Here is a 144,179-nt window from a genome sequence, read left to right as displayed (position 1 = left end):
CACTTTAATATTAGCAGAGCTGTTTAGCAAGTTCAATGCAGTAGTTTGTTTTATGTGAAGCAATGAAGCTGCTTTACAGCTCTGCAAATATTAAGACTTCAGGATTGCACAGGAAGTTTCACAAACTCTCTCCTGTAACCAAATATCAAGAATAACTAAAGTATATTTCACTTTCCTCCAATTAATACTCTCCAGATATAAATAGGGAACTGCAGTTGTGATCCAATCTTTTTAGAAACACTTCAAGTCTTACGGGCGCTCACATGCAGGTGCGGCCTTTTTTCTTTGATCCTGTTAGGATGTGTTTTATTTCTTTGTTTTGAAGCTTGTGGCTGTTGTGGAATTTCCTTGTTAGGATTTCTCTGGGATTTTGATGCTAGTGATTTTATGGTCGCAATAGATGTTAGTTCCGGCGGAAGTACAAAAAAAAAAAAAAAAGATTATTTTAAGACAATGTTTAAGCCTCAGAGCTTATTTGTCGTTTGTCTGTTTTGTTTAGTCTAGCCCTGATAGGGTTTAGAACTTTCAGTTAGCCCTTGAACAGTTCGGTTGTACCCTGGTCAGCAGACTGGTCCTGGTTGGGTACTAGTTCTCTCTGTTCTTTTGAGGTTATATCAGACATTTTGTATCCTTGACAACAGGCTGGTCCTGTTTGGTTACTAAGTTTGCTTACCTCTTGTTACAAGGTTGTTTTTCTTGTTTCTACAAGTTATAGGAGGCCCTTCTATCCTAGATATCAGGCTGGTCATACTTTATTTTGTCTTGGTGAGGCGTCTGATGTTAGTCGTATTTGATACTAAGTGTTTATCCCTGCATAGCTTACGTGGTTGCTGGGATTACGAATTCTGCTATGGCAGTATATTTGTAGTTCCTGAGGTCTTGGACAGGAGCTGAAGTCCTTCCTTTCTAGGGGGGAGGATCAGATGACTGCTTGGAGATCTCCAGTACCTGGTGTGATTATTCCCCCCTATTGGTAATCCTTGTGGATTGGATTGTCCGAGTTTCAGATCTCTTTTGCCAGTGTTTCTCTCCTCTTTTTATGAGTGAAACAAAAAAAGAAAGGGCGCCTCCTAGTGTAGCCAATTTTTGTAAGTAGATAATATATATTCGCAGATTTTGTACTCACATGTAGTGAAGGCAACGATAATGCCTAGGTAGATGGTCTGGAAACTTATCAGTGTCCCAGTTGACTGTGCACCATGAGAAGGGCTGCTCCTCTTGAATGGAAAAGATCTGGAAAACTGGAAAAATATACAGAGGGCGACTCCTAGTGCAAATCAGTTGATACAGTTGTAAGCCCCAAATGATCCCTTTAGAGAGATACTCACATATTATGGAGCACACTATAGTGCTAATGAGGCAAGCTGGGTATATTATGGTGGCCCAGCGCACATAACACTCTGGCAAGCAGTGGATCAATGTAGCAAATAAAAGATAGGAGACTCCAGAAGTATATCAAAAATGAGTTTTATAAATATAAATAAATGAACATAAAAACAATCGGTAAAACACGCTACGCGTTTCTCAGAGCTCACCACTCTGTTTCCTCAGGCAAGTTCTACTGAAATATGACTGAAGTCTCCTATTTAAACCCAAAAAAACTAATTGAGATCCCAATTAGTTTTTTTGGGTTTAAATAGGAGACTTCAGTCATATTTCAGTAGAACTTGCCTGAGGAAACAGAGTGGTGAGCTCTGAGAAACGCGTAGCGTGTTTTACTGATTGTTTTTATGTTCATTTATTTATATTTATAAAACTCATTTTTGATATACTTCTGGAGTCTCCTATCTTTTATTTGCTACATTGATCCACTGCTTGCCAGAGTGTTATGTGCGCTGGGCCACCATAATATACCCAGCTTGCCTCATTAGCACTATAGTGTGCTCCATAATATGTGAGTATCTCTCTAAAGGGATCATTTGGGGCTTACAACTGTATCAACTGATTTGCACTAGGAGTCGCCCTCTGTATATTTTTCCAGTTTTCCAGCTCTTTTTATGAGGACTGCTATGCTTTTTCGCTGCCCCTTACCTTTTTGGGTAGGACTTTCGATCATCGGGTTGTGGAGACTCAGTTCTTAGGGACTGTTTTTTGTCCTTGCAGTATCCCCCTTTTGGGGGATTGTTATGCAGTCTCTTTTGCCGTCAACCGATAGGAGTTTTTTGGATGCTCGTTTATTCATTAATTCCTTGAGCTGGAGGTTTCCTGGGGGTTGATCCAGTCTGGATCTTTAGATGAAGTTCTGATCTCTTTTGGGTCCTTCCTTCATCTTCGATCTTTGTGGGTGTTATCTTAGAGGCCTTTTAGGGGCTGAGTAGACAGCCACTGAGATACATCATGAGAGATCAGAGTTCAAGACTCCTTGGGGGTATGAAAATTTTCAATTCCAGGTATCTTTGTGGTTGTTCCTTAAGGTTTTTGGTCTTGATCCGGCACCTGGTTTTGGGGGTCCGGCTTTTTAACCTAGTCCTTGTCTTTGACTTGGCATTTTGTTTTGTTTTTTGGTCCGGCGTTCAATAGTAAGCTTGTTTTCCTGGTCCTGGGGAAATCTCCTTGTTCCTACTGGGGCAGTTCTTTTCTCTCTTCTGGAGAGATGGAGGAAGTTTTTCCAAGAAATCTCTTTACTGGGATATTCCTGGGTTTCTTATTGTCCTTCTATTTGGGAGGATATGGTTTACTGCGCCTATCCAGTTGGCCCCTCCTGAGGTAGTTTTCTTCATCTGACTCTAGGAATTCAGTGGGTCGAGGGTTTCTCTTGTCTGCAGTGTACCCTACCTTTGGGTTTCTGAGGGGTAATGAGGATAGGTATCCTGGATCTCGAGTTGGTCTCTCTGAGTGTCGATGCCTCCTTCCTGCTTCTTCCCTTTGGAACTCGTGGTTGGAGATTCATTATCTGATCTCTGAGCCTTATCGATGCTAGGAATTTTTAATCTCTCGTCGTTTGGGACATTAACAGTTGCTTCTGTGATAGGAATGTTCGATAGGAGTAGGGGTCAGGAATTCTGACTGCTCTGTTTGGGCATCGACCACGTATCTTGTCTCCCGAAGGATCATAACTTAGGTTGGGAGGCCTTGCAGTTGGTTTGGGAACCTTCCCTTAGCGGGTAGTTGGTTCTTTCTTATTGGTCAGGGTGTTGTCCTCCCTTACCCCGTTTCTAGTTGGGGGGGAGTTGGTCCGTCCTGCTTTCTGAGTTTTTTTCTCTTGTTCCTTTCCAGGAATGTCCTGGTGCAAGTTTGCTAGCTACTCAGTTGGCTAGTTACTAGGGTTTGACATTTAGTCTGACTACCTATCCAATGGAAGCCTGCGACTTTCATTTTTGGTGTAAACGGATGTTACTATTCCGTTCCTGTTCTGCTCCCGGGGTTTGTTTCTGACCTACGGGTGTTCAGTTTCTCTGTGCTAGTTCGCTGTCTATGGTAAGGTAGTCTTGTTCTACCTTTTGGATCCATGTAGGAGGTGATCTGGAATTTTTCCTTTTTTTTTTTTTCCCTTTACTTTGCTCTCCTCCGTCGGTAGAGTATTTTCTATGGGACTTTGTCCTCTTGCAGCCTGGAAGCCTCTCTTTTTCGAGTAATGCTAGGGGCTTCTCACTCTATTTGGTCCTTGTCTCTTCCGGTATTGTTTCTGAAGGTTCTTTCGGTCCTTCTTATCTGATTCTTCCCTTCTTTTAGTTAGGGAGAATGTGGTGTGGGGGTTTGTTTGTTGTTATCCCTTGCCATTGTTCAGGGAGAGGTGTTTATGTGTGTGCTTCTAGTGAGTGGGGCTTTTGTCTCCTCAGAGGCTTTTGTGCTTAGTGGAGTCCAGAATTTAGAGTGATCTCTAATTGGGATCCTTATGGTTCTAATTGTTGGGCAGTTACGTTGTCCTCTTTCCATATTTTTGTTCTTTCTGCTTCGGTTGAAGTAGTTTTTTATTGGGAATCTGGGTTGTGTCAGGCTGTGGTGCCATCAGAATGGGCCGCATTTTTTATCCCTGCCTGTTTGTATTCAGTGTCCTCTATAAGCTTGGGTATTAATTTCCCAAAAGTAATGAATGCAGCTGAAAACTCTCCCCGTTTTAAGAAGAAAAACTTAAATTATGCTTACCTGATAATTTTCTTTTCTTCTGTACGGGGAGAGTCCACAGCTCCCCGCCCGTTTTTTTCTGTGGGCGGTCTTACTTTGTTTTTTATCTGTTCTACTGGCACCTTTTTTCACCCTGATATTTCTTCTACTGTTCCTTGTTCCCTTGGCAGAATGACTGGGGGATGGGGAAAGTGTGTGTGTGGGGTGTTTGAGCCTTTGGCTGGGGTGTCTTTGCCTGGTGGCCGGGTTTTGTATTTCCCAAAAGTAATGAATGCAGCAGTGGACTCTCCCCGTACAGAAGAATAGAAAATTATCAGGTAAGCAAATTTAAGTTTTTTTGAAATTTTAAAACTTTTTTTTTCTTGTCAGTCATTGATTAGGAGCAAACTTGTTTTCAAAATTTAGCAAGATTTTTACCTAAAATTAAGGAACACTGCATGATATTGTTTTCTATAAGACGAAAGTGTCTTACAACATATATGTACTTCTATGGGTCAGACTAAGAGTGGCGTGGTAAGGTCGTGCAAGCAGGTTTTTGACGGGTGTTTGTGCGGGTCGGTAATAGCACGCGTATTACAAGTTGAAAGTAAATGCGTTTGCTCAATACTGAACCCAAATTTTTTCTTTCACGATTCATACAGAGCACACAATTTTAAGCAACTTTCTAATTTACTCCTATTATCAATTTTTCTTCGCTGACGAGATGGCCCATCATTGGTTCAGCACATGGGTAGAACTTGCTGATTGGTGGTTAAATGAAGCCACCATTCAGCAAGTGTTATCCAGGGTGTTGAACCAAAAATGGGCCATCTTCTTAGCTTATATTCCTGCTTTTTTTTTAAAAAAGATACCAAGAGAACGAAAAAAAAATGATAAAAGGAGTAATTTAGAAAGTCCAGACATCACCTGGCCACCAGGAGAAGGCAAAGACACCCCACACCACAGCTTTATGTATCCCTCCTACTTCCCTTTCTCTCCCAGTAGTGCGTATAGCTGAGGATAGGAAGAAAAAGAAATAAGAAAGATAGTGAGAAAAGAAGCGCAAACTAAAACTGCTGCCACCAGTCACTAATGGACTCTCACAACCAAGAAAGAAATACATTTATCAGTTAAGAATAAATTATGTTTCCTTTCTAATGGATGTGAGAGTCCATGCAACATTACTCTTGGGAACCAATACCCAAGCTGAGAAGTTCACGAAAATGGGCGGGATAAAAGAAAAAACAAGGCAGGCACCTATTTACCAGGAACCACCGCCTGAAGGACCTTCCTTCCAAAAGCCGACTGCTCACAGGGGCTCGAAGGCTGGAAGGGGCCCACAAAGAGTCCCAATGAAAAACATTAAAAAGTATGCTGCCTTTTTTTTTTTTTTAAACTCTAACCTCCGCGCCGGACAGTGCCAACTCTGTCAATGTCAAATGACAACTTTGAGGGGGCACACATAGTATAACAAACTCTGTTGTAAACTGATTTTTCTTTCTTTAGACACAAGTCCACAGATCATCAATTACTGTTGGGAATATCACTCCTGGCCAGCAGGAGGAGGCAAAGAGCACCACAGCAAAGCTGTTAAGTATCACTTCCCTTCCCACAACTCCCATTCATTCTCTTTGCCTTAGGTGCAAGGAGGAGGTGATGTTTAGGTGTCTGTAAAAGATTCTTCTATCAAGATTTTATTATTTTGGAAGCCTAAGCAGGTTTGCTCTGACCTTCCCTGTCAAGCTGGGTTTAGCTGTATTCCACGTTAGTCTCTTCAGTAGGGCTGTGGTAGCTTTTAAAGCAGTTAGGAACTTGTGGGGAGGTCCTTACTGTGTTTTCCTGACAATATTTTCTGCCCTTCTACCGTATGCCAGAGTAGGCTTACTCTGTTCATCCTTTCATTCACAGGACTCTGTGAGGAGTGGCTTCATCTCATTCCTGATGCTGTCTCCCTGTCGGACAGATAAGGGTGCAGGTAAGTGCCTTTTTATTTCTTATATAGAGAACCCTGGCACTTAAAATGTATTTCTGCACCTCATGATGGGACAAGAATCTTCCTGAGAGCAGGATGAGTTAGACAGGCTAGCAGGGCACTGTGTGTAGGACTTAGTCCTAGTGAGAGAGTGTTTGGTGTAAAACTGTATTGTGGCTCAGCAGAAACCTGCAGTGTTGGGGGTCTTCTGCTTATATTAGACTGCTTGGAGATTTAGCGTATATAACAGAATCTATTCCTTTTTTTTTCGAGTCTTAAGATCGGCCTGTATTCACTGTGATGATGTCATTAGCGGTGGGCTCCTTCCCCCCCAGACGCTTTTTCTTGGCACTTTTTTCTCCCCAGTGTTACTAAGATTGTGTCCTCTTCCTCATTTGGCCCTTGCTTGTTCCGGACTGGAATCCGCACCGTAAAGGAGGTCAGGTAGGCACCGCAGCATAGCGCTGTGGTGTAGGGGTGCCTAAGAGTTCTATTAATATTATTGGGGACCTGGAGGAATAATTTATATTACTTATTAAAGGGTTGGTTTTTCCATTGTAAAGGGTGTTTTCTTCATATTTGCGGGCACTGTTTTTTCTAAATTAAACAGGGCTGTTAAAGAGACAATTCCATTTTTTTTTAAATAAAAAAACTAAAACATTTTTTTTAATGCGTATTTAATTCAGTGCAAAATGGACTTATATCTGTTGAGGAATGCAAACTTTGTCTAAATGCCCAAGTGGAACCACCTTTTTGTAGTTCTTGTGTAGAAAGAACTTTATTATACAAAGATAGATTGTTTGTTTGATTCTGAGCCACCATTCTCTCAAGTGGATGCTGTTCAGGCTATGCCATAGCCTTCTCCACAAGTGTCCCAAACTGTGCCATCGTCTCACCCAGTGCCCTGCACTTCCTCTCTATCTCCTGATGGAGTATTTTTGAAGGCTGAAATTGCAGCCCAGGTTTCCTCCGTAGTATTCGAGGCGCAATCGGCCATCCTTATCCTGCAAGGGAGGCGTAAGAGGAAGATTGTTGAGTCAGACAGTAAGGTATCTGATCCGTCTCAGGCTAACCAGGTTGCTCTTTCCCATAAGTCGGAAGAGGAGGATACTCTCAGATTCGGATAGTGTAATTCCTTCTTCTGATGCTGAAGTGGTTTCCTTCAGATTCAAGCTTGAGCACCTCTGTGTTTTACTAAAGGAGGTTTAGGTTTTAGCTACCTTGGACGAGTCGGATACGCCCATCGTTGTCAACCCTAAAAAATCGAGTAAATTAAATAGATACTTTGATGTTCCCTCTCCTGGGGAGGTGTTCCCAGTGCCAGACCGTGCCACAGAGATTATTACCCAGTAATGGGAGAGGCCAGGAATACCTTTTCCCCCCTCTCCTGTCTTTAGAAAAATGTTCCAGGGCACAGACTCCATCAAGGAATCGTTGCAGACGGTTCCCAAGGTGGAAGGGGCGATTTCTACCTTGGCTAAGAGAACTACTATCCCTATTGAAGGTAGTTGCTCTTTCAAGGATCCTATGGATAAAAAGCTGGAGGCCTTTTTAAAGAAGATGTATACTCATCAGGGGTTACAATGGCAACCGGCGGTGTGCATCGCTACAGTAACCAGTGCGGCATCCTATTGGTTTGACGCTTTGTCTGAGTCCCTTTGGAGGAGATTCAGGATAGGATAAAGGCTCTAAAGGTAGCTACCGGTAATTATTTTATCACTAATGCTTCTTTGCAAGTCATTAAGTTGGAGGCCAAAACATCTGGCTTTGCAATCTTAGCGCGTAGAGTGCTATGGCTTAAATCTTGGTCTGCTGATGTTTTTTCTAAATCTAAGCTTTTGGCAATCCCTTACAAAGGAAAGACCTTGCTCAGGCCGGCATTGGCAGAAATTATTTCCGATATCACGGGTGGTAAAGGATCCTTTCTGCCTCAAGACAAGAAGAACAAGATGAAGGGACATCAGACTAATTTTCATTCCTTTCATAACTTCAGAGGTAAGTCTTCCCCTGCCTCTACCAAACAGGAACAATCCAAGTCCTCTTGGAAGCCTGGTCAGTCTTGGAACAAGGGGAAGCAATCCAAGAAAGCTGATTCCAAACTTGGAATGAGATGTCCCAGACCCCAGACTTTTCCTCCCAGGGGCAGGTTGGTTCCACCTTTCAAGATTATCTGTAGACCAAATAAAAAGAGGCATTCTTGAAATGTGTACAGGACCTTTCCCTTTTGGGAGTGATAGTGCCTGTTCCAAGTTAGGAACAGGGTCTCGGGTTTTACTCCAACCTGTTTGTGGTTCCCAAAAAAGAAGGAACTTTCAGGCCCATTCTAGATCTAAAGTTACTAAACAAATTCCTCAGAGTGCCGTCCTTCAAGATGGAGACTATCCGCTCCATTCTGCCTCTGATTCAAGAGGGTCAATTCAAAGGTCCTTGGAGCTCTATTGACAAGATTTCGGTCTCAGGGAATTGCAGTGGTGCCTTATCTGGACGACATTCTGGTGCAGACACCATCCTTGCAACTAGCAGAATCTCATAAAAAAATCTTATTGGCGTTTCTTCGTTCCCACGGTTGGAAGATCAATCTGGAGAAAAGTTCTCTTGTTCCGACTAGAACCATTATAGATTCTCTATGTATGACAATATTTCTGACGGAGGTCAGAAGTGCCAAGGTTCTGTCCGCTTGCCTGTCCCTACAGTCGGCGACACAACTATCAGTCAGTTCCATTTGAGACCTCTGCAGCTATGCATGCTCACTCAGTGGAACGGGGACTATACAGATCTATCTCAGAGAATAGTTCTGGGTCAATCAACAAGGGACTCCCTACCGTGGTGGCTGTCGCAAGAACATCTGTCCCAGGGGACGGGTAATTGTGACCATGTATGCCAGTCTGTTGGGATGGGGAGCAGTCTAGGACTCGTTAAAGGATCAGGGACTTTGGTCTCAGGAGGAATCTGCTCTCCCCATAAATATTCTGGAGTTGAGAGCGATCTTCAATGCCTTGATGGCCTGGCCTCAGCTGGCCCTAGCACGGTCTATCAGATTTTAGACGGACAACATAACCTCAGTGGCCTACATCAACCACCAAGGGGGAACTCAGAGTTCCTTAGCCATGAAGGAGGTGACACGGATCATCCAGTGGGCGGAGGATTACAATTGCTGTGTATCTGCCATCAACATTCAAGGAGTGAACAATTGGGAAGCGTATTTTCTAAACAGACAGACTTTCCATCCCGGGGAGTGGGAACTCCATCCGGAAGTGTTCTCCAGGTTAACAACCAAATTGGGGTTACCAGAATTGGATCTGATGGCGTCTCGTCAGAACACCAAGCTCCCAAAGTACGGTTCGAGGTCGAGAGATCCTCAAGCCTTTCTGATAGATGCTCTGGCAGTTCCTTGGAACTTCAGGTTGGCATATCTCTTTCCTCCGTTTGCTCTCCTTCCGCGAGTCATCGCTCGGATCAAGCAGGAGAGAGCATCAGTGATTCTAATACCTCCTGTGTGGCCTTGCAGGATCTGGTATGCAGATCTAGTAGAGATGTTGTCTCTACCTCCATGGGAATACCGCTCAGGAAGGACCTTCTGCTTCAGGGGCCCTTCCTTCATCCAAATCTCGTTTCTCTGAAGCTGACTGCTTGGAGATTGAGCGCTTGATTTTAGCTAAACGTGGTTTATCCGAATCAGTCATTGAGACCATGGTTGAGGCTTGTAAGCCTGTCACTAGAAAGATATACCATAAGATATGGCGTAAATATCTTTATTGATGTGAGTCAAAAGGATATTCTTGGAGTACGGTCAGGATCCCAGGGATCTTATCTTTTCTTCAGGAAGGTCTTGAAAAGGGGTTATCTGTCAGTACCCAAAAGGGTCAGATTTCTGCTCCATCCATTCTGCTGCACAAGCGTCTGGTGGACGTGCCGGATGTACAATCCTTTTGTCAGGTCCTGGTCAGAATCAGGCCTGTGTTTAAATCAGTTGCTCCACCTTGGGGTCTTAACCTTGTTCTTAAAGTTTTACAACAGGCTGCGTTTGAGCCTATGCATTCCATAGATATTAAGTTATTATCTTGGAAGGTTTTATTTCTTACTGCTATTTTTTCTGCTCGAAGGGTTTCTGAACTCTCAGCTTTGCAGTGTGATTCTCCTTATCTCATATTTCATGCAGATAAGGCAGTTCTCCGTACCAAGTTTGGTTTTCTTCCTAAGGTTGTTTCGGACAGAAATGTTAATCAGGAAATTGTTGTTCCTTCTCTTTGTCCTAATCCTTTTTCTCATAAAGAACGTTTATTACACAACTTAGATGTTGTGCGGGCTCTTAAATTCTATCTGCAGGCTACGAAGGACTTTTGTCAGTCTTCTGCATCGTTTGTTTGCTTTTCTGGAAAACGTAAGGGTCCGAAAGCTACTGCCACTTCTCTTTCTCTCTGGTTGAGAAGTATTATTCGTTTGGCATATGAGACTGCTGGACAGCAGCCTCCTAAGAGAATTACAGCTCATTCCACTAGGGCAGTGTCTTCTTCTTGGGCCTTTAATAATGAGGCCTCTGTAGAACAGATCTGTAAGGCTGCGACTTGGTCTTCTTTGCACACTTTTTCTAAATTCTATAAATTTGATACTTTTGCCTCGGCTGAGGCTTCTTTTGGGAGAAAGGTTCTGCAAGCAATGGTGCCTTCTGTTTAGGTTATCTGTCTTGCCCTCCCTTATCATCTGTGTCCTCTAGCTTGGGCAGAGGTGTAACTAGAAACCACAGGGCCCAGGTGCAAGAATCTAAGACAGGCCCCCCCACCCCCCAAAAAAGTGAATTTGATACATATCTTTTTCTTTTTTCTTTTTTTTACATTTAACACAGAAAAAAATTGTGAATCAGATTACATGTCTGCAAAAGGAGGTACCCTGTGCCGCCAGTCTGTGAGATGGTCTGACCCCCTATTACTGTATATAGTGACATTGTTTAACCCACCAGTACTGTATATAGTGAGTCAGTGACACAGTCTGTAATCTGCTGGTGAGATGGCTGGCCTGACCCTACCCGCCCCAGTACTTTATAAAGTGACCACAGTAGTCTGTGACATGGTCCAGGCCCCCGTACTGTATATAGTGGTACTGTATAGACTGACACTGTTTACCCCCCTCATTCTGTAGTAACAAGGTCTGTAATTTGCTGGTTCCACAAACATACACACACACACATGCATAAATACACACACAGTCACATACATACACACACATAAACACCAATGGGTAAAACAGAAACACTAACCCCTGTAGTCAGAGACACTAGTGAAGCATCATGTCACACTCACATGATATCAGTGCAGGCAGTGGCAGGTCAACGTTTTTTTTTTCCGCGACCTCTGCACCCCCTGTAGTTTCGTCCCTGAGCTTGGGTATTGATTCCCAACAGTAATTGATGATCTGTGGACTCACCATGTCTTAAGAAAGTAAACAAACTTTATGCTTACCTGATTTATTTATTTTTTGACACGGTGAGTCCACGGCCCTCCCTGTTTTCAGATAGTTTTTTTATATAAACCTCAGACACCTCTGCACCTTGTGTTATTACCTTTCTCTCCTTTTCTTTCGGTCGAATGATTGGGTGTTGTGGGAAGGGAAGTGATACTTAACAGCTTTGCTGTGGTGCTCTTTGTCTCTTCCTGCTGGCCAGGAGTGATGTTCCCAACAGTAATTGATGATCTGTGGACTCACCGTGTCAAGAAATAAATAAATTTATCAGGTAAGCATAAATTTTGTTTTTTTTATTTGATAACAGCCCCTGGGACCATACCAAGTCACATGACATGTAGTGTTATGTGATGATTTGCGAGCTGTGCTACTCTTGTAATCCTGCCCTGCCAAGCCAGCCAATCCATTCCTGCATTTCATAGAGGTCTTGAGGTCACCACTTGGTTGCTTCTCTTTCTCAGGACTGGTAAGGCAGGCAGGGGTTGACTGTCTGTTCTTGCTAGCTATCTCTGATTATGTAATTTTAGGTCAATCACCTTAGTTCCTTAAAAGTACTATACTGCATTCATTATTGTGTGATGTGTTCCTTCCTTCTGTGACGGCAGAGGTAAATGTTCATAGTAGGAAGGAACAAATCACACATCAATGTCTTTTATTTATTAATGCGGTCGATACAAAGGTCTGTAACTTTAGGGAGCTGCTTCACCTAAACAAAACTCTGATTTTAAAATGTATGTTTATGTGAGTGGGAGTATTTATGTGTGTTTATATGTATATATGTATAATGGTGTATATGTTTGTGTGTATATGATTGTGTATATAAATAAATATGTGTGTGCATTTTTTTATATTAATTATTTTATTAACAGTTACTTATAATTTTATAAATGTTATTGTTTAATATGTATAATTAACTAAATCATAGTAATAATATGTGTTTTTGTGTATATGCATGTGAGTGTAAATGCTTGCATCCGTGAGTATACTGATGCGCCAATACGTTACTTTTTTATAGGGGAGCCCAAAAAAATCTTGTACCAGTTCCCTCTGTTCATTAGGTCCTGATTAAATTTTTTAAGAGACTATCTTAGGTAAAAACCCAGACACCGTACATAATACAGCCTTATCCTGATGAAACACCAAATAAGGTGGATCACAAGATAGCGCCCACAACTCAGAAACTCATTGAGCTGAAGAAATTGGCAACAAGAACAGTACTTTCCAATATAGTAACTTGATATCCAAAGAATGCATGGGTTCAAATGGAGGATATTGAAGGACTCTTAGAACCAAATTAAGACTCCATGGAGGAGAAACTGATTACAGGTCTGATTCTAACCAGAGCCGGAACAAAATACTGAATATCCGGTATATGGACTAACTTTCAGAGCAGAAATCTGACCCTTGAAAGAGTTGGCCAATAAACCCTTTTCAAGACGTTCCTGAAGGAACTGAAGAATACAAGGGATTCTCACCAAATGTCAAGAATAACCCCTTTCAGAATAGCAAGAAAGATAAACCTTCCACACCTTATGCTAATATTTTTCTCGTAACTGGCTGACGAGCCTGAATAAATGTATTAATCACGGAGTCAGAGAAGCCTCTTTAAGACTCAACTGTTCAATCTCCAAATTGTTAAACTGAGAGATTGCAGATTTTGATAAAAGAATGGACCTTGTGTCAGAAGATCCGGATTCTCTGAGTAAGATGCCACGGAGGAGCACTGGACATCTGCACTAGGGTGGTGTGCCGAGATGGTGCATCTTCAAAATTCAACATACTTCCTGCATTGCTAGGGAACATCAAGTACCTCCCTGATGATTTATGTACACCACCGTAGTTATGTTGTCTGACTAAAAAAAAAGAAATGGGGCTGAGTGAAGCAGGGGCCATGCCTGTAAAGCATTGAAGATTGCTCTGAGCTCCAAAACAATGATAGTTAATGATGCTTTCTGCAGCCCAAACACCCTGAACCCTCACACAACCCCAAACTGCTCCCCATCCTCATTGGCTGGAATCTGCGGTGATTATCTCCCATGTTGGATGAAGAAACCCCAGTCCCTGAGACACCGGGCCGGGAGACATCCAATAAGAGAGAGAATGTCTGGTGACAGAATCTAAACAGATTACTTGAGATAGGTTATAGTGATCTCCATTCCACTGACTCAGCATATAAAGCTGGAGAGGCCGTAAATGAAACCAAATGGTATGGCATTTGACCCCTCTACCATGAGATCCATGACCTCCATGCATTGAGCTACAGATGGGTAGACAAGTGACTGAAGTTTCTGGCAGGCTGACTGAAGCTTGAGTTTGTGTTGGTCTGTCAGAAAAAGTTTTATTGCCACAGAGTTGATGATAACTAGAAGAAAACACACTCTCATCTGAGGTGTTAGAGAACTTTTTTCTACATTGACCCTCCAGCCATGATTGTGTAGAAACCAGTGTAGTTTCTCTGTATGAGCAACTGCCAAAGGTAAAGATGGTGCCTAAATCAATATATATAGTCCAGGTAAGGATCCACCACCGATGCCTGAGCCCAAATCCCAGAAACTAGAACCTTTGTAAATTTTGTTGGAGCAGTAGATAGGCCAAAATGAAGAGCTGTACACTGATAGTGCTTCTTTTGAAAAGCAAACTGTAGCAACTGATGATGATCCTGATAGACTGGGATTTGTAAATATGTATCCTTCAGGTCCATTGTGGACATAAATTGACCATGAAGTACCAGAGGCGGAATTGATCTAATGGTTTCCATCTTGAAGAAAGGAACCTTTGTTGAACTTGTTGAGAGTCCATTTCTTCTTTGGAACAATGAATAGGTTTGAATAAAACCCTTTCTTTCATGTAATTAGCAAGAGTCCATGAGCTAGTGACGTATGGGATATACATTCCTACCAGGAGGGGCAAAGTTTCCCAAACCTCAAAATGCCTATAAATACACCCCTCACCACACCCACAAATCAGTTTTACAAACTTTGCCTCCTGTGGAGGTGGTGAAGTAAGTTTGTGCTAGATTCTACGTTGATATGCGCTCTGCAACAGGTTGGAGCCCGGTTTTCCTCTCAGTGTGCAGTGAATGTCAGAGGGATGTGAGGAGAGTATTGCCTATTTGAATTCAATGATCTCCTTCTACGGGGTCTATTTCATAGGTTCTCTGTTATCGGTCGTAGAGATTCATCTCTTACCTCCCTTTTCAGATCGACGATATACTCTTATATATACCATTACCTCTACTGATTCTCGTTTCAGTACTGGTTTGGCTTTCTACTACATGTAGATGAGTGTCCTGGGGTAAGTAAGTCTTATTTTGTGACACTCTAAGCTATGGTTGGGCACTTTTATATAAAGTTCTAAATATATGTGTTTAAACATTTATTTGCCTTGATTCAGGATGTTCAACGTTCCTTATTTCAGACAGTCAGTTTCATATTTGGGATAATGCATATGAATAAATCATTTTTTCTTACCTTAAAATTTGACTTTTTTCCTGTGGGCTGTTAGGCTCGCGGGGGCTGAAAATGCTTCATTTTCTCCAACATTGGTGTGTCCGGTCCACGGCGTCATCCTTACTTGTGGGATATTCTCTTCCCCAACAGGAAATGGCAAAGAGTCCCAGCAAAGCTGGCCACATGATCCCTCCTAGGCTCCGCCCACCCCAGTCATTCTCTTTGCCGTTGCACAGGCAACATCTCCACAGAGATGGTTAAGAGTTTTTTTGGTGTTTAAATGTAGTTTTTATTCTTCTATCAAGTGTTTGTTATTTTAAAATAGTGCTGGTATGTACTATTTACTCTGAAACAGAAAAGGATGAAGATTTCTGTTTGTAAGAGGAAGATGATTTTAGCAGACAGTAACTAAAATCGATTGCTGTTTCCACATAGGACTGTTGAGATGAAGTAACTTCAGTTGGGGGAAACAGTTAGCAGACTTTTCTGCTTAAGGTATGACTAGCCATATTTCTAACAAGACTGTGTAATGCTGGAAGGCTGTCATTTCCCCTCATGGGGACCGGTAAGCCATTTTCTTAGTCAAACAAACAGAATAAAGGGCTTAATATGGGCTAAAAAACTGGTAGACATTTTTATGGGCTAAATCGATTGCTTTATTTGGGCATATTATTCAGATTTAGGCTAACAATTGGCATTTATAATCTTGGGGAACGCTTATAAAACGGCAGGCACTGTGTTGGTCACCTTTTTCAGTCAGGGGGCCTTTCTAGTTATAGACTGAGCCTCATTTTCGCGCCATTAATGCGCAGTTGTTTTTTGAGAGCAGGGCATGCAGATGCATGTGTGAGGATCTAAAAATCTCTGAAAAAGGTTATTAGAAGGCGTCATTTGGTATCGTATTCCCCTCAGGGCTTGGTTGGGTCTTAGCAAAGACTATAGCTGGGACTGTATAGGGGTTAAATTTAAAAACTGCTCCGGTTCCGTTATTTTAAGGGTTAAAGCTCTGAAATTTGGTGTGCAATACTTTTAAGGCTTTAAGACACTGTGGTGAAATTTTGGTATTTGAACGATTCCTTCATACTTTTTCACATATTCAGTAATAAAGTGTTTTCTGTTTGAAATTTAAAGTGACAGTAACGGTTTTATTTTAAAACGTTTTTTGTGCTTTGTTGACAAGTTTAAGCCTGTTTAACATGTCTGTACCTTCAGATAAGCTATGTTCTATATGTATGAAAGCCAATGTGTCTCCCCATTTAAATGTATGTGATAATTGTGCCATAGCGTCCAAACAAAGTAAGGACAGTACTGCCACAGATAATGATATTGCCCAAGATGATTCCTCAAATGAGGGGAGTAAACATGATACTACATCATCTCCTACTGTGTCTACACCAGTTTTGCCCATGCAGGAGGCCCCTAGTACATCTAGTGCGCCAATACTTATTACCATGCAACAATTAACGGCTGTAATGGATAATTCCATAGCAAATCTTTTATCCAAAATGCCTACTTATCAGAGAAAGCGCGATTGCTCTGTTTTAAACACTGAAGAGCAAGAGGGCGCTGATGATAATTTTTCTGTCATACCCTCACACCAATCTGAAGGGGCCATGAGGGAGGTTTTGTCTGATGGAGAAATTTCAGATTCAGGAAAAATTTCTCATCAAGCTGAACCTGATGTTGTGACATTTAAATTTAAATTAGAACATCTCCGCACTCTGCTTAAGGAGGTGTTATCTACTCTGGATGATTGTGACAATTTGGTCATTCCAGAGAAATTATGCAAGATGGACAGGTTCCTAGAGGTTCCGGTGCCCCCCGACGCTTTTCCTATACCCAAGCGGGTGGCGGACATAGTAAATAAGGAGTGGGAAAAGCCCGGCATACCTTTTGTTCCCCCCCCCCTATATTTAAGAAATTATTTCCTATGGTCGACCCCAGAAAGGACTTATGGCAGACAGTCCCTAAGGTCGAGGGGGCAGTTTCTACTCTAAACAAACGCACTACTATTCCTATCGAAGATAGTTGTGCTTTCAAAGATCCTATGGATAAAAAATTGGAAGGTTTGCTTAAAAAGATTTTTGTACAGCAAGGCTACCTTCTACAACCAATTTCATGCATTGTTCCTGTCACTACGGCAGCGTGGTTCTGTTTCGAGGAACTAGAAAAGTCGCTCAGTAGAGAAACTCTATATGAGGAGGTTATGGACAGAGTTCACGCACTTAAATTGGCTAACTCTTTTATTTTAGATGCCGCTTTGCAATTAGCCAGATTAGCGGCGAAAAATTCAGGGTTTGCTATCGTGGCGCGCAGAGCGCTTTGGCTAAAGTCTTGGTCAGCGGATGTGTCATCCAAGACAAAATTGCTTAACATCCCTTTCAAAGGTAAAACTTTTATTTGGACCAGAATTGAAAGAGATTATTTCAGACATCACTGGGGGAAAGGGCCACGCCCTTCCACAGGATAGGTCTTTTAAGGCTAAAAATAAGCCTAATTTTCGTCCCTTTCGCAGAAACGGACCAGCCTCTAATTCTGCATCCTCTAAGCAAGAGGGTAATGCTTCACAACCCAAACCAGCCTGGAAACCAATGCAAGGCTGGAACAAGGGTAAACAGGCCAAGAAGCCTGCCACTGCTAACAAAACAGCATGAAGGAGTAGCCCCCGATCCGGGACCGGATCTGGTGGGGGGCAGACTCTCTCCCTTTGCTCAGGCTTGGGCAAGAGATGTTCAGGATCCTTGGGTGCTAGAAATAGTTTCTCAAGGTTATCTCCTGGAATTCAAGGAACTACCCCCAAGGGGAAGGTTCCACAAGTCTCACTTATCCTCAAACCAAATAAAGAGACAGGCATTCTTACATTGTGTAGAAGACCTATTAAAGATGGGAGTGATACACCCAGTTCCAATAAAGGAACAAGGAATGGGTTTTTATTCCAATCTGTTCGTAGTTCCCAAAAAAGAGGGAATGTTCAGACCAATTTTGGATTTGAAGATCCTAAACAAATTTCTCAGGGTACCATCGTTCAAAATGGAAACTATTCGAACGATTCTACCCACCATCCAGGAAAGTCAATTTATGACTACCGTGGATCTAAAGGATGCGTACCTACATATTCCTATCCACAAAGAACATCATCAGTTCCTAAGGTTCGCTTTTCTGGACAAACATTACCAGTTTGTGGCCCTCCCATTCGGATTAGCCACTGCTCCAAGGATTTTCACAAAGGTGCTAGGGTCCCTTCTAGCGGTTCTAAGACCAAGGGGCATTGCAGTAGTACCTTACTTGGACGACATTCTAATACAAGCGTCGTCCCTGTCAAAAGCAAAGGCTCATACGGACATCGTTCTAGCCTTTCTCAGATCTCACGGATGGAAGGTGAACAAAGAAAAAAGTTCTCTGTCTCCGTCAACAAGAGTTCCCTTCTTGGGAACAATAATAGATTCCTTAGAAATTAGGATTTTTCTGACAGAGGTCAGAAAATCAAAACTTCTAAGCTCTTGTCAAGTGCTTCATTCTGTTCCTCGTCCTTCCATAGCGCAGTGCATGGAAGTAGTAGGATTGATGGTTGCAACAATGGACATAGTTCCTTTTGCACGAATTCATCTAAGACCATTACAACTGTGCATGCTCAAACAGTGGAATGGGGATTATACAGACTTGTCTCCAATGATTCAAGTAGATCAAGAGACCAGAGATTCACTCCGTTGGTGGCTGACCCTGGACCATCTGTCCCAGGGAATGAGCTTCCGCAGGCCAGAGTGGGTCATTGTCACGACCGACGCCAGTCTAGTGGGCTGGGGCGCGGTCTGGGAATCCCTGAAAACTCAGGGTCTATGGTCTCGGGAAGAGTCTCTTCTTCCGATAAACATTCTGGAACTGAGAGCGATATTCAATGCTCTCAGAGCTTGGCCTCAACTAGCAAAGGCCAAATTCATAAGGTTCCAATCAGACAACATGACGACCGTTACATATATCAATCATCAGGGGGGAACAAAGAGTTCCCTGGCGATGAAAGAAGTGACCAAAATAATTAAATGGGCGGAGGATCACTCCTGCCACTTGTCTGCGATCCACATCCCAGGAGTGGAAAATTGGGAAGCGGATTTTCTGAGTCGTCAGACATTCCATCCGGGGGAGTGGGAACTCCATCCGGAAATCTTTGCCCAAATAACTCAATTATGGGGCATTCCAGACATGGATCTGATGGCGTCTCGTCAGAACTTCAAGGTTCCTTGCTACGGGTCCAGATCCAGGGATCCCAAGGCGACTCTAGTAGATGCACTAGTAGCACCTTGGACCTTCAACCTAGCTTATGTATTCCCACCGTTTCCTCTCATTCCCAGGCTGGTAGCCAGGATCAATCAGGAGAGGGCCTCGGTGATCTTGATAGCTCCTGCGTAGCCACGCAGGACTTGGTATGCAGACCTGGTGAATATGTCATCGGCTCCACCATGGAAGCTACCTTTGAGACAGGACCTTCTTGTTCAGGGTCCATTCGAACATCCAAATCTGGTCTCCCTCCAACTGACGGCCTGGAGATTGAACGCTTGATTCTATCAAAGCGTGGGTTTTCAGATTCTGTTATAGATACTCTGGTTCAGGCCAGAAAACCTGTAACTAGAAAAATTTACCATAAAATATGGAAAAAATATATCTGTTGGTGTGAATCCAAAGGATTCCCATGGAATAAGATAAAAATTCCTAAGATTCTCTCCTTTCTACAAGAAGGTTTGGAGAAAGGATTATCTGCAAGTTCTCTAAAGGGACAGATCTCTGCTTTATCTGTCTTATTACACAAAAGACTGGCAGCTGTGCCAGATGTTCAAGCTTTTGTTCAGGCTCTGGTTAGGATCAAGCCTGTTTACAGACCTTTGACTCCTCCCTGGAGTCTAAATTTTGTTCTTTCAGTTCTTCAAGGGGTTCCGTTTGAACCTTTACATTCCATAGATATTAAGTTACTATCTTGGAAAGTTTTGGTTTTAGTTGCAATTTCTTCTGCTAGAAGAGTTTCAGAGTTATCTGCTCTGCAGTGTTCTCCGCCCTATCTGGTGTTCCATGCAGATAAGGTGGTTTTGCGTACTAAGCCTGGTTTTCTTCCTAAGGTTGTTTCTAACAAAAATATTAACCAGGAGATAGTTGTACCTTCTTTGTGTCCGAATCCAGTTTCAAAGAAGGAACGTTTGTTACACAATTTGGACGTTGTCCGTGCTCTAAAGTTCTATTTAGAGGCTACTAAAGATTTCAGACAAACATCTTCCTTGTTTGTTGTTTATTCTGGTAAAAGGAGAGGTCAAAAAGCGACTTCTACCTCTCTTTCCTTTCGGCTTAAAAGTATTATCCGATTGGCTTATGAGACTGCCGGACGGCAACCTCCTGAAAAAATTACAGCTCACTCCACTAGGGCTGTGGCTTCCACATGGGCCTTCAAGAACGAGGCTTCTGTTGACCAGATATGTAAGGCAGCGACTTGGTCTTCACTGCACACTTTTGCCAAATTTTACAAATTTGATACTTTTGCTTCTTCGGAGGCTATTTTTGGGAGAAAGGTTTTGCAAGCTGTGGTGCCTTCCGTTTAGGTAACCTGATTTGCTCCCTCCCTTCATCCGTGTCCTAAAGCTTTGGTATTGGTTCCCACAAGTAAGGATGACGCCGTGGACCGGACACACCAATGTTGGAGAAAACAGAATTTATGCTTACCTGATAAATTACTTTCTCCAACGGTGTGTCCGGTCCACGGCCCGCCCTGGTTTTTTTTTTAATCAGGTCTGATTAATTATTTTCTCTAACTACAGTCACCACGGTACCATATGGTTTCTCCTATATATATTTCCTCCTGTCCGTCGGTCGAATGACTGGGGTGGGCGGAGCCTAGGAGGGATCATGTGGCCAGCTTTGCTGGGACTCTTTGCCATTTCCTGTTGGGGAAGAGAATATCCCACAAGTAAGGATGACGCCGTGGACCGGACACACCGTTGGAGAAAGTAATTTATCAGGTAAGCATAAATTCTGTTTTATTGCGTAATTCTTGGCGCGGACTTTCTTGGCGCAAACATTTTCTTGTCATTTCCGGCGTCATACGTGTCGCCGGAAGTTGCGTCATTTTTTTTGACGTTTTTGCACCAAAAAATGTCGGCGTTACCGGATTTGGCGCCAAAAGCATTTAGGCGCCAAATAATGTGGGCGGCTTTTTTTGGCGCTAAAAAATTTGAGCGTCATTGTTGTCTCCACAATATTTAAGTCTCATTATTTATTGCTTCTGGTTGCTAGAAGCTTGTTCATTGGCATTTGTTTCCCATTCCTGAAACTGTCATTTAAGGAATTTGATCTTTTTTGCTTTATATGTTGTTTTTTCTATTACATATTGCAAGATGTCTCAGATTGACTCTGAATCAGAAGCCACTTCTGGAAAAACGCTTAACTGAGTTTCAGTTCTACCAAAGCTAAGTTCATTTATTTTAAATGTTATAAATGTTTATCTTTAGCTATGGTTTGTATTAAGGTATTATGATATACTTTTACATGCAGAATCCATTAGTGTTTATGCTTTATATATTTCCATTCTTACATCTTATGTACAAGAAATATGTAGAAGATTTATAAGAAATATTTTTCTGATTCTATTTTAAAGGCTTTGTCTGACTTCGTGCCTTCTAATAAAATTCTTAGGTCTTTTTCACTTCTTTTTTAATTATTGAAGTTTCAAATGACCAACAATATACTGATTTATCCTTCTCTGATGATGTTTTTTCTCTTTCAGAAATTTTCTTCATTAGATATTGACACTAACAAATCTACTTTTTTATTATTTTTCTATTATTAAAGTACATTTGTTCTTTGTTGAAAAGGTGTTGATTATTTTGGATATTAAGGTAACTAGTTCTTTAAGACTAGCTGACACTATTTCTGCCTATTTATTTCTTCTGTGTTTTCAGAGGTTTTCTTTCCAACTCCCCATTCTAGGGAATGGAATAGGCTGAGAATTTTCTTTTATTCCTTCTTCAAAGGTTTTTAAACTATATTCTTTGCCAGCAGTTAAATTCAATTTGGACGGTTCTCCAATTTATTGGGGCTATCTCTACTTCTACTAATTATGCTATTGTTTCTATAGCAAAATAGTATTTATTTTCCTTTAGATTGTTGTATCTTATTTATGGAAAATTATTTAGTTTCAGGTACTTTTCTTGGTCCTGTGATTTATTTGGATATTGCAATTGCTTCATTTTTTCTGTTTACTTTAAGATCAAGTATCAGATTATGATTTATTTTATCATTGTTAAGGGACAACATTTACTAGACTAGGTGCTGTTGCATTTGTCTTGTTGTTTTGCATTTATTGATTATGCAAGTCCACTGTATTAACTGGTCCTTTAAACTGGACTATCATGATAATAATTTCATTTGTGTCTTCATTTTATTGAATATTTTCGCAAATGAGGGTTAATCTATGTCTTTAGCTATTTTAGCTAGAATTTTGTGATTTTTTTTTTTTTTTTTTAAAAATCCATATTTCTTTTGTTCTAAGATAATCAATCAATTTTCTTAAGGAACGAATTCCTGAGTTCTTTCCCAAGTAACATGTTTATAATTGGGGTTCGAAATCAGCTCCCTAATATTGCAATGTACGTGCCGTATTCCAGCTTGGCTGGTAAGGGGCAGGTTAAGACTTCTTTGAAATTTATTTGGTTCTATTTTGTCCAAATTTCTTTGATTTTATTCCAGTAAGGCTAACACTTTCTTTAAGTGTGTTTCTGTCCTATATATTTTGGGTACTGTTGAAGCATGGCTGGGCACCCATGGGGTTCAAGCGCTGCTCAGACCTGGAATCTTCTGGGGTATCTCTTCCAGTTCCTTTTTTAGGAACCGGGTTTGGAGTTTTATTCAAACTATTTTGCCTTTTTATGGTCATTGATAGCATTATTTGTTTTCATTAGATACAATAAATGCATATTTTCATTTTTCTGTTTTCATTCAGATTATTTCTGAGGATGCGGAATCTCATATGATTCACTTGCTCTTCAGGACATAGTTAGAGGATCTTTTTTTCGAAAGCTCTTGATTCCTCACACAAGGGTCACCTTTTTTAGGTTTCCAGATAGTTTGTGTCACTGTCTTTGTCTCTATCAGACAAGGGATAATTCTATTGGGTTCCGTCTGTCGGTACCTTTAGTCTCTATTATTTCCTTCAGTTGCTATTTATGCATAGAAGTTTTAGGTCTTATGGCCACAGTATTGGATTCAATTACCTTTGCTCATTTTCACTAGAAAGAACCTTTCCAGTCTTTTATGAGTGTTGTTTCTTCTAGAACATGGTTGGATGATCAATTTACCAAAAAGTTTGTTGATTCCTCAGACAAGGGTAACCTTTTTAGGTTTCCTGATAGATTCAGTGTCCTTGACTCTGTCTCTGACGGACAAGAGACGTCTGAAATTGGTTTCAGCTTGTCGAAACCTTCAGTCTCAATCTTTCCCTTCGGTAGCCTTATGCATGGAAATTCTAGGTCTTATGACTGCTGCATTGGACGCGGTCCCCTTTGCTCGTTTTCACATGCGACCTCTTCAGCTCTGTATGCTGAACCAGTGGTGCAGGGATTATACAAAGATATCTCAATTAATATCTTTAAAACCGATTGTACGACACTCTCTGACGTGGTGGACAGACCACCATCGTTTAGTTCAGGGGGCTTCTTTTGTTCTTCCAACCTGGACTGTGATTTCAACAGATGCAAGTCTGACAGGTTGGGGAGCTGTTTGGGGGTTTCTGACAGCACAAGGGGTTTGGGAATCTCAGGAGGTGAGATTACCAATCAATATTTTGGAACTCCGTGCGATTTTCAGAGCTCTTCAGTCATGGCCTTTTCTAAAGAGAGAGTTGTTCATTTGTTTTCAGACGGACAATGTCACAACTGTGGCATATGTCAATAATCAAGGAGGGACTCACAGTCCTCTGGTTATGAAAGAAGTATCTCGAATTCTGGTATGGGCGGAATCCAGCTCCTGTCTAATTTCTGCGGTTCATATCCCAGGTATAGACAATTGGGAAGCGGATTATCTCAGTCGCCAATCGTTACATCCGGGCAAATGGTCTCTTCACCCAGAGGTATTTCTTCAGATTGTTCAAATGTGGGGACTTCCAGAAATAGATCTGATGGCTTCTCATCTAAACAAGAAGCTTCCCAGGTATCTGTCCAGATCCAGGGATCCTCAGGCGGAGGCAGTGGATGCATTGTCACTTCCTTGGAAGTATCATCCTGCCTATATCTTTCCGCCTCTAGTTCTTCTTCCAAGATTCTAAGGAGTGCTCGTTTGTTCTGCTGGTGGCTCCAGCATGGTCTCACAGGTTTTGGTATGCGGATCTTGTCCGGATGGCCTCTTGCCAATCGTGGACTCTTCCGTTAAGACCAGACCTTCTATCACAAGGTCCTTTTTTCCATCAGGATCTCAAATTTGAAGGTATGGAGATTGAACGCTTCATTCTCAGTCATAGAGGTTTCTCTGACTCTTTGATTAATACTATGTTACAGGCTCGTAAATCTGTATCTAGGAAGATATATTATCGAGTCTGGAAGATTTACAATTCTTGGTGTTTTTCTCATCATTTTTCTTGGCATTCTTTTAGAATTCCTAGAATTTTACAGTTTCTTCAGGATGGTTTGGATAAAGGTTTGTCTGCAAGTTCCTTGAAAGGACAAATCTCTGCTCTTTCTGTTCTTTTTCACAGAAAGATTGCTAATCTTCCTGATATTCATTGTTTTGTACAAGCTTTGGTTCGTATAAAACCTGTCATTAAGTCAATTTCTCCTCCTTGGAGTTTGAATTTGGTTCTGGGGGCTCTTCAAGCTCCTCCGTTTGAACCTATGCATTCATTGGACATTAAATTACTTTCTTGGAAAGTTTTGTTTCTTTGGCCATCTCTTCTGCTAGAAGAGTTTCTGTTTTATCTGCTCTTTCTTGTAAGTCTCCTTTTCTGATTTTTCATCAGGATAAGGCGGTGTTGCGAACTTCTTTTAAATTTTTTCCTAAGGTTGTGAATTCTAACAACATTAGTAGAGAAATTGTGGTTCCTTCATTGTGTCCTAATCCTAAGAATTCTAAGGAAAGATCGTTGCATTCTTTGGATGTAGTTAGAGCTTTGAAATATTATGTTGAAGCTACTAAAATTTCCGAAAGACTTCTAGTCTATTTGTTATCTTTTCCGGTTCTAGGAAAGGTCAGAAGGCCTCTGCCATTTCTTTGGCGTTTTGGTTAAAGTCTTTGATTCATCATGCTTATGTCGAGTCGGGTAAAACTCCGCCTCAAAGGATTACAGCTCATTCTACTAGGTCAGTTTCTACTTCCTGGGCGTTTAGGAATGAAGCTTTGGTTGATCAAGATTTGCAAAGCAGCAACTTGGTCTTCTTTGCATACTTTTACTAAATTCTACCATTTTGATGTGTTTTCTTCTTCTGAAGCAGTTTTTGGTAGAAAAGTACTTCAGGCAGCTGTTTCAGTTTGATTATTCTGCTTATAATTTCATTTTTTTTCATTATAAGATTTAAACTTTATTTTGGGTGTGGATTATTTTCAGCGGAATTGGCTGTCTTTATTTTATCCCTCCCTCTCTAGTGACTCTTGCGTGGAAGATCCACATCTTGGGTATTCATTATCCCATACGTCACTAGCTCATGGACTCTTGCTAATTACATGAAAGAAAACATAATTTATGTAAGAACTTACCTGATAAATTCATTTCTTTCATATTAGCAAGAGTCCATGAGGCCCACCCTTTTTTTGTGGTGGTTATGGTTTTTTTGTATAAAGCACAATTATTCCAATTCCTTATTTTTTATGCTTTCGCACTTTTGTCTTATCACCCCACTTCTTGGCTATGCGTTAAACTGATTTGTGGGTGTGGTGAGGGGTGTATTTATAGGCATTTTGAGGTTTGGGAAACTTTGCCCCTCCTGGTAGGAATGTATATCCCATACGTCACTAGCTCATGGACTCTTGCTAATATGAAAGAAATGAATTTATCAGGTAAGTTCTTACATAAATTATGTTTCTCTTGTTAAGTGTATCCAGTCCACGGATCATCCATTACTTATGGAATATATTCTCCTTCCCAACAGGAAGCTGCAAGAGTCCACCCACAGCAAAGCTGCTATATAGCTCCTCCCCTAACTGCCATATTCAGTCATTCTCTTGCAAGCCTCAACATAGATAGGAGGTCGTGAGAGTCTGTGGTGCTTTCTACTTAGTTTATTCTTCAATCAAAAGTTTGTTATTTTTAAATGGCACCGGAGTGTGCTGTTTATCTCAGGCAGTATTTGGAAGAAGAATCTGCCTGCGTTTTTCTATGATCTTAGCAGACGTAACTAAGATCCATTTGCTGTTCTCACACATTCTGAGGAGTGAGGTACTTCAGAGGGGGAATGGCGTGCAGGTTTTCCTGCAGATAAGGTATGTGCAGTAAAATATTTTTCTAGGAATGGAATTGACTAAGAAAATACTGCTGATACCGAAGTAATGTAAGTAAAGCCTTAAATGCAGCGATAGTGACTGGTATCAGGCTTATTAATAGAGATACATACTCTTGTAAAAATGTGTTTTAAAACGTTTGCTGGCATGTTTAATCGTTTTTTAACATATGTTTGGTGATAAAACTTATTGGGGCCTAAGTTTTTTCCACATGGCTGGCTTAAATTTTGCATAGAAACAGTTAACTGAAGCTTCCCACTGTTGGCTGTGGCAGTTTGTTGTGTCTGTTTTTAAAAACGTCTATGTCGTTTTTTGTTTTTTTTATCTGTTTTTTGCATTAAGGGGTTAATCATCCATTTGCAAGTGGGTGCAATGCTCTGTTACCTTATTACATGTACTGTAAAAATTTCGTTTGTTTTACTGCCTTTTTTTCACTGTTTTTCAAATTTTGACAAAATTTGTTTCTCTTAAAGGCACAGTAACGTTTTATATATTTGCTTGTTAACTTGATTTAAAGTGTTTTCCAAGCTTACTAGTCTCATTATTAGTCTGTTCTAACATGTCTGACATAGAGGAAGCTCTGTTTTCATTATGTTTTAAAGCCATGGTGGAACCCCATCTTAGAATGTGTACCAGATGTACTGATTTCATGTTAAACAATAAAGATCATTTTTTGTCTTTAAAAACATTATCACCAGAGGATTCTGTCGTGGGGGTAGTTATGCCGACTAACTCTCCCCACGTGTCAGACCTTTTGACTCCCGCTTTAGGGACTCACGCTCAAATGGCGCCAAGTACATCAAGGGCACCCATAGCGTTTCTTTTACCAGGGGATTCTGTCGAGGGGAAAGTTATGCCGACTAACTCTCCCCACGTGTCAGACCCTTCGACTCCCGCTTCAGGGACTCACGCTCAAATGGCGCCAAGTACATCAAGGGCGCCCATAGCGTTTATTTTACAAGACATGGCAAAGGTGGTGAATAATATTCTGGCAGCAGTATTAGTCAGACTACCTGAAATTAAAGGAAAGCAGTTAGCTCTGGGGGTAGATACAGAGCATACAGACGCTTTAAGAACCATGTATGATACTACCTCACAATATGCTTAGTCTGTGGGTGATTTTTTTTGACTCAGGGAAGATGATTTAACCTGATTCTGATATTTCTACATTTAAAATTTATGCTTGAGAACCTCCACTTGTTGCTCAGGGAGGCTTTGGCTGCTCTGAATGAATGTGTACAATCGCAGGGCCAGAGAAATTGTGTAGACTGGATAAATAATATGCAGTGCCGGTGTGTACTGATGTTTTTCCAATACCTAAAGAGGTTTACTAAAAATTTTTTAATAAGGAATGGGATAGACCAGGTGTGCCGTTCTCTTCCCCTCCTATTTTTTAGAAGAATGTTTTCTAATAGTTACCACCACACGGGACTTCTGGCAGACAGTTCCTAAGGTGGAGAGAAGAGTTTCTACTCTAGCTAAGCGTACCACTACCTCTGACAAGGACAGTTGTGCTTTTTAGATCCAATGGATAAAAAATGTTTATTCAACAGGGTTTTATCCTGCAGCCCCTTGCATACATTGCTTCTGTCACTGCTGCTGCGGCGTTCTGGGTTGAGTCTCTTGATGAGGCTTTACAGTTAAGGGACTCCATTGGATGAATATATTTGACAAGCTTATGCTAGCCAATTCCTTTGTTTTCTGATGCCTTGTTCATTTGACTAGACTAACGGCTAAGAATTCTGTTTTTTACTATACTGGCGCGCAGAGCGCTATGGCTTATATCATGGTCAGCTGTCGTGACTTTAATAAATAAGCTACTTAACTTCCCTTCAAGGGGCAGACCCTATTCGGGCCTGGTTTGAAGGAGATTATTGCTTATAACACTGGAGGAAAAGGTCATGCCCTTCCTCAGGATAGGTCTAAATCAAGGGCAAAAAAAAAAAAAAAAGTCTAATTTTCGTACCTTTAAAAAACTTCAGGGCAGGTGTGGCATCCTCTTCCTCTAAGGCAAAACAAGAGGGAATTTTTGCTCAGTCCAAGGCGGTCTGGAGACAATCGGACCTGGAACAAAGATAAGCAGGCCAAGGAGCCTGCTGCTGCCTCTAAGGCAGCATGAAGGAACGGACCCCTATCCGGTAACGGATCCTATAGGGGCAGACTTTCATTCTTTGCCCAGACGTGGGCAAGAGATGCCCAGGATCCCTAGGCATTGGAATTTATATCCCAGAGATATCTTCTGGATTTCAAAGATTCCCCTCCAAAAAAAGGGGAGATTTCGCCTTTCACAATTATCTGCAAACCAGATAAAGAAGGAGGCATTCTTACATTGTGTACGAGATCCATCCAGTTCCAAGAGAGGAACAGGGACAGAGTTTTTACTCAAATCTGTTTGTGGTTCCCAAGGAGAGGGAACCTTCAGACCTATTTTGGATCTAAAGATCTTAAACAAATTCCTCAGAATTCCGTCATTTAAGATGGAAACTATTCGTACCATCTTAACTATGATCCAGGAGAGTCAATAGAGGACTACAATGGATTTGAAGGATGCTTATCCTCACATTGTGATGCATAAAGATCACCATCGTTTTTCAGGTTTGCCTTTCTAGACAGGCATTACCAGTTTGTAGCTCTTTCCTTTGGGATATCTACAGCCCCAAGAATCTTTATGGAGGTTCTGGGGTCGCTTTGGCGGTCCTTAGACCGCGGGGCATAGAAGTGGCCCCTTATTTAGACGACATCCTGATACAGGCGTCAAACATCCAAATTGCCCAGTCTCATACGGACGTAGTACTGGCATTTCTGAGATCACATGGGTGGAAAGTGAACAAGGAAAGAGTTCTCTATCCCCAATCTCAAGGGTTTCCCTCCTAGGGACTCTGATAGATTCTGTAGAAATGAAAATTTACCTGACGGAGTCCAGGTTGTCAAAGTTTCTAAATTTCTGCCGTGTTTTTTCATCCCATCCGCGCCCTTCGGTGGCTCAGTACATGAATGAAATCGGCTTAATGGTAGCGGCAAGGGACATAGTACCGTTTGCACGTCTACATTTCAGACCGCTGCAACTATGCATGCTCAGTCAGAAGAACGGGGATTACACAGATTTGTCCCCCTGTTAAACCTGGACCAAGAGACCAGAGATTCTCTTCTCTGGTGACTATGTCGGGTCCATCTGTCCAAGGGTATGACCTTCCGCAGGTCAGATGGGACAATTGTTACAATAGATGCCAGCCTTTTAGGTTGGGATGCAGTCTGGAACTCCCTGAAGGCTCAGGGATAGTGGACTTAGGAGGAGACCCTCCTTCTAATAAATATTCTGGAACTGGGAGTGATATTCCATGCTCTTCAGACTTGGCCTCAGTTAGCAACTCTGAGGTACATCATACTCAGTCGGACAATATACACGACTGTGGCTTACATCAGCCATCAAGGGGGAACAGAAGTTCCCTAGCGATGTTAGAAGTCTTACAATAATTCACTGGACAGAGACTCACTCTTGTCTATCAGCTATCCATATCCCAGGTGTTGAGAACTGGGAGGTAGATTTTCTAAGTCGTCAGACTTTTCTTCCGGGGGAGTGGATTTCCTCCGGAGGTCAAGACCAAGCAGGAGAGGGCTTTGGTGTTTTTGACAGCGCCTGCGTAGCCACGCAGGACCTGGTATGCAGATCTGGTGGATATGTCATCCTTTCCATCACGGTCTCTGCTTCTGAGACAGGTCCCTCTACCTCAGGGTCCTTTCAACCATCTAAATAGAATCAATCTGAGATGGACTGCCTGGAGACTGAACGCTTGATGTTATCAAAGCATGGCTTCTCCGAGTCAGTCATTGATACCTTAATACAGACATGAAAGCCTGTCTCTAGGAAAATTGAACATAGATATGGTGTAAATATCTGATTGTTATGAATCCAAGGGTTACTCATGGAGTAAAGTCTGGATTCCCAGGATATTATCTTTTCTCCAAGATGTTTTTGAGAAAAGGGTTGTCAGCTAATTCCTTAAAAGGGGACAGATTTTTACTCTGTCTATTTTTTTGCACAAGCGTCTGGCAGGTATTCTAGACGTTCAGGCATTTGGTCAGGCTTTGGTTAGATCCAAGCCTGTGTTTAAAACTGTTGCTCCGCCATGGAGCTTAAACCTGATTCTTAAGGTTCTTCAAGAAGTTCCGTTTGAACCTTTTTTGTTCCATAGATATCAATCTTTATCTTGGAAAGTTCCTTTTGGGTAGCTAATTCCTCGACTCGTAGAGTCTCCAAGTTATCTGTGTTACAATGTGATTCTCCTTATCTGGTCCTTCGTACGGATAAGGTAGTCCTGCGTACCAACCTGGGTTTTTTCCTAAGGTGGTATCTAACAAGTACATCACTCAAGATATAGTTGTTCCATGCTTGTATCCTAATCCTTCCTCAAAGAAGGAACGTCTATTACACAATATTGGACGTGGTTTGTGCTTTAAAGTTTTACTTACAAGCTACTACAGTTTTCATCAAACGTTCACCTTGTTTGTTGTCTATTCTGGACAGAGGAGAGGTCAAAAGACTTCAGCAGCCTCTCTGTCTTTTTGGTTAAAAAGCATAATTCATTTAGCTTATGAGACTGCTGGACAGCAGCCTCCTGAAGGGATTACAGCTCATTCTACTAGAGCTGTGGTTTTCACTTGGGCCTTTTTTAAATGTGGCTTCTGTTGAACAGATTTACAAGACGGAGTCTTGGTCTGCGCTTCATACTTTTCAAATTTAACAAATTTGATACCTTGCTTCTTCGGAGGCTATTTTTGGGAGAAAGGGTTTTTTACAGGCAGTGGTAACTTCCGTTTAAGTACCTGCCTTGTCCCTCCCATCATCCGTGTACTTTAGCTTTGGTATTGGTATTCCATAAGTAATGGATGATCCGTGGACTGGATACACTTAACAAGAGAAAACATAATTTATGCTTACCTGATAAATTTATTTCTCTTGTAGTGTATCCAGTCCACGGCCCGCCCTGTCACTTTAAGGCAGGTAATTTTTTCATTTGAACTACAGTCACCACTGCACCCTATGGTTTTTCCTTTCTCTGCATGTTTTCGGTCGAATGACTGAATATGGCAGTTAGGGGAGGAGCTATATAGCAGCTTTGCTGTGGGTGGACTCTTGCAGCTTCCTGTTGGGAAGGAGAATATATTCCATAAGTAATGGATGATCCGTGGACTGGATACACTACAAGAGAAATAAATTTATCAGGTAAGCATAAATTATGTTTTTTCCTTGGTCTGCCAACGGAACTGGGATGATCACTCCCATGTTGTCTAGGTCCTGTACACACCAAAGAAAAGCCACTCTCTTTTACGATCTTAAGGAAATGTGAGACAAGATGAACCTCCCCCTCGTAGGCTGAGATTTTAAACCGCTTCTGTAACCCTGTGAGACGATCTCTAAAACATGGTTTAATCCCAGATTGAACATACTTCTAGCCTTAAAAGCCAAAGCCAATAGCCTGGACTTAAGAGACCATGTCAGCTGACCAAGACTTTAGCAAAAGAGCTCTTCTTCAAGTGCCATATTTTTTTTATCATTAATGCAAATAATCTGGCTGATAGCATCACAGATGATGGAATTTGCTGTCTTTAAGAAGTGGATACGATCCTGGATATCCTCTATAGGAGATTCCACTAGGTCTGATTAGGAATTGCATCAAAAAGCTGCAGCCACCACAGCAATGCCTAAAGTGGGTTAAAACAATAGCGCCCTGTAAAAAGGCATTCCTAGGTAACCCTATAATTTTCTATCCTTTGGATCCTTGAAGGAGGTACTGTTCTCTAGAGGAATAGTAGTCCTTTTGGCTAATAGAATAATCCCCCACAATTCCAAGTTTTCCTCCGGAACAGGGAAGAGCTCCAGGCTTAAACATTCCTTTAAAATAATTTCTGACACTAATGATGGAACAGGAAAATACTTAGTGTACAGATTCTGATGGCACTACTATTTCAATTGATTCTAAAAGAAAGGGATACTGCCTCTTTAAAAAAATGCTTAGACCCTCATTGCTATTCTATTATGGCTAATTGGTGCTATGTATCAATTTCAAGCTATTACTAATTCAGATTAAAGAACTGAAAAATGGATAGTGTACAAGCACTCAGTTCATCCCCGGTTTATGCTGTGCATGGTTGTCAAAAGATAAAAAATTCAACTTTATTTGAAAAAACATTCATGCTTACAATAGTAGGTCTTGATAGTAATTATTTATCAGTATTTAACTTGGCCCAATAGTTGGGTCAATAGTTCCTTTATATATTTTTTGGAACTAATTAATTCAGAGCGTTGTTTAAATGTATGTATACATAAATAATATGGACGGTGCACTTATTATTTATAAACTTATACTCGGCAGGGTGTCACTCCCTGTTGTAATATCACGGATTATGTTTACATACCAGGAATCCTTTTTTATCTTATTTAAGAAGGACAATGTTCTCTCATGGAGCCAGAAGTACTGCTGCACAGGTAACGTGGACAGTACACCTTTCATTTTATGTGCTTCTACTGTCTCAAGTATCTCTCCCAATACTAAAGTAATATTGTACAGAATTGTCCACTACTGCTATAGAGTTATTGTGCACTGGTAGTGTGGGCAGTACACCGTTAATTATATATACTTCTACTGTATCAGGTAATACTCCCAATACTATGGCAATATTATACAGAATTATTCATGAGTGCGAGGATTTACTTTTCCATGTTATTTTTGAAAGGATATTATATCTTGGAACAATATCAATATATACTGTCTTTTTAGTAAAATTAGTATTGCCTGCATAAAGCAGGTTTAATCCTTTCAGTGACTGTTGGCTTTCTAATAAATAAAATTGCAAAGAATGAAGTATTTACTGGAAGGAATTCTAAGGATAACTGTTCTTATTGAATGTGATTTTTAATTGTATTCATTATTACAAATGTAAGTTATCTTTTTGTTATGCAGATTAGTACCTGGTATACTAAATTATGGGGTTACTTAGCATAATATTATATCTACTGTATATTGGATGACCAAAATATATATTTATAGATATATATATATACACTGATCAAAAAAATAAAGGGAACACTAAAATAACACATCCTAGATCTGAATGAATAAAATATTCTAATTAAATACTTTGTTCTTTACATAGTTGAATGTGCTGACAACAAAATCACACAAAAATTAAAAAATGGAAATCAAAATTTTCAACCCATGGAGGTCTGGATTTGGAGTCACACTCAAAATTAAAGTGGAAAAACACACTACAGGCAGATCCAACTTTGATGTAATGTCCTTAAAACAAGTCAAAATGAGGCTCAGTAGTGTGTGTGGCCTCCACGTGCCTGTATGACCTCCCTACAACGCCTGTGCATGCTCCTGATGAGGTGCCGGATGGTCACCTGAGGGATCTCCTCCCAGACCTGGACTAAAGCATCCACCAACTCCTGGACAGTCTGTGGTGCAAAGTGAAGTTGGTGGATGGAGCGAGACATGATGTCCCAGATGTGCTCAATTGGATTCAGGTCTGGGGAACGGGAGGGCCAGTCCATAGCATCAATGCCTTCATCTTGCAGGAACTGCTGACACACTCCAGCCACATGAGGTCTAGCATTGTCTTGCATTAGGAGGAACCCAGGGCCAACCGCACCAGCATATGGTCTCACAAGGGGTCTGAGGATCTCATCTTGATACCTAATGGCAGTCAGGCTACCTCTGGCGAGCACATGGAGGGCTGTTCGGCCCCTCAAAGAAATGCCACCCCACACCATTACTGACCCACTGCCAAACTGGCCATGCTGGAGGATGTTGCAGGCAGCAGAACGTTCTCCACGGCGTCTCCAGACTGTCACGTCTGTCAAATGTGCTCAGTGTGCCCCTGCTTTCATCTGTGAAGAGCACAGGGCGCCAGTGGCGAATTTGCCAATCTTGGTGTTCTCTGGCAAATGTCAAACGTCCTGCACGGTGTTGGACTGTAAGCACAACCCCCACCTGTTGACGTTAGGTCCTCATACCACCCTCATGGAGTCTGTTTCTGACCGTTTGAGCAGACACATGCACATTTGTGGCCTGCTGGAGGTCATTTTGCAGGGCTCTGGCAGTGCTCCTCCTGTTCCTCCTTGCACAAAGGCGGAGGTAGCGGTCCTGCTGCTGGGTTGTTGCCCTCCTACGGCCTCCTCCACGTCTCCTGATGTACTGGCCTGTCTCCTGGTAGCGCCTCCATGCTCTGGACACTACGCTGACAGACACAGCAATCCTTCTTGCCACAGCTCGCACTGATGTGCCATCCTGGATGAGCTGCACTACCTGAGCCACTTGTGTGGGTTGTAGACTCCGTCTCATGCTACCACTAGAGTGCAAGCACCACCAGCATTCAAAAGTGACCATAACATCAGCCAGAAAGCATAGGAACTGAGAAGTGGTCTGTGGTCACCACCTGCAGAACCACTCCTTTATTGGGGGTGTCTTGCTAATTGCCTATAATTTCCACCTGTTGTCTATCCCATTTGCACAACAGCATGTGAAATTGATTGTCACTCAGTGTTGCTTCCTAAGTGGACAGTTTGATTTCACAGAAGTGTGATTGACTTGGAGATACATTGTGTTGTTTAAGTGTTCCCTTTATTTTTTTGAGCAGTGTATATATGTGTGTGTTTGTATTTGCCTTTTGCTTAGCGATATTGCCAGCAGTTAAGTAAAAGTATCCACTCTAATCAATGATAGTTATTGCTCTTAAAGTGATGGTAAATACAAGCATTTAACAAAGGCTAGGATCTACCATCACTAAAAATTATATTGATATTATATAGCTGTCTGTGCCACGGCAGCTCGCTACAGTCAGACCCTCCGGCCGCCCACAGCACAGCGCTCTTCTTCAATGAGGTGATGTTTCCACCTCTAAACCAGTAGCCGTGTCTGTCATCTGACAGTGTTCTGTATGCTAGCACTGTTATTGGTTTAGAACAGGAAAAAAAAACACTGGGAATTAGAGGTGACAATTTTGAACAAACTTCACTCAGAGAAGGAAGTCGCTGCATTTATCTAATGAATACAGTATAACCATGTGGTCTCAATGAGAACAATTTCTTTACATATCTTTAAGAATCCAAAAGGGAAAACATAAGTCTAAATTCATAGAAACATAATCATACTAATCCAAAATGGCCATCTCTATATTCATATATATGAGGGCAATTAAAATTGCTCTTACGAGGAATTCGATCCACAATGACATCACGTTGTATTAACACAAGATCACAATGGAAAATATAACATATAAATTAGTAAAAATTTTCTACTCACTTATTTTTATTTATTCAACCACAACACAATTACATTCACTGTAAATAAGTTTTATTTATATAAATGTCACATACCGCATAGTACGCGGATACTATTATGAAATATAATTTAAAAAAAATCACAAATCTAATAGAATGTTATGTAACTTAGGTTTTGGCAATTGGGGCACAATTTTTATAGACATGAAAATTATAGAAGTCAAATAATTTACAATACATGGAATATCAAAATCTTTTTATAATCTCCCCACCACTTAGGAATTTCACTTTATTTGTTTCACCATTATCACCATCAATTTATTTTATAGTCTCACATAGCACATGATTAATATAAGTCATTTTTAACTTTAATAAATATAACTCAAATATATGAATATAATACTTAACATTTCTAAACACAACAGACTAATTTAATTATAACATCCTTTCTCCAAAGTAATTTATTTAAGTAGTATGGATTCCATTATTGGAAGAATATGGGATATGTTCCTCCACAATACCTGTATGAATGCCAGCAATATGAGGATATTAATATTACTAAGTACTGACTAACGTTAATATATGTAAACCATCGTTCCTACAACAAAGATGGAGAAGATATCTGAGAGATGTGATTTGCCAAATACATAAAAAGCCACCAGAGATGCTGCGCCTTGCCTTTTGAGAAAGCCAGGAGTCTGGAAAAACATGTAAAGGAAAGGGGGAGAGGGCTGGTGGGAGCCTGATATTTTAAAACATATCAAAATAATGGCCTTGATAAGGATATGGGAATTTGTTAAAATCAGAGCAACATGTCTGCATTAGGTTAAAAATCCTTTGGTCATTTTATGCACGAATAGGGAGTTACTGAACCAACAGAGCAAGACAGGCTTTAGTTAAACCAGGACAGCGCGGCAAAACATGCAATTATATTATTAACTTAAAAAAACGGGGTGGGGGGGTTTGATTCAAATAAGGCAAGGAATTTACACACTAAAAAATATCGGAATGGGGCATGTCCGGGCAGCACCCATGATAGGTTGGATTATCAATTGCTGCGTGCAGACAATGGAAAATCTACAAATAATCCTAATATATCCTTTAACATCGGACACTGCAAATGAAAATTTCAAACAGATAATTATTTGTTCTATCGAATGATACCGATATCTCCCTAAACTACAGATATATATTTGAATTTCAACCCATGGACATCTTGCGGCGGCTTCTCGTATATCTAACATTCTCCCTGATACATTGGGTAAGGCAGCCTTTCTTAAATTGATTGCAAAGCTACATGGGACATGGAACTACTAAAAAATTTGAATACCCTAATGGAAGTTCATTTTATAAAATTGTCACAACACCTTACTGAATGTCTGGGAGCAAACGAAAATTCCAACTATCTTAAAGATGGCGTCCTGCTCCCTACCGCTACAAACAACATGAGGCTACTAATCAGTGAAACCTGTAACTTTCCTGAAGCCTTGTTCCAGACAGAGCAGGATGATACAGTCTTGAAGGATCTACCCCGACATGCTTTTGGGATTCTCACAGCTACTATGGAGGACGAGGACCGGAGACAGACTGAACCTGAAAAGTCAACACCGGAGCTGGCCCACTCACCACTTCTGAGAGCACAGGAATTCTGCAAACATCTTGGCGCAGTTGTGGCTCTTCCGGCTTGCGAGAAGGACCTGAAGCGGCTGGTCGGGGTGTTGCTAACAAGGACCACTAACATGAGAAACGAGCACAGACCAAATAACCCCTATTTCTGGTCAGCATTATTTGTACGCCATGGAGAAGTCCTTCATGCGCAGCAAGGTTTACTATTGCGAGGCCCAGTAGATTTTACCAAACAACAGACGCTGTTCTGGAAACAGGATCGGTTGAGGGACTTCTACACGTAAATAAGTATTACCCCTTAGGAAACTCTGATGTTGAAGTGGACATGATGCCTTGGGGTAATACCCTGGATGTTTCTTATTGTCTTATTGAAGATATCCACTGATAAGTAATTCAATAATTTATTTCCCTCTAGAATTGTAATACACTTCCCCTGTCGGCCAAAGTGTAAAAGTTTTACTAGCTCCTATAACTGCTCATCTCCTTTTTTATTTATCACCCTCTAATATACTGTAGATGACTCTAAATGAGATAGACTACGTTCCCTTTCCTTACTTGTTAAAAGGATCATTTAATACCATCCATTTTAATGTACAATGTTGACTGTTTAAAAAGTGTTTTGACGTATTGTTTATTTTACACTTCATGTCCAGTATTAATTAATTAAAGGCCTCACACCTATCTCAACAAGTTACTGAACTACTTATGTTAACTCTTAATAGTTGAGCATGAAATGCTGGTATATTCCTTCCTATTATTCTAGTTTGCTTTACCAGGTCTACAGTTAGATAAGCATTTCTACAATTAAATATAAACCTTACTATATTGTTAAAAGATTAAAATTGTAGTAAATATAGACTGCGGACACCTAGTTCAACAAGCTACTGAACTACCTATGTTAACCCTTACTAGATAAAAATAAGATGTTGCTATAATCCCCCCTACTATCCTAGTTAGCTTTACCAGGTCTACAGCTAAATAGGCATTTATTTAATGAAAGACAAACCTTACTATGTTATCAAAAGTTTAAAACTGTAGTATATACAGACTGCGGACAAATAGTAAACTACCACTTGGTATAGGGCCCATACCCAGGTGATAAGTTCTGAATAGCTAAGTCAACGGAACGCAGATCTTTATTTATGATAGTACTGATGTACCTGCATTTTGGTCCTTAGCTAACGTAGGTTTTGCTGGAGTCTATTGCCCCAGAAACTGCAGACCCATTATTTTACTAACTGTTACTTTACTGCATTATAGCTACTAGTATAGATGGTAATGTTAAGTGATTTAAGATAACTATAATCGCTAGATGCAATTCCCTTTAAGCAAGTATAATTATATTAAGGCTATTTAAAAACTATGCAGCTATATTTTTTGCAAGGTTAAAGTACAATATATATGGGGTAATGGAATATGGCTAATAGCTTTCTCTCATTTAAATAATAATTATGGAAAATGGTATAATCATATGTCCATAACTATGCATCTATAGTCCATTCTATGTAAGGGCTTACAAAGTAAGGAACTCCTACTAAACTCATGTCTGGACTCACGCCAATGTATATTTAATTTATCTAATTATTTTTTCATTGACCATATATATCATATATTATTAATAGTCAATGTCCATGGCCTTTAATTATATCCCTCATAGCTCTACACCTATTAAAGTCCAGTTAACTTTTTTGACAGTTCCCTCTCTAAACTTGAGCCATAATGCTCCCAAGAACACTTATTTTATCATTGGGTTTTATCAAAGTATTCTTAGCGGGCCGATATCCCGGACACCAACCCCCCCTTCTATATATGTTTCTGAGTATCTACAATTTCTACTCGGATTCACAGAGAGTGGTTTCCCTCGAAATGACCGCAACTAATCTAAAAACTACATTAATCCATATACAGAGGTTTCACTCCCCATACTAAATAAATATTACAAGGCTACGAGTAATTGAGAATTTTATTCTGTATTATTATGCATATAAGACATATACTATAGTTAACATTTTATTTGTTCTTTACATGCTTCTGATAATACATTCTAATTACATAATCAAGCTTGAGAGGCTCCTATATGCGTTTTAACTTTTATTTTTCTGGCTGTTCTTATTTATAGGGAACCTCAGTTTAATGTCTATTTTTCATACCTTTTAATTGGAATATTAATGAAGCACCCTTTGACTTTTGGTTTGTTATAAATTGTATATATATATTCAGATTGTTTCAAAGCAAGAAATGTGAAAATGAGAGGTTAAGTTTCTTTTACACATATTAAAATTTTTCTGTGATGCTACAGATATGACTGTATATTTTCAACAATATGCATGCTATGATTTTTGCTTTCTGTATTCATACATCTTCTGATATATTGCATGTATGTTGTATTATGACTTTGACCTCAATAAAAATTATATTAAAAAAAAAAATATCGGAATATATTCCGCAATACTAACTTTTTTATATATAAATAAACAAAGAGCATACAGGGCAGCAAGACTGAGATGGTGTTGTTTTAAACCACAATAGTTATAAGAGATAAAAGACAGTCAGACCAATGAACAAACAGTAACATTATTGTAACATAACTTCGCAATAGCACATATGAGTAGAAATTTGAGCTGTAGTTAATTATCTTACTTTTTGGGCATTGTGCCAAAATTATTTAACGCTACAATATAGCTACTTAACCGCATGGAATCATTAAAGAGAAATGTAAAATGTATCCAGAACAATAATATAATCATTGGGCAGCGTAGGCTGAGTGAAGCTGGCCCCCCTACAATCGGCACAAATAAAAAATCCATTGTGTTTCGTTAGTGCTGTGTTTGTGCTGTTTTGTGCCGCAAAAATTAAGATTTGTGCTGCTTTTATTTTTAAGATAATAGCAATTGTTTTTTTTGAGTTATTACAGATTAAATAAAGGTCACCCAGCCCCACTACAACAGCCAAAAGACATGAAAACAGGCCAGTTGGTTAGTGCTACGTTTGTGCTGGTTTGTGCCATTTAAATCTCCGTTCTATATTGTTTTGTTTTTGACTTATTAGTGATTTAATAAAGGTCCCCAATGGTCACCCAGCCCCCCTACAACAGCCAACACATATGAAACTGGCTGGTTGGTTAGTGCTGCGTTTCTGCCGTTAACATTTTCATTTGTGCTGCTTTAGTTTTTTAGTTATAACAGGAGGTTTTTTGTCAGTGAAAATGATGTAACCCGCCATCCAACTCGCCTCAGCTGTGTAAAGATGGCACTCTATGTTTTTAAAATGTGAATAAAAATATAACATTCATTTGTGCTGTGTTTCTGCAGATTAGTGCTAAAAAATTACCATTAGTGCCAGTTTTGTTTTGCACATATTAAGCATTATATATGATCAAACTCCGCCCACTTTGCACTCCGCATTATTAAATTTTAAAACCAAACATAACATTAGTTTGAGCTGAGGTTCTGTTGATTTGTGCTAAAAAAAATAAAGTTTGTGCTGGTATAGTTTTGGAAATATTGATTATTATATTTGATCAAACTCCGCCCACTTTTCACCCAACGTTATAAAATTTTAAAAACAAATATACCATTTGTGCTGATTTGTGCAGCAAAATCGAACATTTGTGCCAGTTTCGTTTTTGAAATATTAAGCATTATATATGATCTAACTGCACCCACTTTGCACCACACATTATAACATTTTAAAAACAAATATCCTTTGTTTGTGCCAGTTTGGTTTTGGAAATATTGAGCATTATATGTGATCAAACTCCTCCCACTTTGCACCCCACATTGTTTTATATATAAAAAAAAATACTAGGGCTGCAACTAACGATTATTTTCATAATCGATTAATCGGCCGATTATTTTTTCGATTAATCGACTAATCGGATAAAAAGAGAATCAATAATAGTTTTCTATGTTTTAAATAACATCCACATAATGAGTGTTACAAATATAAACTTCAGACTAAAACTTTACATTAACACAACTGTTTCTTCAATTTTTAAGCAGCAGAGCACAGTTTTATAATTAAACAAAACAAAACCACAAACTGTTTGAAAAGAGGTAGAACTAGAAAGAGTTAGACTATCAGTGTTAATAACATTCTGTTATTCACTCTTTCAGAAACTTTGCATTGAAATGCAAAAATCTCAACATGTCCACATGCTTCTGGCTAAGGCTGGTTCTCTGTTTGAAGCTATATTTCCTGCAGCAGAGAAAAGGCTGTTGAGGTGTATAAGTAGGGTTTTGCCAATTTCACCAAAGTGGGATATTTATCTTTGTTAGCTCTTCACCAATGCTAAGTGTTTTCTACCTTGGCAAGGGGCCTCTCAATAATGTAACCATTGACTTCATTCTAACATAAAAATACAGGGAGTGCAGAATTATTAGGCAAATTAGTATTTTGACCACATCATCCTCTTTATGCATGTTGTCTTACTCCAAGCTGTATAGGCTCGAAAGGCTCTGTAATGAGAAGGGGTGTGGTCTAATGACATCAACACCCTATATCAGGTGTGCATAATTATTAGGCAACTTCCTTTCCTTTGGCAAAATGGGTCAAAAGAAGGACTTGACAGGCTCAGAAAAGTCAAAAATAGTGAGATATCTTGCAGAGGGATGCAGCACTCTTAAAATTGCAAAGCTTCTGAAGCGTGATCATCGAACAATCAAGCGTTTCATTCAAAATAATCAACAGGGTCGCAAGAAGCGTGTGGAAAAACCAAGGCGCAAAATAACTGCCCATGAACTGAGAAAAGTCAAGCGTGCAGCTGCCAAGATGCCACTTGCCACCAGTTTGGCCATATTTCAGAGCTGCAACATCACTGGAGTGCCCAAAAGCACAAGGTGTGCAATACTCAGAGACATGGCCAAGGTAAGAAAGGCTGAAAGACGACCACCACTGAACAAGACACACAAGCTGAAACGTCAAGACTGGGCCAAGAAATATCTCAAGACTGATTTTTCTAAGGTTTTATGGACTGATGAAATGAGAGTGAGTCTTGATGGGCCAGATGGATGGGCCCGTGGCTGGATTGGTAAAGGGCAGAGAGCTCCAGTCCGACTCAGACGCCAGCAAGGTGGAGGTGGAGTACTGGTTTGGGCTGGTATCATCAAAGATGAGCTTGTGGGGCCTTTTCGGGTTGAGGATGGAGTCAAGCTCAACTCCCAGTCCTACTGCCAGTTTCTGGAAGACACCTTCTTCAAGCAGTGGTACAGGAAGAAGCCTGCATCCTTCAAGAAAAACATGATTTTCATGCAGGACAATGCTCCATCACACGCGTCCAAGTACTCCACAGCGTGGCTGGCAAGAAAGGGTATAAAAGAAGAAAATCTAATGACATGGCCTCCTTGTTCACCTGATCTGAACCCCATTGAGAACCTGTGGTCCATCATCAAATGTGAGATTTACAAGGAGGGAAAACAGTACACCTCTCTGAACAGTGTCTGGGAGGTTGCTGCTGCACGCAATGTTGATGGTGAACAGATCAAAACACTGACAGAATCCATGGATGGCAGGCTTTTGAGTGTCCTTGCAAAGAAAGGTGGCTATATTGGTCACTGATTTGTTTTTGTTTTGTTTTTGAATGTCAGAAATGTATATTTGTGAATGTTGAGATGTTATATTGGTTTCACTGGTAAAAATAAATTATTGAAATGGGTATATATTTGTTTTTTGTTAAGTTGCCTAATAATTATGCACAGTAATAGTCACCTGCACACACAGATATCCCCCTAAAATAGCTATAACTAAAAACAAACTAAAAACTACTTCCAAAACTATTCAGCTTTGATATTAATGAGTTTTTTGGGTTCATTGAGAACATGGTTGTTGTTCAATAATAAAATTAATCCTCAAAAATTCAACTTGCCTAATAATTCTGCACTCCCTGTATCTTGAATATCTATATGCAATGGTAAATAACCAGCTATAAGGTTAGGGGAAATATCTAGTCCGCTCTAAAAATAACGAATATATACTTATAAAGGTTGAATCTGGTACATATTATCAAAATTTATTAAAATATAAAAAAAACAATAAAAAACAAAATCAAAAGTGCTAAGGACTGTATATCAATAACAGGACAAAGCCTTACACATTTATTTATACAGTACATATAATCAGCAATAGCAAGCAATACGCTAATAATTGTGGAAACAGATAATAGTGCACATCAATTTAAATAACTCACATCAATCTAGGGGCTAGGTGTAAGCAACAAGCTTGGCACTATATCATGCAAAGCATAGTTCCAAATCACCAGATTTAATATAAACAATCCAAATGATGACTATTATATCTGGGTTGCACATAAGCCAGGGGTAGTTGTAAACGTATACTGTCCTGAAAAAGTGAAAAGTAGACGTCTGTAGACACCCTTTAGGCTAAGGACATAACCATTAAACACAATACCATATGCAGGAGTTCATTGGAGTGAAGCAGCTGGTGTTGTGCACAGACCAACTAATTGCAAACCAACTAATCGATTATGAGATTCGTTGACAACTATTTTCATAATCGATTATTATCGATTATGACGATTAGTTGTTGCAGCTCTACAAAATACCATTTGTATGTGCTGCATTTGTGCTGATTTGTGCAGCAAAAATGAACATTTGTGCCAGTTTCCTTTTTAAAATACTGAGCATTATATTTGATCAAATTCCGCCCACTTTGCACCACACATTATTACATTTTAAAAAAAACATACCATTTGTTTGTGCAAAGTTTCTGCTGATTTGTGCTAAAAAAATAACGTTTATGCTGGTTTGGTTTTGAAAATATTGAGCATTATATTTGATCAAACCCCACCCAGATTTGCTGCTTTTATTTTTAAGATAATAGCAATTGTTTTATTACAGTTAATTGAGTTATTACAGATTAAATAAAGGTCACCAAAGCTCACCCAGCCCCCCTATAACAGCCAAAAGACATGAAACCGGCTGGTTGGTTAGTGCTGTGGTTGTGCTGTTTAAATCTCTGTTCTATCTCATTTAGCTTTTGATTTATTAAAGATTTTATAAAGATCACTAAAGGTCACCCAGCCCCCCTACAACAGCCAAAACACATGAAACTGGGCTGGTTGGTTTGTGCCGGTTTGTGCCGTTAAACTTTTTATTCGTGCTGCTTTGGTTTTTTAGTTATAACAGTTTTGTTTTTTTTGTCAGTGAAAATTATGTAACCCGCCATCCAATTTGCCTCAGCTGTGTAAAGTTGGCACTCCGGGGTCAGGATTACATATGCAGCGTCGGCCGCAAAATCTGACGTCGACAATTTTTAGTCAGATCTAGTGATCGCATATACGGCGCCGCATACAAGTTACGTCGCCCGCAGTTTTTACTCCCATGAACTAACATAGAACCGGTGTCACGAATCGGTATCACATTTCAGCGCAAGGACTTATGCATTTACTCCATTTTCACCTCGCTACACATAGGCAGGCGCCTACCATAACTCCCTGGAAGCCTTAACAAACGCCTAACGCATGCACAATATCCACCCCTAAAACACCATCCCCCACCGCAATAACTAATAACTGTATTAACCCCTAATCTGCCAACCCCCACATCACAAAGTACCTAATAAAGTTATTAACCCCTAATCCCCCACCCCCCTACAAGGCAAAGTACCTAATTAACGCCTAGATTATGAGTTTTGCGTTATGAGTGGCTCGGTAATAATTTGCAAGTTATTTCCACCGCTCATCTACCTATAGCGCTGCTATTACAGGTTTGCAAAAACCCAGCGTTAGCAGGCAATGTGGCAGCGTTGAGCTCCATACTGCACACAAATACCAGCGTTGCTTTGAGCTGGTTTTACGTGCTTGTGCACGATTTTCCCATAGACATCAATGGGGAGTGCCGGCTAAAAAAAGCCTAACACCTGCAATAACGGAGAGTAAAGCTCCGTAACGCAGCCCGATTGATTCCTATGGGGAGAGAAAAGTTATGTTTACACCTAACACCCTAACATAAACCCCGAGTCTAAACACCCCTAATCTGCTGCCCCTGACATCGCCGACGCCTGCCTACAGTTATTAACCCAATGTTGCCGCCCCCTACCTACACTTATTAACCCCTAATCTGCTGCCCCTGACATCGCCGATGCCTGCCTACAGTTATTAACCCAATGTTGCCGCCACCTACCTACACTTATTAACCCCTAATCCCCTAAATAAAACCCACCCAATAAACCCTTAAAAAAAACTAACACTAACCCCCGAAGATCCACTTACAGTTTTTGAAGACCGGACATCCATCCTCATCAAGCCGGGAGAAGTCTTCATCCAAGCGGGCAGAAGTCCTCAACGAAGCCGGGAGAAGTCTTCATCCAAGTGGCAAGAAGTGGTCCTCCAGGCGGGCAGAAGTCTTCATCCAGACGGCATCTTCTATCTTCATCCTTCCAATGTGGAGCGGTTCCATCTTCAAGACATCCGGCGCGGAGCATCCTCTTCATACGGTCCCAGCCGTACACTAAAGGTTCCTTTAAATGACGTCATCCAAGATGGCGTCCCTTGAATTCCGATTGGCTGATAGAATTCTATCAGCCAATCAGAATTAAAGGTGAAAAAATCCTATTGGCTGTTCCAATCAGCCAATAGAATGCGAGCTCAATCCTATTGGCTGATTGGATTGGATAGGATTTTTTCACCTTCAATTCCGATTGGCTGATAGAATTCAGGGGACGCCATCTTGGATTACGTCCCTTAAAGGAACCTTCATTCTTCAGTAGCTATCAACAGAAGAGGATGCTCCGTGTCGGAAGGATGAAGATAGAAGATGCCGTCTGGATGAAGACTTCTGCCCGCCTGGAGGACCACTTCTTGCTGCTTGGATGAAGACTTCTCCCGGCTTCGTTGAGGACTTCAGCCCGCTTGGATGAAGACTTCTCCCAGCTTGATGAGGATGGATGGCCAGTCTTCAAAAACTGTAAGTGGATCTTCGGGGGTTAGTGTTAGTTTTTTTTTTAAGGGTTTATTGGGTGGGTTTTAATTTTAGCTTAGGGTTTGGGCAAAGAAAAAGAGCTAAATGCCCTTTTAAGGGCAATGCCTATCCAAATGCCCTTTTCAGGGCAATGGGGAGATTAGTTTTTTTAGATAGGATTTTATTTGGAGGGTTTGGTTGTGTGGGTGGTGGGTTTTACTGTTGGGGGTTGTTTGTATTTTTTTTTTTACAGGTAAAATAGCTGATTTCTTTGGGGCAATGCCGCACAAAAGGCCCTTTTAAGGGCTATTAGCAGTTTAGTTTAGGCTAGGGTTTTTTTATTTTGTTTTTTTTTTTATTTTTATTTTGATAGGGCTATTAGATTAGGTGTAATTAGTTTAAATATTTGATCATTTCTTTTTTATTTTGTGTAATTTAGTGTGTTTTTTTTGTAATTTAGTTAATTGTATTTAATTAATGTAATTGATTTAATTGTAGTGTAATGTTAGGTGTTAGTGTAAGACAGATTAGGTTTTATTTTACAGGTAATTTTGTATTTATTTTAACTAGGTAGCTAGTAACTAGTTAATAACTATTTACTAACTAGTCTACCTAGCTAAAATAAATACAAACTTGCCTGTGAAATAAAAATAAAATCTAAGCTAGCAACAATGTAACTATTAGTTATATTGTAGCTAGCTTAGGGTTTATTTTACAGGTAAGTATTTAGTTTTAAATAGGAATTATTTAGTTAATGATAGTAATTTTTATTTAGATTTATTTTAATTATATTAAAGTTAGAGGTGTTGGGGTTAGACTTAGGGTTAGGTTTAGGGGTTAATAACTTTAGTATAGTGGTGGTTGTGACGTTGGGGTGGCAGATTAGGGGTTAATAATATTTAACTAGTGTTTGCAATGCGGGAGTGCGGCGGTTTAGGGGTTAATATGTTTATTATAGTGGCGGCGATGTCCGGAGCGGCAGATTAGGGGTTAATAATTTTATTTTAGTGTTTGCGATGCGGGAGGGCCTCGATTTAGGGGTTAATAGGTAGTTTATTGGTGTTAGTGTACTTTGTAACACTTTAGTTATGAGTTTTATGCTACAACTTTGTAGCGCAAAACCCATAACTACTGACTTTTAGATGGCGGTACGAATCTTGACGGTATAGGGTGTACCGCTCACTTTTTGGCCTCCCAAGCAAAACTCATAATACCGGCGCTATGGAAGTCCCATTGAAAAAGGACTTTTTGAAAGGTGCGGTAGTTAATTTTTGTTACAGCCAAAAAAGTGTGCAGTACAGCTATACCTACAAAACGGTAGTGAAAAAGCAGCATTATGAGACTTTTTCACTCATAACGCAAAACTCGTAATCTAGCCGTAAATTATTAACCCCTAATCCACCAACCCCCCACTTCGCAAAGTAATTAATTAACACCTAAACTGCCAACCCCCCACAACGCAAAGTATTAAACTAATAACTAAGCCCCCTAACCTAACACCCCCTAAGTTATAAACCAATTACAATACACTAACATAAAATAAAAAAATAATTACTACATTATAAAATAATAAAGATTTACAAAAAAAACCCAAACTAAATTACTTTAAAAACCCTAACATTACTGAAAATAAAAAAACCTACCCTTACTCAAAATTGAAAAAACTAACAGTACATCTGAAAAAAAACTAAAATTACAAAAAATAAAAAAACTAAGGCCTATATTTAGAGTTTTGTCGGTAACGACCCGCGTAGCTAACGCTGGCTTTTTTCTGGCCGCACCTTTTAAATACCTCTGGTATTGAGAGTTCACAGAATGGCTGCGTTAGGCTCCAAAAAGGGAGCGTACAGGCATATTTACCGCCACTGCAACTCTCGATACCAGAGTTGCTTACGGACACGGCCAGCTTCAAAAACGTGCTCGTGCACGATTCCCCCATAGAAAACAATGGGGCTGTTTGAGCTGAAAAAAAACCTAACACCTGCAAAAAAGCCGCGTTCAGCTCCTAACGCAGCCCCATTGTTTCCTATGGGGAAACACTTCCTACGTCTGCACCTAACACTCTAACATGTACCCCGAGTCTAAACACTCCTAACCTTACACTTATTAACCCCTAATCTGCCGCCCCCGCTATCGCTGACCCCTGCATATTATTATTAACCCCTAATCTGCCGCTCCGTAAACCGCCGCTACTTACATTATCCCTATGTACCCCTAATCTGCTGCCCCTAACACCGCCGACCCCTATATTATATTTATTAACCCCTAATCTGCCCCCCACAATGTCGCCTCCACCTGCCTACACTTATTAACCCCTAATCTGCCGAGCGGACCGCACCGCTATTATAATAAAGTTATTAACCCCTAATCCGCCTCACTAACCCTATAATAAATAGTATTAACCCCTAATCTGCCCTCCCTAACATCGCCGACACCTAACTTCAAACATTAACCCCTAATCTGCCGACTGGAGCTCACCGCTATTTTAATAAATGTATTAACCCCTAAAGCTAAGTCTAACCCTAACACCCCCCAAGTTAAATATAATTTAAATCTAACGAAATTAATTAACTCTTATTAAATAAATTATTCCTATTTAAAGCTAAATACTTACCTGTAAAATAAATCCTAATATAGCTACAATATAAATTATAATTATATTATAGCTATTTTAGGATTTATATTTATTTTACAGGTAACTTTGTATTTATTTTAACCAGGTACAATAGCTATTAAATAGTTAAGAACTATTTAATAGCTAAAATAGTTAAAATAATTACAAATTTACCTGTAAAATAAATCCTAACCTAAGTTACAATTAAACCTAACACTACACTATCAATAAATAAATTAAATAAAATACCTACAATTACCTACAATTAAACCTAACACTACACTATCAATAAATGAATTAAATACAATATCTACAAATAAATACAATTAAATAAACTAACTAAAGTACAAAAAATAAAAAAGAACTAAGTTACAAAAAATAAAAAAATATTTACAAACATTAGAAAAATATTACAACAATTTTAAACTAATTACACCTACTCTAAGCCCCCTAATAAAATAACAAAGCCCCCCAAAATAAAAAAATGCCCTACCCTATTCTAAATTACAAAAGTTCAAAGCTCTTTTACCTTACCAGCCCTGAACAGGGCCCTTTGCGGGGCATGCCCCAAGAAATTCAGCTCTTTTGCCTGTAAAAAAAACACATACAATACCCCCCCCCCCCAACATTACAACCCACCACCCACATACCCCTAATCTATCCCAAACCCCCCTTAAATAAACCTAACACTAAGCCCCTGAAGATCTTCCTACCTTATCTTCACCTCACCGGGTATCACCGATCCGTCCTGGCTCCAAAATCTTCATCCAAGCCCAAGCGGGGGCTAGACATCCATCATCCGACGGCTGAAGAAGATCTTCTATCTTAATCCGATGAGGATTCTATCAGCCAGTCGGAATTAAGGTAGGAAAATTCTGATTGGCTGATGGAATCAGCCAATCAGAATCAAGTTCAATCCGATTGGCTGATCCGATCAGCCAATCAGATTGATCTCGCATTCTATTGGCTGTTCCGATCAGTTTCCTACCTTAATTCCGATTGGCTGATAGAATCCTATCAGCCAATCGGAATTCGAGGGACGCCATCTTGAATGACGTCCCTTAAAGGAACCGTCATTCTTCAGTTGGACGTCGTCTGAAGAAGATGGGTCCGCGCTGGAGGTCTTCACGATGGAGCCGGTCCTCATCGTATGAAGATAGAAGATGCCGCTTGGAAGAAGATGGTTGCCGGTCCGGATCTACTCTTCTTCCCGGATAGGATGAAGACTTTGGACCCTCTTCTGGACTTCTTCAGCCGTCGGATGATGGATGTCTAGCCCCCGCTTGGCTTGGATGAAGATTTTGGAGCCAGGACGGATCGGTGATACCCGGTGAGGTGAAGATAAGGTAGGAAGATCTTCAGGGGCTTAGTGTTAGGTTTATTTAAGGGGGGTTTGGGTTAGATTAGGGGTATGTGGGTGGTGGGTTGTAATGTTGGGGGGGTATTGTATGTGTTTTTTTACAGGCAAAAGAGCTGAATTTCTTGGGGCATGCCCCGCAAAGGGCCCTGTTCAGGGCTGGTAAGGTAAAAGAGCTTTGAACTTTTGTAATTTAGAATAGGGTAGGGCATTTTTTTATTTTGGGGGGCTTTGTTATTTTATTAGGGGGCTTAGAGTAGGTGTAATTAGTTTAAAATTGTTGTAATATTTTTCTAATGTTTGTAAATATTTTTTTATTTTTTGTAACTTTGTTCTTTTTTATTTTTTGTACTTTAGTTAGTTTATTTAATTGTATTTATTTGTAGATATTGTATTTAATTTATTTATTGATAGTGTAGTGTTAGGTTTAATTGTAACTTAGGTTAGGATTTATTTTACAGGTAAATTTGTAATTATTTTAACTATTTTAGCTATTAAATAGTTCTTAACTATTTAATAGCTATTGTACCTGGTTAAAATAAATACAAAGTTGCCTGTAAAATAAATATAAATCCTAAAATAGCTATAATATAATTATAATTTATGTTGTAGCTATATTAGGGTTTATTTTACAGGTAAGTATTTAGCTTTAAATAGGAATAATTTATTTAATAAGAGTTAATTTATTTTGTTAGATTTAAATTATATTTAACTTAGGGGGGTGTTAGGGTTAGGGTTAGACTTATCTTTAGGGGTTAATCTATTTATTACAGTAGCGGCGAGATTCGGTCGGCAGATTAGGGGTTAATAATTGAAGTTAGGTGTCGGCGATGTTAGGGAGGGCAGATTAGGGGTTAATACTATTTATTATAGGGTTATTGAGGTGGGAGTGAGGCGGATTAGGGGTTAATAACTTTATTATAGTAGCGGTGCGGTCCGCTCGGCAGATTAGGGGTTGATAAGTGTAGGCAGGTGGAGGCAACGTTGAGGGGGGCAGATTAGGGGTTAATAAATATAATATAGGGGTCGGCGGTGTTAGGGGCAGCAGATTAGGGGTATATAAGTATAACGTAGGTGGCGGTCGGCAGATTAGGGGTTAATTATTGTAGGTAGCTGGCGGCGACGTTGTGGGGGGCAGGTTAGGGGTTAATAAATATAATATAGGGGTCGGCGGTGTTAGGGGCAGCAGATTAGGGGTACATAAGTATAACGTAGGTGGCGGTCGGCAGATTAGGGGTTAAAAAAATTTAATTGAGTGGCGGCGATGTGGGGGGACCTCGGTTTAGGGGTACATAGGTAGTTTATGGCTGTTAGTGTACTTTAGAGCACAGTAGTTAAGAGCTTTATGAACCGGCGTTAGCCCAGAAAGCTCTTAACTACTGACTTTTTTCTGCGGCTGGAGTTTTGTTGTTAGATTTCTAACGCTCACTTCAGACACGACTCTAAATACCGGAGTTAGAAAGATCCCATTGAAAAGATAGGATACGCAATTGACGTAAGGGGATCTGCGGTATGGAAAAGTCGCGGCTGAAAAGTGAGCGTTAGACCCTTTCCTGACTGACTCCAAATACCGGCGGTAGCCTAAAACCAGCGTTAGGAGCCTCTAACGCTGGTTTTCACGGCTACCGCCAAACTCTAAATCTAGGCCTAAGATTATAAAAAAATAGCAAACTAAATTATCCAAAAAAAAAGTTATTTCTATTCTAATACCCCCTTAAAAAAAAAAGCCACCCTAAAATAAAAACACCCCCTAATCTAAGAATAAACTACCAATAGCCCTTAAAAGGGCCTTTTGTAGTGCATTGCCCTAAAGCGATTGGCTCTTTTTCTAAAAACAAAGTTCCCCCCTAACAATATACAACCCCACCCAACCCCCCAAAATAAAAAATAAATTTAAAAAATCTAATCTACCCATTGCCCCTAAAGGGGAATTTGTATGGGCAATGCCCTTAAAAGGGCAGAAAGCTCATTTAGTGCCCATGAAAATAAAAAAGTCCTAATCTAAAAAAAACAAAAACCCAAAAATACAAAAAAACTAACACTAACCCCGAAATAAGTACTCACCATCACTAAAGTCCGGACATTCATCTTCTTCCTTGGCGGAGAAAAGTCTTCATCCAGACGGCGAAGGTCTTCTTCCAGTGTGGGACCATCTTCAATCTTTATCCCAGTAGTGCGTAGCGTAGGCGGCTCGGTGGCGGCACAGACATCCGACGTGGAGGATCCTCTTCATGCGATCGCCCACCGCACACTGAAGATTGAATGTGAGGTACCCCTTTTATATTGGGGTACCTTGCATTCCTATTGGCTGAAAATTTCAAATCAGCCCATAGGATGAGAGCTGCTTAAATCCTATTGCCTGTTCATATCAGCCAATAGGATTTAATCAGCTCTCATCATCCTATTGTCTCATTTGACATTTTCAGCCAATAGGAATGCAAGGTACCCCAATATAAAAAAATATACGTTTGTGCCAGTTTGGTTTTGGAAATATTTATTATTATATTTGATCAAACCCCGCCTACTTTGCAATCCATGCTTTTACATTTTAAAAGCAAATATACCACTTGTTTGTGCTGATTGTGCCACAAAAAACTATGTTTGCGCCCGGTTGGTTCTGGAAATATTGGGCACTATAAATAATCAAACTCTGCCCACTTTGTACCCCACATTATTACATTTTAAAAAGAAATATACCATTTGTTTGTGCTGCTATTGTGCTGATTTGAGCTTCAAAAATGAACGTTTGTGCCAGTTTGGTTTTGGAAATATTGTGCATTAAGTATGATCAAACTCTGCCCACTTTGCACCCCACATTATTAAATTTTAAAAACAAATATAACATTTGCTTGTGCTGTGTTTGTGCTGTTAAAACTTTTATTTGTGCTGATTTGGTTTTTTAGTTATAACAGTTTTTTATTTTTTTTTAGGGGAAATCATATAACCTGGCACCCATTTTGACTCTGATTTCGCCCAAACCTGACTGTTTTGCTTGGGTTGTGTAGCATCAGCTAGAATACAAGTTTTGCGTTATGAGTGAAAAAGCATTGTTATGCTTCATAACGCTGTTTTTTCCCTAACGTCGCTATTACAAGTCTTGCAGGTATAGGTGTACCGCACACCTTTTTGGACGTCACGCAACGTCAGTACCGCACTTTAAAAAAAAGTCCTTTTTTAATAGGACTTCCTTAGCGCCGATATTACAAGTTTGCCTGGTAGGCCAAAAAGTGAGCGGTACCCTCTATACTGACAAGATTCGTACCGCCATCTAAAGTCAGTAGTATTAACCCCTATTCCGCCGCTCCCCGACATCATCGCCACTATAATAACCTTATTAACCCCTAAACCGCCACCCTCCCGCATCGCAAACACTATTTAAATATTATTAACCCCTAATCTGCCGTCCGCCCATACCGCCGCTATAATTAACCTATTAACCCCTAAACCGCCGCCCTCCCGCATCACAACATAAATATATTAACTCTTGAACCTAACGTAAGTCTAACCCTAATGTAATCCTAACCCTAACACCCCCTAACTTAAATATAATTAAAATACATCTAAATAAAACTTACAATTATTACCTAAATAACCTATTTATAATTAAATACATACTTACCTGTAAAATAAAACCTAAGCTAGCTATAAAATAAATAATAGTTACATTGTAACTAGCTTAGGTTTTATTTTTATTTCACAGGTAAGTTTGTATTTATTTTAACTAGGTAGACTAGTTAGTAAATAGTTATTAACTATTTACTAACTACCTAGTTAAAATAAATACAACGTTACCTGTAAAATAAAACCTAACCTGCCTTACACTAAAAACTAACATTACAATAAAATAAAAAAATTAATCAAATACAATTATCTAAATTACAAAAAAAAATAACCACTAAATTACACAAAATAAAAAATGAAATTATCCAAAATAAAAACGAATTACTCCTAATCTAATAGCCCTATCAAAATAAAAAAGCCCCCCAAAATAAAAAAAAAAAACCTAGCCTACACTAAACTGCCAATAGCCCTTAAAAGGGCCTTTTGCGGGGCATTGCCCCCAAAAAATCAGCTCTTTAACCTGTAAAAAAAAAAATACAAACAACCCCCCAACAGTAAAACCCACCACTCACACAACCAAAACCCCCAAATAAAGACCTATCTAAATAAACCTAAGCTAACCATTGCCCTGAAAAGGGCATTTGGATGGGCATTGCCCTTAAAAGGGCATTTAGCTCTTTTACATTGCCCAAACCCTAAGCTAAAAATAAAACCCACCCAATAAACCCTTAAAAAAACCTAACACTAACCCCCGACGATCCACTTACAGTTTTCGAAGACCGGACATCCATCCTCATCGAAGCCGGCAGAAGTCTTCATCCAAGCGGGCAGAAGTCCTCATCGAAGCCGGGAGAAGTCTTCATCCAGATGGCATCTTCTATCTTCATCCATCCGGCGCGGAGCGGGTCCATATTCAAAACATCCGGCGCGGAGCATCCTCTTCTTCCGATGGTCGCTGTAGAATGAAGTTTCCCTTTAAGTGACGTCTTCCAAGATGGCGTCCCTTACATTCTGATTGGCTGATAGAATTCAATAAGCCAATAGGAATTAAAGGTGAAAAAATCCTATTGACTGTTGCAATCAAACTATATGTATATATATATATAAATATATATATATTATTATTATTATTATTATTATTATTTTATTTATTATTATTTCTTTTTTTTTGCCATCCAATATAGATATACTGTTATGCTAAGTAACCCCATAAGATAGTTTACCAGGTACTAATCTGCATAACAAAAAGAGAACTTACATTTGTAAGAATGAATACGATTAAAAATCACATTCAATAAGAACAATTATCCTTAGAATTCCTTCCAGTAAATACTTCATTCTTTGCAATTGTATTTATTAGAAAGCCAACAGTCACTGAAAGGATTAAACCTGCTCTATGCAGGCAATAATATTTTTACTAAAAAGACAGTATATATTTATATTGTTCCAAGATATAATATCCTTTCAAAAATAACATGGAAAAGTAAATCCTCGCACTCATGAATAATTCTGTATAATATTGCCATAGTATTGGGAGTATTACCTGATACAGTAGAAGTATATATAATTAACGGTGTACTGCCCACACTACCAGTGCACAATAACTCTATAGCAGTAGTGGATAATTCTGTACAATATTACTTTAGTATTGGGAGAGATACTTGAGACAGTAGAAGCACATAAAATGAAAGGTGTACTGTCCACGTTACCTGTGCACAATAACTTTTTAGCAGTACTTCTGGCTCCATGAGAGAACATTGTCCTTCTTAAATAAGATAAAAAAGGGTTCCTGGTATGTAAACATAATCTGTGATATTACAACAGGGAGTGACACCCTGCTGAGTACAGGCTCATAAATAATAAGTGCACCGTTCATATTATTTATGTATACATACATTTAAACAATGCGCTGAATTAATTAGTTCAAAAATATATATAAAGGAACTATTGGCCCTACTATTGGGCCAAGTTATATACCGATAAATAATTATTATCAAGTCCTACTATTGTAAGCATAAATTTTTATTTTTTTATTGAGGCATAATAGACATATACAATCAGTTAAACACAAGGTAATCCAAATATGTGTTCTGGTTTCCAACTATGAACAGTTTACAGTCCTGTAATAACAAGGAGTGTGTCGAACGAGATGGTCAAATAAATAGTATGAGTTAGGAAAACCAAATGAGCCTCTATACAAATATAAGAATGCTAAACAGAAGATAGCAATATTCTTTGAACATTAAGAACACACTTAAACATAGAAACCAAGTATACATTATGTTCATATAATGAGGTGCTAATTCCAAGTGCATATGCAATCATGGCCAAAAATATTGGCACCCTGCCTATCTGCACCACTTCGCCCAGAAAATTGTTGCAATTACAAATGTTTAGGCATTCTCATGTTTATTACTTTTGTTTGTATTGGTATGACACAAAAAAGTGTAGAAAAAAAGCCAAATCTGACACATTCCACGCAAAACTCCAAAAATGGACTGGACATAATTATTGGCACCCTCAATTTAATATTAGGTAGCACACCCCTTGGAAAGAATAACTGAAATCAATCGCTTCCTGTAACCATCAATGAGTTTCTTACACCTCTCTACTGGAATTGTGGACCACTCTTCTTTTACCAACTGCTCCAGGTCCTCTCAGATTGGAAGAGTTCCTTTTCCCAACTGCTGTTTTGAGATCTCTTCACAGGTGCTCTATGGAATTAAGATCTGGGCTCATTGCTGGCCAGTTCAGAACTCTCCAGCGCTTTGTCTTAAACCATTTCTGGGTGCTTTTTGACATGAGCTTTGGCTCATTGTCCTGCTGTAAGACCCATGACCTCTGACCGAGACCCAACTTTCTGACACTGGGCCCTACATTGCACCACAGAATTCTTTGGCAGTCTTCAGATTTCATAATGCCATGCACACAAGACATCCAGTGCCTGAAGCAGCAAAGCTACCCCAAAACATCAGTAAACCTCCACCAGTTTGACAGTAGGGACTGTATTTTTTTCTTTAAAAGTCTCATTTCTTTTTCTGAAAACAGTAGAATCAACAGTAGAATGGTGGGCTTTATCAAAAGCTGTAATTTTGTTTAGTCTGTCCACAGCACATTCTCCCAAAAGGATTTTGACTTCCTCAGGTAAGTTTTGGCAAAATCCAATATGGCTTTTTTATGTTTCTGTGTCGGCAGTGGGATCATCCTGGGTCTCCTACCATAGCATCCCTTTTCATTCAGATGGCAACATATAGTGCAAGCTGAAACATTTGTACCCAGAACTAGAAAACGTTCAGAGAAGGGCCACAAAGCTTATAAGAGGATTGGATAATTTAAGCTATGAGGAGAGGCTAGTCAAACTGGGTCTGTTTTCTTTAGAAAAAAGGCACTTGAGAGGTGACATGATTACTTTATATAAATATATTCAAGGCCCATATACAGAGATGGTAGAAGCTCTGTTTATTCCAAGAAAATTGTTTGTGACAAGAGGTCACAATTTAAGTTTGGAGGAAAGGAGATTTAATCTCCTGCAACGGAAACGTTTTTTCCACTGTAAGAGCAATAAAATTGTGGAACTCATTACCAAAGGAGGTAGTGAATGCCAATACCCTAGATACATTTAAAAAAAATTTGGATACATTTCTGTCTATAAACAAAATTCATCGGTATGATTGCTAGTATTAAATGGGTCACCTTTTAGTGGGATTATTTAAGCTTAACTAGATCTTTTTGTAAGTATTTTAGATTTGTATAGGTTGAACTCGATGGACTTCGGTCTTTTTTCAACCTCATCTACTATGTTACCCTTTGCCTGAAGGTCAGCTTGAATTTGTCTGGAAGTTGATCAAGGTTCTTTATCCACCATTCAAACAATCCGTTGTTGCAATCTTTGATACATTTTTCTCTTTCGTCCATGGAGATTAGATACAGTGCCATGGGCTGTAAACTTCTTGACAACGTTGCACACAGTGGACACAGGAAATTAAGATCTCTAGAAATGGACTTAACCTTGAGATTGTCCATGCTTTTCCACAATTTGTGTTCTCAAATCCTCAGACAATTATTTGCTGCTTTTTCTCTTCTCCATGCTCAGTGTAGCACAGAGAGACACACAACAGAAAGGTTGAGTAAATTTTTCACCATTTTAACTGGTTCCCGGTGTGATTTCTATATTGTCAGCACCTGTTAATTGATACAGTTAAGTTTAATTACAAATTACAGGAGCATCAAAAATTTGGAATGCAATTATTTCTTACAATTTTGAGAAGATGCCAATAATTTTGTCCAGTCCATTTTTGGAGTTTTGCGTGGAATGTGTCAGATTTGGCTTTTCTCCAACATAGGTGTGTCCGGTCCACGGCGTCATCCTTACTTGTGGGATATTCTCTTCCCCAACAGGAAATGGCAAAGAGCCCAGCAAAGCTGGTCACATGATCCCTCCTAGGCTCCGCCTACCCCAGTCATTCTCTTTGCCGTTGTACAGGCAACATCTCCACGGAGATGGCTTAGAGTTTTTTAGTGTTTAACTGTAGTTTTTATTATTCAATCAAGAGTTTGTTATTTTAAAATAGTGCTGGTATGTACTATTTACTCAGAAACAGAAAAGAGATGAAGATTTCTGTTTGTATGAGGAAAATGATTTTAGCACCGTAACTAAAATCCATGGCTGTTCCACACAGGACTGTTGAGAGCAATTAACTTCAGTTGGGGGAACAGTGTGCAGTCTCTTACTGCTTGAGGTATGACACATTCTAACAAGACGATGTAATGCTGGAAGCTGTCATTTTCCCTATGGGATCCGGTAAGCCATGTTTATTAAGATAGTAAATAAGGGCTTCACAAGGGCTTATTAAGACTGTAGACTTTTTCTGGGCTAAATCGATTCATTATTAACACATATTTAGCCTTGAGGAATCATTTATTCTGGGTATTTTGATATGATTATATCGGCAGGCACTGTTTTTGACACCTTATTCTTTAGGGGCTTTCCCTAATCATAGTCAGAGCCTCATTTTCGCGCCGGTATGGCGCACTTGTTTTTGAGGACAGCATGGCATGCAGCTGCATGTGTGTGGAGCTCTGATACATAGAAAAGTCTTTCTGAAGGCATCATTTGGTATCGTATTCCCCTTTGGGCTTGGTTGGGTCTCAGCAAAGCAGATTCCAGGGACTGTAAAGGGGTTAAATATAAAAACGGCTCCGGTTCCGTTATTTTAAGGGTTAAAGCTTCCAAATTTGGTGTGCAATACTTTTAAGGCTTTAAGACACTGTGGTGAAATTTTGGTGAATTTTGAACAATTCCTTCATACTTTTTCGCAATTGCAGTAATAAAGTGTGTTTAGTTTAAAATTTAAAGTGACAGTAACGGTTTTATTTTAAAACGTTTTTTGTGCTTTGTTATCAAGTTTATGCCTGTTTAACATGTCTGAACTACCAGATAGATTGTGTTCTGACTGTGGGGAAACCAAGGTTCCTTCTCATTTAACTATATGTATTTTATGTCATAAAAAAAAAAAATTTAGTAAAAATGATGCCCAAGATGATTCCTCAAGTGAGGGGAGTAAGCATGGTACTGCATCATCCCCTCCTTCGTCTACACCAGTCTTGCCCATACAGGAGGCCCCTAGTACATCTAGTGCGCCAATACTCCTTACTATGCAACATTTAACGGCTGTAATGGATAATTCTATCAAAAACATTTTAGCCAATATGCCCACTTATCAGCGAAAGCGCGACTGCTCTGTTTTAGAAAATTCTGTAGAGCATGAGAACGCTGATGATATGGTTTCTGAAGGGCCCCTACACCAGTCTGAGGGGGCCAGGGAGGTTTTGTCTGAGGGAGAAATTTCAGATTCAGGAAACATTTCTCAACAAGCTGAACCTGATGTGATTACTTTTAAATTTAAGTTGGAACATCTCCGCGCTCTGCTTAAGGAGGTGTTATCCAATTTGGATGATTGTGATTATCTGGTCATTCCAGAACCACTATGTAAAATGGAAAAGTTCTTAGAGGCCCCGGGGCCCCCCGAAGCTTTTCCTATATCCAAGCGGGTGGCGTACATTGTTAGTAAAGAATGGGACAGGCCCGGTATACCTTTAGTACCTCCCCCCATATTTATAAAATTGTTTTCCTATAGTCGACCCCAGAAAGGACTGATGGCAGACAGTCCCCAAGGTCGAGGGGGCGGTTTCTACTCTACACAAGCGCGCCACTATACCCATAGAAGATAGTTGTGTTTTCCAAGATCCTATGGATAAAAAATTAGAAGGTCTGCTAAAGATGTTTGTTCAGCAAGGTTCCCTTCTACAACCAATTGCATGCATTGTCCCTGTCACTGCAGCCGCGTGTTTCTAGTTTGATGAGCTAGGAAAGGCGATTATTAGTAATTCTTCTTCTTATGAGGAGATTATGGACAGAATTCGTGCTCTTAAATTGGCTAATTCTTTCACCCTAGACGCCACCTTGCAATTGGCTAGGTTAGCGGCGAAAAAATTCTGGGTTTGCTATTGTGGCGCAGAGCGCTTTGGTTAAAATCTTGGGCAGCGGATGCGTCTTCCAAGAACAAATTGCTTGACATTCCTTTCAAGGGGAAAACACTCTTTGGCCCTGACTTGAAAGAGATTATCTCTGATATCACTGGGGGCAAGGGCCACGCCCTTCCTCAGGATAGGTCTTTTCAAGACCAAAAATAAACCTAAGTTTCGTCCCTTTCGCAGAAACGGATCAGCCCCAAGGGCTACGTCCTCTAAGCAGGAAGGTAATACTTCTCAAGCCAATCCAGCCTGGAGACCTATGCAAGGCTGGAACAAAGGAAAGCAGGCCAGGAAACCTGCCACTGCTACCAAGACAGCATGAAATGCGGGCCCCCGATCCGGGACCGGATCTGGTGGGGGGCAGACTCTCTCTCTTCGCTCAGGCTGGGGCAAGAGATGTTCTGGATCCTTGGGCGCTAGAAATAGTCTCCCAAGGTTATTCTCTGGAGTTCAAGGGGCTTCCTCCAAGGGGGAGGTTCCACAGGTCTCAGTTGTCTTCAGACCACATAAGAAGCCAGGCATTCTTACATTGGGTAGAAGACCTGCTAAAAATGGGAGTGATTCATCCTGTTCCATTAGGAGAACAAGGGATGGGGTTCTACTCCAATCTGTTCATAGTTCCCAAAAAAGAGGGAACGTTCAGACCAATCTTAGATCTCAAGATCTTGAACAAGTTTCTCAAGGTTCCATCGTTCAAGATGGAAACCATTCGAACACTTCTTCCTTCCATCCAGGAAGGTCAATTCATGACCAAGGTGGATTTCAAGGATGCGTATCTACATATTCCTATCCACAAGGAACATCATCGGTTCCTAAGGTTTGAATTCCTGGACAAGCATTTCCAGTTCGTGGCGTTTTCTTTCGGATTAGCCACTGCTCCTAGGATTTTCTCATAGGTACTAGGGTCCCTTCTGGCGGTGCTAAGACCAAGGGGCATTGCTGTAGTACCTTACTTGGACGACATTCTGATTCGAGCGTCGTCCCTTCCTCAAGTAAAGGCTCACACGGACATTGTCCTGGCCTTTCTCAGATCTCACGGATGGAAAGTGAACGTGGAAAAGAGTTCTCTATCTCCGTCAACGAGGGTTCCCTTCTTGGGAACTATAATAGACTCCTTAGAAATGAGGATTTTTCTGACAGAAGCCAGAAAAACAAAACTTCTAGACTCTTGTCGGATACTTCATTCCGTTCCTCTTCCTTCCATAGCGCAGTGCATGGAAGTGATAGGTTTGATGGTAGCGGCAATGGACATAGTTCCTTTTGTGCGCATTCATCTAAGACCATTACAACTGTTCATGCTCAGTCAGTGGAATGGGGACTATTCAGACTTGTCTCCGAAGATACAAGTAAATCAGAGGACCAGAGGCTCATTCCGTTGGTGGCTGTCCCTGGACAACCTGTCACAAGGGATGACCTTCCGCAGACCAGAGTGGGTCATTGTCACGACCGACGCCAGTCTGATGGGCTGGGGCGCGGTCTGGGGATCCCTGAAAGCTCAGGGTCTTTGGTCTCGGGTAGAATCTCTTCTACCGATAAATTTTCTGGAACTGAGAGCGATATTCAATGCTCTCAAAGCTTGGCCTCAGCTAGCGAGGGCCAAGTTCATACATCAACCATCAGGGGGGAACAAGGAGTTCCCTAGCGATGGAAGAAGTGACCAAAATCATTCTATGGGCGGAGTCTCACTCCTGCCACCTGTCTGCTATCCACATCCCAGGAGTGGAAAATTGGGAAGCGGATTTTCTGAGTCGTCAGACATTGCATCCGGGGGAGTGGGAACTCCATCCGGAAATCTTTGCCCAAGTCACTCAACCGTGGGGCATTCCAGACATGGATCTGATGGCCTCTCGTCAGAACTTCAGAGTTCCTTACTACGGGTACAGATCCAGGGATCCCAAGGCGGCTCTAGTGGATGCACTAGTAGCACCTTGGACCTTCAAACTAGCTTATGTGTTCCCGCCGTTTCCTCTCATCCCCAGGCTGGTAGCCAGGATCAATCAGGAGAGGGCGTCGGTGATTTTGATAGCTCCTGCGTGGCCACGCAGGACTTGGTATGCAGATCTGGTGAATATGTCATCGGCTCCACCATGGAAGCTACCTTTGAGACGAGACCTTCTTGTTCTAGGTCCGTTCGACCCACTCCAGCTGACTGCTTGGAGATTGAACGCTTGATCTTATCAAAGCGAGGGTTCTCAGATTCTGTTATTAATACTCTTGTTCAGGCCTGAAAGCCTGTAACCAGAAAAATTACCACATAATTTGGTATATCTGTTGGTGTGAATCTGCAGGATTCCCTTGGGACAAGGTTAAGATTCCTAAGAGTCTATCCTTCCTTCGAGAAGGATTGGAAAAAGGATTATCTGCAAGTTCCTTGATGGGACAGATTTCTGCCTTGTCTGTGTTACTTCACAAAAAGCTGGCAGCTGTGCCAGATGTTCTAGCCTTTGTTCAGGCTCTGGTTAGAATCAAGCCTGTTTACAAAATTTTGACTCCTCCTTGGAGTCTCAACCTAGTTCTTTCAGTTCTTCAGGGGGTTCCGTTTGAACCCTTACATTCCGTTGATATTAAGTTATTATCTTGGAAAGTTTTGTTTTTGGTTGCAATTTCTTCTGCTAGAAGAGTTTCAGAATTATCTGCTCTGCAGTGTTCTTCTCCTTATCTGGTGTTCCATGCAGATAAGGTGGTTTTGCGTACTAAACCTGGTTTTCTTCCAAAAGTTGTTTCTAACAAAAACATTAACCAGGAGATAGTTGTGCCTTCTTTGTGTCCTAATCCAGTTTCAAAGAAGGAACGTTTGTTGCACAACTTGGATGTAGTTCGTGCTCTCAAATTTTACTTAGCAGCTACTAAGGATTTCAGACAAACTTTGTCTTTGTTTGTTGTTTATTCTGGTAAACGGAGAGGTCAAAAAGCAACTTCTACCTCTCTCTCCTTCTGGATTAAAAGCATTATCCGATTGGCTTATGAGACTGCCGGACGGCAGCCTCCTGAAAGAATCACAGCTCACTCCACTAGGGCTGTGGCTTCCACATGGGCCTTCAAGAACGAGGCTTCTGTTGATCAGATATGTAAGGCAGCGACTTGGTCTTCACTGCACACTTTTTCTAAATTTTACAAATTTGATACTTTTGCTTCTTCTGAGGCTATTTTTGGGAGAAAGGTTTTGCAAGCCGTGGTGCCTTCCATTTAGGTGACCTGATTTGCTCCCTCCCTTCATCCGTGTCCTAAAGCTTTGGTATTGGTTCCCACAAGTAAGGATGACGCCGTGGACCGGACACACCTATGTTGGAGAAAACAGAATTTATGTTTACCTGATAAATTACTTTCTCCAACGGTGTGTCCGGTCCACGGCCCGCCCTGGTTTTTTTAATCAGGTCTGATAATTTATTTTCTTTAACTACAGTCACCACGGTAACATATGGTTTCTCCTATGCAAATATTCCTCCTTAACGTCGGTCGAATGACTGGGGTAGGCGGAGCCTAGGAGGGATCATGTGACCAGCTTTGCTGGGCTCTTTGCCATTTCCTGTTGGGGAAGAGAATATCCCACAAGTAAGGATGACGCCGTGGACCGGACACACCGTTGGAGAAAGTAATTTATCAGGTAAACATAAATTCTGTTTTTTTCTGCACTTGTGTCATACAATACAAACAAAAGAAATACACATGAGAATGCCTAAACATTTGTAATTGCAAATTTTTTCTGGGCAAAGTGGTGCATTATCTGACAGAAATGCAAAGGTGCCAATATTTTTGGCCATGATTGTATTTAAAAAAAGGAAAAGAAACATTGTAAGAACAAAGGAATATAATCAGCATTAATATTATATCTATATTATAATCGGATATTGGTAATATAATACTCCTGGGTAAGAATTAGAAGTTATATAAAAAAGGGGGGGTGGGAATATCTGTGGTGGTAGGTACGAGGTCTCAATTTAGGACCATATTCAGATCAGTAATTGAAGTTCTTCAGTATTGTTTATTCGAGAGACATATGATTCCATTGGTTTAATATATTTTAATATGTCTATGATTTGTTCCCAAGTTGGTTGAGTTTGTTTTAACCACAACCGAGCAAAGGCCAACTTCACTGCCAGGAAGAGATAAATACAGAATAGCTTTTGTGGTAATGGTAGGGATTGAGGGAATATGTGAAAGACCTCTATACTAGGGGAGAATGGGATAGGTATGTTTGCCACAGTACGATAATAAAATGCCAGATGCCACAACAGGGTAATTTTAGGGCATGTCCACCAGATATTAAGTGGAGTTCCTAAAGCATGGCAACCTCTCCAACATTTAGGCGAGTTGGATTGAATCTTCAATAGCCTGACTGGAGTTCCACTGTAAGAGCACTTTGAGTTATAGTTCATATTACACAATTAACTGCTTTGTTAGTCAACTCAATAGTTTCCCTCCCAGTGGATTGGTTATGGTTAATATTTAAATATAGTTCCCAGTGTTGAATGGGTGGGTACTTTAAGAAAAGCGGAGGATTTAAAATGTCTTGGTAGGAAAGTCAAAGTAGTTTCTGTGTAAACATACCAGAATCCCATCTTAAATGGAGTAAATGGGGAGCAGTTGAGTTCCTTGTGCAAATTTGGAATTTCCTATTTAAACGGACAGTCTGCTACAAAATTTTTATTGTTTAAAAAGATAGATATTACCCATTCCTCATTTTTGCATAACCAACACTGTTATATTAATATACTTTTTACCTCTGTTATAACCTCTAAGCCTCTGCAGACTGCCCTTTTATGTCAGTTCTTTTGACAGACTTGCATTTTAGCCAATCAGTGCTGACTCATAAATAACTCCATGGGAGTGAGCATAATGTTATCAATATGGCCCACGTGAACTAGCACCGTCTAGCTGTGAAAAACTGTCAAAATGCACTGAGATAAGAACCAGCCTAAAGCTTAGAAATTAGCATATGAGCCTACCTAGGTCATGATACACTCATGAAGAGTAGTTAATTCCTGGATTAGCTACCCAGCAGAGGTGGTATGTCACAGCATTGCCAGGTTAATCTGAACGGCTCTTTCTTTGTGTAACATCTTTGTATAAGGAATGCAGTGGTCTTAAGACCCCCCCCTCCTCCTGGTGTCTGCTATATCTTTTGTACCATGGTTAGAATGTTTAGAGAATCGTCAATTAAAACAAGGGTGGTGGTCTTGACAAGACAAAGAAAATCTGAGCTATAGTTGTATGTAACAGAAAAAGTATTCAGAACTTGCCTGGGACCAGAAGAAGTAACACCTAAAGGAGGTTCTCACACAAACCTACTGAAGGCTTGATGATAAGCAAAGGTTTTATGTTTTATTGTGTCCCAATTTATTTTAAAGAACTGTATCTCTGCATGTATTGTTTATTTTTTTTATGTCTTCTGTTTTTATAATTTGGCACTGTGTAACCTGTATTTGTCTTTTGTTATTAAACATACAGAAAATCTAATTCTGTCTTTGGGCTCTAATATCTGAATTCACACTCTGAAGAGACAAGGTTTAAGGCACATTACCTAATTGTTAGTTGAGTGAGTTATTAGGTTTCCACGACACCCTTATTCAAAATTCTTGATGGTGGCATCAGTTGTTTAAACTGGGGTGGTGTAGCCAGAATTTGGGGGTTAATTTGGTGTCTTTTTAGGTCCTTTGTAGAGATAAAGGTAAGGGAACCAGAGGCTGAATGCTATTAAACCCTTCATGCCCACACTCACCCCATAGTGACGGCTGTGTGGAAAGGCTTAATCATCACAAACTGGTGGCAGCGGTTGGATATCTAGAGTTATTAGTGCTATTTGTATAGTACTAAAATAAATTACAAGTTTTTGTGTAATTTCCCAAAGACAGAACTCAGTACCTAATTACAGACATACAGTGAAAAAAGCAGGTATTTTCCCCTTCCTCTTGTTGTCTGTCTCTAATAACAGTATGGAGGCATACAGAAAGATGCCCAAGGAGTCACTTGAGTTGCTTTGACAAGAAAGAGCAATAGCGATTTTTGGCAAAACAAAGGAGCAGTTGATCCAGGAGCTGCAACAGACAGACTGCATCACAGTAGAGCAGGAAACAGACACAGAAAGGGTTACTGTTGAACCTGTAACCTACGAGCTGATACCTAACACTGTTAACCCTGCGGGTGCCATGGAGTCTGAGCTACAAACAGCACTCAGGTACTTGGGGGAGACTGAACTGTGACTAAAGCTGGAATTGATCCTCAAGTATCAAGAGAGAGAGAGAAAAAGGAGGCTCAACAGAGACATGAGCTACAGGTTTTGCGGATTAACAGAACCAGCCTGTCTCCCCAAGCTAGTGGGGAACCAGCAACAGAGAAGCCCCGCCTGTAGTATTTTCCAATATTAGAAAAGGACACTGACTTGGATATTTTTTTGAGGGGCTTTGAGAAAGTATGCAAGCAGTATCAGCTGCCCTCAGAGCAATGGGTTCGCTATTTAGCTCCTTGCTTGAAGTGTAAAGCCCTGGATGTATTTACTTCACGGCCAGTGAAGGATGAAAAAGACTGAGGCCATAAAAACATCTTTATTGAAACGCTTTAACCTCACTCCAGAATTCTACAGGGAAAAAAATTTGGAGTCTCCGTCAAAGTGCAGGTGACAGCTGCACTGAGTATGTGGCACATCTGAGGGCTGCTTTTAAGCAATGGACTGGAGGCCAGAGAATGGATTCTGGACAGAAAGCCCAAAACAGTGGCAGAGGCTGCAGACCTGGCTAATGATTATGCCACAACAGAGCACCTGCAGCAAGGCAGGCAACTATACAAGCTGGGTCCCCTAAGGGAAAAAGGGCAAACAAGCCAGCAAAGAGACCATCTCCTCTACACCCTACAGTCAGAGGGGCAGGGACCACATTGAGCCAGGGGGATGCTCGCCGGTGTTTTAATTGTAACCAGATGGGGCATCTGAGTTTTACCTGCCCAGAGAAGAAGTAGCCTGAGGTGGGAATGTTGCTGTGGGATCAGCAGCTGTTTTGTTTGTGGGTGGGTTCACAAGGTGGAAACGGAGAGATAACCTACAGAGGGGGTGTCACGGATACCAGACAGCCAAGGCTACCCCCTACAACCTCACCCCTGTTGTTATCTAGTCTAGGTGTGAAGTGTCTTTCTGTTATTGTGTGAGTCATCCATTGTCCTTTTGTAAGTCAGGATGTGATTAGAATCTTGTTTAACTAACCATTGTCTGATGTTTGTCTCATTGTATAATATTTGTTTCTATTTGTGTAGTAACTACCCCCATTTGTTGGAAATATATAAAAGTTGTGTTTTCTGTGCAATAAAGCAGTACTTATTTCACCTGAATGCTAGTCTGTCTAGTTATTTGGGTGAGCTCCAGCTAAAATCACTTTCCTGGGCTACATAGCAGCCTGTTCCAGGCAAAGGAAGGACCCTCTGGCTGAGCTACCCAGTTGGGGTAGCTGGAGTCTGCCACAGGGTGGGACACTGAGTACTGGTGCTGTCGGGCATCAGGGGTAGCTACAGGCTGTGGTCACTAGCCAGGTAAATAGCTGCAGTCGGCAGGGAGGAAGCAGGGCCCATTTGGCAGAGCTACCCAGTCGGGGTATCGGGGGTATCCGTCACAGGGGGAGCTGAGGGTAAATGCAGCTGTGTTTAAACCAGAAATTTCTTTTTCTATTGAGGAGGGATGTAATTGTAAATTATTGTGGCAATATTGATTCTTTTGAACATGGTTGCTGGGAGGGAGAGCCTAGGGTTAATGAAGATTTACCTGAACTTGTACCAGTAATGTCTTGTTTCAGTGAAAACAAATATACTGCCATTGATAACAATGTGTGCCAAGCTCCAGGCCCTAGAGAAGAGGGACTGGTGAGAGAGCTTGGATTACCCCTGCTTATGATTGAGAGTGGGGGGCAGAGAGAGGATGATGCCCTAGAGTTTGCTGGATGCTGTGAGCATGTGATGCCTGTTGTAGTGTGTGGGAATGAGAGAGGGCAGCAGAGCTGGGCAGAAGGGCAGACTGAGTGTGTGTATCCTTCTGTGTTTGAACCAGTATTGCATGCCCAAGAAGGGAAGAAAGTTATTAAATGTTCAGTGCCAGGACCTAGTGCAGGGACACTAGGAGCTGGGATTGCTATCCCCCAGGAAAAGGTAGGATGTGTGGAGAGGGGTAAAGTGTCCAATGTGACATGTCTGGTGCCTGAGTGTGGTGTGCCAGCTGAGTGTTGTGAACAGGGGGCAGGAGAAGAGGCTTCTTCTTGGGTTCACCCTGAGGTAAAATGCACTCTTAGTGAGGGATGTCAGGCTCAGTTATGCAGTTGGCAAGGAGAACAGCAGACAGGCATGTGTCAGTCTGTTTCTTAAACAGCATTGCATATGCAAGTAGGAGTGAAGGGCACAGCTGGTGTAGAGGCCAGAGTACCCTCTGCCCTGTTACACAGGGTAGGACAGGATGGGACCCTAGTTCTGTCTCTAACTCCACCCTACAGTGATAGCATATTGGAAGAAGAGGGAGATGGGACTTCCCTCTACAACTCTCCCATAGTTGTGAGCACAGCAGCTAAAGTGATAAGTGAACCTGCTACACCTACAGAGCATACAGGGGTAGGTGTGAACAGTGGAATATCTGGCCTACATTTTGCAAGAACTACCCTTTGTCCCCTAGTGAGTTACCCTGAGGGGGCTCTAGATCACTTCATGAGTGAGTGTGAGAGCAAGGAGAGTGTGATATTCAGCAAGGGAGTGCCTTCCTCAATGGAAATATGTTAGCTGATTCTTACTGCTGCAGTGGGTGAATTAATGCAATTCTGATGGTCGACTTATGCTGGCATATGCAGTCCTTGATCTTTTGGGTCATCTCGCCCACATATAACAGCCCACATGGGCATTTAAGCGCACAGACCACATAAGTCGAGTTGCATGTAAAATATCCCTTACTGAATTTTGTATTTTGTACACCAAATTGTACCCACATTTCAACACATACATATAATAAATCTATCACTTACCTATTTTCACATCGAAACGAAGCTGAATAATGGCAGAAAAATAACTTTTATTATTTGATCCTGATGTCACCTATTCCAGCCCTCCAATATGGGCAGTTCATGTCCAAAAGTGCTAACCTATCGTAGCTGTTTTTAATGCATATAATTAAAAGCCGATTAAGGCGCTCTGCGCATGCGCACTGTAATCTAACAAACAGTTCATGCGTGTTTTCTCTGGCTGATGCCGAAATCACCCTTATGTTCATCTGAATAATGCTTGCGCATTGCTTAGCTGAATCCATGTAATCAGTTATCAAGCCATTATATGTTTAAACAAAGTAGTAGTATTTTTCAATGTCTTTTCTTTAGATCTCTAAATTTATATTTATTTACAGTACCTATATGAAGATCAACATCATCAATAATAAAGTTATTTATAATGCTCATTCTCATCAGCTTTTAATTTTTCTCCCTGACATTTGCTGCATTTTTTTTTTCTAAATATAATCTGTATATCATTTAATTTTTCTCATATAGCACCAATGTTAGTTTATATATAGTTTCTTTTTATTGCTCGTTAATTCTAGGGTGATTAGCTTTTATAAGAATAAATGCATAAAATAATAATTAATTATTATATCCTTCGGACTTTAAATATAATTCTCTGTGACCAAGTATTATTAAAATATTTTGTTTAAGTTGCTCGTTAAAGGGACAGTCTGGTCCAAAATAAACTTTCATGATTCAGATAGAGAATGTAATTTTAAACAATTTTCAAATTTACCTTTATCACCAATTTTGCTTTGTTCTCTTGATATTCTTAGTTGAAAGCTAAACCTAGGAGGTTCATATGCTAATTTCTAAGCCCTTGAAGGCCGCCTCTTCTCTCAGGGCATTTTGAAAAAATTTCACCACTAGAGGGCATTAGTTCATGTGTGTCATATAGATAACACTGTGCTCATGCACGTGGAGTTCAGGTGAGCCAGCTCTCATTGGCTAAAATGGATGTCTGTCAAAAGAACTGAAATAAGGGGGCAGTTTGCAAGGGAATCACAGAGGTAAAACTTGTATTTATATAACTGTGTTGGTTATGTAAAACTGGGGAATGGGTAATAAAGGGATTATCTATTTTTTTAAACAATAAAAATTCTTGTGTAGACTGTCCCTTTAATTCTAGGGAGATTCTCTACATCGCAGCAAAGTCTTCTGATCCGCGATCTATAGAGCGGGTCTACTTCATCCAGAACTGACATGAAGATGGTGACGTATTCGATGACGTTGAGCTATCTTGCGCATGCGCATCACGTACAACTGTCGCCATCTTCCAACTAGAGATTTCTGCCGCATTGGAAAACGATTACAGCTAGCAAATGAGTGGGTTTGGAAAACTTGAAAATTCATCAATCTTTTACTTAAAACCGGTAAGTTTTTGTAACATGATGGTCATTGAAAATGTATTTATTTTGATGCATTTTTTAATCTCTGATGAATTATTTTTTGACTACAGTGTCCCTTTAACAAGGAACTTTCTACCAGTATATGGATATGAAATTCTTCAATCTCAGGACATGCTTCCCTAAGGAGAAACCAATTTTTCTTAATCAGGCTAAAAACTTTTTGACTCATCACATTATATTAAATAGGGAGGCCAGGTAGATTTGAAGTCTAGACACTATGTACCCAAAGGGGCTAAATAGGGAATTTGACTTGCTACCTTTTATATAAACAGCATGAAATCTCACTTATATATATATATAGGAATTAGCGCATATTTATTAAGGTTACATAGGTATATGGAGGTTTTCCCCCTTGTGTATATATAGCAACTTGCTTATGATTTGATGCTTTCCATATTAAGATGGAGAGGGTTAAAAATTTATAGGAATTAAGTCCGAATGATGTCAGCTGTGACTTCATCATTGGTTAAGCCCTCCCTATAGCATTTGATTGGTCACCTCTGTTTCATGTATTGTCTATAAATGTTGTTTGATATGCACATGTATTTAGCTTGAGAAAGGGGCAGGAGCCTTGCAACGTTGCTCACCTTAATAAAAGGTACAGTTACCTATCTGAGTGCCACCTTTGTGTTCTTTTTGGATTATACCCTGGGACCCAGTGAAGGTGGTCTGTCGGGTGTTACACCAGGACACTATATTTTTGAAGCTATTGGAACTGTGTTATGCTGATTCTTTGTTTTCATAAACTTGTAGTACCAAAACAGGGTGCCAGCGGTAGTCTCTCTTTGTCAGAACTACAGTAGCATGCCCGCACCAGGGCAAAGGGAAAGCAACAACACACATACCAATCAGCACAAGACTGACAGTGCACCTGAATTACATAACACACCTGACTCTCCACAGTGCAAACGGGCCACAGGACACATGTTAAAGTATACTGATATTAAAATGTTGTTATTTTAATTCTTATTTAAATGGATGTGAGCTGCAAAATCTAAATTAAAATATAGAAAACCAGTAACTGAAAGATGTGTTTAACAACATATTTATGTTTTCTTTATGTGATAGAACTTTCTAATATTAGGGTTGCCATCTTTTACCTTTAGCTATTTCCTGAACACTTTTGAGGGGCCTGAAGCCCAGAGAAGTGCACTTTGTGTATAAAAAGAAGATGGGGAGGTAGCAGTCTTGAGCATTTAGGGGATAACCCAAAACAAGGGGCAAACCTCCTGATTCTGGGGCTGCACCAGTCATACTGGGTACATGTGACGTCCCTATCTATTATGCCTTTGTTTATGTAAATTAGTGTACACTATAAAATACTTGACACAGCTCACAGATTTGCACATGTTCCCTGACTTTAAGAGCTGCACACCATAATTGTGACCCTTTGAGCCTCCATTAACATAGTGCAGTTACTTGCTCACCAGGCTGGCTTCTCCCCCTTGAGACAGATGAATCAGTTACAGGGCTATCCATGTAATCATGGTGATTTTGTTATCTCACCATTAAAGGAAAACAACAGTGGAATTTGTCATGCAGAGCAGCGCACAACATACCATTAGAAATCATTTTTTTTCCATGTACTAATTTCTTGCAAGCATGCATTTTTAAAAAAGATATCCCAGCTTTGGTGATACCTTTATTACTACAGGTGAACTTCCATTGATTTGGTGGTAAGCTGCATGCACTGTCAATATCACAGTAGGTTTGTTACACCCTAACGGTGCCAGTTCCTTTTTGCAAAACAAAGTATCTCCAAAACAGTGATATCTTTTTATCACTTATTATTGGCAACATAAGCATACTGTGAAAATTCTTCTAAAGGAATTTGAAATGCTGTACTGTGCATTTTACATTTTATTTTTTTATGTCTATTGAAAGCAACGCGAGTCCTGGAAGCAAACAATCAGTAATCTTTAAATCTGGTAATATACATGCTTGAAAAATAAATAAGAACATTCATAATGCCTAAACCTTTTACTATAGTGCTACTCTAATCCAATGGTTCATGACCCTTTAAGGCAGTTTGGTTGCGTGATTTAGACAATGTGCTCAGTGCCAGTGCCTGCCTAGGAGGTCCTTAGTAAGCACTGATATGCATTACTTAACATTTAAAGCCATTTAAATTCAATGAACAATAATATGTTAATCTCCTGGGGTTTTGTTGTTTCTTGGCGATTATGACGTTGGTAAAATAGGAATCAATTTATACTAATTGCAAGTGACTTTAGCCTACACCAATATTGTCATACTGCTTTAAAATCTTACACTAGAAAGATAATACTTATAAATGCTTTATGCTATCCACACCGCAAGAAGACTGTTGATACTCAAGATTTAATAAATTGCATGCACATAAAATATGTTACCATTTACGTATTATTAATGAGAACAAAATATTCTTTTTTGTGTTCAGAAATATTAAATAGAAATTTAACAAAATGAGAGCAGAACAAATTAATTCAGTTCTCGTGCAAGTGTATCAATACTGGATAATCATGGTAATGTGATTACTATTAGTAGAGGTTGACCTTTGTTAATGCTTCCAAATTAGCTCTCTCACTACCAATACAAATTAATAGAGCTTTTAATTCTTTGAGAAAAACAATCCAATGTACAAAGCATTAATCTAGAAAAAAAATGATCTATTCAAGGAGAGAAAAGGAGGAGGTTAAACTGACAACCCACAGTAATACAACATTATACCAACAATAAATATGAATTACTAGATTAGATTATTAAAAACAATACATATTTTTATAAAATATGTTTTGGATTTAATATCTTGAGATTTGCTTCTAAGGCCGTTACTACCCATCATATGACTAATTTTGAGTAGTAAGTGTAGCAATACATGTATTCCCTATTATACTACTCACTGTTCTATCTTCATGATGAGCAGGGGTTCAGGAAATGGTTTTTATCACCGAAATGGAAGACATTCAGGGCTCGCTGATCTAAAGCTATCTGCTCCAGCGAGAAGATCTAAGAATTCTTGTCAGTACGGCAAAGTCCCATAAAGAATTGTACATTTTAGCTTGAGTGCTTTTTAACTTTCTATGTAGACAAAGCATGTGCTATACCCAAAGGAAAGATGGCTGCAAGACCTGTGAACAGTCGGATCAGTAAAATAAAACCTACCTGATTGAAATTGAGTTTTGTAATTACTTTGTTTAAAACCTTTTACATACACTTGTATATCTTTAAATATTGTTTTTTTTATTATAAGCATATTTTTATATTAAAAATGAGGGCAAAGAACAACTAAACTGCTTAATGGAAGACCGAACAGTACAATTAACTTTTCCTCTATAGCAGTTAAAGGGACAGTCTATAATAGAATTGTTATTGTTTTAAAAGAAAGATAATCCCTTTATTACCCACTCCCCAGTTTTGCATAACCAACACAGTTATATTAATGTACTTTTTTACCTCTGTGATTTCCTTGTATCTAAGGACCTTCTGACAGCCCCCTGATCACATGACTTTTTATTTATTATCTATTGACTTGCATTTAGTACTGTGTTGTGCTAACTCTTAAATGACTCCTCGGGTTAAATACAATGTTATCTATATAACCCACATGAACTAGCAGTCTCCTAGCAAATAAAAAGCATGTGCTAAGAGGCTGTCTATAGTGGCTTAGAAACAGGCAGACATTTAGAGGTTTAAATGTTATAAAGTATACTAATATATCAATGTTGGTTGTGCACAGCTGGGGGATGGGTATTAAAGGCGTTATCTATCTTTTTAAACAATAACACTTTTAGTGTAGACTGTCCCTTTAAACAAAGGGGCAGTAAAGTTAACAAACAATTCAGCTTATATTAAGATAATGTCCATAGCTAACTTTGCTGTTTGCATACTCAAGCCCTGATTGTCTCCTCCAAATAAGGTAATGGTGGGTCCAGTTTGGCTATTATAAAACAATTGCAGCAAACAAGAATTGTTTTAAATATATTTAGACTTGACTTATAATATAGCAAGTCAACTGAAATGTTTTCTAATTAGAAGGTGCTCTCACTTGCATATGACATTATTATTTAAATGCTAAGTATTGTTATCTAATGCAAGCATTTTGTATTAATGACACATATGCATTATTTTATAATGCTGATGATGCCAAATATCACATGAAGCACTTCAGTTACCATGTCTGTAATATCAGTATCATTAAGCGGGAAAATACAGTGTTTGTGACATCTTAGGCAGTCATATTGTTCTAATATCTAAAAAAAAAACTAACTAAAAAATATCCTTTCATCACATTTCCACTCACTTTTTTCCCTAAAAGAACAATAAACACCTTGTAATTAGACATGTATGTTGTCTTGCTGTGGAATAACATATCAGCCAGTTTTAATGTAAATCATCTTGTTTGCTCCATGTCCACCCTCAACTTGCCTTATTTGGAGGAGCCAATACAGACTTGAATTTGTAGACAAGAAAGCAATAAAGTAAATTGTTTTGTAGCTGTTGTCTGCTAAAGCCAATTAGGGAAGGTTATGTAGCAGAGTTAGCATTGAGCAATCTGTGGGCACTTCCGGTTCAGATTTTACATGAAAAGGCAAAATAAATAATGACAGTATACTAAGTTATTTTACTATGCATAACTAAACATTTTATATTAAAATCTCAAGATGTTTACTGTCCCTTTAACATTGCTAAAACAACAATTCTTCTAATCAGCCCTGCACTTTGCCTTAGGCTCATCTTTAACATTAGAAGTATTTGTTTTACCTTGACTAGTGGCTATGTCCACATAAATAACCTTTAACACATCTCTTTCTTTTTCAAAGTACAGCAAAAGCCCTAATGAATTAACTTATTATGTCAAATCCTGATCTCAATTTTCATTTGAATGACAACTGCATAATTGGCTATCAAATAATTGCTCATATTCTAATTTCTCAACTTTTTAAATTTCTCTTCTATATCCCTATATATTTAAGTACCAAATGTGTGTGTTTACACTAAGTCCAAATAGTACCTACCTCTGGGTGTTTGAGACCTTGAACGTCTGTAGACTGGAGCAATACAACTTATGGTCTGATGGATTTTAAGCTTTACACATCTTTGTTTAGACATTATCAATAACAAAAAAAAGTAGGAAAGAAAGAAGGGGAGAAAAAATAAGAAACAAGGAAATATCCAGCAGATATGGAGCAGAAATAAATGGATAGATGTTTTCAAATGAACAAGCTCAAAGAAGCGCATATCCTTTACAGATTAGAAAGTCTGGCCTTGTGAATAATTTATTTTCAAGGAGTAAAATGTCAGACTATGTAATTTAAGACAACACTCTTAAAAAAGTTTAGTCTGAGACATATCAATACCCTCTTCAAAATTAGTGAATTGGCTGTGTGCAGAAGGGCTCTTGTATAGTATTGTATTACATGATAAGTGCAGGTAACCTATAGTGCTATTATATAAGTAGGTGAATTGTACATTTTTGTATTTAAGGTCTAAATGGCTTAGGTGAAATGGTGATATATACAGTATCTCACAAAAGTGAGTACACCCCTCACATTTTTGTAAATATTTTATTATATATTTTCATGTGACAACACTGAAGAAATTACACTTTGCTACAATGTAAAGTAGTGAGCGTACAGCCTGTATAACAGTGTAAATTTGCTGTCCCATCAAAATAACTCTGTTGGCAACAAAAGTGAGAACACCCCTCAGTGGAAATGTCCAAATTGGGCCCAATTAGCCATTTTCCCTCCCCGGTTTCATGTGACTCATTAGTTATACAAGGTCTCAAGTGTGAATGGGGATCCGCTGTGTTAAGTTTGGTTTTATCGCTCTCACACTCTCATATTGGTCACTGGAAGTTCAACATCGCACCTCATGGCAAAGAACTCTCTGAGGATCTAAAAAAAGGAATTGTTGCTCTACAAAAAGATGGCCTAGGCTATAAGAAGATTGCCAAGACCCTGAAACTGAGCTGAGCTAGGCAAGACCATAGAGCGGTTTCACAGGACAGGTTCCACTCCGAACAGGCCTCGCCATGGTCGACCAAAGAAGTTGAGTGCACGTGCTCAGCATCATATCCAGAGGTTGTCTTTGGTAAATATACATATGAGTGCTGCCAGCATTGCTGCAGAGGTTGAAGGGGTGGGGAGTCAGCCTGTCAGTGCTCTGACCATACGCTGCACACTGCATCAAATTGGTCTGCATCACTGTCATCCCAGAAGGAAGCCTCTTCTAAAGATGATGCACAAGAAAGCCTGCAAACAGTTTGCTGAAGACAAGCAGACTAAGGACATGGATTACTGGAACCATGTCTTGTGGTCTGATGAGGCCAAGATAAACTTATTTGGTTCAGATGGTGTCAAGCGTAAGTGGTGGCAACCAGGTGAGGAGTACAAAGACAAGTGTGTCTTGCCTACAGTCAATCATGGTGGTGGGCAGTGTCATGGGCCTGCATGAGTGCTGCCGGCACTGGGGAGCTACAGTTCATTGAGGGAACCATGAATGCCAACATGTACTATGACATACTGAAGCAGAGCATGATCCCCTCCGTTCCGAGGGTTGGCCGCAGGGCAGTATTCCAACATGATTACGACCCCAAACACACCTCCAAGATGACCATTGCCTTGCTAATGAAGCTGAGGATAAAAGTGATGGACTTGCCAAGCATGTCTCCATACCTAAACCCTATTGAGCATCTGTGGGGCATCCTCAAATGGAAGGTGGGGAGCCCAAGGTCTCTAACATCCACCAGCTCCATGATGTCGTCATGAAGGAGTGGAAGAGGACTTCAGTAGCAAAGTGTCATTTCTTCAGTGTTGTCACATGAAAAGATATAATAAAATATTTACAAAAATATGAGGGGTGTATTCACTTTTGTGAAAGACTGTATAACAGTGTAAATTTGCTGTCTCCTCAAAATAACTTAACACACAGCCATTAATGTCTAAACTGTTGGCAACAAAAGTGAGTACACACCTAAGTGGAAATGTCCAAATTGGGCCCAAAGTGTCAATATTTTGTGTGGCCACCATTATTTTCCAGCACTGCCTTAACCCTCTTGGGCATGGAGTTCACCAAAGCTTCACAGGTTGACACTGGAGTCCTCTTCCACTCCTCCATGACAACATCACGGAGCTGGTGGATGTTAGAGACTTTGCGCTCCCCCACATTCTGTTTGAGGATGCCCCACAGATGCTAAATAGGGTTTAGGTCTGGAGACATGCTTGGCCAGTCCATCACCTTTACCCTCAGCTTCTTTAGCAAGGCAGTGGTCGTCTAGGAGGTGTGTTTGGGGTCGTTATCATGTTGGAATACTGCCTGTGGCTCAGTCTCCGAAGGGAGGGGATCATGCTCTGCTTTAGTATGTCACATTACATATTGGCATTCATGGTTCCCTCAATGAACTATAGCTCCCTAGTGCCTGCAGCACTCATGCAGGTCCAGACCATGGCACTCCCACCACTATGCTTGACTGCAGGCAAGACACACTTGTCTTTGTACTCCTCACCTGGTTACCGCCACACACGCTTGACACCATCTGAGCCAAATAAGTTTATCTTGGCCTCATCAGACCACAAGACATGGTTCCAGTAATCCATGTCCTTAGTCTGCTTGTCTTCAGCAAACTGTTTGCAGCTTTCTTGTGCATCATCTTTAGAAGAGGCTTCCTTCTGGGATGACAGCGATGCAGACCAATTTGATGCAGTGTGCGGCATATGGTCAGAGCACTGACAGGCAGACTCCCCACCCCTTCAACCTCTGCAACAATGCTAGCAGCCAAATAAGTTTATATTGGTTTCATCGGACCACAGGACGGTTCCAGTAATCCTTGTCCTTAGTCTGCTTGTCTTCAGCAAACTGTTTGCAGGCTTTTTTGTGCATCGTCTTTAGAAAAGGCTTCCTTCTGGGACAACAGCCATGCAGACCAATTTGATGCAGTGTGCGGTGTATGGTCTAAACACTGACAGCCTGACCCCCCACCCCTTCAACCTCTGCAGCAATGCTGGCAGCACTCATAAGTTTATTTCCCAAATACAACCGCTGAATATGATGCTGAGCACGTGCACTCAACTTCTTTGGTCGACCATGGCGAGGCCTGTTCTGAGTGGAACCTGTCCTGTGAAACTGCTGTATGGTCTTGCCCACAGAGCAACAATTCTTTTTTTCAGATCCTCAGAGAGTTCGTTGCCATGAGGTGCCATGTTGAACTTCCAGTGACAGTGTGAGAGCGATAACACCAAATTTAACACACCTGTTCCCCATTCACACCTGAGACCTTGTAACACTAACAAGTCACATGACACCAGGGAGGGAAAATGGCTAATTGGGCCCAATTTGGACATTTCCACTTAGGGGTGTACTCACGTTTGTTGCCAACGGTTTAGACATCGCTATGTGTTGAGTTATTTTGAGGGGACATCAAATTGACACTGTTATACAGGTTGAACACTCACTACTTTACATTGTAGAAAAGTGTCATTTGTTCAGTGTTGTCACATGAAAAGATATAATAAAATATTTACAAAAATGTGAGGGGTGTACTCACTTTAGTGAAATACTGTGTATATGTATATATATATATATATATATATATATATACTGGAACACAATGGGTGAGGGTAGGATGCTCCAATCAACTCATTACCACAGCGTTCTTCTGCGCTGCCACATGTCCTGCTCCTTAGCCTCTGCGGGTGCACGTAGGGATTACGTCTCTGTCCAGACGCTGCACACAGAAGAAAACAAGGAAACTCCTCGGCACACCAGGGATACAATAGGTAAAAAGCCAGTCTTTATTCAGTAGATAATAAAAACATAATCCTCATAAAGCAACTTGGTAAAAACATGTTATATGAACAGGAACAGGGGGAACATCACCTCCTGTGACATCATACGCGTTTAATGCCTCTGGGGCACTTGTTCACTGATATGGAACAGGTGGTGAAAGTGCTCTTTATATACAGGTTTCTATCCAGTGACATAGCATTAATTAAAACACATTTCATTAACCCCTAAGTTCCTATCAAATACACAGATATCATAGTTAGTATAACCGCTCTATACTAAACCAACTATAAAAATATATAAGCACTGCAACATTAATTCTGTTATTTGACTTCAATTTTATAGAACCATTATGCAATTTTTCCATATTGCAAAAAATGATAAAATATTAATTAAATAATATATATGTTATAAAGAACCCAAGTATAGATATTAGTATGTGATTTGATTGGACATCAAGACCTAATCCTCACTCAAACTGTATGACACTTCTTGAAAGAAATGTTGTATTGAGATTGTTAAATAATCACACACATAGAAAAAACTTGTATGTTGCAGTGTATTTTGAGATGTTTATCAACGTTGAATAAACATATTTACATCGATTCTAGAATTCAAACCCGTGGGTACCCTGGTTTTTAGATGAAGAATCCAAAAAACCTCTCGTTCATCAAGTTTCTTTTCCCTGTCCCCACCCCGGGGATGTCGTGGTATAAAGTCTATGCCCTGTACTTTCAGAAGTGTACTATCAGAATTATGAAAATATCTGAAATGTTTAGCAAAACATTAACAATCTCAATACAACATTTCTTTCAAGAAGTGTCATACAGTTTGAGTGAGGATTAGGTCTTGATGTCCAATCAAATCACATACTAATATCTATACTTGGGTTCTTTATAACATATATATTATTTAATTAATATTTTATCATTTATTGCAATATGGAAAAATTGTATAATGGTTCTATAAAATTGAAGTAAAATAACAGAATTAATGTTGCAGTGCTTATATATTTTTATAGTTGGTTTAGTATAGAGCGGTTATACTAACTATGATATTTGTGTATTTGATAGGAACTTAGGGGTTAATGAAATGTGTTTTAATTGATGCTATGTCATTGGATAGAAACCTGTATATAAAGAGCACTTTCACCACCTGATCCATATCAGTGAACAAGTGCCCCAGAGGCATGAAACGCGTATGATGTCACAGGAGGTGATGTTCCCCCTGTTCCTGTTCATATAACATGTTTTTACCAAGTTGCTGTATGAGGATTGTTTTTATTATCTACTGAATAAAGACTGGCTTTTTACCTATTGTATCCCTGGTGTGCCGAGGAGTTTCCTTGTTATATATATATATATATATATATATATATATATATATATATATATATATATATATATATATATATATATATTTTTTTTTTTTTAAATATTAATTAAAAAGTTTGAAATTTCAAATAAGTTTGGATTTTGGATTTGGGGACTTGTACCTGTATACGGATTTTGCATGTCAAAGCTTATATATATATATATATATATATATATATATAAGCTTTGACATGCAAAATCCGTATACAGGTACAAGTCCCCAAATCCAAAATCCAAACTTATTTGAAATTTCAAACTTTTTAATTAATATTTTAAAAAAAGTACTTTTTCCCCTGCCTGTAACTAACAATCTTCTCTGCCTGTGCCTTTGGTTTGGTTTTTGTGTACTAAAATGCAAATAATAGTCTATATTGAATTAAAACAACAACTATTACTTTTCTGATTACATACAGTAACTGAGGATACTAAGAGGCATAGTTATTAATGTGTCTACTTACCTGCCATCGCCGGCCCCAATACGCCCGCCTAAGCTAACCCCTATTCTGCCCCCCCATACCGCCACCACCTATAATTAATTTATTAACCCCTATCCTGCCGATCCTGGACCCCGCCACAACTAACTGCCCCCCCCTACACCGTCGTCACCTATAATAAATTTATTAACCCCTATCCTGCCCCCCCTACACTGCCGCCACCTATAATAAATGTATTACCCCTATCCTGCCCCCCCACACCGCCACAACTATAATAAATATGTTAACCCCTAAGCCTAACCCTAACACCCACCTAACTTAAATATTAATTAAATACATCTAAATATTATAACTCTTATTAACTAAATTAATCTTCTTTAAAACTAAATTCTTACCTTTAAAATAAACCCTAATATAGCTACAATATAAATAATAATTATATTGTATCTATCTTATGATTTATTTTTATTTTACAGGCAAATTTCAATTTATTTTAACTAGGTACAATAGCTATTAAATAGTTAATAACTATTTAATAGCTACCTAGCTAAAATAAAGAGAAATTTACCTGTAAAATAAAAACTAACCTAAGTTACAATTACACCTAACACTACACTATCATTAAATAAATTATTCCTATTTAAAACTAAATATTTACCTGTAAAATAAACCCTAAGATAGCTACAATGTAATTAATAATTACATTGTAGCTATTTTAGGATTTATATTTATTTTACAGGTAACTTTGTATTTATTTTAGCTAGTTAGAATAGTTATTAAATAGTTATTAACTATTTAATATCTACCTAGCTAAAAGAAATACAAAATTACCTGTAAAATAAATCCTAACCTAAGTTACAATTAAACCTAACACTACACTATCATTAAATAAATTAAATTAATTAACTACAAATAACTACAATTAAATACAATTAAATAAACTAACTAAAGTACAATCCATCCGATTGAAGTCATCATCCAAGGGGCGCTGAAGAGGTTTATTTTACAGGTAATTTTGTATTTCTTTTAGCTAGGTAGATATTAAATAGTTAATAACTATTTACTAACTATTCTAACTAGCTAAAAGAAATACAAAGTTACCTGTAAAATAAATAAAAATCCTAAAATAGCTACAATGTAATTATTAATTACATTGTAGCTATCTTAGGGTTTATTTTACAGGTAAGTATTTAGTTTTAAATAGGAATAATTTATTTAATGATAGTGTAGTGTTAGGTGTAATTGTAACTTAGGTTAGTTTTTATTTTACAGGTAAATTTCTCTTTATTTTAGCTAGGTAGCTATTAAATAGTTATTAACTATTTAATAGCTATTGTACCTAGATAAAATAAATTGAAATTTGCCTGTAAAATAAAAATAAATCCTAAGATAGATACAATATAATTATTATTTATATTGTAGCTATATTAGGGTTTATTTTAAAGGTAAGTATTTAGTTTTAAATAGGATTAATTTAGTTAATAAGAGTTATAATATTTAGATGTATTTAATTAATATTTAAGTGAAGTGGGTGTTAGGGTTAGACTTAGGTTTAGGGGTTAATAATTTTATTATAGTGGCGGCGGTGTAGGTGGGGCAGGATAGGGGTTAATAAATTTATTATAGGTGGCAACGGTGTAGGGGGGGCAGATTAGGGGTTAATAAGTTTAATATAGGTTGCGGCGGGGTTCACGATCGGCAGGATAGGGGTTAATAAATTTATTATAGGTGGCGGCGGTGTAGGGGGGGCAGGATAGGGGTTAATAGGTATTATGTAGGTGGCGGCGGGGTCCGGGAGCGGCGGTTTAGGGGTTAACATATATATTATAGTTGCGGCGGGATCCGGGAGCGGCAGTTTAGGGGTTAACATATTTATTATAGTTGCGGCGGGGTCCAGGAGCGGCGGTTTAGGGTGGGAATAACTTTATTTAGTTGCGGCAGTATAGGGGGCGGCAGATTAGGGGTTAATATGTATAATGTAGGTTGCGGGGGGTCCGGGAGTGGCGGTTTAGGGGGTAATATATGTATTTAGTTGCGGCGGTGTAGGGGGGGCAGATTAGGGGTGTTTAGACTCGGGGTACATGTTAGGGTGTTAGGTGTACACATTTCCCATAGGAATCAATGGGATGTCGGGCAGCAGCGAACATGAGCTTTCGCTATGGAGTGACGTAAGAATCGATCTGTGTCCGACTGAGTCCGGCGGATCGAAGCTTACGTCACTAAATTCTACTTTTGCCGGGCAGCAGGGCTTGATAACTAAGGCAAATCAGCCTTGCCACAAATACGCTGCGGGACCAAGTGTAAATAAATGTATCTTATGTCATTTACACAATCTTTACATATCATAATACAGCTTATACATGTAACCTAAAATTATTTTTATATAATTTGTAATACTGTTGTATACATGGGCCCCTTGATAACTAGGGGCCCATGTATACAACAGTATTACAAATTATATAAAAATTATTTTAGGTTACATGTATAAGCTGTATTATGATATGTAAAGATTGTGTAAATGACATAAGATAAATTTATTTACACTTGGTCCCATCCCCGTTCCAAACTGTCCCATTTTAAAGATGCAAATATTCCAAAATCCAAACCTTTTCCGGTCCCAAGCAATTTGAATAAAGGTGTTTCTACCTGTTTACCAATTTAGATATGTCATATCACAACAGAATATGCAGAATTTGCTAATCACATAAAGGCTGCATTTTGATCTTATGTTAGCCAGGTAGGCTTGAAAATACATCTCAAACATAAATGCAGTTTTGGAAGGAAGAAATACTTTCCATGCAGAGATCCATCAGTATGGAGAGGCACACAGTCTTACAACACATATCTCTGCCAAATACATAATTGCTTATGTTCTGAAGAAATACTGATATATTAAAGATCTGTAAGGGGAATCCTATAGATTATTATTGTATTACATGATCAGTCAATTGTATTATATTCTTCATAAATGGAAAGAGTCCACAGCTGCATTCATTACTTTTGGGAATTCAGAACCTGGCCACCAGGAGGAGGCAAAGACACCCCAGCCAAAGGCTTAAATACCTCCCCCACTTCCCTCATCCCCCAGTCATTCTTTGCCTTTCGTCCCAGGAGGTTGGCAGAGAAGTGTTAGAAGTTTTCGATAGTCTCTCATGGAGGGTAGTACTCTTCAGCATGGGACTGGAGTTTTAAGTAGTCCTGTCAGCCGCTCAGTGAGAGCATGGGTGAAAGTTAGAGTCCGGAGATGCAGGGAGAGTCTTTCTACGAAACCATCCCGACTCCTTAACAGCTGGACAAGCAATCAGCGTTGACGAGTTTCGCTGCCTGCTTTTTTCTCTCAAGTCCATGCCAGAAGCGACGCTACTATCTGTCACACTTGAAGGGCCGTGTTCCTGTTCCACAGCATAGATTCCGGTAAGATCGTTTAATTTTAATTTCATCATGGATGTATTGTAATTACAACTGTTTATCCGAGAGGAGCTACAACCTTTCGGGGATAACTTTAACATAAGGTCCCAGTGAGGCTCCTTTTTGTTTCTAGGAATCAAGGGTTAATATCTCCTGAGGGGGGTTATTGAACAGGGGGGGGGTTATAATCATGTTTGTTATGTGATTCTGTCTGCTACTGTGTAGTGTTGTTTCGGCTTATGGCTATTTTGGAACATAACGGCCTTTACGGTCGGGCGCGCTTTTGCATGGACTGCACGGTTTACCTTGTGACCCCATTTCCATTTTCCTTACCGTGTGGCAAAATCCTGGTCCGCTGGTCTCTGGTTCTCTGGAAGTGGTGAGTGCCCCAGCCATTGGGGGTGTATGGTGTCGTTTAGATTTTTCTTATTGGTCCAATTTTTATTCAGTGTCCCAGTTAAGCAGGATTCAGATTTTTTGGAGATGGATGTCTCTGATTCAGACTCTACTTCTTGCGAAGAATATGAATTGGCCCTGGTGATACATGCCCATCAGTTATGTTCCGAATGCTGTTTTAGAGTGCTCCGTTCCTCGGGATCGGGGAATCAGGTGCCCACTGAGCCATCCATCTCTGGGGATTCTATTTCTCACGAGACGAGTTCCCTACCACCAACTCTTACTGCACATGCAGGTAACCCAAACACTACTTATCCTTCTAGGGAGTGTGACCTGTTCCCACCGGATGTTACCACATGGCCATATCTTTGGCGCTGGCGCATCTTCACCTCCCGGGAGTGTGCTTACAATATTGTCCGTGTTCCGTTAACCGGGGCTCATCAGGCATGGGATTGCCTGGTCCAGTTTAGCCCTCCGGGGGAGCGACTGCCCCTGAGGCCTCAGGGGGTCAACCTTCAGGGCCGGTGTTTTCTTTTGTCCCGGTGGAGGTATGTTGCACCTTTCGTTATAGCTTGCACGCCTTTGTGTTCTACTAAGGCACGTTTTTGGTGTTGCTGGAGGATCCACTCTTAATGGGTCTGGGGATTCTCGGTCTCAATCTTCAACTGGCTTGCATGCATAGCCATAAGGGGATGAATATCAAACAGAAACAGATGCACCACATGGCCCAATATTGTAGGTTCCAAAGGTAAGTAGATTTTGCTATATAATTGCACTCACATGTAATGGAGCACCTCAATTGGTGCAAGTGACACAATCTGGGATCTATAACAGTCACCCAGCAGACCGGCCTCTCGACTTGTTGCAGGGTCTGTGTGAGATAGAAAAGACAAAAAAGCCTATATGGCCTAGTATTGTATGGCTAGAGTGATTCCACACCAGATAATTGTATAAGATTTTAAACTCACATTTGGTGAAGCATCCCCAATGATGCTATAGAGACAGGCTGGGATCAATTCAGTCACCCAACAGACTTAGCTCATGGCATACAGCATACAGTAGTCCTCTTGGTGGTCTATAGGTCAGTCATATCCTCAGATAATAACCAATTCAAAGGCAGCAAGTGTTTTTAGTAAAAGTTAACATCACTTTAATAAAATAATGATAAATTGTGACGCGTTTCTCAGTCTCAGACTGTTTCTTCAGGCATAATAAAATAGTTTACAAACACTTGCTATATATTCCTAAACAAACCACTTAACATAATTGGTAACACTTGTTGTGGGTATGATCTATGACATCATCAGTATCCTAGCTACTGATATGTTTTAGCAACAAATGTGACACAGTATTGTATACTATAAAGAATGTACATCAGAATTTACATTATATAGGTCAAATAAAACAATGTACATCATAACTTGCAGTACAAATGTTAATCACAAAATTGGTTTAAACAACATAAATACATACAAAATTGAAAACACAAAGAGAGAGCGCCTAATGGTGTAATATCGTCAAGATCAAAAGTGATACAAACATAAAAAGTATCTGCCAAGTGGATACTCACAAAGAGCTTAGCACTCGCAAGTAGTGCATACAGGCGGGCTGACCTTTGTACAGCAGTCAGTACGCTGAATGTGTGCAAGTCGTGTCGGAGATCTGTTATGATAGAAAAAGAACACAGAAGACCAATGGTGCAATATCGTCTAAATCCAAATGGACACGGCAAAAGAACACAGTTTCAGCAAGATGTATACTCACAATGGAGTTGGCACTCGCAAGTAGTGCATTTAGGCAGGCTGACCTTAATACAGCAGTCAGCACGCTGATTGTTTGTAGCTGTTATCGGCTTAGGATTGTCCTCTGCACACCAGCGTGTGTACTGAATTCTCAGCTGTGGCTCAACTGTTTGCTGAGGGAAGGAAATCCTCTAGGTATGACGTGAACACACCAAAAAATGCACCTGAGGCTTGTTGAAGGCTCAGAATACACAAGGTGCATACAAGTTGTTGTTCAGATTAGTAGGTCACAGAATAAAAACGGGTGACTAAAAAAATGTTTTTGAAATTACCAATAAAAAAGGAAGTCAGCAGACAAAATGTTAGGTAAAAATAATTTAAAAGAAATTTATTTAAGAGCTAAATACAACGCGTTTCTCGGCCGATAAAGCTCACTGGCCGTTTCATCAGGTAAGTATATAAGTATAGCGGGAAAACCACATTTAAAAATACATAGGAAGGTCATGATTGGTTGGTACATCCACCAATAAATAACCGGACATTTTGTTACATTTAAAATACAATATTTCGCTGACATCCTAAAAAATACTTTAGTTACATGCAATAACAAGAATGAAAATTGTGTGTACATGGAAACAATGTTATAAATATTGTGTTATTTAGGAACCGCAGAAGAAACCTTTTACTCTTTAGCTAAAGTGTACAAAATACTAAGCAGCTTGTTATGATCCTGCCGTAGTGGAGGAGATGGTCAAAAAATTGTAGGGACACATGAGGCTACAAGAACTATAGCAGTGAAATATCAAATTGATAATTCTACTGTTTAGAATATATAATATATACCCTAATCTAAGTCTTCCGTGTCATAAACAAGTATCTGCAACTGTATCATGAGTGACAAAGAAATGGACATAAATAGCATATGTTAACGCTCACTAATTGAGACACAATTTATTTTATATATATATATATATATATATATATATATACACATTTGATATGGTGTAATATGATTCTTGTACCTACAATATATGGTACAATATAACTGATACTGTGTACTTTGGAGTAGAATTAGCATGTATTGTGTGTGTTCTATTTTAAACTTAACACCACAAGTAGACTATTTTCTGTCTGTGTTGGATATACAGACAATAGAGTAGAGCATTTGATAATATTGTGTTCATTAGTTGAATGCTGCCAAATCCAAGTTTGAATTCAAACCTGAAGGCCACAGAGTATTCAACTTGTGAATCCAGAAGGTTTCACGTTGTCTTAATTTAATAATTCTATTGTAATCTGTTGAAGGAGGTATATAGTCTATAGGATAAAATTTAAAAATTTCAGGATTGCCCTGATGCTTATTAAGGCAATGTTCTGGTACACTATGTTTTACCTTTTTCTTTTTACAATTTTTACAATTGCGTAAATGTTCTCCCCACCTGGTTCTGGCTTTTCTTGAGGTACGACCCACGTATTGGGCCCCACAAATACATTCAAGGACATAAATTACGAAGATAGAATTACAATTTAAGAATTTTTTAATGGGAAAAATTTCCCCAGTGATTTTAGAGGAAAAAATTTTCATACCAGATGGTATATATTTGCAAGTTTTACAGCCTCTTTTCCCACATTTGTAGACTCCTATATGACTAAGAAAATTTGTATTGTTATTAGATTTTTTGTTAGAAAAAATATGTTTGACTTTTTTACTGGGAGCTAGCTTGCTCCTCAGAGTAGGAGCCCTAGTATATACGATTCTGGGATAACTATCTACTAAATTTTTCAGGATGGGATCTCTAAGTATTATTGGCCAATGTTTGTTTAGAATCTGTCTAATCTGTAATTATTATTGTATTGAGTAATAAACAATGGTTTTGCTGAAAAATTATCATTCTCTCTTTTTTTAGGGATCTTGTTCTTGTTGAGTAAAGTGTCCCTATCTAGAAGTCTGGCCTTGTCTCTACAAGTTATCAAAAGGTCATTAGGATATCCTTTGTCAATGAATCTTTGGTAGATGATTTTACTCTGCAAGTCAAAGGATTCTAGCGATGAACAGTTACGTCTGATTCTCTCGAATTGACTAAAAGGGATGTTTGATAGCCAGTTGATATGATGATTACTTTTGAAGTTTAAATAACTATTGCTGTCTACTTTCTTGAAAAATGTTTTTGAACAGAGATTTCCTGACTGGTCCCAACTTAATGTGAGATCTAGAAAATCTATTGTCTGCTTGTTGATATCAGCAGTGAAAGACAAACCAAAATCATTTTGGTTGAGTGAAGCAGCAAATAATGTTGCTGAGGAAAGGTCACCTCTCCATAGAAAGATCAAGTCATCAATGTAGCGGCCATAGAACACCAGACTCGCCCCAGCAGGGGAATTATAGATGTAAATATCCTCAAAAATGCCCATAAAAATGTTAGCAAAGCTAGGGGCGAATCTGGTTCCCATGGCCGTACCTTTGATTTGCAAATAAAATAAATCCTGAAACAAAAAATAATTGTGTTGTAAAATAAATTTAATACATTCTATAATATACTCTTTTTGGAAGTGAGGCATATAGTGATCTTCATTTAATTTCAACAAGATTGTCTGTAAACCTAATTCATGAGATATGTTAGAGTAGAGAGAACTAACGTCACAGGTGATCCATACTAGGTCACCATTATTTTTAAAATCCTTGATTTTATTGAGTAAATACGTACTGTCTTTAATATAGGATCTGAGGCCAACAACATGTTTCTGTAAAAAAAGGTCAATATAGTAAGATAGATTATATGTTAAGTTATCTATCCCGGCGATAATTGGTCGGCCAGGGGGGTGTTTTTGATCCTTATGGATTTTTGGCAAATGATAATAATGTGCCACACTAGGGTTGCTAACTTTAAGAAAATTTCTTTCATCTTTATTTAAAATGTTAAGATTGGAGCCTCTTTCAATCAATATATGATATTCTTTTAGAAAGATAGAGGTGGGGTCTGTTTTTAGGACTCTATAGTAGTTATTGTCATTCAGGATCCGTTTGGCCTCTGATAAGTAATCACAAAGATCTTGTATCACTATTCCTCCTCCCTTGTCAGCATCCCGTATGATGATATTAGGGTTGTCTGCAAGGGAGGAGACTGCCTTCCTTTCGCCTTGTAGTTTGTAAAAATTCTTTTTCGACAATTTGGAAGACATTTTTTCAAGGTTGTCAATTACTAAATTATGATACATTTCAACATATTGGCTACATCCCAATGGAGGAGAGAATGATGATTTCATTTTTACGTCAGTGTGAATGACACTTTCAAAAAGTTGATCAGTAAGAGAATTAATAGAACCTTGTGTAGAGATAACCCTTTCTCCTATATTCATATTGTCAGTGAGAATGCAGATAGTATCATTCTCCAAAAGATTATGTTTTTTGAGATTTTTTGGGGCAAAATATTTTTGCAATGACAGTTTCCTGGTAAATCTATTTAAGTCTACAAAGAGATTGAAGATATTATGGGGATTGGGTGGACAAAATGATAGACCCTTGTGAAGGATTCTTTTCTCCTCTATGGATAAGATGTGTGATGATAAATTGAAAATGCCCTTATCTAATTTGTTGTGTTTTTCTTTCTTGGTGGCAATGCCTCTACCTCTTGTGCCTCTTGGTCTAAATGAAGAGGTCTTTTTCTGGGATTTGATTCTTCTATTATTGCTCTTCGATGGTGGGGGGCATGGTCTAAAAAAGGCGAGGAAGCGGAGGTAGTGTTGTTTCTGGGTGTACGCTCTGTGAAAACATTGTCTTCTGTTACAGAGGACAAAGGTTGGAAACGATTCAAATGGAAGTATTGGTTCTGATTTTGATTATAATTTGTCTTAGGATAATTATCTTTGTAAGTATACTGGTTAGTTTGGATAGGTGAATCGTAATTCTGATAATTATCAAATCTACTATTCTCTCTAGGTTGTCTTTTATTTCCATAGTAGGAATTATCGTTATAGGTCCTATGATTGTCATAATGATTTCTAGGTGGATAATATGATTGGTGGGGAGATTGTTGTCTGTGCCAAGTGTCATATTGGTTGTCATTATATCTGTTATAATATTGTAAATTGTGCTGTTCCCTATCTCTGTGTATATATGTGTTAGATTTTCTATATTTGTTTGTTGGTTTGGTATGATAATAGCTATTTGGCTTGTAATTATCCTTATAGTTCCTATTATTATTTCTATGATGAACCGTAGTCCAATTTCCACCTGGTTCAGGTCTATTTGGTCTGTGTGGGGCATTGGTCACAGTAGGTTGATCTATGTCGTATGATCTTTGATCTGTATTTCTTTGACTCTCAGAGTTCTGAATTTCTGAGTTAGATGGTTGTGTACGATTATAGCTATATATTCTGTCATTAATGTAGTCCTCATTGTCCCTTTACAATTTTTTGTTTTTTGATTGGACAAGTTCCTCTTGGAATTTGTCTGTTCTTTCATACATGCTTTTCAAAAAACGATCATAATCAGAATTCTCAACATATTTTTCTAATTCTGTTTGTATTTTTTCTATGTTTTCACTACACTGATCTGCTAAAACACGTCTGTGTTCTATCAAAGCCTTCATTAGTTCCATAGAGCAATCACTGAGTATTTTATACCATTTATCCAAAAGTGCAGGGTTATCTTTGAAAGAACAATGTTTTAAAATACGTAATCCTCTGGGGATTTGTTTCAGTTCAATATATTTTTCTAAAGTAGTAAGATCCCACCAATGCCTATGTTCTTTCAAAATTTCTTCTTCTAAAGAATGAAATAAACTTTTCATAGATTTAGTGGTGTCAGAATCTGATTGTAAAACAATGGTGGCTGGTTTTCCTAATAGATTGTAAGCTGCTCTAATCTTGTTTCTATCCTCTTTGGACTGCATATTGTTACTACAAGGTGGAATGTGTTTATCTAAATGTGAATCAATATACACAATGTGTGAAAAAGGTGCTGCACTCCTATAAGTTAACCAACAAAAAAGGAAGTAAAAAAAGTATGATATAAAATCTAATTATGAGATATTATGGTGGGCTTGATATACCTTTACAAGCCCACCATAACATCTCAATAATAACCTTTTAGTTCTATTAACATAAAATTGACACTTATACACACACATCTATATACATACAATTATGCCTTCTTGTAAGTGGTAGATGTGCCCAAATATTGGGCATGTGTGCCACTTACAAGATTATCACTTATTTATTTATTGATAATACACTCACTTGATACACATATACATGATATACAATTGATACATTGGTATTTATCATTGGGAGGGTTTATATATATAAATGACACATTAGGATTTATTATATTCATATAAACTTATATATATACTATATAACATTTAATCTCAACACGGTTTGCACTATAAGCGTCACTTTAGCACAATTGCTATCTATACACGTAAGAATTCCATATAAGGACTATAATCATTAACTATATTATAAAACATAATCACTAGTCATCATAGCTTATAATATTTGACATCAATAGATACACATCCTTTTAGACACATACACGATATTCAAGTAAATACACATAGTTATAGTATATAGAGGAAGGACACTAGTAAGATATACACCTATTGAGTCACAACATCACTAGTTCAATAATAACTATTATTTGTATTATGAACAACATTTAGCAGTAATAACATCATACAGCAGTATGTATCACTTTGGATATTAAATATCCAAATTGATCATATGCTCTAAACATATTACTATATCATTATATGTCTGCAATCATATCTTACTATGATATGATATTGATGATGGGAAGGATATGGTCGTTAGACTTGGTATATATTAAATATGGCATTGCTCTTTTATTATATTTTTTTGCCATTAATATCCCATTATAATATGGTGGTTATTGTTGACAAAGGGACTGATATGGTCGCTGGATTTTGATGGAGCTCTTGATCTATAGTGAGTATTTACTCTCTTGATAGACTAAACAAATAGACTAAACAAATAGCTAATACTACCTACAAGATCAAACTAACCTATCACCAGCAGCGCTTTTACACGCATAACGTGTAATTGAATAAGACTATGGTTTGCCTGGCAACAGCAACAACAGACGCATTGGCGCTGCATACATGCGCACTAGCGCAACATACACGCCATTTAGAATCTCAGCTGGCAGTTTTAACCAAACAAAGTAAGTGATCTTTTAAGTTTTTTAAAATGGATTAATAGCTCTCTAAGGGTGGGTAATCACCCGCCATGTGAAATCACAGTTTTGCGTAGCAACAGATCGAAAAGCTGTAACATATCAACAGATCAAAGGGCTCTTAACGTATAATACAAGTGCTTAAGAAAAGCATAGCTACTCTCACATTGCATTTATATTGGGGCTATTGACAGGGAGGGATGAGATATTGGAAAACAGATGAACCAATAAACAATGGATTAAAGATGATCAGATTTAAGACAGACTTAGTTTAGATACTATATAGGAATAGAGATAGCGATCATATATGACTGAGTAGTATGATATAAATTTCACTGGATATAGGGAAAGATATGAATTGCTACAATTTTGTATGTATTTATGTTTTTTAAACCAATTTTGTGATTAACGTTTGTACTGCAAGTTATGATGTACATTGTTTTATTTGACCTATATAATGTAAATTCTGATGTACATTGTTTATAGTATACAATACTGTGTCACATTTGTTGCTAAAACATATCAGTAGCTAGGATACTGATGATGTCATAGATCATACCCACAACTAGTGTTACCAATTATGTTAAGTGGTTTGTTTAGGAATATATAGCAAGTGTTTGTAAACTATTTTATTATGCCTGAAGAAACAGTCTGAGACTGAGAAACAATTTATCATTATTTTATTAAAGTGATTTTAACTTTTACTAAAAACACTTGCTGCCTTTGAATTGGTTATTATCTGAGGATATGACTGACCTATAGACCACCAAGAGGACTACTGTATGCTGTATGCCATGAGCTAAGTCTGTTGGGTGACTGAATTGATCCCAGCCTGTCTCTATAGCATCATTGGGGATGCTTCACCAAATGTGAGTTTAAAATCTTATACAATTATCTGGTGTGGAATCACTCTAGCCATACAATACTAGGCCATATAGGCTTTTTTGTGTTTTCTATCTCACACAGACCCTGCAACAAGTCGAGAGGCCGGTCTGCTGGGTGACTGTTATAGATCCCAGATTGTGTCACTTGCACCAATTGAGGTGCTCCATTACATGTGAGTGCAATTATATAGCAAAATCTACTTACCTTTGGAACCTACAATATTGGGCCATGTGGCGCATCTGTTTCTGTTTGATATTTTAGATTGCTTAATTGGATCCTGGCCTGGACCACTACAGATTGCTGCCTTTGTATTCTACTATCAAGATCCTTATAAAGGACAATATAGTGATCATCATCACCCAATATTTACCATTTTTGAGTGATATACAACTGTCCTATCAACATTGTGACTATTATTTGTACAGGTTAATTTATTTGTACTCTATCCATATTATATATACAAGTTATTATAATTCATATTAATTATATACATATACCCAAAGGTGCATTATATTTGGTAATATATCATCTATCTTTCTATACTGCATATTATCATATAAATCTAATTGTCTATTTAGGAAGTTACAACTATATAGGTTACTCTCAAGGGCACCCCCTATCATTTGTTATAAGGGGATGAAGTCATTTTCTTATAGTCTTTGTTATTTGTGTATCCTTTTCCACTTCTGAGCTTGGAAGACTTGGACCCCTGTTGGGCTGGTCCTGTGGGTCTGTCCGTTCTTCCTGGGCGATAACCTACGGGTTGCCTTATCTTTTATTTTCATCTGGTGAGGATGATTTTTATTTGGTCTAAAGCTCATGTTATGGTGTGATATTTCCTTCGGGAACTTTTTTCTCTGGAATTGATACTCGCGATTTTGTGGTCGCACTGTTTACAAAAGTCTGTCTGACTGTTCTTTATCCCTCCATCTCGGGGGAGATTCTATATGGCCTTGACAGTGCTGGGACCCTTGGTTTCAGGCTGGTCCTGACTGGGTACAAATCCTTCTGTCTTTGAGGCCTAGTTCAGACACGTGACGCCTTTTTATGTCTAGTTGGTCTGGTGAGGGCACCTAGTGATCACAATATGATTTGTGTTGTTTACTTGTTTTATTTTATAAGCTTCAACTACCATCCTGAGAGGACTTGAGGGTCCGTGGTTGCTTAGGGGCATGGGGGATTAGGTCATCTACGCGTTTCAGCTTGTAAGCTTTTTTCACGATGAACCTGTTCCTGTACAGCATCCTTTTATACAGATCTCCTTAAAGGGACATGTTTTTCCAGTCTGCATATCTTAAGTAAACCTTATCCCATTTTCCTTTAAGTTGCGAGCTTGGGATATTTTGTTATAATATTCTTTCAATCAATTGTGATAAAAACATCCAGTTACATTGAAAAAGATTTATAAAATTACCATAAATTTATATAACTAACAATTGTTATCTAGTCACTACTTCTGCCGAATAAATAATTAGAACAAATATATAATATAAAGATAAATGGATAATAGCTATTATTCTTGGATTTCATTATTACAAATACATACATTTGATTAATAAATGAATTAGTTAATAGATTCATTCCAAAAATAAATAGATAAATACAAGTTTAAACACATAGTTGATTTTTCCATTGGAGCATTTTCTTAAAACCCTAAAATGGCAAAAAACCTAAAATGTTTTTGGCTAAATTCCAAAACTTTATTAAATAATTATTTAACATATATATGATTTTAAATTATGTAAAAAAAATTCATCTAAAAATTCTAAAAAGAACTAAGAGATCTAAGTGTTAGTCTGAAAGGTTCAAGTTCATAAGAATAATTATAAAATCTAAAATAATTTCTAAAATAATTCAGTTTAACACCATATAAAATGTCTCAAGATAAAATTCCATAATGGTTTATACAAAAGGATTAAGATCTAACTCCGCGTTTAGGCCTAGGGGGGTTAGGGTCTTAAAATTAAAAATTAATTCAGCTTCTGTTCTCAGAAGTTTTTTGTTTAAATCCCCCCCTCGCCAATCTTGTTTAATCTTTCTCAGACGCCAATATTTTTATGTTGAGGGATAGGATTAGAGAGCACATCCTAAATATTGAGAAGGGATATGAAGGTAATTTGCGCTCCAAACATTTTAAAGAATAACATAATCAAAATCCAAAAGGCTTAAAATATTGGGGTCTGAGAAAGATTAAACAAGATTGGCGAGGGGGGGATTTAAAAAAAAAACCTTCTGAGAACAGAGCTGAATTAATTTTTAATTTTAAGACCCTAACCCCCCTAGGCCTAAAGGCGGAGTTAGATCTTAATCCTTTTGTATAAACCATTATGGAATTTTATCTTGAGACATTTTATATGGTGTAAAACTGAACTTAGAATTATTTTAGAAATTATTTTAGATTTTATAATTATTCTTATGAACTTGAACCTTTCAGACTAACACTTAGATCTCTTACGGCTAGATTTAGAGTTTTGTCGGTAAGGACCAGCGTAGCTAACGCCGGCTTTTTTCTGGCCGCACCATAAAAATAACTCTGGTATTGAGAGTCCACAGAATCGCTGCGTTAGGCTCCAAAAAAGGAGCGTAGAGCATTTTTAACGCAACTTCAACTCTCGATACCAGAGTTGCTTACGGACGCGGCCAGCCTCCAAAACGTGCTCGTGCACGATTCCCCCATAGAAAACAATGGGGCTGTTTGAGCTGTAAAAAAACCTAACACCTGCAAAAAAGCCGCGTTCAGCTCCTAACGCAGCCCCATTGTTTGCTATGCGGAAACACTTCCTACGTCTGCACCTAACACTCTAACATGTACCCCGAGTCTAAACACCCCTAACCTTACACTTATTAACCCCTAATCTGCCGCCCCCGCTATCGCTGACACCTGCATTTTATTTTTAACCCCTAATCTGCCGCTCCGTACACCGCCGCTACTTACATTATCCCTATGTACCCCTAATCTGCTGCCCCTAACACCGCCGACCCCTATATTATATTTATTAACCCCTAATCTGCCCCCCACAATGTCGCCTCCACCTGCCTACACTTATTAACCCCTAATCTGCCGAGCGGACCGCACCGCTACTATAATAAAGTTATTAACCCCTAATCCGCCTCACTAACCCTATAATAAATAGTATTAACCCCTAATCTGCCCTCCCTAACATCGCCGACACCTAACTTCAAACATTAACCCCTAATCTGCCGACCGGAGCTCACCGCTATTCTAATAAATTTTTAAACCCCTAAAGCTAAGTCTAACCCTAACACTAACACCCCCCTAAGTTAAATATAATTTAAATCTAACGAAATAAATGATCTCTTATTAAATAACTTATTCCTATTTAAAGCTAAATACTTACCTGTAAAATAAACCCTAATATAGCTACAATATAAATTATAATTACATTGTAGCTATTTTAGGATTAATATTTATTTTACAGGCAACTTTGTAATTATTTTAACCAGGTACAAGCAGATTAGGGGTACATAAGGATAACTTAAGTAGCGACGCTTTGCGGTCGGCAGATTAGGGGTTAATAAGTGTAGGTAGTTGGCGACGACGTTGTGGGGGGCAGATTAGGGGTTAATAAATATAATACAGGGGTCGGCAGTGTTAGGGGCAGCAGATTAGGGGTACATAAGTATAACGTAGGTGGCGGTCGGCAGATTAGGGGTTAAAAAATTTAATCGAGTGGCGGCGATGTGGGGGGACCTCAGTTTAGGGGTACATAAGTAGTTTATGGGTGTTAGTGTACTTTAGAGTACAGTAGTTAAGAGCTTTATGAACCGGCGTTAGCCCAAAAAGCTCTTAACTACTGACTTTTTTCTGCGGCTGGAGTTTTGTCGTTAAATTTCTAACGCTCACTTCAGACACGACTCTAAATACCGGAGTTAGAAAAATCCCATTGAAAAGATAGGATACGCAATTGACGTAAGGGGATCTGCGGTATGGAAAAGTCGCGGCTGAAAAGTGAGCGTTAGACCCTTTTTTGAGTGACTCCAAATACCGGAGTTAGCCTAAAACCAGCGTTAGGAGCCTCTAACGCTGGTTTTCACGGCTACCGCCAAACTCCAAATCTAGGCCTTAGTTCTTTTTAGAATTTTTAGATGTATTTTTTTTTACATAATTTAAAATCATATATATGTTAAATAATTATTTAATAAAGTTTTGGAATTTAGCCAAAAACATTTTAGTTTTTTTGCCATTTTAGGGTTTTAAGAAAATGCTCCCATGGAAAAATCAACTATGTGTTTAAACTTGTATTTATCTATTTATTTTTGGAATGAATCTATTAACTAATTCATTTATGAATCAAATGTATGTATTTGTAATAATGAAATCCAAGAATAATAGCTATTATCCATTTATCTTTATATTATATATTTGTTCTAATTATTTATTCGTCAGAAGTAGTGACTAGATAACAATTGTTAGTTATATAAATTTATTGTAATTTTATAAAAAAATTTCAATGTAACTGGATGTTTTTATCACAATTGATTGAAAGAATATTATAACAAAATATCCCAAGCTCGCAACTTAAAGGAAAATGGGATAAGGTTTACTTAAGATATGCAGACTGGAAAAACATGTCCCTTTAAGGAGATCTGTATAAAAGGATGCTGTACAGGAACAGGTTCATCTTGAAAAAAGCTTACGAGCTGAAACGCGTAGATGACCTAATCTGTTTAACTGGCCAGCTTCTATAACGGAATCAGATTTCTGTAACAGTTTCCCAATGGTGAAAGTGTCACTGGAGTGACTGAAAAGAAAGGAGTACTTTCGAGACCCCATTGAATTGGACATTATTATTCTACATGAAACCTGCAGTTTGAAAATCTTTACCGCAGTTTGAAAATCTCTACCGGTAACCTGACCGAGCTATTGGCAGAGCAGAGTAACCACGTGAGAGGTATATGTCACAGCCTGAGCTAACGGCTGACTCGGAGACGCCAACATCGCTGCAAAGGAGCAGTAGCAAAGTCGGGGAAAGGTAATGAAAACCTTTCGAATTCTGGTGAGTGTAAACTGACTTTTGGGGCTATAAGTTCTAAATCTCCTTAAACAGTGTATAAAAAACAGAGACCGACTAACATTGCAATGACTTAAGAACACGAGCAAGAGCAAATTTGTATCAACATAAAAACGGTCATATAAGGTTTTTGAGGCTACAAGATTAAAGTACAATCTCCTTAAATAAAATAACTAAAAGCGGATTGACACTAAATTGATACTTTCAGTGAGAAAGAGAAAAATATTTTCAGCATAAAAACGGATATAATAAGACTGAGTTGAATATCGTTACAAATATTTGAAGTCACTATATATCCATTTTTTCCTTGAGCATTTGGGAATTCAAGTACTTTATCACTATTGCTGCTTATTGTGAAATATCAATTGTTATTTTATTAATTATAAGGTGCACCTTAATATATTTTTAAAGTGTTTATATGAATTATGTGAATTTCATTAATAAAGTATTAAGATTTTAGCATTTGTGTTTATATACTCTTAAATATATTTTTTATAGGTATATTGATAATAGGTAGATCTATTTTTAGCGCACTCTGTTCTTTGACATAGGGGCTCTCTCATTGGGCTTGTAAGCAGGAAGGCCAGAGTTCACATCCACCTTCAGGTACTGGTTATAAACTTTAAGGTCTGACTTGTCCTTCAGATGGAGTGTGCTCCTCTTCATAGGGAGTTTTTTTCTCTTTTGGGTTAACAGTGGTGTGTGTCTGGATGATTTTTCTTTCAGTCCATGTTTTTTTTTGTTTAGTTTTTTAAAATAATTTTTATTCGTTTTAAACAATATAATAAAGCAACTGAGGACTCGCAGGTCCCCTGCACAATATGACACACATCAAGTCTGTATGAATACAAAGTCTATAACATATAACTTGTATGTTCAACAATCAAAGAGAGGAGGTACATTTCAGGATAGCTATTAAAAGGGGCGGGAGAATGGGGAGAGGAGGGGAAGAAGGGACCCAGATAATGGGAGAAGGGGGGGCATCTCAGTCACCCAAGGTGTCAGGGGCAGGATCACTTAGGCCCTAACTGGAGGTATCCATTGGGTGTCGTGTGCATCTTTCCAGTCAGCCCAAACCATTTGAAATAGGTCTACTTTGTCCAGACTATAATATATGTCCTTTTCCATTGTATACAGGTAGGCCATCGTGTTAAGGATATTGGACCACCGTGGGGGAGTTGCTTTCTTCCAACATCTAGCAATATTAGTTTTAACAGATGACAGGAGATATACACAAAAAATCTGCTGTTGTTTAGGGAGGTTGTTTAAATTTAGGTGGAGTAGTGCCGTAGCAGGACTTTTAGGGATTGCGATCTTGAAAGCCACCAGAGTGCGGAAGCACGTGTTCCACAGGGGTATTAGCTTTGGGCACTCCCACCACGTGTGGAGCATGTCCCCGGGGAGGCCACATTCCCTCCAACACAGGGGTGAAGTCAGTGGGAACATTTTGGATAGCCGCGTAGGGACCAGATACCACTGAGAAATGACTTTGTAGTAGGTTTCAAACATTGTTATACAATGTAATGATTTTTTAGTTAAGGTAATGAACCCCTGCCAAGAGTTTATGGGAATGTGGGTGTGAAGAGCAACATTCCACTTTAGTAGGTGTGATGCCGGGACAGGAGGTATGGTGCCCTCAAGCAGACCGCAATGTCTCAAGAGAGGCTTGTGGAGTCTACGGCCCCCATTCCACACAGACTCCCATGGAGTGAGCTGGCGAGAGACAGTAGGGAGGAAACCCCAGCTGGAGAGGAAACTCTTAATTCTAGTGAGTTCAAAGTGAAGAAAGGACGGGATATTTTCGCAGGAGGGTCGGCCCTGAGACATAACCATCTCCACTGGACCTTGACCAAAAGTCCGAAACTTGTTTGACACCTATACGAGCCCATGCATTGGGATGTGATTCCGCGAGGCCTGTAAGTAGGCCCGAGACAGAGGTAATCTGGGAGGGATGAGGTGCGATCAGGCTACGATGCCGGATCTTATCCCAGATTGCCAGACACTCAAGTACTACAAGATTAGTAATTCCTAAGGTTCTACGGCTATGGACTGGGGTCCAGATTAAATCCTTTAGGTAAATGTCAAAGGGTAATGAGGCTTGTTCAACATCTCTCCACCTGTCTTGTGCGTGGCGCACCCCCCATTGGGAGATATGCGTGAGCATGGCTCCCTCATAATACTTAACTATGGATTGGGAAGCCAACCCTCCTAGCTCAACAGGAAGCTGTAGGGTTCTGTGAGCTATTCTGGGGGTCCTATTCTGCCAAATGAATTTCGTATACTCACTTTGAAATTGTAATAAGAGATGAGTAGGTATTCTAATTGGGAGGCATCGAAACAGGTAGGTGAGCCGAGGAAGAAACAACATTTTGAGGGAAGCTATGCGGCCCATCCAAGATATGTTCTTGTGGTCCCATACGTTTTTTAGAGCGCGTAAGTCTGCCAGAAGGGGGAGATAATTATCCTTAACCATTTGTTTCAAATTGTTAGAGATCTTTACTCCAAGGTGCGTTACCCAATTATTAGACCATTTGAAGTCAAACTTCTTTTGTAACTCCATGACATAATTTTGGGAGTAACCCTACCTGTAAATTTCTGTTTTGGGGGCATTCAGCTTATAAAAAGAAAGAGTGCCAAAGGTCTCCAGGATTTCTAAAAGTCTTGGGATTGTGCGGAGTGGGTCTGCAGAAAACACAGTAACATCATCTGCAAACAGGGCAATACTATGTTTGGAGCCGTATAACGTAATTCCTTCTAAACCCGCGTCGGAGCATATTGTTTCAGCAAGTGGCTCAATGGCCAGAGCAAACCATAACGGAGAGAGTGGGCAGCCCTGTCTCGTTCCGTTAAAGATGGGGAATGGGGTCGATTGGAAGCCTAAGCCCCTGACCACTGCCGTAGGTCTGGAGTATAAGGCTTGTATCACGAGGCATATGTCAGAGGGAAACTTAAAAGCGCTGAGAGTCTCCCAAAGGTAACTCCATCCGACTCTATCAAATGTCTTCTCAGCATCTAAGGAGATGACTGAGAAAGGCTTATTCAGTCTCGTCGACTCGCAGACAATATTGATAAGACGCCTCGTGTTATCTGGGCCCTCATGGCTATGTATGAACCCCACTTGGTCCGGGTTGATTAAGCTGGGCAAAAGTTTGCATATACGGTTGGCCAGAAGTTTGGAATATATTTTAATGTCCACGTTAATTAGCGAGATGGTTATGTAGTTGGGGCAAAGAGAGGGGTCTTTGTTTGGCTTAGGAATCATAATAATATCAGCCTCCAAAAATTCTTGCTTAAAGCCTCCTTCTTGTCTAGCTGAACTGAAGAACCTGAGGAGCAGAGGCATCAGTTCTTGGCAGTAAGTTTTATAGAACTGTGCAGGAAAACCGTCCGGCCCAGGAGCCTTAAAGGGTTTAAGACACTTGATTACTTGCTTAAGTTCAGGCAGGGAGAATGGGTTGGTCAAGAACTCTTGTTGCTCCAACGTTAAGGTTGGGAGGTTTAATGAGTCAAGGAAATGTCTAATCTGTTGTGTGGAAGCAGGAGTTTTATTTTTAGTATTTTCAATGTTATAAAGTTTGGAATAGTAGTCTCACCTATCTGTGAGGGGAGTCTGTGCGTCTTGTTGTTATACAGAATTTGATGTATGCGAGACATGTTATTCCGCTGGCGCAGTTTGTGGGCTAGCAAGGTATCAGCTCTGTTGCCTTTATGGTAGAATAACTGCCTAAGCTTTGTGAGGTTTTCTTGGGTGCAACGCAGTTCTAATAGGTTGATGTGTGAACGAACGGCCGAGATCTGTGCAATCAATGTATCCGTAATGTTGGCTTGGTTGGTGGATTCAAGTAGTCTAAGTTTACAGTGGGCTTGAGCTAGGGTAAGCCCTGCTAGTCTCCTAAGTCGGGCCTGCTTACGGATGATATAACCTCTAACTACAGCCTTAATGGCTCCCCATAGTGTGTCATCCGCGGTCTGTCCATTGTCGTTAAGTTGGATGAGTTCTGTTATGTCTCTGCGTAATTCTTCCCTAAAGGGAGTGTCTGCCAGGATATTGCGCGGAAGGGTCCACTTACTTTTATGGGAACCGGGGTCATTCGCACGTAGGACCGCAAGAACTGGATCATGGTCTGACCATGAACAGAGGGGGATATTGGCATGGAGGACTGAGTCTAGGATTGCCGCTGAATAAAATATATGGTCCAACCTAGAATAGGTCTTGTGGGCCTGGGAATAATGGGTATAGTCCCTGTCTGTTGTGTGTAGTGACCTCCATATGTCATAGTAGCCATATTCGGCCATAATAGTCCTAAATCGTGAGAGAAGGTTCAGTTGGGAAGGAGTCTTAGTCAGGGATAGAGTCTTACGGTCAATTTTAGTGTCCCAAATCATATTGAAATCCCCCGCTATTATGATTCTGCCCTGTTTGTACTGGTCTATTAACCACAGAATTTTCCTAAGGCATGCAGATTGGTGAGAATTAGGTAAGTATACTGAGACTAGGGTGTGAAGGACGTGATCTAATTTACAGACTATGATGGTGAACCTAGCTTGGGGGTCTTTTAGTACCTGGATTTCTTCATAGGCTACTCTCCTATGAATCAGGGCTGCTGTTCCTCTGGCTTTCTTTGTGAACGGGGAGTACTCTATGGTCGTGTATGAACGTGAATAAAATGTGTTAGGAGTGTCTGACTGCCAGTGGGTTTCTTGTAGAAATACAAGGTCAGGGTTATGATGTTTGAGCATACGGGTAAGCAAACTTCGTTTAAAAGGGGAGTTTAAACCTCTGGAATTATGTGTAAGGATTCTTAAGCGGTTCATTTTCGATATCTTTTACTGGAAAGTGAGTAAGCTGGGATAGGGGAAATAGTAAGGAGGTTTAGGGCAGGACACAGACAAGTGATGTGCACAAGTTGGGTAGGGTATGAGGGGAGGGGAACTGGGTAACACTTAGAACAGGAATGTACCGACAATATGAGGTGGAAATAGTACACCTATGTAGAACCCTGGTGTGGGTTAACCTGTATGGGGGGGAGCTAAGGGCAAAACTATACCCGGGGGAGCCGGAGGATCCAGCCCCACTCCATAAGCAAAGTGAGTCAAACAATTAACAAGAAGATCATATTAAATATTAACATTTGTCAACTTTCGGGCCCCAAAAGAGGCAGCAACAAAACAAACAACAACATTATGAGAAAAAATGTCTAACGAGGAACAGTTGAAATAAAGGTAAGAAGTGGCATATTTCAAACATTACAGGCCCTGCTCCCTGATAAGTTATACAGTATAACAAATGATAAGGTACATGGAGTTAAATACAAACTGTCGTATCAAACCTGTAAGTATAGCCGTAGACAATTAGTCAGGCCTCCAAAGGGTCCCGATAACACCATGTGAGATGCTAAATTTCAGTCCAGAAAGGACATGGTATACTGGGAGGAGGCAGAGTTTCAAATAGTGAGCATGTATTCAGGAGGGTAAGTTCTGTTGTTGAGTTGTGTCCTGAGGCTGTAGTGTTTTCAACCTCTTGGGTCTTTGTTCTTTAACAGACCATTCGGGTGCAGTGACTCTTAGTTTAGAGCCAGAAGGAGGGGGGTCTCTCGTGTCCTCAGTCATAAGTCCTTACTGTGTGAGAAGAGAGGTCCCTTGGGAAAGGGAAGTCACTGTAAATGTTTTATTGTCTTTTGTTATTACTAATTTGGTTGGGTAACCCCACCTGTACTTGATATTCTCCCTGCGAAGAATTAGTGTGATTGGCTGGAAGTATCTCCGATGCTGCAGGGTATGCGCAGAGAGGTCAGGCAACAGCTGGATGTCTTTAAACCTTTCCGACATCTGTGGCTTATGGAAGGCCGCCTGCATGAGTCTGTCCTTGAAGAGAAAACTATGGAAACAAACTATAATGTCTCTCGGTTTCTCCTGTGAGACAGTTCTAGGGTGCAAGGCTCTATGACCTCTTTCCATGGTGTCAATCAGCCCTTCCGTTGGACCAAGGAGGTCTTTGAAAAGATCTTTTAGGAAGTTTTGTATCTCGGCCGGCTGGACGTCTTCTGGTATTCCTCGAAACCTGACATTGTTTCTGCGAGCTCTGTCTTCCACATCTGCAAGCTTAAACTCCAGCTGGTTGATCTGTTCAGCAAGGGATTCTGAGTAGGACAGTAGGTTAGTTTGGTCGGTGGCGATATCATCTTTTTTTCTTTCCAAGGAGTCCACCCTATCCCCGATCTCTGAGATATCCTTACGGAGTTCAGCGTGGTTACGCTGGATCTCTTTGGTTATGGAGTGAGTTTGGTTTGCAAGCATTTTTTTAAGGGTGGCTTCCATGATAAGTGTTGTGGTCTGGCAGATGACATATGATCCGGCTGAGACCCCTACCCCATCGACTCAGAGTCACTCTGACCCTCATTGGATTCTCCCGGCTGCTCCTTAGGCGATTGCGTGAAATGGTCCAGGACCGATTTTTTTACAGATCCTGGGGTTTTCAGATGTCTTCAGGAGGTGTGAGGCATTTTCGTGTAGAGAGTGGGTGCCTTATACTGAACAGCTGAGCTTAGATTAGAGGTTGTTAAAGAGGTTTTGAGACCCTACAGGTTGACAGAGTAAAAGGAAAAATTCACATATACATTGATATTATTTTACGGAGCAGGGCCAGACGCTTACCTGAAACCTCTATCTCCCCATGGCGACACTTATGAGCAAAATTCTACCCTTCAGATCTTAATATCTGTCTGAAAGTACCGACTCAGGCGGAGAGAGAGGCCAGGCAGGCACCATATGCATTTTTCAATTCAATGCACTTTAGATGACAACCACAGTACCCTAAGGATAGCACTACCGGACTGGCTTCCCCTGGGCCTACAAGACCTCCTCTCGACTCAGGGAAGGGGGATACGATCCGAAGGAAGGGGAAAGGGGAGGTGGAAGTGACCAGTCTAGACTGGCTAGGCCGGAAACGGGGAGTCTTGAGGGGTTAACACTTATAAACTGATCTAGTTAATAGCTATAACCATTACTGCAGAGAAAACCTGCAAGGAATAAAAATGGTTAGACAAACAGTAAAGCAATATAACACTCCACTCTGGGCTGAGAGCCCAAAGGCACATAAGCTGACGCAGCAGCTAAATTTTGTAGAATAAGGAGACAAGCTGGTACAGTAAATGAGGCTATGCAGGGTGCCAGGAGCAGTATTTTGGAAATGACTATAAACCTGGGCTAGGAGCACAGGGCGTTTGAGTATCCACAAGAGGTTGTTGAGCTGTGGAGTATGTGAGGCCCAAAAAGTGAAAGGAGCACTATGAGTAAAGCTTTTATTATTCCCCTCCTCAAATCAACTCCAAAAGCAATGTCCCCAGGGCAGTAAGGTGGAGAATGTCCAGGTGGGAGGACAATGGCAAGGGAGGGTCTACTTGGCTGTCTGGAGCTTAGGCCGCAATATAGTTCAGAGTGAGGCCTGTTGCAGGGATAGGTGTCTATTTAGGGGTCACCGGGTGGTGACAGAATGACCCAGATTATATAGACAGTCTCATCTGGCTAGTTCTAGGGTGTAGTAGTTCCTGTGAATAACAGCTCATCTCAGAGCTCTCTACACTGCCCTTGCTGCTGGGGAGTTCTGACTTAAAGGCCAGCCACGTGGGTCTGGTGTTGGGCCGCGCAGGCAGGTGCTTAACGTAGGTGTGGACTGTGGTATGGGGAGCTATTAGGCGCAACTGGATTCCCAGCACCCAAGTATCCCCCAAGGTAGTAAGGTAGGCAACAGCCCTCCGTGTGACTATCACAAGCCCTGGGTACTAGGAGTGTCACTGTCTCTGAGGGTAGGCCTTAGGCAATATGGCGGCGCTTCGTGCCAAGACTTTCAGGAACCTCCGTGGGGCAGAATACTGGGTATTTAGTAAGGGCCTGGCCACTACAGATAGTGGGGATAGTGCGGCTCATCAGCCCTGGTACCCGCAAGCGGCGTCAGCTTACCCAGTCCTTTGCAGCAATCTTAGACGGGTATCTAGCGGAGGGTTCTGTGCGAACGGAGTGAGGCTTATTCGGGCAGTAGGAGCTCCAGATCACAGTTTGGTCGGTAGCACAGGGTCTCCGATTCACAGGCTGGCAGGCAGGAAGTGATCTCGACTCCGGAGCGGATCCCGACCCTCCGGAGCAAGTGCAGGCAGCACAACCTGGCTGGGTAAGACTCGGTCTGTGTTGGTTAGGCTAAAAATACCTCAGGAACCGGAATTTCGCCTTCAAAGGCAAAGGGCTGTTTTCAGATTTAGCAGGGCAAAGATTACCCTCAAATAAGCCCGAAAATAGGGTGAAATAGTGCTTTTCTAAAGATAAGGCTAAGCTCCCTTAGGCACGTCTGCTTCTAGCAGCGGTTAGCCCCGCCCCCTTCGGTCCATGTTTTGATCATATTATGGCTTTATGTCTTGTGGACATGTATGCTGTTCTTATCTGTGCCCTTCCCTTTTGAGGGGATAGTTTGTCTTCCTTATGAGCTGGGGTTTCCTCTCTCTGGAGGGTCTTCAACCTGCCCTGTGTGTAGGAGGTTGGACCAGGTGGCTTATTTCTGTAAGTGGCAGCATCTGCTGTTCTGTGTGATTTGTTTCACCTGTTGGAATTTGATCTCTCTATGTACAGACTGTCTAAGAGAGCTGTGACATGTCTTCCTACTGATCTTTTGCACTTTCCTCTGTTCCAGGTCCCAGGGGGTTCTTCTTGGGAGTGCCTTATTTTGGAGACGCGGATTGGGTTGGCACCGAGCTCTGTTGGGGTGGGTGAGTCCCCACTTTTTTCTTTCCATTTCCTGGGGGCTTGTGGTTGGGGTCTTTCTGTCCCTTCTGTCTATCAGACATGTCTGTCGCTTGGGCTCCCGGCCTTTTCCCATGGTTTCTGTATTTCTGGGGTCTGGGTGTTACCTCCCCTTGTTTCTATGAGACTGGTGGGTCTCTGTTGGTCTGGAGGTTCTTATGCTAGCGGGACAGCTAGCTCAGCATACTAATGCACTGTGGCTACTCTGCGCTGTAGCAAACCTAGGGTTGCAAGTTCGATCCCCGGCGAGGTCTACTCAGCCTTTATGCTTTCAAGGTTGATAAGATGAGCAGTGCCTTGAGTCCCTTAAGGGGGATTAGCCGCGCTTTACAAGAACATTCATGTTTTCTCTGTGTCTTTTCTTCTTTGTGGAAGAATATGGTAGCTTGTGCCCTTTCTTTAGTAAGGGGTGTGTTGTTTGGAGACCGACTGCTGGGCGACGGTGTCTCCTGGAGGCTGTTGACTCAGTCGAGTCTAGTTCCTGCAGTCTCTAGCAGAGCTTGTGGACTATCTGTGGTGAGGGTCCTTGGGCCTTTTCCTTTTCTTTTTCAAAGTTGTTCTCGGCTTCGGACGAAGCGGGATGTTGTTGGGTAGGGCTTTTCAGGCCTGGTACCCTCAGAATGAGCCGCCTCATGTACCCTGCAGTTTTTACATTCAGTGTCCTCTATAGCTTGGGTATTGTTTTCCCAAAAGTAATGAATTCAGCTGCGGACTCTTTACATTTATGAAGAAAAACTTAAATTATGCTTACCTGATCATTTTATTTTCTTCAGATGGAAAAAGTCCACAGCTCCCGCCCGTATTTTTCTGTGGGGTGTCTGTTATTTTTGTTCTTCTGGCACATTTTCTTCTTGATATTTCTTCTACTGTTCCTTGTTCCCTCGGCAGAATGACTGGGGGATGAGGGAAGTGGGGGGGGGGGGGGGGAGATATTTAAGCCTTTGGCTGGGGTGTCTTTGCCTCCTCCTGGTTGCCAGGTTCTGAATAACCAAAAGTAATGAATGTGGACTCTTTCCATCTGAAGAAAAGAAAATGATCAGGTAAGCATAATTTAAGTTATTAGTGTGTTGTCTCTGTTCATTTATACTACACTTCACATAATATAAACACTGTAAAGATTCCCTCCCTGAAACAAATGTGAATAAGAAGCCTATTACACAGTTAAAAATAAGAAAAAGAATGGCAAAGGTAGCTATTTTTATTTGTTAAACATGCAGAATAAATAAAATGAGTGATGTTAGGGTCACTCCCTGTCAGATCTGTCTTACATATAGCCAGTATTACACATAAGGAAACTACTGTCTCATAATGAAACACCTTCTTGGCACTGGGATACTGTCTATATGCTAGCAGCTGTACATAACTCCTAGAACTCAGCTTACCTTGAAGAGAAAGTTTGCCAATAGGCTGTGATAACTTTAAAAAAAAAAGTTTACAAGTGTGTGGTTGGAGGTGGTAATTTTAAAAAAAAAGAAAAAGAACGGAATTAAACTTTTTTTAGTGGATCTCCAATTACACCCCATAAATGAAAGGATAAATAAAAAATTACACAGATTTGGGGTACAATGTCAATAAAGGTAACATTTACAATCACTTTAACTCAGGGGATTCCTGACATTACTTATGTGGCGCCATTTTAAAGCAGTGTAACAAAAAGGTTCCAACACTGTTTGGTGCACAAAAGGTGCTAAACGTCCCAGACAATTAGCTATCCCTTCCTGAAGTGTGGAATTAAGTGGACATTAAAAAGAGCTAATATGTACCAACATGTTTCCCTTGATGCCTCATGTTGATAGACTCTTTTTGGCTGACCAACAGCCCGAGGCGAGACCATCTAAAAAGACCATGCAGTTATGGGCTTTTCATGACAAATATGCAAAACATGACATCGGCTTCTTCTGCTGGTCTCATCTCTGGGACATCTCCTTGCCGAGCAACATTCAGGGCTCTGCTTGGGGTTTGTATGGCTTCATAGTGAATTAAAATTTTGTTATTAAAGGGTTCCAACTTCCCTTTCTGCTCTAAATGAACCCAAATGTTGTGGGTGTCTGGTCACACTAGGGTGCCCATATTTAACACGTGGGTTTGAGACAATTTGCTTTTATGGTGACCTTCGAGGCAGATAAAACCTCTATCTCCCACTATATGACTCACTATTAGTGGACTTTGTAATGTTATTACTAAGCTTAAAGGGAAATGAAACCCAGTATACAATGTTATACAATTTTAAATAGTTTTAAATTTACTTGTATTATCAAATGTGCTTAATTCTCTATATATCCTTTGTTAAAGGAGGAGCAATGCACTACTTGGAGCTAGCTGAACACATCTGTTGTACCAATGAAAAGAGGCATATATGTGCACCAACCAATAAGCAGCTAGCTCCCAGTAGTGCATTGGTGCTCCAGAGCCTACCTAGGTATGATTTTCAACAAAGATACCAAGAGAAAAAAGCAAATTAGATAATAGAAGTAAAATGGAAAGTTGTTTAAAATCCATGCTTTATCTGAATATGAAATAAAAAAAATTGGGTTTTATGTTCCTTTAATACTATAGTTCTGCATAAGAAACTGGCTGATGGACATTTTACCACATGTAGCTAATGATAGTGAAGAGCCCTGTAATGGGCTAGTAGCGCCTTAAGGGCAGTGGAGGCTCCTCCATAGGTGCACGTGAACCCCAGAGACAAAAGGAAAAAAAAATTTGGCTGAATAAAATATATTTTTTCCAATAGCCCCCCCCAAAAGCAAGCCAGACTGTGTTTAGTTAAAAAAAATTTTTTTTTTTTATAACCGCATGTGCGGTAGAGTCTAGATGCCTGGCATAACTCTTTATTCAAAACAGCCTGCAGGAGCCACTCTAAACCCAGCTCCTATGCATCCTTAATCGCAGAGTTCAGCCTATGCGAGTGAGACTGTGAGATTAAGACGTCATCGACTCCAGTCACATGCCGACGGTTGACTAGGCTCCTCTCCCTCATAGGCGCGAAAACTCAGTGCAGGCTAGACGTCTGAGCTGAGAGGCGCTCATTTTATTAGCAGACGTCTGACTGAGAGAGACGAATAGTGGAGACTCGAGACTGTTAGATATTGCACTGCAGTCAGAGAGAGCACTGAGTAGAGCAGACTAATAGTTGACTGTTGATGGCTGTGGCTGCAATTCTGTTAATTATAAGTTTTAATAGTAAAACCAAACTAGTATTTATTTTACTCATTTGATATTTTTAACAGAGTCAGAGTGAGGATTGCAGAGACCAGAGCAGACTAATTTTACTAATTGGTGGATGGTGCTGTATATGTTGGGAAGCTCTATAATCTCAATTTGTCTTTAATCTTTTCTTTGTAGCCTTGGCTCAATATGACAGTGTTTAGAAGAGTGTTGTCTTCTCCATGTGTAACATTAGAAAGCCTTACACTTGCTGCATACGGGACATGTATGCTGATACTACGTCCCAAATCCCTATCTTCTGCTTTTATCATCTGCTTTAATGCATAACATTGCTATTCTCTACATTCTTTGAACCTAACTGTGCTGAAGCTCAGGTTGGCATTCTGATAGGCTTTTTTTTTTTTCTTTTCCTTTAAAACAAACCCCAAAACAACCTTTGTTTTAACACCACAGCTTTTTCTCTTGTAAGGTGTATCCAGTCCACGGATCATCCATTACTTGTGGGATATTCTCATTCCCAACAGGAAGTTGCAAGAGGACACCCACAGCAGAGCTGTAATATAGCTCCTCCCCTAACTGTCATACCCAGTCATTCTCTTGCAACTCTCAACAAGCTAGGACGTTGTAGGAGAGAGTGGTTAAATATAGCTAGTTTATTTTCTTCAATCAAACGTTTGTTATTTTTAAATAGTACCGGAGTTGTGCTATTTTATCTCAGGCAGTAAATAGAAGAAGAATCTGCCTGAGGTTTCTATGATCTTAGCAGGTTGTAACTAAGATCCATTGCTGTTCTCACATATGTCTGAGGGGATTACACAGATGAGGTAAAACTTCAGCGAGAGAATGGCGTGCAGTTTATTCTGCTATCAGGTATGTGCAGTTATAATTTTTTCTAGAGATGGAAAACACTAGAAAATGCTGCTGATACCGGATTAATGTAAGTTAAGCCTGAATACAGTGATTTAATAACGACTGGTATCATGCTTACTCCCAGGGGTAATACCCTTATGATATTGCAATATAAAACATTTGCTGGCATGTTTAATCGTTTGTATATATGCTTTGGTGATAAAACTTTATTGGGGCCTAGTTTTTTCCACATGGCTGGCTTAAATTTAAACTAGAAACAGTTTCCTGAGGCTTTCCACTGTTGTAGTATAAAAGTTACAGTTGGTGCAGTTAAAATTACAAACTGTGACATCCAGCTTCCCTCAAAGGCCCTCTGAATGCTATAGGACATCTCTAAAGGGCCCAAAGGCTTTCCAAAGTCGTTTATTGGGGAAGGTAGGGCCACAGCTTGCTGTGGCAGTTGGTTGTGACTGTTAAAAAACGTCTATTTCATTTTTTTGATCCGTTTTTTGAACTAAGGGGTTAATCATCCATTTGCAAGTGGGTGCAATGCTCTGTTAGCCTATTATACACACTGTAAAAATTTCGTTTGATTTACTGCATTTTTTCACTGTTTTTCAAATTCTGACAAAATTTGTTTCTCTTAAAGGCACAGTACCGTTTTTTATATTTGCTTGTTAACTTGATTTAAAGTGTTTTCCAAGCTTGCTAGTCTCATTGCTAGTCTGTATAAACATGTCTGACATAGAAGAAACTCCTTGTTTATTATGTTTAAAAGCCATGGTGGAACCCCCTCTTAGAATGTGTACCAAATGTACTGATTTCATTTTATGCATTAAAGATCATTTTCTGTCTTTAAAATTTTTTATCACCAGAGGAATCTGATGAGGGGGAAGTTATGCCGACTAACTTTCCCCACGTGTCTGACCCTTTGACTCCCGCTTAAGGGACTCACGCTCAAATGACGCCAAGTACATCTAGGGCGCCCATAGCGTTTACTTTACAAGACATGGCGGCAGTCATGGATAATACACTGTCAGCGGTATTAGCCAGACTACCTGAACTTAAAGGTAAGCGAGATAGCTCTGGGGTGAGACAAAATGCAGAGCATACTGACGCTTTAAGAACCATGTCTGATACTGCCTCACAATATGCAGAAGCTGAGGAAAGAGAGCTTCAGTCAGTGGGTGATGTTAATGACTCAGGAAAGATACCTGATTCTAATATTTCTACATTTAAATTTAAGCTTGAACACCTCCGCGTGTTGCTTAGGGAGGTTTTAGCTGCTCTGAATGACTGTGATACCTTTGCAGTGCCAGAGAAATTGTGTAGACTGGATAAGTACTTTGCAGTGCCGGTGTGTACTGATGTTTTTCCAAATACCTAAAAGGTTTACAGAAATTATTAATAAGGAATGGGATAGACCAGGTGTGCCGTTCTCTTCCCCTCCTATTTTTAGAAAAATGTTTCCAATAGATGCCACCACACGGGACTTATGGCAGACAGTCCCTAAGGTGGAGGGAGCAGTTTCTACTCTAGTAAAGCGTACTACTATCCCTGTCGAGGACAGTTGTGCTTTTTTTTTTTTTAGATCCAATGGATAAAAAATTAGAGGTTACCTTAAGAAAATATTTATTCAACAAGGTTTTATCCTACAGCCCCTTGCATGCATTGCCCCTGTCACTGCTGCTGCGGCGTACTGGTTTGAGTCTCTGGAAGAGGCTTTACTGGTAGCGACTCCATTGGATGACATACTTGGCAAACTTAGAGCATTTAAGCTAGCCAATTCTTTTATTCTGATGCCATTGTTCATTTGACTAAACTAACGGCTAAGAATTCTGGTTTTGCTATACAGGCGCGCAGAGCGCTATGGCTTAGATCATGGTCAGCTGACGTGACTTCAAAATCTAAGCTACTTAACATTCTCTTCAAGGGGCAGACCCTATTCGGGCCTGGTTTGAAGGAGATTATTGCTAATATCACTGGAGGAAAAGGTCATGCCCTTCCTCAGGACAGGTCCAAATCTAGGGCCAAACAGTCTAATTTTCGTGCCTTTCGAAACTTCAAGGCAGGTGCGGCATCAACTTCCTCTAATGCTAAACAAGAGGGAACTTTTGCTCAATCCAAGACGGTCTGGAGACCAATCCAGACCTGGAAAAAAAGTAAGCAGGCCAAAAAGCCTGCTGCTGCCTCTAAGACAGCATGAAGGAACGGCCCCCTATCCGGTAATGGATCTAGTAGGGGGCAGACTTTCACTCTTCGCCCAGGTGTGGGCAAGAGATGTTCAGGATCCCTGGGCGTTGGAAATTATATCCCAGGGATATCTCCTGGACTTCAAAGCTTCCCCCCCAAAAGGGAGATTTCACCTTTCACAATTATCTGCAAACCAGATAAAGAGAGAGGCATTCTTACACTGTGTACAAGACCTCCTAGTTATGGGAGTGATCCCTCCAGTTCCAAAGGAGGAACAGGGACAGGGTTTTTACTCAAATCTGTTTGTGGTTCCCAAAAAAGAGAGAACCTTCAGACCAATTTTGGATCTAAAGATCTTAAACAAATTCCTCAAAGTTCCATCATTCAAGATGGAAACTATTCGTACCATCCTACCAATGATCCAGGAGGGTCAATATATGACTACAGTGGATCTAAAGGATGCTTATCTTCACATTCCGATACACAAAGATCATCATCGGTTTCTCAGGTTTGCCTTTCTAGACAGGCATTACCAGTTTGTAGCTCTTCCCTTTGGATTAGCTACAGCCCCAAGAATCTTTACAAAGGTTCTAGGGTCGCTTCTGGCGGTCCTAAGGCCGCGGGGCATAGCAGTAGCCCCTTATTTAGACGACATCCTGATACAGGCGTCAAACTTCCAAACTGCCAAGTCTCATACGGACGTAGTACTGGCATTTCTGAGGTCGCATGGGTGGAAAGTGAACGAGGAAAAGAGTTCTCTATCCCCACTCACAAGAGTTTCCTTTCTAGGGACTCTGATAGATTCTGTAGAAATGAAAATTTACCTGACGGAGTCCAGTTTATCAAAGCTTCTAAATTCCTGCCGGGTTCTTCATTCCATTCCGCGCCCTTCGGTGGCTCAGTGTATGGAAGTAATCGGCTTAATGGTAGCGGCAATGGACATAGTGCCGTTTGCACGCTTACATCTCAGACCGCTGCAACTATGCATGCTCAGTCAGTGGAACGGGGATTACACAGATTTGTCCCCTCAACTGAATCTGGACCAAGAGACCAGGGATTCTCTTCTCTGGTAGCTATCTCGGGTCCATCTGTCCAAAGGTATGACCTTTCGCAGGCCAGATTGGACAATTGTAACAACAGATGCCAGCCTTCTAGGTTGGGGTGCAGTCTGGAATTCCCTGAAGGCTCAGGGATCGTGGACTCAGGAGGAGTCTCTCCTTCCAATAAATATTCTGGAACTAAGAGCAATATTCAATGCTCTTCAGGCTTGGCCTCAGTTAGCAACTCTGAGGTACATCAGATTTCAGTCGGACAACATCACGACTGTAGCTTACATCAACCATCAAGAGGGAACAAGAAGTTCCCTAGCGATGTTAGAAGTTTCAAAAATAATTCGCTGGGCAGAGATTCACTCTTGCCACCTATCAGCTATCCATATCCCAGGTGTAGAGAACTGGGAGGCGGATTTTCTAAGTCGTCAGACTTTTCATCCGGGAGAGGGGGAACTCCATTCGGAGGTTTTTGCACAACTGATTCATCGTTGGGGCAAACCAGAACTGGATCTCATGGCATCTCGCCAGAACGCCAAGCTTCCGTGTTACGCATCCAGGTCCAGGGATCCCAAGGCGACACTGATAGATGCTCTAGCAGCGCCCTGGTCTTTCAACCTGGCTTATGTGTTTCCACCGTTTCCTCTGCTCCCTCGACTGATTGCCAAGATCAAGCAGGAGAGAGCATCGGTGATTCTGATAGCACCTGCGTGGCCATGCAGGACCTGGTATGCAGATCTAGTGGACATGTCATCCTTTCCACCATGGTCTCTGCCTCTGAGACAGGACCTTCTACTTCAGGGTCCTTTCAACCATCCAAATCTAATTTCTCTGAGGCTGACTGCCTGGAGATTGAACGCTTGATTTTATCAAAGCGTGGCTTCTCCGAGTCAGTTATTGATACCTTAATACAGGCACGAAAGCCTGTCACCAGGAAAATTTAACATAGGATATGGCGTAAATATCTTTATTGGTGTGAATCCAAGGGTTACTCATGGAGTAAGGTTAGGATTCCCAGGATATTATCTTTTCTCCAAGAAGGTTTGGAAAAAGGATTGTCAGCTAGTTCCTTAAAGGGACAGATTTCTGCTCTGTCTATTCTTTTGCACAAGCGTCTGGCAGATGTTCCAGACGTTCAGGCATTTTGTCAGGCTTTAGTTAGAATCAAGCCTGTGTTTAAACCTGTTGCTCCACCATGGAGCTTAAATTTGGTTCTTAAGGTTCTTCAAGGAGTTACGTTTGAACCTCTTCATTCCATAGATATCAAACTTTTATCTTGGAAAGTTCTGTTTTTGGTAGCTATTTCCTCGGCTCGTAGAGTCTCTGAGCTATCTGCCTTATAATGTGATTCTCCTTATCTGATTTTTCATACGGATAAGGTAGTCCTGCGTACCAAACCTGGGTTCTTACCTAAGGTGGTATCTAACAAGAATATCAATCAAGAGATTGTTGTTCCATCCTTGTGTCCTAATCCTTCTTCGAAGAAGGAACGTCTATTACACAATCTGGACGTGGTCCATGCTTTAAAGTTTTACTTACAAGCTACTAAAGATTTTCGTCAAACATCTGCTTTGTTTGTTGTCTACTCTGGACAGAGGAGAGGTCAAAAGGCTTCGGCAACCTCTCTTTCTTTTTGGCTAAGAAGCATATTCCGCTTAGCCTATGAGACTGCTGAACAGCCGCCTCCTGAAAGGATTACAGCTCATTCTACTAGAGCTGTGGCTTTCCACTTGGGCCTTTAAAAATGAGGCTTCTGTTGAACAGATTTGCAAGGCGGCGACTTGGTCTTCGCTTCATACTTTTTCAAAATTTTACAAATTTGATACTTTTGCTTCTTCGGAGGCTATATTTGGGAGAAAGGTTTTACAGGCAGTGGTTCCTTCCATTTAAGTACCTGCCTTGTCCCTCCCTTCATCCGTGTACTTTAGCTTTGGTATTGGTATCCCACAAGTAATGGATGATCCGTGGACTGGATACACCTTACAAGAGAAAACACAATTTATGCTTACCTGATAAATTTATTTCTCTTGTGGTGTATCCATTCCACGGCCCACCCTGTCATTTTAAGGCAGGTAATTTTTAAATTTAAACTACAGTAACCACTGCACCCTATGGTTCCTCCTTTCTTGGCTTGTTTTCGGTCGAATGACTGGCTATGACAGTTAGGGGAGGAGCTATATTACAGCTCTGCTGTGGGTGTCCTCTTGCAACTTCCTGTTGGGAATGAGAATATCCCACAAGTAATGGATGATCCGTGGACTGGATACACCACAAGAGAAATAAATTTATCAGGTAAGCATAAATTGTGTTATTTCTATGTTGTTTATTATACTATTGTGTGTTTGATATCTCAATAAATATTATAAAAACACAAAAAAGGCCGTTCTCCGAAAGCATTACAAACTGTCCTGGGGTAGTCACAGTGCTTGTATCCCCAATACACAAAGCCACCTAATACTCTGTCAGAAAATATGCTTTGTCAGCATTACTTGCACAATTAGCAGTCACCTGCATGCAAATCCCCCATTTGTTAGACTATTTCTACAGGGGCTTTCTCAAGAGACATACCTCTATTGGCCTCTCTACCCAGTTTAAAGGGACATTAAACACATAGGGGCTGATTTAGTATGATGCATGCAGACATGATCTGCTGTAGTGGATCATGTCCACCTGACCGCTAAATGCAGACAGCATACTCTGACAGCATTTAACATTGCACAAGCATTTCCAGTGAAATGCTTGTGCAATGCCGCCCCCCTGCAGGTTCGTGGCCACTAGCAGGGGGTGTCAATCATCCCAATCGTATCTGATCGGGATGATTGCTGTCTGCCACCTCAGAGGTGGCGGACGAGTTAAGGAGCAGCGGTCTTAAGACCACTGCTTCTTAACTTATATTTCAGGGGAACCTGAAACTACGGGGGTAGATTGCAGCATCCACTGCTTGTTAAATCTACCCCTAAGGGCCAGATTACAAGGGGAGTACTAAATATCACTTGCAAGCAAGCAATATTAGAGATCCACTTTGTAATACCACAGCACTTGCAATTAAAAATATCTCCTTTATTACTTTACAAAACACATAGGCATGATAGTATGCAACGTTTCGAGACTCAGCTCTTAGTAATGTATGACTAATAAAGGAGATATTTTGAATTTCAAATGCTGTGGACATACTTGGTTTGCTATGATTGTGGGGTAACGGCAGATACCCAGTCTTCAACGGCACTGCTGGATCCATTTTGTATAAGCTGCTGTTGCATATGTGATACATTGAACCACTTTGTAATACCAGCGCACGATAATGTGTGCTGGTATTACAAGTAAATTGCAATGAGAATGCGGTCTGTGATGGCATCAGACCCTCGTGCAGCGAAGGGGGTAAGTAGCAGGATTGCCACCAGTCTGGGTTTCACCCGGACAGTCCAGGTTTTAAATCATGTGTCCGGGTTTCAGACCGCCTGAAACACAGACACAATATTCAAAATGACCGAACTGAGCCTCTGTATCAAAGTGCAGTATGTAGATATCCATTATACATGTATTATATTTTACAGTACAGCATGCTAGCAATAGGACTATATGCATTATACGGAGTGATCAATATATTGCCCGAAACAGCAGCACAATTGCTATATAAAGCAACAGCCAGGATGCTATATAGAAAACTCCAATCACCCGGATGCGCAGAAAATATTTATACTTACAACACAGCTTGAAATGCACCTGGTGATGTCACATCATGCATGTGCTAAGAACAACCTCAGCGTGGCTGTGTAATACGTGTGAACATAACTCCTAGGTACAGTGCACTTGTTATGTTTATAACACGTACAATTATTATGGCTCCTAATTAAGCGTGTTATGGGGATGCTGGCTTCAGAATGCCTTACAGGAATCTGATCTCTGAGAATTTACTCCTGCAGCTTAGACAGGTAACGGACAAAAAGGGTTACTGTCCTACACATTCCCAATTACCAATGGAACACGGCAGGGTTGCTCCCTCTACCCACTCCTGTTTGCCCTCACTATAGAAACAATGGCTGGTAAAATAAGTCATGCTCCTATCCGTTCATCGCCGTGTCGCAGCGGCTCCCGGATCTCCTCTGTGTACTATCACGACACGTTGCCTAGCAACATGACGCGGTCGTCCGGACACTCCTCTCTGACATCACGGCGTCTCTCCTCTGCCTTTAAATGATGGCGGGAGATCTTTCTCGGGGCCCGTTTGTATTTCTTCATTCCGGTCTGGTGCTGTGAGTATCTCTGAATCTGTCTCCTGATTTTGACGCTTTTGCCTGACTCCCTCAAACCTGGATATACTGACCCTTGCCTGCCTGACTACGCTTTTGCCTGGGTCCCTCAAACCTTTCTCTTTGATATTGACCCTTGCCTGCCTGACTTCGCTTTTGCCTTTATCCTAAAATCCTGTTTTAAAAGACATTTATGATTTGTTTGTTGCAAACCTGCTAAAAGGGACACTTATCATTTGTTTGTTGCAAACCTGCTTAAAGGGACACTTATCATTTGTTTGTTGCAAACCTGCTTAAAGGGACACTTATCATTTGTTTGTTGCAAACCTGCTAAAAGGGACACTTATCATTTGTTTGTTGCAAACCTGCTAAAAGGGACACTTATCATTTGTTTGTTGCAAACCTGCTTAAAAGGACATGTATCATTTGTTTGTTGCAAACCTGCTTAAAGGGACATTTATCATTTGTTTGTTACAAACCTGCTTAAAGGAACATCAATCATTAGACATGTGCATGGCGAAAAAATTTGGTTCGGTTCGGGTCGATTCGGATTTTTTCGAAAAAATTTGAATCAATTCGGTTCAGATTCGTTTCGGATTCATTCGGATTAAAATAAATTCGGCTGTATCCGGTTCGATTCGGAAATTCAGTAAGTGTTAGGTGGGATGTGCTGTGTATTAGACTAGTATTATGTACTGTATATTAGGTGTAACCCATAGCAGAGTGATATAACCTAATATACTGTACAATACTAGTGTAATCCATGGCCATCTGAATCTACCGAATAAATCTGAATAAATCCGAACTAATTTCATATTTATTTGGTAGATTCGGCACTATTTTAATTCGGAAATTCGAATCGATCCGAATTTACCGAATTCGGACGAATTTCCGAATCGATCCGAAACGAATTGCACATTTCTATCAATCATTTGTTTGTTACAAACCTGCTTAAAGGGACATGTATTATTTATTTGATACAAACCTGCTTAAAGGAACATTTATCATTTGTTATTGCAAACCTGCTTAAAGGGACATTTATCATTTTACCACTCAACTACCTAAAGTTGCTATCCTGCTTAAAGGGTTCAACCACAATCTCTTGTGTATCAATTCAGACCTCAAGAGACTTTACAGAGATTCTACATCTTTTGTGAGGACATTGTATTCTTCTTCACTTTGTTTATTTTGTTTCCTGAGTGGGTCACGTCCTGGTTTATTCTCAGTGTGCTAGCGTGTGTTTTACTTTTCACGCTAGCAGTTGGGTTGAATCCTGGGCTAATCCTTTACGGCTGACAAAATCCGTGCTAACTGAGCAATAACAGGTATTACAGTAGGTAATACTGAACATAAAATTGCAATGTACGCGGACTATATCCTCCTAACAATCTCAGACACAATTCCGTCACTCCAAGCAGCACTAGCGGAGTTCGCTGAATATGGAGCGGTATCGAATTTTCTCCTAAACCCCTCAAAATCAGAAATATTGAACATAACGGAGCCCCTTAGTACATTTGACAGACTGAGACAACAATGCCCTATTAAAACAGCACCTCTCTCTCTTTCTCAAATACTTGGGCATCACCCTTACTTCACAGGTGAAGGAGCTAGTAGACCTCAACTATAGAACAATCAGAGACAATGTCCTGAGAGATCTCTCCAGCTGGAAGAATAAAAGTATATCATGGATGGGTTGCATCAATGTTGTAAAAATGAATGTCTTACCCAGGGTCCTTTATGTTTTACAAACGATACCCATCTCCATATCCTCACATCTACTACATCAAATACAGATGGTCATAGAGACATACATATGGAATGGAATTAAGTCCAGAATCCAGCGCAAAATGATACAGCTTCCTAGAGAGAGGGGGGTGGGAAACTTACCGAAAAGCCATAAGCCTGCAAAGACTAGTCGAGTGGTGTCATAACCCTGCGGGAAAAGCATGGACACAGCCTGTGAGGTTTTTCAGAGGGGCAATGTTCGATCCCTGGCATGGGGGGCGCCTGCTCGCTGCCCTGGTCTGGTCAAGCATTATCCACTGCTAAAGGAAATATTTTCAATGTGGGACAGGTTGGTCCGAGTGGGGAGCTACATCTCTACTCCCGATTTACCTTTGACCAATGTAAGCGAAAACCCAGACATTGGACTGGGGCACGGTGCACATGGCCTTGCACATCTATACACTTTGGCTGGCAACAAAATAGCGCACGTTCTATACCAAGGGAAAATCAAATCGCAGACTGAGCTTGCAGTCTGGGACGGTCATACATTCTCCTCGTGGTTCAGAATGGCGCAGCTCACTCATTACTATTAATCACACAGAGATAAAACACATTTTAACAGACAAAAAAACTATTTTGAGAGCCTGTGCGTAGCCCATCAACTCCCAAAACACCTAATCTTGCTAGTTTACAAAATCCTTCTTACAAGGAGGGGCTCTAGCCTTCCTTCATATGTACATGCTTGGCATCGTGAACCATTGCAAACCATAGAAACTAAGGAGTGGTATAAAATATTTGAGAAGGTGAAGAAAGCCTCGGTATCAGCTAAAATCCAGGAAACGCACTACAAATTCTTGAGCCGTTGGTATCTGACTACTCAGAGGATTAAAAAAATTATCCAAACACTAGCGGGGAGTGCTGGAGAGGCTGCGGGGAGGAGGGTACACTTCTCCATGTGTGGTGGCTCTGCCCGTGCATCCGTCCATTTTGGGATGAAGTGCTCTCAGAAATTGAGTCCTTGAGATCACCATCGCACCCAACCCAAACTATCTAATATATCACAAACTACCCAAAGTGTGTGGCGAGGCTAAGCACCTCTTACTGCTTTTGATGTTTAACGCAGCTAAAGGGCTGATCCTCAAATATTGGAAAACACAACAGACACCCAATCTGAGGGAGAGAAGGGCCAGCGTTATCATTATCAGAAAACAGGCAAAATCATGACCCACAAACTCATGCAACTGACATGGGAGGGCAAAAGTCTTTAATCTGACACAGCGGGCCATTTGCACTTGTCCCTTGGTGTCCCTATCTGGAGTTCCCAAACCCCCCTTTTTTTTCTCTTTCTTCTTCTTTCCCTTCTTTCTTCCTATTAACAATACCAATGTTGTTTTTGTCATAAAAATGTAAACTGTAGTTTGACAAGCTCAAAAAAGGTGTACTCACAATCCCACCTTTCCTCTAAAGATGCTGGGCTATACTATGACTAATGACGTACGATATGGCAGGGTTATCACACACCCCTCACAGAATTTCTAAACTTGAATGTCTTTTTCACTTTTTACCCTTGTTGTATCGTACATTTTCTTACAATAAAGCTTGTTTCCAAAAAAAAAAGGGTTATTGTGCTTAGAATGACCGCGTTTGGGCAGCGCTCAGGAGCTAGTGGAGGCGCTTCACTTCTAGCGATGAAGTGGCGCTATGTGACGTCACAAGCAAGGGAGCTTAGAAAAAACGTTCGCATGCGCAAAGGGATCTGCTGCACAATAATGGACTTTGCGCATGCAAACATTTTTACTAAGCTCCCTTGTAGCTGACCGTACAAATTGTGTCTCTCTTTTAATTTGTATATGTGTCTAAGTGGAGGATTATTTTTATTTAAGCTGTTACACAACACTGTTGTCCGAGAATGGTTTCCCCTGCCTCTCGGCAAACATTGGGACTCTGATCCACCTCCATTCAGCTGCTCTCAGCTCAGCCCCTGTAGCTTATCCTGCCCCATTCAGCTAATAATAAAGATATAAGGGCTGCAGCTCCCATCACTAACATTGGGCAGGTTAAGCTACAGGGGCTGAACTGAGAGCAACTGAATGAAGGTGGGTCAGAGTTCCGATGTTTGCAGAGAGGCAGGGGAAACCAGAGACATTGGGGAAACCATTATCAGCATAACACCGGATAAGCTTGACAGCAGCATTTAGTACAGGGCAAAGTGGAGATAGGTTACTTAACCTATCTCCACTTTGCCCTGTACTAAATGCTGCTGTCAGGCTTATCCGCCTCACCTGTCCCTCCTCTGCTGCTTATAAAAACATGGCAGCCTCATCAGCAACACGTGTGTGGAGGCTGCCATGTTGCCAAGCGTCTAAAGCTGGCTCTGAAAAGTCCCAGCTTTTCCAGCATGCTGGAAGCGCTGGGACTTACGTCAGCAGAGCGCTCAAAAACGCCCAGCCTCTCACTTGCAAGTGTGCAGAAAACGCTCCAAGTGAGTCCCAGTTCGCTTGGAGCGCTGTCCGAACGCGGCCAATGTTAGTAATGGAGTACGTGCGTGCGGGCTCCATAGCAATTTAAAATGTATGATGTTTGACTTAAATACAAATGCATATACTTGGACATAATACAGTAGGTGGTGCTGCTATGTATTGCCATGGCTATGTGTTTCTTGGGGATAGTTCTTCAAAGAAAGAGGTGTTGGTGCACTCATATAGTGATTAATACATTGGTTTTAGCAAACTAGTAATGGGAGGAATTAACACTTGGTGACATTCTCCTAATGTGAATCAAATCAAGAACACTTTTTACGTTGCATGTTATCAGCTACTATTAACAAAAAACAATAAAACACTAAGAACCTTGCTGGTCTGCACAAAGTACTGTTTCATGGTCTGGAGCTGGATATTGTTGGTACATATAAAAATCTTAATTATAAAGATCACACCAATACACTATTCAAATATCAGTAATGTGCTTTGCATAAATAGAAGCTCAATATTTCACACAGACTTGCTTATCAGAGACCCAGTGATCATGGGCCTCCGGAGGGGGGGGGGGCACTTAACCCCCCCCCCCCCCTGGATTTTGCAAGCACACAGAATTTGCTCCAGTTCACTGTATTTGATATTATTAGGGCCAGTGGTGGTGGAGGTCCCAGTGACTGCCAAACTGTTTTATAATTTTTTTGACCTCACATTGCAGCTGTACTGATTGTGGCACAGCTGATTTACTGTCATTTCCAGTGCTGTTTAAGCACAGTCTGCTTGTTCCCTTATTCTGAAGTTCCTGTGCAGTGACTGTAAAAGTCAGATGCGCCTATAATATTGACATATAACAATATATTAATCTGTGAAAAATGGTGACAATAGCACACCAATTTTGTCACTATGTGACCTTATTGGAAAAAAATATTATTATCGTAGTGACAGTGATTCCTATACCTGATATGATTAATAATATATACAAAAATACATAATACACTAGTGAATATAGGTGCAATATATTTTATACCAAATTAGCTGGTTGGAACCATCCACCTGTGCATATCATGCTAAGCTATACCAGTAAATAGTATCAACTTATATATTATGGATTGATGTCCAGTGCTGTACACCAAATTATATAGTTATCAATATAAGTGTTAACTCAAAGAAATATATAAATAATAATATATATATATATATATATATGATACCAACAGTGAAAGTGTCAAACAAAAGAAAAAAAATTCCCTTGATACAATAGAGGGTTAATGTTTGAAACCTTGAGTCCACAAATAAATGTCTCTGGTGGGTCAATCCCACGGCTGCAATGCTTCTTACAAAGACTTGAAGGCAGATCTAGAAATAGGGTGAAAAAGAAGAAGCGCCACAATAGTGTATATCAGTGTGACAATGGCTCTGCCCACGCAAAAAATGAATCGTACTTACAAGATATGCAGCACTTGATAAGTGCCACAAAAGCCTCCTGGGCCTTTAACAGCTGTCCAGATAGCTATCCTCCCGCAAAACAGCAACTCTCTCACTGATGATTGCAGTAAGGATTCCCGTGTTCGTTTGTCTTCTAACCCCTCCAAGGAGTAAGCGGTACTTGAATCTTGGTTATCAGCTGTACGACTGCATACAAGAGTAAAGGCTGCTATACAAGATATCCTCCAATGAGATTATCAAAGTATTTAGTGGAAAGTTTGTAAAAGCCGTGATTTTCAATGTTTAAAAGTGTCGATTTTATTTAAAACAAATCATATACAGCATACACATAATCAAATCATTATCATGTGCGAATGAACATATTTTAGATAATCTAAGACCTCTTGGTATATGGCCTTTACTTTTATATTTCTTCAGAGTATCAATGTCCCACCAATGCCTATGTTCACGTTTTAGTGCGTCTTCTAATTTGTGGAATAATTGTGTCATTGATAGTTCATCATCCCCTTTAGACATAGACTCCAAAGGAGTGTCTAGATTACTCAGAGTTTGGCGTAGATGAACTCTTTGCTCTTTACTCTGCATTATTCAAATTATACCAAGGTGTATAATTGACAATGTGATATAATTAAATAGTTTTAAAAAAAAGTCGCAATCTAACCAGTGCCTATGGTAAATTCTAAAAGTGTATGTAAAAGTCAGATGCACCTATAATATTGACATATAACAATATATTAATCTGTGAAAAATCGATGTGCGGCAGACATCATACGCTACATTGTATCATGTCTGCTTGCACTTTCATAAATCAGCCCCTATGTGTGTGTGTGTGAGAGAGAGAGACTGTGTGAGTGGACCTATGTGTTTGTGAGATAGACTGTGTGAGTATGCCTGTGTGTGTGTGTGTGTGTGTGTGTGTGTGTGTGTGTGTGAGAGAGAGACTGTGTGAGTCAGTCTATGTGTGTGTGTGTGAAGAGAGAGACTGTGTGAGTGGGCCTATGTGTGTGTGAGCGTGTTTAAGAGACTGTGTGTGAGCGTGCGTGTGAGCGCCTATGTGTGAGTTTGTGTATATACTCTACAACCATTTTTTGTTGCGCTGTGTGTGGTGCAAGAATGTTCGGGTTTGGCCTGAACTAAAAGTGTCAATCCTAGTAAGTAGTGCAGTGATGGGTAGCATTTTTAAATATATATATATATATATATATATATATATATATATATTATTATTATCATTTATTTGTATAGCACCACCATATTCCGTAATGCTGGGTACAGTGATAGAGGTATACAATGACAAGGATTTGTGATAAAATACAAAACATAACAAAACTAAACAAATCTAGTACAGGAGCAAGAGGGCCCTGCTCTGGAGAGCTCACAGTCTACAGGATTATGTACTTATATATTTATGGGTTTATATGTGTATATGCACATATTAACACATAAATATATATATAACAAAAATAGTGAACTAAATAAATCACAAAAAACAAACAACATGATAAAACTGTGATCAAAAAAATAAAAAATAGTATATATTATCCACAAAAGTCCTTCCAGAAGTCTTCTCATTGAAGTTCCATGAAAAACAAAATGGAAACAACAAAAATAGTGCAATATTGTCTAGAGGATGTTAATATTTAAATGGAACACATAAATATATACAGGGAGTGCAGAATTATTAGGCAAGTTGTATTTTCTCCAACATAGGTGTGTCCGGTCCACGGCGTCATCCTTACTTGTGGGATATTCTCTTCCCCAACAGGAAATGGCAAAGAGCCCAGCAAAGCTGGTCACATGATCCCTCCTAGGCTCCGCCTACCCCAGTCATTCTCTTTGCCGTTGTACAGGCAACATCTCCACGGAGATGGCTTAGAGTTTTTTAGTGTTTAACTGTAGTTTTTATTATTCAATCAAGAGTTTGTTATTTTAAAATAGTGCTGGTATGTACTATTTACTCAGAAACAGAAAAGAGATGAAGATTTCTGTTTGTATGAGGAAAATGATTTTAGCAACCGTTACTAAAATCCATGGCTGTTCCACACAGGACTGTTGAGAGGAATTAACTTCAGTTGGGGGAACAGTGAGCAGTCTCTTGCTGCTTGAGGTATGACACATTCTAACAAGACGATGTAATGCTGGAAGCTGTCATTTTCCCTATGGGATCCGGTAAGCCATGTTTATTAAGATTGTAAATAAGGGCTTCACAAGGGCTTATTAAGACTGTAGACTTTTTCTGGGCTAAATCGATTCATTATTAACACATATTTAGCCTTGAGGAATCATTTAATCTGGGTATTTTGATAAGTTTATATCGGCAGGCACTTTTTTAGACACCTTTCTCTTTAGGGGCTTTCACAAATCATAGGCAGAGCCTCATTTTCGCGCCGGTGTTGCGCACTTGTTTTTGAGAGGCATGACATGCAGTCGCATGTGTGAGGAGCTCTGATACATAGAAAAGACTTTCTGAAGGCGTCATTTGGTATCGTATTCCCCTTTGGGCTTGGTTGGGTCTCAGCAAAGCAGACACCAGGGACTGTAAAGGGGTTAAAGTTAAGGGTTAAAGCTTCCAAATTTGGGGTGCAATACTTTTAAGGCTTTAAGACACTGTGGTGAAATTTTGGTGAATTTTGAGCAATTCCTTCATATTTTTTCGCAATTGCAGTAATAAAGTGTGTTCAGTTTAAAATTTAAAGTGACAGTAACGGTTTTATTTTAAAACGTTTTTTGTACTTTGTTATCAAGTTTATGCCTGTTTAACATGTCTGAACTACCAGATAGACTGTGTTCTGAATGTGGGGAAGCCAGAGTTCCTTCTCATTTAAATAAATGTGATTTATGTGACAATGACAATGATGCCCAAGATGATTCCTCAAGTGAGGGGAGTAAGCATGGTACTGCATCATTCCCTCCTTCGTCTACACGAGTCTTGCCCACTCAGGAGGCCCCTAGTACATCTAGCGCGCCAATACTCCTTACTATGCAACAATTAACGGCTGTAATGGATAATTCTGTCAAAAACATTTTAGCCAAAATGCACACTTATCAGCGTAAGCGCGACTGCTCTGTTTTAGATACTGAAGAGCATGACGACGCTGATAATAATGGTTCTGAAGGGCCCCTAAACCAGTCTGATGGGGCCAGGGAGGTTTTGTCTGAGGGAGAAATTACTGATTCAGGGAACATTTCTCAACAAGCTGAACCTGATGTGATTACGTTTAAATTTAAGTTGGAACATCTCCGCATTCTGCTTAAGGAGGTATTATCCACTCTGGATGATTGTGACAAGTTGGTCATCCCAGAGAAACTATGTAAAATGGACAAGTTCCTAGAGGTCCCGGGGCTCCCAGAAGCTTTTCCTATACCCAAGCGGGTGGCGGACATTGTAAATAAAGAATGGGAAAGGCCCGGTATTCCTTTCGTCCCTCCCCCCATATTTAAAAAATTGTTTCCTATGGTCGACCCCAGAAAGGACTTATGGCAGACAGTCCCCAAGGTCGAGGGAGCGGTTTCCACTTTAAACAAACGCACCACTATACCCATAGAAGATAGTTGTGCTTTCAAAGATCCTATGGATAAAAAATTAGAAGGTTTACTTAAAAAGATGTTTGTTCAGCAGGGTTACCTTCTACAACCAATTTCATGCATTGTCCCTGTCACTACAGCCGCGTGTTTCTGGTTCGATGAGCTGGTAAAGGCGGTCGATAGTGATTCTCCTCCTTATGAGGAGATTATGGACAGAATCAATGCTCTCAAATTGGCTAATTCTTTCACCCTAGACGCCACTTTGCAATTGGCTAGGTTAGCGGCTAAGAATTCTGGGTTTGCTATTGTGGCGCGCAGAGCGCTTTGGTTGAAATCTTGGTCAGCTGATGCGTCTTCCAAGAACAAGCTACTTAACATTCCTTTCAAGGGGAAAACGCTGTTTGGCCCTGACTTGAAAGAGATTATCTCTGATATCACTGGGGGTAAGGGCCATGCCCTTCCTCAGGATCGGCCTTTCAAGGCCAAAAATAAACCTAATTTTCGTCCCTTTCGTAGAAACGGACCAGCCCAAAGTGCTACGTCCTCTAAGCAAGAGGGTAATACTTCTCAAGCCAAGCCAGCTTGGAGACCAATGCAAGGCTGGAACAAGGGAAAGCAGGCCAAGAAACCTGCCACTGCTACCAAGACAGCATGAAATGTTGGCCCCCGATCCGGGACCGGATCTGGTGGGGGGCAGACTCTCTCTCTTCGCTCGGGCTTGGGCAAGAGATGTTCTGGATCCTTGGGCGCTAGAAATAGTCTCCCAAGGTTATCTTCTGGAATTCAAGGGGCTTCCCCCAAGGGGGAGGTTCCACAGGTCTCAGTTGTCTTCAGACCACATAAAAAGACAGGCATTCTTACGTTGTGTAGAAGACCTGTTAAAAATGGGAGTGATTCATCCTGTTCCATTAGGAGAACAAGGGATGGGGTTCTACTCCAATCTGTTCATAGTTCCCAAAAAAGAGGGAACGTTCAGACCAATCTTAGATCTCAAGATCTTAAACAAGTTTCTCAAGGTTCCATCGTTCAAAATGGAAACCATTCGAACAATTCTTCCTTCCATCCAGGAAGGTCAATTCATGACCACGGTGGATTTAAAGGATGCGTATCTACATATTCCTATCCACAAGGAACATCATCGGTTCCTAAGGTTCGCATTCCTGGACAAGCATTACCAGTTCGTGGCGCTTCCTTTCGGATTAGCCACTGCTCCAAGGATTTTCACAAAGGTACTAGGGTCCCTTCTAGCTGTGCTAAGACCAAGGGGCATTGCTGTAGTACCTTACTTGGACGACATTCTGATTCAAGCGTCGTCCCTTCCTCAAGCAAAGGCTCACACGGACATTGTCCTGGCCTTTCTCAGATCTCACGGATGGAAAGTGAACGTGGAAAAGAGTTCTCTATCTCCGTCAACAAGGGTTCCCTTCTTGGGGACAATAATAGACTCCTTAGAAATGAGGATTTTTCTGACAGAGGCCAGAAAAACAAAACTTCTAGACTCTTGTCGGATACTTCATTCCGTTCCTCTTCCTTCCATAGCGCAGTGCATGGAAGTGATAGGTTTGATGGTAGCGGCAATGGACATAGTTCCTTTTGCGCGCATTCATCTAAGACCATTACAACTGTGCATGCTCAGTCAGTGGAATGGGGACTATACAAACTTGTCTCCGAGGATACAAGTAAATCAGAGGACCAGAGACTCACTCCGTTGGTGGCTGTCCCTGGACAACCTGTCACAAGGGATGACCTTCCGCAGACCAGAGTGGGTCATTGTCACGACCGACGCCAGTCTGATGGGCTGGGGCGCGGTCTGGGGATCCCTGAAAGCTCAGGGTCTTTGGTCTCGGGAAGAATCTCTTCTACCGATAAATATTCTGGAACTGAGAGCGATATTCAATGCTCTCAAGGCTTGGCCTCAGCTAGCGAGGGCCAAGTTCATACGGTTTCAATCAGACAACATGACAACTGTTGCGTACATCAACCATCAGGGGGGAACAAGGAGTTCCCTGGCGATGGAAGAAGTGACCAAAATCATTCTATGGGCGGAGTCTCACTCCTGCCACCTGTCTGCTATCCACATCCCAGGAGTGGAAAATTGGGAAGCGGATTTTCTGAGTCGTCAGACATTGCATCCGGGGGAGTGGGAACTCCATCCGGAAATCTTTGCCCAAGTCACTCAACTGTGGGGCATTCCAGACATGGATCTGATGGCCTCTCGTCAGAACTTCAAAGTTCCTTGCTACGGATCCAGATCCAGGGATCCCAAGGCGGCTCTAGTGGATGCACTAGTAGCACCTTGGACCTTCAAACTAGCTTATGTATTCCCGCCGTTTCCTCTCATCCCCAGGCTGGTAGCCAGGATCAATCAGGAAAGGGCGTCGGTGATCTTGATAGCTCCTGCGTGGCCACGCAGGACTTGGTATGCAGATCTGGTGAATATGTCATCGGCTCCACCATGGAAGCTACCTTTGAGACGAGACCTTCTTGTTCAAGGTCCGTTCGAACATCCGAATCTGGTCTCACTCCAGCTGACTGCTTGGAGATTGAACGCTTGATCTTATCGAAGCGAGGGTTCTCAGATTCTGTTATCGATACTCTTGTTCAGGCCAGAAAGCCTGTAACTAGAAAGATTTACCACAAAATTTGGAAAAAATATATCTGTTGGTGTGAATCTAAAGGATTCCCTTGGGACAAGGTTAAGATTCCTAAGATTCTATCCTTCCTTCAAGAAGGATTGGAAAAAGGATTATCTGCAAGTTCCCTGAAGGGACAGATTTCTGCCTTGTCTGTGTTACTTCACAAAAAGCTGGCAGCTGTGCCAGATGTTCAAGCCTTTGTTCAGGCTCTGGTTAGAATCAAGCCTGTTTACAAACCTTTGACTCCTCCTTGGAGTCTCAACTTAGTTCTTTCAGTTCTTCAGGGGGTTCCGTTTGAACCCTTACATTCCGTTGATATTAAGTTATTATCTTGGAAAGTTTTGTTTTTGGTTGCAATTTCTTCTGCTAGAAGAGTTTCAGAATTATCTGCTCTGCAGTGTTCTCCTCCTTATCTGGTGTTCCATGCAGATAAGGTGGTTTTACGTACTAAACCTGGTTTTCTTCCAAAAGTTGTTTCTAACAAAAACATTAACCAGGAGATTATCGTACCTTCTCTGTGTCCGAAACCAGTTTCGAAGAAGGAACGTTTGTTGCACAATTTGGATGTTGTTCGCGCTCTAAAATTCTATTTAGATGCTACAAAGGATTTTAGACAAACATCTTCCTTGTTTGTTGTTTATTCCGGTAAAAGGAGAGGTCAAAAAGCAACTTCTACCTCTCTCTCTTTTTGGATTAAAAGCATCATCAGATTGGCTTACGAGACTGCCGGACGGCAGCCTCCCGAAAGAATCACAGCTCATTCCACTAGGGCTGTGGCTTCCACATGGGCCTTCAAGAACGAGGCTTCTGTTGATCAGATATGTAGGGCAGCGACTTGGTCTTCACTGCACACTTTTACCAAATCTTACAAGTTTGATACTTTTGCTTCTTCTGAGGCTATTTTTGGGAGAAAGGTTTTGCAAGCCGTGGTGCCTTCCATCTAGGTGACCTGATTTGCTCCCTCCCATCATCCGTGTCCTAAAGCTTTGGTATTGGTTCCCACAAGTAAGGATGACGCCGTGGACCGGACACACCTATGTTGGAGAAAACAGAATTTATGTTTACCTGATAAATTACTTTCTCCAACGGTGTGTCCGGTCCACGGCCCGCCCTGGTTTTTTAATCAGGTCTGATAATTTATTTTCTTTAACTACAGTCACCACGGTTTCATATGGTTTCTCCTATGCAAATATTCCTCCTTAACGTCGGTCGAATGACTGGGGTAGGCGGAGCCTAGGAGGGATCATGTGACCAGCTTTGCTGGGCTCTTTGCCATTTCCTGTTGGGGAAGAGAATATCCCACAAGTAAGGATGACGCCGTGGACCGGACACACCGTTGGAGAAAGTAATTTATCAGGTAAACATAAATTCTGTTTTTGAGGATTAATTTTATTATTGAACAACAACCATGTTCTCAATGAACCCAAAAAACTCATTAATATCAAAGCTGAATAGTTTTGGAAGTAGTTTTTAGTTTGTTTTTAGTTATAGCTATTTTAGGGGGATATCTGTGTGTGCAGGTGACTATTACTGTGCATAATTATTAGGCAACTTAACAAAAAACAAATATATACCCATTTCAATTATTTATTTTTACCAGTGAAACCAATATAACATCTCAACATTCACAAATATACATTTCTGACATTCAAAAACAAAACAAAAACAAATCAGTGACCAATATAGCCACCTTTCTTTGCAAGGACACTCAAAAGCCTGCCATCCATGGATTCTGTCAGTGTTTTGATCTGTTCATCATCAACATTGCGTGCAGCAGCAACCACAGCCTCCCAGACACTGTTCAGAGAGGTGTACTGTTTTCCCTCCTTGTAAATCTCACATTTGATGATGGACCACAGGTTCTCAATGGGGTTCAGATCAAGTGAACAAGGAGGCCATGTCATTAGATTTTCTTCTTTTATACCCTTTCTTGCCAGCCACGCTGTGGAGTACTTGGACGCGTTTGATGGAGCATTGTCCTGCATGAAAATCATGTTTTTCTTGAAGGATGCAGACTTCTTCCTGTACCACTGCTTGAAGAAGGTGTCTTCCAGAAACTGGCAGTAGGACTGGGAGTTGAGCTTGACTCCATCCTCAACCCGAAAAGGCCCCACAAGCTCATCTTTGATGATACCAGCCCAAACCAGTACTCCACCTCCACCTTGCTGGCGTCTGAGTCGGACTGGAGCTCTCTGCCCTTTACCAATCCAGCCACGGGCCCATCCATCTGGCCCATCAAGACTCACTCTCATTTCATCAGTCCATAAAACCTTAGAAAAATCAGTCTTGAGATATTTCTTGGCCCAATCTTGACGTTTCAGCTTGTGTGTCTTGTTCAGTGGTGGTCGTCTTTCAGCCTTTCTTACCTTGGCCATGTCTCTGAGTATTGCACACCTTGTGCTTTTGGGCACTCCAGTGATGTTGCAGCTCTGAAATATGGCCAAACTGGTGGCAAGTGGCATCTTGGCAGCTGCACGCTTGACTTTTCTCAGTTCATGGGCAGTTATTTTGTGCCTTGGTTTTTCCTCACGCTTCTTGCGACCCTGTTAACTATTTTGAATGAAACGCTTGATTGTTCGATTATCACGCTTCAGAAGCTTTGCAATTTTAAGAGTGCTGCATCCCTCTGCAAGATATCTCACTATTTTTGACTTTTCTGAGCCTGTCAAGTCCTTCTTTTGACCCATTTTGCCAAAGGAAAGGAAGTTGCCTAATAATTATGCACACCTGATATAGGGTGTTGATGTCATTAGACCACATCCCTTCTCATTACAGAGATGCACATCACCTAATATGCTTAATTGGTAGTAGGCTTTCGAGCCTATACAGCTTGGAGTAAGACAACATGCATAAAGAGGATGATGTGGTCAAAATACTCATTTGCCTAATAATTCTGCACTCCCTGTATGTATAAGCATTTACATATATATTTACAATACGGTCTATGAGAACACACAATTCCCATAGACCACATTGTAAAGGCGCCATTTTTTTCTAACACCCCACTCCCACCAACTTTAGACCCCCAAAACTGCCTAGTGCCGTTTTTAATTTAAATAAAACAACTTTTTTTTTTTAAATTAAAAACTACAATGCTCTCTATTTTGAGGGCATTTGGGGCACTTTTAGAAAATGAACTAGAGATCTAATCACTGGTAAATTTTCGGAGCGCTAATTGCTACCGCGAGCCCACGGTTGCAATATCCAGCCACTTGTAATGGCTGGTTAATTATCGCGCTCCCGCAAATGGGCAATAATTTAGCACTCCACTTGTAATGTAGCCCTAGATACATTTTATATGTTTAGTATTGAGGGTATTCCCCACCTCCCTCTAGTGATGGGTGCTGAGATGTTGAAATCTTGCTTTAACTGCATTCTAGTGCTGACATGTTTGCTTATGTAAAGCAAGTCTGCTTCAGATACCTGCAGTTAAACTTAGGTTCCCATAATTAGAGGGGGTGTGTGAGTGTGAGCAAGAGTGTGTTTTTTCATATGTGTATTAGGGCCAGATTACAAGTGAAGTGCAAAATATCTCTTTTGCAAGGGCGATATTTGCACATCACTCAGCAATACCAGTGAACTAATTCGCATTGCACGTAAGCCGATGTGTGTGTGCGCTTCCAAAGGCTTCAATGGGAGCCTTGTTCTCATGCTGCGAGACACGGCATGAGAACTTAAGCACAGCAAAGGGGGTAAGTCATGCAGCGATGGGCAGCAAATTGAAATATATTTGTACAGTATATGAAAATCTACATATATATTTATGTATATGTGTATATATAGATATTAACACATAAAAATATCTGTATATAAGCATATACATATATTTCTCTTGTTAAGTGTATCCAGTCCACGGATCCATTACTTATGGAATATATTCTCCTTCCCAACAGGAAGCTGCAAGAGTCCACCCACAGCAAAGCTGCTATATAGCTCCTCCCCTAACTGCCATATTCAGTCATTCTCTTGCAAGCCTCAACATAGATAGGAGGTCGTGAGAGTCTGTGGTGCTTTCTACTTAGTTTATTCTTCAATAAAAAGTTTGTTATTTTTAAATGGCACCGGAGTGTGCTGTTTATCTCAGGCAGTATTTGGAAGAAGAATCTGCCTGCGTTTTTCTATGATCTTAGCAGACGTAACTAAGATCCATTTGCTGTTCTCACACATTCTGAGGAGTGAGGTACTTCAGAGGGGGAATGGCGTGCAGGTTTTCCTGCAGATAAGGTATGTGCAGTAAAATATTTTTCTAGGAATGGAATTGACTAAGAAAATACTGCTGATACCGAAGTAATGTAAGTAAAGCCTTAAATGCAGCAATAGCGACTGGTATCAGGCTTATTAATAGAGATACATACTCTTATAAAAATGTGTTTTAAAACGTTTGCTGGCATGTTTAATCGTTTTTTAACATATGTTTGGTGATAAAACTTATTGGGGCCTAAGTTTTTTCCACATGGCTGGCTTAAATTTTGCATAGAAACAGTTAACTGAAGCTTCCCACTGTTGGCTGTGGCAGTTTGTTGTGTCTGTTTTTAAAAACGTCTATGTCGTTTTTTTTTTTTTTATCTGTTTTTTGCATTAAGGGGTTAATCATCCATTTGCAAGTGGGTGCAATGCTCTGTTACCTTATTACATGTACTGTAAAAATTTCGTTTGTTTTACTGCCTTTTTTTTTTTTTCACTGTTTTTCAAATTTTGACAAAATTTGTTTCTCTTAAGGGCACAGTAACGTTTTATATATTTGCTTGTTAACTTGATTTAAAGTGTTTTCCAAGCTTACTAGTCTCATTATTAGTCTGTTCTAACATGTCTAACATAGAGGAAGCTCTGTGTTCATTATGTTTTAAAGCCATGGTGGAACCCCATCTTAGAATGTGTACCAGATGTACTGATTTCATGTTAAACAATAAAGATCATTTTTTGTCTTTAAAAACATTATCACCAGAGGATTCTGTCGTGGGGGTAGTTATGCCGACTAACTCTCCCCACGTGTCAGACCTTTTGACTCCCGCTTTAGGGACTCACGCTCAAATGGCGCCAAGTACATCAAGGGCACCCATAGCGTTTCTTTTACCAGGGGATTCTGTCGAGGGGAAAGTTATGCCGACTAACTCTCCCCACGTGTCAGACCCTTCGACTCCCGCTTCAGGGACTCACACTCAAATGGCGCCAAGTACATCAAGGGCGCCCATAGCGTTTATTTTACAAGACATGGCAAAGGTGGTGAATAATATTCTGGCAGCAGTATTAGTCAGACTACCTGAAATTAAAGGAAAGCAGTTAGCTCTGGGGGTAGATACAGAGCATACAGACGCTTTAAGAACCATGTATGATACTACCTCACAATATGCTTAGTCTGTGGGTGACTCAGGGAAGATGATTTAACCTGATTCTGATATTTCTACATTTAAAATTTATGCTTGAGAACCTCCACTTGTTGCTCAGGGAGGCTTTGGCTGCTCTGAATGAATGTGTACAATCGCAGGGCCAGAGAAATTGTGTAGACTGGATAAATAATATGCAGTGCCGGTGTGTACTGATGTTTTTCCAATACTTAAAGAGGTTTACTACATTTTTTTTTTTTTTTAATAAGGAATGGGATAGACCAGGTGTGCCGTTCTCTTCCCCTCCTATTTTTTAGAAGAATGTTTTCTAATAGTTACCACCACACGGGACTTCTGGCAGACAGTTCCTAAGGTGGAGAGAAGAGTTTCTACTCTAGCTAAGCGTACCACTACCTCTGACGAGGACAGTTGTGCTTTTTAGATCCAATGGATAAAAAATGTTTATTCAACAGGGTTTTATCCTGCAGCCCCTTGCATACATTGCTTCTGTCACTGCTGCTGCGGCGTTCTGGGTTGAGTCTCTTGATGAGGCTTTACAGTTAAGCGACTCCATTGGATGAATATATTTGACAAGCTTATGCTAGCCAATTCCTTTGTTTTCTGATGCCTTGTTCATTTGACTAGACTAACGGCTAAGAATTCTGTTTTTTTACTATACTGGCGCGCAGAGCGCTATGGCTTATATCATGGTCAGCTGTCGTGACTTTAATAAATAAGCTACTTAACTTCCCTTCAAGGGGCAGACCCTATTCGGGCCTGGTTTGAAGGAGATTATTGCTTATATCACTGGAGGAAAAGGTCATGCCCTTCCTCAGGATAGGTCCAAATCAAGGGCAAAAAAAAAATAAAAATAAAAAAAAAGTCTAATTTTCGTGCCTTTTAAAAACTTCAGGGCAGGTGTGGCATCCTCTTCCTCTAAGGCAAAACAAGAGGGAATTTTTGCTCAGTCCAAGGCGGTCTGGAGACAATCGGATCTGGAACAAAGATAAGCAGGCCAAGGAGCCTGCTGCTGCCTCTAAGGCAGCATGAAGGAACGGACCCCTATCCGGTAACGGATCCTATAGGGGGCAGACTTTCATTCTTCGCCCAGGCGTGGGCAAGAGATGCCCAGGATCCCTAGGCATTGGAATTTATATCCCAGAGATATCTTCTGGATTTCAAAGATTCCCCCCCAAAAAAAGGGGAGATTTCGCCTTTCACAATTATCTGCAAACCAGATAAAGGAGGCATTCTTACATTGTGTACGAGATCCATCCAGTTCCAAGAGAGGAACAGGGACAGAGTTTTTACTCAAATCTGTTTGTGGTTCCCAAGGAGAGGAAACCTTCAGACCTATTTTGGATCTAAAGATCTTAAACAAATTCCTCAGAATTCCGTCATTTAAGATGGAAACTATTCGTACCATCTTAACTATGATCCAGGAGAGTCAATAGAGGACTACAATGGATTTGAAGGATGCTTATCCTCACATTGTGATGCATAAAGATCACCATCGTTTTTCAGGTTTGCCTTTCTAGACAGGCATTACCAGTTTGTAGCTCTTTCCTTTGGGATATCTACAGCCCCAAGAATCTTTATGGAGGTTCTGGGGTCGCTTTGGCGGTCCTTAGACCGCGGGGCATAGAAGTGGCCCCTTATTTAGACGACATCCTGATACAGGCGTCAAACATCCAAATTGCCCAGTCTCATACGGACGTAGTACTGGCATTTCTGAGATCACATGGGTGGAAAGTGAACAAGGAAAGAGTTCTCTATCCCCAATCTCAAGGGTTTCCCTCCTAGGGACTCTGATAGATTCTGTAGAAATGAAAATTTACCTGACGGAGTCCAGGTTGTCAAAGTTTCTAAATTTCTGCCGTGTTTTTTCATCCCATCCGCGCCCTTCGGTGGCTCAGTACATGAATGAAATCGGCTTAATGGTAGCGGCAAGGGACATAGTACCGTTTGCACGTCTACATTTCAGACCGCTGCAACTATGCATGCTCAGTCAGAGGAACGGGGATTACACAGATTTGTCCCCCTGTTAAACCTGGACCAAGAGACCAGAGATTCTCTTCTCTGGTGACTATGTCGGGTCCATCTGTCCAAGGGTATGACCTTCCGCAGGTCAGATGGGACAATTGTTACAATAGATGCCAGCCTTTTAGGCTGGGATGCAGTCTGGAACTCCCTGAAGGCTCAGGGATAGTGGACTTAGGAGGAGACCCTCCTTCTAATAAATATTCTGGAACTGGGAGTGATATTCCATGCTCTTCAGACTTGGCCTCAGTTAGCAACTCTGAGGTACATCATACTCAGTCGGACAATATACACGACTGTGGCTTACATCAGCCATCAAGGGGGAACAGAAGTTCCCTAGCGATGTTAGAAGTCTTACAATAATTCACTGGACAGAGACTCACTCTTGTCTATCAGCTATCCATATCCCAGGTGTTGAGAACTGGGAGGTGGATTTTCTAAGTCGTCAGACTTTTCTTCCGGGGGAGTGGGATTTCCTCCGGAGGTCAAGACCAAGCAGGAGAGGGCTTTGGTGTTTTTGACAGCGCCTGCGTAGCCACGCAGGACCTGGTATGCAGATCTGGTGGACATGTCATCCTTTCCATCACGGTCTCTGCTTCTGAGACAGGTCCCTCTACCTCAGGGTCCTTTCAACCATCTAAATAGAATCAATCTGAGATTGACTGCCTGGAGACTGAACGCTTGATGTTATCAAAGCATGGCTTCTCCGAGTCAGTCATTGATACCTTAATACAGACATGAAAGCCTGTCTCTAGGAAAATTGAACATAGATATGGTGTAAATATCTGATTGTTATGAATCCAAGGGTTACTCATGGAGTAAAGTCTGGATTCCCAGGATATTATCTTTTCTCCAAGATGTTTTTGAGAAAAGGGTTGTCAGCTAATTCCTTAAAAGGGGACAGATTTTTACTCTGTCTATTTTTTTGCACAAGCGTCTGGCAGGTATTCTAGACGTTCAGGCATTTGGTCAGGCTTTGGTTAGATCCAAGCCTGTGTTTAAAACTGTTGCTCCGCCATGGAGCTTAAACCTGATTCTTAAGGTTCTTCAAGAAGTTCCGTTTGAACCTTTTTTGTTCCATAGATATCAATCTTTATCTTGGAAAGTTCCTTTTGGGTAGCTAATTCCTCGACTCGTAGAGTCTCCAAGTTATCTGTGTTACAATGTGATTCTCCTTATCTGGTCCTTCGTACGGATAAGGTAGTCCTGCGTACCAACCTGGGTTTTTTCCTAAGGTGGAATCTAACAAGTACATCACTCAAGAGATAGTTGTTCCATGCTTGTATCCTAATCCTTCCTCAAAGAAGGAACGTCTATTACACAATATTGGACGTGGTTTGTGCTTTAAAGTTTTACTTACAAGCTACTACAGTTTTCATCAAACGTTCACCTTGTTTGTTGTCTATTCTGGACAGAGGAGAGGTCAAAAGACTTCAGCAGCCTCTCTGTCTTTTTGGTTAAAAAGCATAATTCATTTAGCTTATGAGACTGCTGGACAGCAGCCTCCTGAAGGGATTACAGCTCATTCTACTAGAGCTGTGGTTTTCACTTGGGCCTTTTTTAAATGTGGCTTCTGTTGAACAGATTTACAAGACGGAGTCTTGGTCTGCGCTTCATAATTTTCAAATTTAACAAATTTGATACCTTGCTTCTTCGGAGGCTATTTTTGGGAGAAAGGGTTTTTTACAGGCAGTGGTAACTTCCGTTTAAGTACCTGCCTTGTCCCTCCCATCATCCGTGTACTTTAGCTTTGGTATTGGTATTCCATAAGTAATGGATGATCCGTGGACTGGATACACTTAACAAGAGAAAACATAATTTATGCTTACCTGATAAATTTATTTCTCTTGTAGTGTATCCAGTCCACGGCCCGCCCTGTCACTTTAAGGCAGGTAATTTTTTCATTTGAACTACAGTCACCACTGCACCCTATGATTTTTCCTTTCTCTGCATGTTTTCGGTCGAATGACTGAATATGGCAGTTAGGGGAGGAGCTATATAGCAGCTTTGCTGTGGGTGGACTCTTGCAGCTTCCTGTTGGGAAGGAGAATATATTCCATAAGTAATGGATGATCCGTGGACTGGATACACTACAAGAGAAATAAATTTATCAGGTAAGCATAAATTATGTTATTTATAGAGAACACACAGTTCCCCATAGACCACAGCGTAAAGGCACTTTTCAGTGGCATTTTTTTCTAAAACCCCACACCTGCCAACATTAAGCCCTAAAAACTGCTTCATAAAGTTTAAAAAAAAATAATTAAAGATAATATTTTTTTATTTTTGAAAATGCAGTACACACTTTATTTTGGAGACAATTGAGGCACATTTAGAAAATTAACCAAAGATCTGATCTCTGGTTAATATTTGGAGTGCTAATTGCCACTTGTAATGGCTGGTTATTTATCGCATGCCTGTAGGTGGGCGAATTTGCCTATTTATGGGCGCTCAATAAAACAGCGCTCCACTTGTAATCTAGCCATTAGTGTTTAAGGTCCCTTTAAAGCTCCCAGCATTACCTCCAATATTCTCATCAGTGTTAACTGATCAAAATCTCCTTAAGTTGGACACTATGGCCTAGATTCATTGATTTCATGAGGTTGTCAAGTAGCCTTGCTGTAAAGGCAAGATCATATTAGAAATTACTTTAGCATTGCTAAAACAATAATTACAATCTCAACAATTAGTAAACAGGCTTGCACGCTTTTTGTAAATGTTTGTAATTGTAAAATATTTACATCTCTGTTTCGTTATGGTGACACCTCGGTCCTGAATACAGAATTCATAGTCTGTTGCCCTATGAAATAAGTCGTCTGGTGGTCGTATTCCTCTATGTGAAAGCTGGGGAGGTTGCTTTGTTTTTAGTTTTCTTTAACTGTCTTTAATTTACTTTTGTGCATATGTGGACTGATTTATAGAGGATTTTTTTTTAAATGAATTTGATCTGTAATGATTTTAAGGCATTTTGTCTGTATCCTTCACAATGAAGTTCGTTCTACATTTGTATGAGATACGTAGTGCTCCATGGATTATAATAGAGAGTGTCTTACAACTCACAGCTATGATAAGGAACAGAGACAAATCCCTTTGGCCTAGATTTAGAGTTTGGCGTTAGCCGTGAAAACCAGCGTTAGAGGCTCCTAACGCTGGTTTTAGGCTACCTCCGGTATTTGGAGTCACTCAAAATAGGGTATAACGCTCACTTTTCAGCCGCGACTTTTCCATACCGCAGATCCCCTTACGTAAATTGCGTATCCTATCTTTTCAATAGGATTTTTCTAACTCCGGTATTTAGAGTCGTGTCTGAAGTGAGCGTTAGACATCTAACGACAAAACTCCAGCCGCAGGAAAAAAGTCAGTAGTTAAGAGCTTTCTGGGCTAACGCCGGTTTATAAAGCTCTTAACTACTGTACTCTAAAGTACACTAACACCCATAAACTACCTATGTACCCCTAAACCGAGGTCCCCCCACATCGCCGCAACTCGATTTAATTTTTTTAACCCCTAATCTGCCGACCGCCACCTACGTTGTCCTTATGTACCCCTAATCTGCTGCCCCTAACACCGCCGACCCCTATATTATATTTATTAACCCCTAACCTGCCCCCCACAACGTCGCCGCCAGCTACCTACAATAATTAACCCCTAATCTGCCGACCGCAAAGCGCCGCCAACTACGTTATACTTATGTACCCCTAATCTGCTGCCCCTAACACCGCCGACCCCTATATTATATTTTTAACCCCTAATCTGCCCCCCACAACATCGCCGACACCTAACTTCAATTATTAACCCCTAATCTGCCGACCGAATCTCGCCGCTATTCTAATAAATGTATTAACCCCTAAAGCTAAGTCTAACCCTAACACTAACACCCCCCTAAATTAAATATAATTTTAATCTAACAAAATTAATTAACTCTTATTAAATAAATTATTCCTATTTAAAGCTAAATACTTACCTGTAAAATAAATCCTAATATAGCTACAATATAAATTATAATTATATTATAGCTATTTTAGGATTAATATTTATTTTACAGGTAACTTTGTATTTATTTTAACCACGTACAATAGCTATTAAATAGTTAAGAACTATCTAATAGCTAAAATAGTTAAAATAATTACAAATTTACCTGTAAAATAAATCCTAACCTAAGTTACAATTAAACCTAACACTACACTATCAATAAATTAATTAAATACAATACCTACAATTACCTACAATTAAACCTAACACTACACTATCAATAAATTAATTAAATACAATACCTACAATTACCTACAATTAAACCTAACACTACACTATCAATAAATTAATTAAATACAATACCTACAATTACCTACAATTAAACCTAACACTACACTATCAATAAATTAATTAAATACAATACCTACAATTACCTACAATTAAAACTAACACTACACTATCAATAAATAAATTAAATACAATACCTACAAATAACTACAATGAAATAAACTAACTAAAGTACAAAAAAATAAAAAAGAACTAAGTTACAAAAAATAAAAAAATATTTACAAACATAAGAAAAATATTACAACAATTTTAAACTAATTACACCTACTCTAAGCCCCCTAATAAAATAACAAAGCCCCCCAAAATAAAAAAATGCCCTACCCTAATCTAATTTACTAAAGTTCAAAGCTCTTTTACCTTACCAGCCCTGAACAGGGCCCTTTGCGGGGCATGCCCCAAGAAGTTCAGCTCTTTTGTCTGTAAAAAAAAACATACAATACCCCCCCCAACATTACAACCCACCACCCACATACCCCTAATCTAACCCAAACCCCCCTTAAATAAACCTAACACTAAGCCCCTGAAGATCTCCCTACCTTGTCTTCACCTCACCGGGTTCAGCGATCGGTCCAGAAGAGGGTCCGAAGTCTTGATCCAAGCGGAGCAAGAAGAGGTCCTCCATCCGGTAGAAGTCTTCATCCAAGCGGGGCAGAAGAGGTCTTCCATCCGATTGAAGTCTTCATCCAAGCGGGATCTTCTATGGTCATCCATCCGGAGCGGAGCGGCAGGATCCTGAAGACCTCCGACGCGGAACATCCATCCTGGCCGATGACTGAACGATGAATGACGGTTCCTTTAAATGACGTCATCCAAGATGGCGTCCCTCGAATTCCGATTGGCTGATAGGATTCTATCAGCCAATCGGAATTAAGGTAGGAATATTCTGATTGGCTGATGGAATCAGCCAATCAGAATCAAGTTCAATCCGATTGGCTGATCCAATAGCTATAATATAATTATAATATTATTATAATTTATATTGTAGCTATATTAGGGTTTATTTTACAGGTAAGTATTTAGCTTTAAATAGGAATAATTTATTTAATAAGAGTTAATTAATTTCGTTAGATTTAAATTATATTTAACTTAGGGGGGTGTTCAGGTTAGACTTAGCTTTAGGGGTTAATACATTTATTAGAATAGCGGTGAGCTCCAGTCGGCAGATTAGGGGTTAATGTTTGAAGTTAGGTGTCGGCGATGTTAGGGAGGGCAGATTAGGGGTTAATACTATTTATTATAGGGTTAGTGAGGTGGATTAGGGGTTAATAACTTTATTATAATAGCGGTGCGGTCCGCTCGGCAGATTAGGGGTTAATAAGTGTAGGCAGGTGGAGGCGACGTTGTGGGCGGCAGATTAGGGGTTAATAAATATAATATAGGGGTCGGCGGTGTTAGGGGCAGCAGATTAGGGGTACATAAGGATAATGTAAGTAGCGGCGGTTTACGGAGCGGCAGATTAGGGGTTAATAAT

The sequence above is a fragment of the Bombina bombina genome, chromosome 5 (genome assembly GCF_027579735.1).
Source record: "Bombina bombina isolate aBomBom1 chromosome 5, aBomBom1.pri, whole genome shotgun sequence".
In the NCBI taxonomy this organism is placed as follows: Eukaryota; Metazoa; Chordata; class Amphibia; order Anura; family Bombinatoridae; genus Bombina; species Bombina bombina.
The sequence above is the reverse complement of the archived record's forward strand: the minus strand, read 5'-3'. Positions refer to the sequence as shown.